A 131000-nucleotide genomic window follows, 5' to 3' on the forward strand; every position below is an offset into this window, starting at 1 on the left:
ATCAAGGGCAATGCTGAATAAAAGGTACCATTGACATCCATTTAGTTGTTGCGCTGCTATGGCTTCTAGTAACCATGCAAATGTCCAAAAGCTTCCTCCAATGCCATTCACGCTGTGGTTATTGACTCTCATATCAAATGTTTGTATGATGCCTTGAAATAATTATTGCCTAATCACCACATTCATCTATATCAAATACATTTTTAAAAATTACCTATTTTGGAAGAAAATAACCAGTAATCACCTTTCAATCATATTTTGTTTTCCAACCAATTTGCTTGTGTCACTTACACTAGGTCATGTTAACCCCCTTATCCTCCCATCTAACCATCAGAAGAATCAGGTCATCTAACCATCAGGCCATCTAACCATCAGAGAAATCAGGCCAGATTGTGTCACTTGTTCTGTCACAGGTGTGACTAATTGCTCCTGTGAAATCAGCAGGTGTTTCCATTGGACAATTGACCTAAGTGATATGTATTTAAACTCCTTTATTCTTGTGTTCCAGATGGCTGCCCACAGGAAGTGATGTTGTCACCCAGTTAGCTACCTCACGCTGCCGGCGCAATCCAGATCCAAAATAACCTGTACATTTTCCACCATTTGACATTCCCGAATACCATTCGAGAAAAGGTGGCTTAGCCAGACAAAGACTCTGGGAGTATTATCCCTGATGGACTAATGGATATCTTTAAAAACTCAACTAAACTAAATCAACCAGTAGATCTCTTCCTGTGATGTGGATGTGAGCCTGGGATTAAAGGGAAAGGGATCCTCCTCCATGCTGCTGCTACAGTGACAGTCACTATGCCTCAGCTCTCTTATTGTGTAACTGAGCCATCATCTGTGTGTTCCATGACCACTAGCTAACCACCTCTGCCTCTGCCTGCTTGCTGTGGAGGTGGGGGTGTTACATATGGTCAAAGCAGAGTATAGAGTCAACTGATTTCCACATCGATTTTAGTGTCAGTCAAACACTGTGATCTGAAGCCAGACACCTACGACCTATGCTTTATATTATATCCTGCCACACAGAGGACAAGGACAGTAGAACTGAAAGATGATGTCATTCACCTCTCTATATTCCCCTGATTGTTAAACACAAGCAGGCAGCAGTGTTATAACCTCCCTAACTCCCGTCCCCCAGATAGAGCAGTATTATAACCTACCTACCTCCTGTCCCCCAGACAGAGCAGTGTTATAACCTCCCTACATCCCGTCCCCCAGACAAAACAGTGTTATAATCTCCCTAACCTTTAGTTTCCCAGACAGAGCAGTGTTATAACTTCCCTACCTCTCGTTCCTGGCAGAATGGGCTGTAAACTACACCGGTCCTATTCATTAATTAATGACCCTACCTGAAGGGGCTGGCTAGTGGCTCGTGGAGCTGTCTACAGGAAGACAGTGTCATGTGCTATAGTGATGAACAGGGGAGAACAAGGGAGGAGAGGCAGAGGCAGTACACCAGATGAGAGAAGAGAGGACGCCCTCTTTCCTCTTCAGCACCCCTCTCTGACCATCAATCATCCAGGGCCATTGTGGTCCTGTCCAGGGTAGCCTGCAGCGCAACCACACAGCCCAGCCACCCAGCCAGGCAGGCAGAAGAGAGGAGAGGAGAGAGGGGGCAAGGAGCTGTAGCCTTCAGGGAGAAAGGAAAGTGGAAAATAATGGCTGCCGGGGAACGGCCTTCTTCCTGTCCTCCTCTCCAGCCAGTGATGCTGGGCTTGGAGGCAGCGCTGCTCTCCTTCTGCATCTCCACTGTATTCTCCCAGGTCCCAGACCCAGAGGTAAGAAAGTGTTTGTTCATACATGTCTTTGTCCACTGGTTGAGGCTCATCATCGGGTTACTGCTTACGGAGGTGTGGGTGTCTGTCACACTCTCTCCCTCCCCTGTTTATAGGCTGGTTGCTTGTTTTCATGTGATTAATGAATGTGGCCTGTTCGCTATAGAGCTATAGTGTTGGGCGGCCCCTTAGACAATAGTCAATCTACATGTGTCGGCAGGGTAGCCTAGTAGTTAGAGTGTTGGACTAGTAACCGAAAGGTTGCAAGTTCAAATCCCCGAGCTGACAAGGTACAAATCTGTCGTTCTGCCCCTGAACAGGCAGTTAACCCACTGTTCCCAGGCAGGCAGTTAACCCACTGTTCCTAGGCCGTCATTGAAAATAAGAATTTGTTCTTAACTGACTTGCCTAGTAAAATAAAGGTAAAATAATTTTAAAAATGGGATACTTTGTGGTGGCATTCTTCCTAGAGTAGCATGGCGAATACGGGCCGTTGCAGCATGCACAGACCTAGTGATAGCCATTTGCCGCCATTTGTATTTTCTAAAGCTGGGAGTGATGCCGTCAGTGGCGGAATCAAAAATGAAATACTGTGGCAGGCAGTTGAGAGCACCACGTCAGAATATAGAAGGGAGCTAATGCATTGTTTTGAAATGTGAGACTCCATGTGTCACGCCCTGACCTTAGTTATCTTTGTTTTCTTTATTATTTTGGTTAGGTCAGGGTGTGACGAGGGTGGTTTGTTTAGTTTTTGTATTGTCTAGAGGTTTTTGTATGTCTAGGGTTTTTGTATGTCATGGGGTTTATATGTCTATGGTTGCCTAGATTGGTTCTCAATCAGAGGCAGCTGTTAATCGTTTTCTCTGATTGGGGACCATATTTAGGTAGCCATATTCCTTGGGTATTTTGTGGATTGTTATTCTATGTTTAGTTGCCTGTTCTGCACTTCTCATATTAGCTTCACGGTTCGTTTGGTTGTTTTGTATAGTTTGTTCAGTATTCGTTCTTTCATTAAATAAGTATGTACGCCTACCACGCTGCGCCTTGGTCTCCTCCTTACGACGACCGCGGCAGAACAGCCCACCAAAAAAAGGACCAAGCAGCGTGCCAAAGAGGAGTGGACATCTTGGACCCAGGAGAAAGAGGGAGGAGGTAATGGCAGGGGACAAGACCCTGCCATGGAAGCAGGTGGAGATAGCACAGGAGGAATGGCGACGATATGAGGGTACACGGATAGCACGGAAGCCCGAGAGGCAGCCCCAAGATTTGTTTTGGGGGGAGCCACACGAGGAGATTGCATGAGTCAGGTCGGAGACCTGAGCCAACTCCTCATGCTTACTGTGGGGAGCGTGTTACATGTCAGGCACCGTGTTATGCGGTGGAACGCACGGTGTCTCCAGTACGCTATTCTAGCCTGGTGCGCTCTATTCCAGCTCCTCGCAATGGCCTGGCTAGAATGGGCATCCAGCCAGGAAGGAGGGTGCCGGCTCAGCGCTCCTGATCTCCAGTGTACCTCCTTGGACCAGGATATCTTGCGCCGGCTCTGCGTACTGTGTCTCCGGTGAGTCTGCACAGCCCAGTGCATCCTGTGCCAGCGCCCTGCATTTGCAGGGCGAGAATAAACATCCAGCCAGGACGGGTTGTGTCAGCTCTACACTCCAGACCTCCAGAGCTCCTCCACAGTCCAGTACGTCCTGTGCCTGCTCCCTGCACTCGCCCTGAGGTGTGTGTCACCAGCCCAGTACTACCAGTGCCGGCACTACGCACCAGGCCATCAGTGCGCCTCCAGGGTCCAGTACGCCCTGTTCCTGCTCCTCGCACTCGCCCTGAGGTGCGTGCCACCAGCCCGGTACTACCAGTGCCGGCACCACGCACCAGGCCTACAGTGCGCCTCGGCAGTCCAGAGCATCCGGCGACAGTACCCAGTCCAGAGCTTTCGGGGACAGTTCACAGAACGGAACCTCCAACGACAGACCACAGTCCGGATCCTCCAGCGACGGTCCCCAGCCCGGGGTCTCCAGCGACGGTCCCCAGTCCAGAACATCCGGCGACGATCCATGCAGTGAGGGTCCCCAGCCCGGGGCCTATGGCGAGGATCCGCAGTCCAGAGCCTCCGGCAATGATCCACGGGTCAGTGCTTCAAGAGCGAACTCAGTGTAAAGAAGGGGGGCGGAGTCCAGAACCAGAGCCACCACCGAGGTTAGATGCCCATCCAGACCCTCCCATATAGGTTTAAGTTTGTGGCCGGGAGTCCGCACCTTTGGGGGGGTGTACTGTCACGCCCTGACCTTAGTTATCTTTGTTTTCTTTATTATTTTGGTTAGGTCAGGGTGTGACGAGGGTGGTTTGTTTTGTTTTTGTATTGTCTAGGGGTTTTGTATGTCTATGGGTTGTTATTCTATGTTTAGTGGTCTATTCTGCACTTCTCATATTAGCTTCACGGTTCATTTTGTTGTTTTGAATAGTTTGTTCAGTATTCGTTCTTTCATTAAATAAGTATGTACGCTTACCACGCTGCACCTTGGTCTCCTCCTTATGATGACCATGACACCATGTTATACCACATACAGGGTGTTGTACAAAACAAGCAACACAATTCCATGCTAGATCAGAGAATAAACATGAAAGTTCTAGAAATGTCTGTCTTGATATAGTGACAACACATGCACTGTTATTGCTGATGGATACCCAGACTGTTGATCATGTGGACAATTTCTGTGTTGATATGCTGCACCAGCAGCGCCAGCAGCATTTGTAGTTTGTGGGCGTTAGTAATGAAATCCTCCGATGAGGAAGAGTAGCTTTAATATTCATGTAGTTCCCTGACTTTGCTTCAATAGATCCAGAGTTTTCCCAAGGTGGTTGCTCCATGTATTTGTACTTATCAGTTTCTGATATTCAAATGTTGATTTCAGAAGATTTTGGTAGAGAGTTTAATAGAGAATAGGTGACAGATCCAGTAGGAAAAGCTGATTCATTAATAAATATAATGAGCCATTTAAAAAATATATATATTAAATACATATATAAAAATATATATATTGTTGATTGTAATGAAATTGGAATTTGGTGAACAAGGTCAATCATATTACATTGTGCACAGATGTCATTTCAGCATCTAGTTTTGATTTACATTTGGTTAAGTTGTCAACTAACGTGAAACCAACAAAAAATGTCACCATGTCATTGGATTTAGGTAAAAATTTGGTTGAAAAAAAGACTAAATTCCCTTACGTTAACTGTTTTCAAATCCAATTAGTTTTGTTCTTAATGTTTTGTATACTCAATGTATTTTCATTCACTTAGGGGGTAGATTTCATTATGTTCCGAGAGGGATCTAAATAATGGGAAATCTTAGAGAAATTATAATCATTTAGATTGTTACGGTTTTCTAGGTGTGAAGGAGAGTCGGACCAAAATGCAGCGTGTAGATTGCGATCCATGTTTAATAAAACAAACGTAACACGAATACACACAAAACACTACAAAACAATAAACGTAACGAAAACCGAAACAGCCTATACTTGTGTCAACTAACACAGCGACAGGAACAAAGACACTAAGGACAATCACCCACGACAAACTCAAAGAATATGGCTGCCTAAATATGGTTCCCAATCAGAGACAACGATAAACACCTGCCTCTGATTGAGAACCACTCCAGACAGCCATAGACTTTGCTAGATAACCCCACTAGCTACAATCCCGATACGCACACACCAAAACCCCAAGACAAAACACACCACAATACAAAAACCCCATGCCACACCCTGGCCTGACCCAATACATGAAGAAAAACACAAAATACTTAGACCAGGGCGTGACATAGATAATAACAAAGAAAGAGAACCAGCATGCACATGACACCTCTCCCAAATCATTTGAATTACAATACTCATGTGATGTATACTCTCTTGAAGAATGACATCCGGTTCAGTTTGAATATTCTCTCATGTACACTCTTAGAAAAAAGGGTTCCAAAAGGGTTCTTTGCAGAGGGCTAGGGTTATTCTACCAAGAACCGTTTTGATCAGAAGAACCGTTTTTGGAAGACATGGGGTTTTGTAAGGCAAAGAGTTCTACCTAAAACCTTTAACATCATAATAACTATTTTTGGAAGAAAGAGTTATTTGATTCTTTAGAAGAGAAGAAGAATGATTTAGAAGGCATGAAGGGTTATACATAGAACCATATATAATATTTCCCAGCATGCTCTATTGCAGGGAGATTTTCAGAATTGTTTGTTTTACTGTAATATCTGTGTTTTTGCATGAACAGTACATTGATTGGTTGATTGATGAATTGTATCATTTCAACTGTTAGTAATTGGTTTTATTGCACCAGTTACTGAGATGGTTGTTCCAGTTTAGATGATTGAGGTAGTCTCAGTATTCAACCTTTTCAACCTTTCCTATTCTGAATGCAGTTTGCGGGTGATTAACATTTCCACTTGTTGGATATCCTAACTCTGGCTGGATTCCAATAGGAATTACACATCACTTTATAAGCCAGTATAATGTGACTTGTAGGCCTGATATGGCCTGTAAACCAGGAGATTCCTAACACCACCGTGTTAGGGTATAACTAGGCCCTCAAAGAAAGGCCTTATGATGTACAGTTTGTAATATATTGTTATAACTAATAACAATTTTAAGGCTAATAAGGCTGGTGGAACCGTTCACAGAGGGTTCTAGGAAGAACACTCCTAAGATAAAAGGGTTCTTGGTAGAACCCTTCATAGAGGATACTGGGTATTCTTTGAAGAACCCTACATAGAGGGTTCTAGATAGAACCCTCTGCAAAGGGTTCTACCCAGCACCAAAAAGGGTTCCCCAATGGGGACAAACCAAAGAACTCTGTATGGTTCTACTTAGAAAAAAATATGCTAAGAGTGTGTTCATTTTATGGCATAAAGTCAGAATTATCTCAACTAAGCCTTTCCTGAATCAGGTTTGACATCGAAAAATCGACAACCATAGCAACTGCAAGCTGCAGACAGTCAACTCTCCCACTGGATCTGAGTTGGCTCAATATGTTTACCAAAGCTATCTGGCTCATCTACTAATCCCACCACATCAAATAGGAGAGCGAGAAAGACATTTTAGCATTACATAATCATGTTGAAATACTATGAATTCACTACTTTGAATTAAGGGCAGCAGAGTTACAATCTGTCCCCCCTAAAGTGGCATTACACTCTGGAGTAAAGTCATGTCAGGCTACAAACAATTTTAATCAAAAATCCATTATTAGTTTTGGTTTTGGCAACAGGTTGATGGCCTTGGCAGATAGAACACATACTCATACGGTACACTGCTGATATTTGGAGATTGGCTGGGAAGTCAGACAATGTTAGGCCCATGACATCTTGTTAACATGCTGACTCACCAAAGCCAATCAGCTCTAACACGCAGCTCCCAACTGAGGCCAAACACTCAGCCCTGTAAGACCCTGGCTGAGTGTGAAATGGAACCCTATTCCCTGTACAAAGCCCTAGGGCCCTGGTCAAAAGTCATATACTACGTAGGGAATAGATGGGCTTTGGTCAAAGGTGCACTGTATTATGGGGAATAGGGTGCCATTTCAGACACACCCCTGTCTGTCACACTGAGATGAGATACAACATGGCAATAATACTGGGAAAAATTACAATATAACATTTCAAAGAATTCCCTTATGAAATATACAGTACCCCAAGGCAATGGTCTTTCAGCATGTATGCTGTCTAGAAGAGTTTGGCCCAAAGTCATTTCCAACATATGATGTTATTTGTTGGTCAATCCACCAATAACTAAACAACACATCTACATAAATAACAATGGCTTCAAGATGTACAGTAATCTATGTTTTGATAATGTCATAGTTGTAAATTGTTCCCATCCTGTTTATTGACTGTTATATTACATTTCACCCAAAGGAGGCTGGTGAGGGGAGGATGACTCATAGGAGGATGACTCATAATAATTAATGGAATGGAGTGAATGAATTGATTGGTATCAAGCCCATGGAAACCAGATGTTTGATGTGTTTGCGACCATTCCATTCATTCTGTTCCGTTCATTCTTTTTTTAAATTTCACCTTTATTTTTAACCAAGTAGGCCAGTTGAGAACAAGTTCTCATTTGCAACTGCAACCTGGCCAAGATAAAGCAAAGCAGTGTGACAAAAACAACAACACAGAGTTACACATGGAATAAACAAACGTACAGTCAATAACACAATAGAAAAAAGTCTATATACAGTGTGTGTCAAGACTTCCGCCGAAGTCGGTTCCTCTCCTCTTCTAGCCATCGCCGATCCACCATTCATTTTCCATTTGTTTGGTCTTGTTTTCCCACACACCTGGTTCACATTACTTGTCATGTATTTAACCCTCTGTTCCCTCCATGTCTGTGTGTGAAATTGTTTGTTGTAAGTACTTGTGCACTTTGTGACTGGTGCGCGAGGGGTAGCCTAGTGGTTAGAGCGTTGGACTAGTAACTGGAAGGTTGCAAGTTCAAAACCCCTGAGCTGACAAGGTACAAATCTGTTGTTCTGCCCCCTGAACAGGCAGTTAACCCACTGTTCCTAGGCCGTCATTGTAAATAAGAATTTGTTCTTAACTGACTTGCCTAGTTAAATAAAGGTTTAAAAAATATATATATATTGTGTTATTCTGGATGCCGTTGGTTTTGACAATTAAACTGCGCTGGTTATTACCCAGTCCTCCTCTCCTGCATCTGACTTCCTTGCCGCCAGTTACAATTGAGCAAATTAACACCGGAGTGATAAATGCGCAGATGATGATGTGCAAGTAGAAATACCGGTGTGCAAAAGAGCAAAAAAAAGTAAATAAAAACAATATTGGGATGGTAAGCTGCTCAGATAGCTGATGCTTAAAGTTAATGAGGGAGATATAAGTCTCCAACTTCAGCGATGTTCGCAATTCGTTACAGTCATTGGCAGCAGAGAACTGGAAGGAAATGCGGCCAAAGGAGGTGTTGGCTTTGGGGATGACCGGTGTGATATACCTGCTGGAGCGCGTGATACAGGTAGGTGATGTTATGGTGACCAGTGAGCTGAGATAAGGCGGATCTTTACCTAGCAAAGACTTATAGATGACATGGAGCCAGTGGGTCTGGCGGCTAATATGTACTGATGGCCAGACAACGAGAGCATACAGGTCGCAGTGGTGGGTAGTATATGGGGCTTTGATGACAAAACGGATGGCACTGTGATAGACTGCATCCAGCTTGTTGAGTAGAGGGTTGGAGGCTATTTTGTAAATGACATCGCCGAAGTCGAGGATCGGTAGGATAGTCCGTTTTACGAGAGTATGTTTGGCAGCGTGAGTGAAGGAAGCTTTGTTTCAAAATAGGAAGCGGATTCTAGATTAAATTTTAGACTGGAGATGTTTAATATGAGTCTGGAAGGAGTGTTTACAGTCTAGCCAGACACCTAGGTATTTGTAGTTGTCCACATATTCTAAGTCAGAACCGTCCAGAGTAGTGATGCTGGTCGGGCAGGCAGGTGTGGGCAGTGATCGGTTGAAAAGCATGCATTTAGTTTTACTAGCATTTAAGAGCAGTTGGAGGCCACGGAATGAGTGTTGTATGGCATTGAATCTGGTTTGGAGTTTTGTTAACACAGTGTCCAAAGAAGGGCCAGATGTACACAGAATGGTGTCGTTTGCGTCAAGGTGGATCAGGGAATCTCCCGCAGCAAGAGCAACATCATTGATATATACAGAGAAAAGAGTCGGCCTGAGAATTGAACCCTGTGGTACCTCCATAGAGACTGCCAGAGGTCCGGACAACAGGCCCTCCAATTTGACACACTGAACTCTATCTGAGAAGTGGTTGGTGAACCAGGCGAGACAGTCATTTGAGAAACCAAAGCTGTTGAGTCTGGTGATTGACAGAGTCGAAAGCCTTGGCCAGGTAGATAAAGACGGCTGCACCGTACTGTCTTTTATCGATGGCGGTTATGATATCGTTTAATACCTTGAGCGTGGCTGAGGTGCACCCGTGACCAGCTTGGAAACCAGATTGCGCAGCGGAGACGGTACGGTGGGATTAGAAATGATCAGTGAACTGTTTGTTAACTTGCCTTTCAAAGACTTTAGAAAGGCAGGGCAGGATGGATATTAGTCTATAACAGTTTGGGTCTACAGTGTCACCCCCTTTGAAGAGGGGGATGACCGTGGCAGCTTTCCTCTCTTTAGGGATCTCGGACGATACAAAAGAGAGGTTGAACAGACTGATAATAGGGGTTGCAACAATGGCGGCAGATAATTTTAGAAAGAGAGGGTCCAGATTGTCTAGACCAGCTGATTTGTACGGGTCCAGGTTTTGCAGCTCTTTCAGAACATCTGCTATCTGGATTTGGGTGAAGGAGAAGCTGGGAGGCTTGGGCAAGTAGCTGTGGGGTGTGCGGAGCTGTTGGCCGGGATTGGGGTAGCCAGGAAGAAAGCATGGCCAGCCGTAGAGAAACACTTCTTGAAATTCTCGATTATTGTAGATTTATCGGTGGTGACAGTGCTTCCTAGCCTCTGTGCAGTGGGCAGCTGGGAGGAGGTGCTATTATGAATGTTTCTAATATTGCACTCTGAATTTAAAAAAAAACAATGTCATTTTTCACATGAAAGTCCCATTTGCTTGACAGTCATCTGAAGTAAGTGTTTTGGCTTTTTCCCAGATGTATTGTTTCATAAACCGTCTTCCCATTACAGTGTGAGATTAGATTATTTGCAACGGCAGAAAACATAATAAGTGTTCATGTCCTGACCCATCATGTATTGATCAGTAGACATGAACTATGGGGCTAGATTAAACCAATGATTTGTATACACACTAGTTGACTGATAGGGGGATTTGTGTTGAAACCACCGTGCCTCGATCTTCGCACTCCCCCACCATTGTAAAAAAATATTTAGGAAATAATAGAAATGCATTTGTTAATGTCTGCATTTTTGCCACATTTATTCCATTACAGACACCTTAATGCATACTTTTAAATTGCATTATGTGAGACAAACATTTAAAAAATGCACAAATATTTTTTTTCCTTGAAGTACGTATATTCTTTTTGATTACTAACGTTACTGTCCCCACTACAACAAAAAACTTAAAAACATGTAAATACTGTAGAATTCCATTCATTCCTATGGAGGACTGCTTCTACTGGGGAGTGCCAATATGGCCGACTGGTGGCTTCAAAGCCTCTCAATAGCGAATACATAGCATCAGCAATCCAGGGTTTATATATAGTGCATTCGGAAAGTCTTCAGACCCCTTCCCCTTTTCCACATTTTGCTACATTACACTGTTATTTTAAAATTGATTAAATTAAAAATTTTCCTCATCAATCTAGAAACAAAACCCAATAATGACAAAGCGAAATCATTTTTGCAAATGTATAAAAAAAGTATCTTATTCACAAATGTATTCAGACCCTTTGTTATGAGACTTGAAACTGAGCTCGGGTGCATCCTGTTTCCATTGATCATCCTTGAGATGTTTCTACAACTTGATTGGAGTCACCTGTGGTAAATTCAATTGATTGAACATGATTTGGAAAGGCACACACCTGTCTATATAAGGTCCCACAGTTGACAGTACATGTCAGAGCAAAAACCAAGCTATTAGGTCGAAGGAATTGTCTGTAGAGCTCCGAGACAGGATTGTGTCGAGGCACAGATCTGGAGAAGGGTACCAAAACATTTCTGCAGCATTGAAGGTCCCCAAGAACACAGTGGCATCCATTATTCTTAAATGGAGAAGTTTGGAACCACAAGACTCTTCCTAGAGCTGGCCACCAGGCAAAAACTGAGCAATTGGGGGAGAAGGGCCTTGGTCAGGAAGGTGACCAAGAACCCGATGGTCACTCTGATAAAGCTTCAGAGTTCCTCTGTGGAGATGGGAGAACCTTCCATAAGGACAACCATCTCTGCAGCACTCCAGCAATCAGGCCTTTATGGTAGAGTGCCCTTACGGAAGCCATGAGAAATAAGATTCTCTAGTCTGATTTCACCAAGATTGAACTCTTTGGCCTGAATGCCATGTGTCACGTCTGGAGGAAACCTGGCACAATCCCTACAATTAAGTATGCTGGTGGCAGCATCATGATGTGGGGATGTTTTTCAGCAGAAGGTACTGGGAGATGAGTCAGGATCAAGGGAAAGATGAGCAGGCCAAAGTACAGAGAGATCCTTGATGAAAACCTGCTCCAGAGCTCTCAGGACCTCAAACTGGGGCGAAGGTTCACCTTCCAACAGGACAACAACCCTAAGCACACAGCCAAGACAACGCAGGAGTGTCTTCGGTACAAGTCTCTGAATATTCTTGAGTGGTCCAGCCAGAGCCCGGACTTGAATCCGATCGAGCATCTCTGGAGAGACCTGAAAATATCCGTGCAGCGAAGCTCCCCATCCAACCTGACAGAGCTTGAGAGGATCTGCAGAGAAGAATGGGAGAAACTCCCCAAATACAGGTGTGCCAAGCTGTAGCATCATACCCAAGAAGACTCGAAGCTGTAATCGCTGCCAAAGGTGCTTCAACAAAGTACTGAATATTTATGTATTATTATTTTTCTTTTTGCACAAATTTCTAAAAACCTGTTTTTGCTTTGTTATTATGGGGTATTGTGTGTAGATTGATGAGTAAAACAACTCTTTAATCAATTTCAGAATAAGGTTGTAATGTAACAAAATGTTGAAAAAGTCTTAATACTTTCCAAAAGCACTGTACATAATGGGATGTAACCCATCACTTGTTGTTCAATTAAACCAAGCATGTCAATACTGGAGCACCAGGAAGAAAACCTCACTGACTGTGGTGTGGAAGAGGAATGAGACCCATAGTGTGAGTGTGTGCGTGCTTGTATATGTTGTAGGGTAAGTGTGATGCCTGCATTGCCTGCAGAACACCATGCAGCACGGTATACTAGCACAGAACTAGAAGCACAAGCATTTCGCTACACACACATTAACATCTGCTAACCATGTGTATGTGACAAATACATTTGATTTTATTTTATTTATACATTTTCCAACACCTTCCTGATTAAACTGCAATCACAGCATACTGTTCTTTTCATAGCCTCTATTCACATAAAGGGATAGTTCACACAAATTCACACAAGTTCACACAATACACATTTGTTTGCTTGTAAGCAGTCTATGAACATGTTGTGACAGCAATTCATGCTTTGGTTTTATTTCTCTGGCACTGTTTGTTTGTTAGACTGGTTACAGGGTATAAACTAAACCAACATGTAATTTTGTAGTTTGGGTTAACTATCCTTTTAACAAACATTTCACACACTATAGATAATTTAAGGCTCCTCACCAGGGCTTTGAATTAATCATAATGATGACTGTATTAATAAAACAGCATAACCTCTGTAGTCTAATTGTGATGTCAAAGAAATGGACTAGTAACTTTGAGTCAGATCTAAGAGGAGTTGGCTTATCTTTCTTGATTCATGTCTGTCTGCTAGCGCTGAATTTCCCCATTTTCTCAAGACCTATCTGAAATAAAAACAAGTGTTGAAATGTGAATACTCAGACTAACACTTTAACCTTCAACACTTTAGAGACTCTTTTTAGTCAGCAAAAAACATGCTTCCAATCATATCAGATCAATATCTCAAAAACAATATCTTAAGATTGTTGTCACACTAAAGAAGGAGCATGTTCAGTTTAAAAGTGCCCTTTTCCTCTCCACCAAACAAACAGTGTTTGGATCCCTCTAATTAGGGGGAGAGTGTTTAATGTTTTCTTCCATTCACTCCTTGTGCCAAGATGTGTGATTCATTCTCCTCCATCAGTGCCATTCACTCAGTGAGGCAATTATTTTGTTTTCATTGTGTTCTTACAGTATTTCTCAGCATTCGGTAGCTTGAGTTTTCTGCAAAGTTGCGTTTAGTCAGCATAATATAACAAATTGGTGGGAAAAAATTACTTAATACAGTGTTCGAAGTGATTGGGCATGACACGACAAACATAATGTTGCTCTTTAACTATTGCTGCTTGTTGTTCAATGCTCTTGTTTTTTTTCTTAAATTTTTCTTATTCAGATAGTCATCTTTCTATTTCTGTGAAAGGTGGTTGGGATTCAACCCATTGTTCTCTATTTTCAAGGCAATTTGTGAGGCAGATTAGATTTATTTTAGGCCTGTGCTGGTAGCTCTCACAAGTGGCCTAAGGTTGATTGAGATATTCAGAATATGAATGGGTCATGAGGGGTCACACCAGACTGGCATGTTCCACATTCTGCATGATCTACTAAATCCTCTCTTTGAGGGTTTTATTCCAAGCCTATCTTCCCTGTTGTTTTCTCCCTAAACACATAGTGACATAAACTTCCCACTGGGCACAGACGTCAATTCAATGTCTATTCCATGTTGGTTCAACATCATTTCATAGAAAATTCAACCAGTGTGTGCCCAGTGTGTGCCCAGTGTGTGCCCAGTGTGTTGTCTTTTCCAATTCTGTATTTCCTCCAGTTGTCTTTCCACCATGTCTCTTCAGAAACTGAAAGGAAGCTAAAACTATTTTTCTCTCATTCAGATTGATATTTGCTTCCATTGCGGTATATTTCCAATTTGCATTAGACAAATTTATATGAAGATTCTCAAACTGCATAGTGATTTGAAGAGTACCTGTCTAGATTACACAATAAGTAACTAATGCACATTTTGACTCTTTTTCCTCAGCTTTTACCGACAGATCCCCCAAAGAAGCCAGACCCAGTCACTTCAGAAACAGTCGTGTTCTGGGGACTGCGGTTATGGCAGGTTATTGGCATCTTCTCTATGTTTACTCTAGCAGTCAGTAAGTATTTCTCCAAACCTGTCATAATCGTGTGCCAGACACATTCACGATGATTTATGAGATGAGAATATTCACACACATTCACTTACGTATCTATCAATCTCACATCAATTCTCTCTTCCAATTCTATTTTACATAAATCACATTAATTAACATTAATGTATAAATCAGTCAGTTAGTCAGTCAGTTAGTCAGTTAGTCAGTCAGTCAGTCAGTTAGTTAGTCAGTCAATCTGTTAGTTAGTTAGTCAGCCAGTTCGTTAGTCTATTAGTTAGTCAATCAGTTAGTTAGTAAGTAAGTTAGTTAGTCAGTCAGTAAGTCAGTCAGTCAGCCAGTCAATAATTTAGTCATTCAGTCAGTTAGTTAGTCAGCCAATTAGTTAGTCCATCAGTTAGTTAGTCAGTTAGTTAGTCAGCCAGTTAGTCCATCAGTTAGTCAATGCCAGTCAGTTAGTCCATCAGTTAGTCAATGCCAGTCAGTTAGTCCATCAGTTAGTCAATGTCAGTCAGTTAGTCAGTCAGTCAGTTAGTCAGTTAATCAGTCAGTCAGATAATCAGTTAGTCAGTCAATTAGTCAGTCAGTTAGTCCATCAATTAGTCAGTCAGTTGGTCAGTCAGTCAGTCAGTCTGCAGTTAGTTAGTCAGTCAGTTAGTTAGTCAGTCAGTTAGATAGTTAGTCAGCCAGTTAGTTAGTTAGTCAGTTAGATAGTTAGTCAGTTAGATAGTTAGTCAGTCAGCAAGTTAGTTAGTCAGCCAGTTATTCAGTTAGTCAGTCAGTAAGTCAGTCAGTCAGTCAGTCAGTCAGTCAGTCAGTCAGTCAGTCAGTTAGTTAGTTAGTCAGCCAGTTAGTTAGTTAGTCAGCCAGTTAGTTAGTTAGTCCATCAGTTATTCAATGTCAGTCAGTCAGTCAGTTAGTCAGTAAGTAAGTCAGTCAGTCAGTCGGTTAGTCAGACAGTTAGTCAGCCAGTCAGTCAATTAGTCAGTAAGTCAGTTAGTCAGTTAATAAGTCAGTCAATCAGTCAGTCAGTCAGTGAATTAGTCAGTCAGTCAGTCAATCATTCAGTCAGTTAGTCAATCAGTCAGCCAGTCAGTAAGTCAGTCAGTCAGTCAGCCAGTCAGTCAATTAGTCAGTAAGTCAGTCAGTCAGTCAGTTAGTTAGTCAGTTAGTCAATCAGTCAGTCAGTCAGTTAGTCAGTCATTTAGTCAGTCAGCCAGTCAGTTAGTCAGTCAGTTAGCCAGTCAGTCAATTAGTCAGTCCGTCCGTCAATCAGTCAGTCAGTCAGTCAGTCAGTCAATTAAGCCACAATGCCACAGCTCAGCTACAGTGGGTATCATAAGTATCCATACCCCTTTTCACATTTTGTTGCATTACAAAGGGGGATGGAAAAATTAAATGATAGGGGTTGAATGATTTTCTAAGGACATGCCAGACAGTGTCTGAGAAAGGCTCAAAGAATTGCCAAACACTCCAGCCACCCAAAACATGGACTATTCTCCATACTCCATAGCATCAATGCTCAGAGCAACAGACTCCTAAACATCTTCTATCCCCTGGCAATGAGACTGTTAAATGGCTAACAGCTACTGCTCTCCCTCTCCCACAGACTATCCACACCGGCTCTATGCACATCCACAGGTCTCTACCCACTCTGACACAAACACCTTCACTGTCACACTTGTTTTTTTGTTATTTTTTTATTTCATTTATATATATTTTTGACCCCAATTTCATTATATCCAACTGCGATCCAATTACAATCTTGTCTCATCGCTGCAACTTCCCAACGGGCTAGGAATAGGCGAAGGTCGAGTCATGTGTGCTCCGAAACATGACCCGCCAAACCACGCTTCTTAACACCCACCCGCTTAACCCGGAAGCCAACTGCACCAACGTGTTGAAGGGAAACACCGCTCAACTGATTACAGAAGTCCGCCTGCAGGCGCTCAGCCTGCCACAAGGAGTCGCTAGAGCGCGAAGAGCCAAGTAAAGCCTTCTCGGCCAAACCCTCCCCTAACCTGGACGAAGCTGGGCCAATTGTGCGCCGCTCTGTGGGACTACTGGTCACGGCCTGTTGTGACACAGCCTGGGATCAATCCCAGGTCTGTAGTGACACCTCAAGCACTGTGATGCAGTGCCTTAGACCGCTGCGGCACTTGGGAAGCCCCACTCTTGTGTATTATATATACACTACCGTTCAAAAGTTTGGGGTCACTTAGAAATGTCCTTGTTATTGAAAGAAAAGCACATTTTTTGGCCATTAATATAACATCAAATTGATCAGAAATACAGTGTCGACATTGTTAATGTTGTATATGACTATTGTAGCTGGAAATGTCAGATATTTTATGAAATTTCTACATGGGCGTACAGAGGCCAATTATCAGCAACCATCACTCCTGTGTTCCAATGGCACGTTGTGTTAGCTAATCCAAGTTTATCATTTCAAAAGGCTAATTGATCATTAGAAAACCCTTTTGCAATTATGTTAGCACAGCTGACAACTGTTGTCCTGTTTCTTAGGGCTGTAATCCCGTTAACGGGATCGATATGACAGCAGCCAGTGAAAGTGCAGGGCGCCAAATTCAAAACAACAGATATCTCATAATTAAAATTCCTCAAACATACATGTATTTTATACAGTTTTAAAGGTAATCTTGTTGTTAATCCCACCACAGTGTCCGATTTTAAATAGGCTTTACATAGAAAGCACCACAAACGATTATGTTAGGTCACCACCAACTCACAGAAAAATTCAGCCATTTTTCCAGCCAAAGAGAGTCACAAAAAGCACAAATAGAGATAAAATGAATCACTAACCTTTGATGATCTTCATCAGATGACACTCATAGGACTTCATGTTACACAATACATGCATGTTTTGTTTGATAAAGTTCATATTTAAATAAAGAAATCTCAGTATACATTGGCGCGTTACGTTCACTAGTTCCAAAAACCCGGTGATATTGCAGAGAGCCACATCATTTTACAGAAATACTCATTATAATGTTGATAAATACAATTGTTAGATATGGAAATATAGATATACCTCTCCTTAATGCAACAGCTGTGTCGGATTTCAAAAAAACTTTACGTTAAAACCAAACTATGCAATAATCTGAGAACGGCGCTAAGAAAAAAAAATGTATCCGCCACGTTTCGAGTCAACAGAAATCAGAAATAACATTATAAATAATCCCTTGCCTTTGATGATCTTCATCAGAATGCACTCCCAGGAATCATAGTTCCACAATAAATGCTTGATTTGTTCGATAATGTCCATTATTTTTGTCCAAGTAGCTACTTTTGTTAGCGTGTTTAGTACACAAATCCAAAAGCTTGTGCAGGTCCAGCCGAATGTCGGACGAAAACTTCAAAAAGTTATATTACAGGTCGAAGAAACTTGTCAAACTAAGTATAGAATCAATCTTTAGGATGTTATCATAAATCTTCAATAACGTTCCAACCGGAGAATTCCTATGTCTGTAGAGAAGCAATGGAACGCAGGTCGCTATCATGTGAAATGCGCGTGACCAGGACCTGGCTCTCTGCCAGACTACTGACTCAAACAGCTCCCATCCGGCTCCACAACACAGTAGAAGCCTCATTCAAGTTTTTAAAGACGGTTGATATCTAGTGGAAGCCTTAGGAGTGGAAGCCACAATATCCCACTGTGTATTCAATAGGGGCTGGGTTGAAAATCGACCGACCTCAGATTTCCCACTTCCTGTTTGGATTTCTACTCAGGTTTTTGCCTGCCATATGAGATATGTTATACTCACAGACATCATTCAAACAGTTTTAGAAACTTCAGAGTGTTTTCTATTCAATACTAATAATAATATGCATATTTTAGCAACTGGGACTGAGGAGCAGGCCGTTTACTCTGGCCACCTCTGAGCACCTTTCATCCAAGCTACTCAATACTGCCCCTGCAGCCATAAGAAGTTAAAGAAGCAGTAATACTGGCCTTCTTTAGACTAGTTGAGTATCTGGAGCATCAGCATTTGTGGGTTAGATTACAGGCTCAAAATAGCCAGAAACAAAGACCTTTCTGCTGAAACTCGTCAGTCTATTCTTGATCTGAGAAATGAAAGCTTTTCCATGCGAGAAATTGCCAAGAAACTGAAGATCTCGAACAACGCTGTGTACTACTCCCCTCACAGAACAGCGCAAACTGGCCCTAACCAGAATAGTCCTCAACTGGCAGCTTCATTAACTTCTTGGATATAGGGGGCGCTCTTTTAATTTATGGATAAAAAAACGTGCCCGTTTTAAGCGCAATAATTTTGTCACGAAAAGATGCTCGACTATGCATATAATTGGCAGCTTTGGAAAGAAAACACTCTAAGGTTTCCAAAACTGCAAAGATATCTGTGAGTGCCACAGAACTCATGCTACAGGCGAAACCAAGATGAAACTTCAACCAGGAAATGGGCAGAATTTTTGAAGCTCTGTTTTCCATTGTCTCCTTATATGGCTGTGAATGCGCCGGGAATGAGCCTGCCCTTTCTATCGTTTCTCCAAGGTGTCTGCAGCATTGTGACGTATTTGTAGGCATATCATTGGAAGATTGGCCATAAGAGACTACATTTACCAGGGGTCTGCCCGGTGTCCTTTGTCTAAATTGGTGCTTAATCTACAAGCTGCACGCAGTCATCCAGTGATTGAGAGGAGAGAGGAGGCTTTCAACGAACGATATATCATGAATAGATATGTGAAAAACACCTTGAGGATTGATTCTAAACAACGTTTACCATTTCAGTCGATATTATGGAGTTAATTTGGAAAAAAGTTCGGCGTTTTGAAGACTGAATTTTCGTTTTGTTTTTGGTAGCCAAACGTGACGCACCAAACAGAGCAATTTCTCCTAAACAAATAATCTTTCAGGAAAAACTGAGCATTTGCTATCTAACTGAGAGTCTCCTCATTGAAAACATCTGAAGTTCTTCAAAGGTAATGATTTTAATTGAATGATTTTCTGGTTTTTGTGAAAATGTTGCCTGCTGATGCTAACGCTAAATGCTACGCTAGCTGCGCTAGCTGTTACACAAATGCTTGTTTTGTGTTTTATTCACGATCCCGGATCCGGGATGGCTCGACGCAAGAAGTTAAATAGTACCCGAAAAACACCAGTCTCAACATCAACAGTGAAGAGGCGACTCCGGGATGCTGTCCTTCTAGGCAGATTGCCGCTGTCCAGTGTCTGTGTTTTTTTGCTCATCTTAATCTTTTCTTTTTATTGGCCAGTCTGAGATATGGCTTTTTCTTTGCAACTCTGCCTAGAAGGCCAGCATCCCGGAGTCGCCTCTTCACTGTTGACTTTGAGACTGGTGTTTTGTGGGTACTATTTAATGAGGACTTGTGAGGCCAGTTGAGGATTTGTGAGGCGTCTGAGTCAGGTTAAAGAATAATTTTTAAGCCTTGAGACAACTGAGACATTGCGCACGTGTATGGGCAAGACAGAAGCTTCAAGTGCCTTTGAATTAAATATTGTAGTAATATATTGTAGTAGGTGCCAGGCACACCGGTTTGTGTGAAGAATTGCAACATGGGCCAGCTTCCCTGTGGATCGCTTTCAACACCTTGTAGAGTCCATGCCCCGACGAATTGAAGCTGTTCTGAGGGCAAAAGGGGGTGTGCAACTCAATATTAGGAAGGTGTTCTTAATGTTTTGTACACTCAGTTGTCGTGTCTTTGGCTATCCCGGATTAAGTGATATGACATGCTATTCTATAAAATCCTTTCTCTATAATTAATATTACCTGATTGAGCTAATCATGTAAATGTAATTAACTAGAAAGTCGGGCACCACAAAATAATATTTATAGAGCTGTTATCTTCCGAATAAACTCTTAAAGACCTTCATCAATAGCAGTCAATATTAATCGTCACCTTATTTCAGTCTCATCTGAAAGTTGTAAATTCTTGGTTATCTTCACGAACCCTGGCTAACAAGTTGAATCAGCAATACAAAATTGGGTTGAATTATTTATTTACTAAATACTTAACTAATCACACAGAATTACATATCCACAGAATGAATCATACCGTGATACAAATTATGTCATAAAGGAAAACGTCCCTAGCGGACGGAGCAGATATGACAGCTGGTTACACAAAGGGAAGTGGGTTGGGTTTGAGTGAAAGAGCGGGAAGACTGAGGAACAAATATAATATCCTATGCATTCTAAATATTTATTTATATTTATATTTACTCTGAGCTCCGCTTCAATTGGTTGGTGGTAGATGGATGGCAGTGTTGCCCAACAGAGTCCTTTGTCCTTTGAAGAGTGTCTCTGGTGGTGAACGGGATACGTTGTCGTGGCGTCGTTGTGTGGTAGATGGGATATTCTGTCTGTCTTTTCCTAGCCCACGTTTACAGCGGCCGCTGCTAACTCAACGGCTAGGAGGTATCACTTCTGTAGCGAATAAGAGTTCAAAGTTCATACCATTCGCAACCAAACCTCACGCTGAGGTTGGCTTCGTCCTGTAGTTATTATCTGAATCCTTCTGACATCGGACCGTCATCCTAATGTATCCGGAACAGGAGGCTACATTTTCGTCAAGGGCTTATATAGTGGAAGGAGAGAAGGGTGTGTTTCCTAGTTTACAACCCATGTCTCTTCACAGGGGCAGGCCACTGATTGAGCAGAGCCCTAACCTTATGAAAACCCAAATCTCTCATTTGGAAGCTAAAATTACATTTTTTTATTTTACCTTTATTTAACTAGGCAAATCAGTTAAGAACAAATTCTTATTTTCAATGACAGCCTAGGAACAGTGGGTTAACTGCCTGTTCAGGGGCAGAACGACAGATTTGTACCTTGTCAGCTCAGGGGTTTGAACTTGCAACCTTCCGGTTGCTAGTCCACCACTCTAACCACTAGGCTACCCTGCCGCCCCATTTAAACTTTTCACAAATAATTTTATATTTAAACATTTGAATTGCACAACAATTCCATGTGAATCTGATAACTATAATGTGTAGACTTTCCCAGATACAGTTTATGTCATCCTGTCATCAGTCATAATGTCTCAGATGAGAACCGAACTGACATCATATTCATTAAGTACCAACGCATATTTTCAACTGGTTTTATTACCGAAAAATGGGTCCTTTCCCCAACTTGTTTGATGTTCCCAGACTCTCTATGTTTAACAAAGGCTAGTCAAGAGAGAGGGAAGGGAGAAAGGTATTTATGGGGGGGGGTCATAAACCTTACCCACAGGCCAACATCATGACACCGTATATATTATTATTACTATCAATACATTGTTCGGAAAGAGCTCTTAAGGTAAGAATTTCACTGTACTGTTTTACAGCTGTTGTATCCTGTGCACGTGACAAATAAACTTAGAACTTGAAACTTTGAAACCTGAAGTTAATAATTATGCTGTGGATGATGAATTAAACTACTCAGACACATCAAAGATACAGTCCTCCTTCTGAACTGAGCTGTAGGACAGGATGGAAACTGCTCAGGGATGTCATTGGTGATTTTAAAACAGATACAGAGTTCAATGGCTGTGATGGGAGAAAACTGAGGATGGATAAAAAAACATTGTCGTGACTCCACCATAATGACCTAAATGACGGAGTGAAAAAAATTATACAGAATACAAATATTCTATAACATGAAACAAGGGACCAAAGTAATGATGCAAAAACACCAGAAAGGAATGTACTAACCTCACACTCAACGTCAACAAAACTAAGGAGATGATTGTGGACTTCAGGAAACAGCAGAGGGAACACCCCCCTATCCACATCGATGGAACAGTAGTGGAGAGGGTAGCAAGTTTTAAGTTCCTCGGCATACACATCACAGACAAACTGAATTGGTCCACTCACACAGACAGCATCGTGAAGAAGGCGCAGCAGCCCCTCTTCAACCTCAGGAGGCTGAAGAAATTTGGCTTGTCACCAAAAGCACTCACAAACTTCTACAGATGCACAATCGAGAGCATCCTGGCGAGCTGTATCACCGCCTGGTACGGCAACTGCTCCGCCCTCAACCGTAAGGCTCTCCAGAGGGTAGTGAGGTCTGCACAACGCATCACCGGGGGCCAACTACCTGCCCTCCAGGACACCTACACCACCCGATGTTACAGGAAGGCCATAAAGATCATCAAGGACATCAACCACCCCAGCCACTGCCTGTTCACCGCTATCATCCAGAAGGCGAGGTCAGTACAGGTGCATCAAAGCTGGGACCGAGAGACTGAAAAACAGCTTCTATCTCAAGGCCATCAGACTGTTAAACAGCCACCACTAACATTGAGTGGCTGCTGACAACACACTGACAATGACACTGACTCAACTCCAGCCACTTTAATAATGGGAATTGATGGGAAATGATGTAAATATATAAACAATGCTACCTTATATAATGTTACTAACCCTACATTATTCATCTCATATGCATACGTATATACTGTACTCTATATCATCGACTGCATCCTTATGTAATACATGTATCACTAGCCACTTTAACTATGCCACTTTGTTTACATACTCATCTCATATGTATATACTGTACTCGATATCAGCTACTGTATCTTGCCTATGCTGCTCTGTACCATCACTCATTCATATATCCTTATGTACATATTCTTTATCCCCTTACACTGTGTATAAGACAGTAGTTTTGGAATTGTTAGTTAGATTACTTGTTGGTTATTACTGCATTGACGGAACTAGAAGCACAAGCATTTCGCTACACTCGCATTAACATCTGCTAACCATGTGTATGTGACAAATAAAATTTGATTTGATTTACTTTTTGGCCTAAATGCAAAGCCTTATGTTTGGTGCAAATCCAACAGAACACGTCACTGAGTAACTGCCACCTTATTTTCAAGCATGGTGGTAGCTGCATCATTGTATGTGTTCGCTTGACATCAGCAATGACTGGGGAGTATTTCAGGATAAAAATAAATGGGAGAGAGCTAAGCGCAGGCAAAACCCTAAAAGAAAATCTGCTTCAGTCTGCTTTACACCAGACACTGTGAGAGGAATTTCACCTTTAAGCAGGAAAATAACCTACTGTACAACACAAGGCCACATCTAGACTGGAGTTGCTTACCAAGAAGACAGTGAATGTTCCTGCTTGGCTAAGTCAGCAAAACAAAGGAGCTGATCGTGCACCAAGGCTGGAACCTACAGGGCCCTCCATAGCTTCTACTCCCAATTCATAACACTGCTAAATAAGATTGCTAAATAGCTAATGAAATGGCTAGCCGGATTAACTACATTTACCCTTTTTGCATTAACTCTCCTACACTGACTCTATGCACACACACTGGACTCTAGCAAAACAAACTCAAATCAAATCAAATTTAATACGTCACATACACATGGTTAGCAGATGTTAATGCGAGTGTAGCAAAATGCTTGTGCTTCTAGTTCCGACCATGCAGTAATATCTAACAAGTAATCTAACCTAACAATTTCACAACAACTAACTTATATACACAGGTGTAAAGGAATGAATAAGAATATGTACATAAAAATATATGAATGAGCGATGGCCGAAAAGCATAGGTAAGATGCAGTAGACGGTATAGAGTACAGTATATACATATGAGATGAGAAATGTAGGGTATGTAAACATGATATAAAGTGGCATTGTTTAAAGTAGCTAGTGATACATTTATTACATCAATTTTTCCATTATTAAAGTGGCTAGAGTTGAGTCCGTATGTTGGCAGCAGCCACTCAATGTGGCGCTGCTGCGCCTTCTTCACCACGCTGTCTGTGTGGGTCGACCATTTCAGTTTGTCCGTGATATGTACGCCGAGGAACCTTCCACTCTCTCCACTACTGTCCCATCGATGTGGATAGGGGGCTGTTCCCTCTGCTGTTTCCTGAAGTCCACGATCATCTCCTTTGTTTTGTTGACATTGAGTGTGAGGGCCCTCACCTCCTCCCTGTAGGCCGTCTCGTCGTTGTTGGTAATCAAGCCTACCACTGTAGTGTCATCTGCAAACTTGATGATGGAGTTGGAGGCGTGCATGGCCACGCAGTCGTGGGTGAACAGGGAGTACAGGAGAGGGCTGAGAATGCACCCTTTTGGGGCCCAGTGTTGAGGATCAGCGGGGTGAAGATGTTGTTACTCACCCTCACCACCTGGGGGCGGGTAGGTACACTCACAAATACTTACACTGACACCCCAACACACACATACACACCCAACACATACATTTTTCTCTCTCTCTCTCCTGCACTGACTATGCACACACACTAAACTCTACCCACACGCTCACACATACGTACATAGACAACCTAACACACACATACGCCCAAACACACACATAACACGCGCAGACAAGGATACTGACACCACACACACTCACACACACAGACATACTTTCACACTCACCACATACGTTGCTACTACTGTCTATTATCTATCATGTTGCCTAGTCACTTTACCACTACCTGTACATAGCTACCTCAATTACCTCGTACCACTACACATCGACTAGGTACTGATACTCCCTGCCATTTTTACTCATTATTTTTATTCATTATTCAGTGTATTTATTTCTCGTGTCACTCTGTGTATATATATATATATACAGTTGAAGTCAGAAGTTTACATACACTTTAGCCAAATACATTTAAACTCAGTTTCTCACAATTCCTGACATTTAATCCTAGTAAAAATGCCCTGTCTTAGGTCAGTTAGGATCACCACTTTATTTTAAATTGTAAAATGTCAGAATAACAGTAGAGAGAATGATTTATTTCAGCTTTTATTTCTTTCATCACATTCCCAGTGGGTCAGAAGTTTACATACACTCAATTAGTATTTGGTAGCATTGCCTTTAAATTGTTTAACTTGGGTCAATCATTTTGGGTAGCCTTCCACAAGCTTCCCATGGTTGGGATGGTGTTCTTTAGCTTGCAAGCATCCCCCTTTTTCCTCCAAACATAACGATGGTCATTATGGCCAAACAGTTCTATTTTTGTTTCATCAGACCAGAGGATATTTCTCCCAAAAGTATGATCTTTGTCCCCATGTGCAGTTGCAAACCGTAGTCTGGCATTTTTATGGCAGTTTTGGAGCAGTGGCTTCTTCCTTGCTGAGCGGCCTTTCAGGTTATGTACATATAGAACTTGTTTTACTGTAGATATAGATAATTTTCTACCTGTTTCCTCCAGCATCTTCACAAGGTCCTTTGCTTTTGTTCTGGGATTGATTTGCACTTTTCGCACCAAAGTACGTTCATCTCTAGGAGTCTCCTTCCTGAGCGGTATGAATGATGCGTGGTCCCATGGTGTTTATACTTGTGTACTATTGTTTGTACAGATGAAACAAAAAATGAACAAAAATGAAACAAAAAAAAACTTTTGACTGGTAGTTTATATATTTTATCTTTAACTTTGCATTGTTGGAAAAGGACCCGTAAGTCAGCATTTCACTTATCGTCTACACCTGTTGTTACAAAGCATTTCATTTGATTTGAAGTTACAGTTTTAAATCTTCTTGAACATCTATAGAAAGACTTGAAAATGGCTGTCTAGCCTTGATCCCCAACACCTTGACCAAGCTTGAAGAATTCTTTCAAGAATAATGGGCAAATATTGCACAACTCACAGAAGTAATTAGCTGCCAAAGGTGTTTTGAACATATATTGACTCAGGGGGGTGAATACTTATCAAATTAAGGTATATTAGTGTTTTATTTTTCATTAATCTAAGAGAAATGTTCGAACTTTTCCTACACTTTGACATTACAGAATATTTTGTGTTGATCATTGTCCAAAAATTACAATTAAATCCACTTTAATCCCACTTTGTAACACAAAATGTGATGAAATCCAAGGGGTTTGAATACTTATGATAGGCACTGTATTTGGCTTCATGGTGCAACTAGTTTGCATACTGAACAGATATTGCATGATGCATGGAGAGGCGAATGTGTAATTTGTAATTTGTTGTTTTAATTGTGAGATGCAGGCTTTAGACCTTAGCCAAGTAAAACTGAACTCTATTATGTACTTCACATCAACAGAGTTCAGCAGCAACTAGTGTGGGCGGACTGGAGCTCCTACATCACATAAAAGTTTGTATAAAAACCAATGGATTTCGGGCCTCCCGAGTAACGCAGTGGTGTGTGCCACTAGAGATTCTGGGTTCGAGTCCCGGCTCTGTCGCAGCTGGCCGCAATCGGGAGACCCATGGAGCGACGCAAAATTGGCCCAGTGTCGTCCAGGTTAGGGGAGAGTTTAGCCGGCAGGGATGTCCTTGTCCCGTCGTGTACTAGCTACTCCTGTGGCATGCTGGGCGCAGTGCACACTGACACGGTCGCAAGGTGTACGCTGTTCCCTCCGACACATTGGTGCGACTGGCTTCCGGGTTAAGTAGGCATTGCATCAAGAAGCAGTGCGGCTTGGTTGGGTTGTGTTTCGAAGGATGCACAGCTCTCGACCTTTTTTTTTAAATTCTTTTTTTTATACCTTTATTTTACTAGGCAAGTCAGTTAAGAACAAATTCTTATTTTCAATGACGGCCTAGGAACAGTGGGTTAACTGCCTGTTCAGGGGCAGAACGACAGATTTATACCTTGTCAGCTCGGGCATTTGAACTTGCAACCTTTCGATTACTAGTCCAATGCTCTATCCACTAGGCTGCCCTGCCGCCCCGACCTGCGCCTCTCCTGAGTCCATATGGGAGTTGCAGCGATGAGACAAGACTGTAACTACCAATTGGATACTGTGAAATTGGGGAGAAAAGGGGTACAAAAATATATTTATATATTTTTTTAAATACTATGGGTTTCAGCACCCAAAGAACAGTACTCAATTACACGGGACAATGTGTGGAGTTGAGTTTGTACTTGGCTAAAGAGACGTTGGTCTCAAGGGGACTCAAGGGGAATAAATATCATGGTCCTGTAATATTATGTGCGCTGAATTGTCATGATGGTTATTATGACGGAGGGTTCCAAATGGTAATGGCATTGTCTGTTTGTGATTGGTTTATCAAACCACATGATGCATGGTTCAATAAGGGGTGGAGGACAGCAATTGCACTTCACAAGACAATGATGGCATTCTAGTTTAGTGATATTCCATCAGACATCTATACAGTAATAATTTACCATGTCATGACAGAGCCCAAATCAACAAAAAGGAAAATAGTCTGATAACAGCGGATAATGAAGTGTCACGTATCCAGTTATATAATGGCTGTAATGTGACACAGTTGAGTAGTGTCTAATTCAAAACGTCTTCAGATGTACTTCAGAAACACATAACATTCCACATAGGAAATACTATTATATTTTCTTTCTCTCTTTGTCTCCCTCTTTCTCCATTTGTAAGTCATAACCCTATGCTGCATCTTCAAATGCCGTATCCCCAGGACGAAGAAGGAGATTGAGGCGCGACATGCTCAGAGAGTAGCAGCTAAGGACTACGCCAACACACTGGAGACAGTGCCTCCTCTCAACGAGCTCACAGAGATCCCAGGAGGTAAGTAGGCTAAAGCTCCTCTCAGAATCCCCTCAAGAATACTATGGTGCACATTATAGAAAATACCTTCTGCCCATGACAAAAGTCCCAAGGAGTTAGTTGTGGTGTACATTTTAGCACATCCCTTCTCCTTGTGACAAATGTCCCTACTCTCTTGAACTACATTATAACTTTACGAATGGTAAAAAAGTTACACACTCATCTCTCCTTGGTGAAATAAATCCACAGCAAGGAGAAAATGAAGTACGAGTTCTGGATGCTATTAATGAAATACCACCTGCTAGGCCTGTTTATACAGTAGGAGAATCATAGCTGTTTGACTTGGCACACTAACGAGACTGGGCCCCTGACAGCTTTTGTATTAATTAATTTGATGTTTCTCTTAGATTTCATCATATTATGCTAATGGTCATCACTTCCAATCATTCGAAGCTAAGATATGTTTTCTCTCATTTCCGACGGATAACAAGCAGCACGAAATCTCACACCTCTGTCTGAATCTCTCTGGATTCAAATGGTGTTTTGAATTAGTTTAATGTGCCATATTGTCCCTGTCCTATCTGACTGAAGATGTAGATGGAGTCAACATAGACATATAGTCTTGGAGATACAAACACACTCTGGATGAATGAATACAGGATATTCAAAGTTTCATTGACTTTACATTAAAGCTTTTTCCTCTTCTATGTCAGAGTCTGTCTCCTTTGCAACTGTTCTAACTTTCATGCCTTCCCTTTGGCTTCTTCCTCCCGCAATCCTTCATCTTCCAACCCTATCCCTTCCATTTGACCTGTACCCTTCCTCTCCAAACCCTGTCTTTCCTCCTCTCTTCCTTGTGTTCCTCTCTCTCTTCACTATCCTCTTTCTCTTCATCCTCCCTCTTTTCCTCCTCATCCTCCCTGTCCTCCACTTCCTACTCTCTATCCTCACACTTGTCTTCCACTCTATCCTCCCTCTCTTCCTCCCCCTCATCCTTCTCCATCTCTTCCTCTTCATCCTGTCCCTCCAGCGCTCCTGGACACTGCATCCCTCCCGACGGTCTCTGAGCAGGTCCAGACTCGCAGCGCCAGCAGCAGCCAGCTCCCAGTGGTGAGAGAGGAGCTGGTGCTCACTGGTCCCCTCACTCAGCCTGAGACTGGATGACTTTCCTCCCTCCTTCTCCTCCTTCTGGTCCCCATCACTCAGCCTGAGACTGGATTACGTCCATCCCTCCATTTCCTACTTCTTATTGTTTCTTCTCAACTTCCCTCTCTCCACATTCCTATTTATGTTCTAACAAAATGGGAAATCCACTAGAGGGAATATTGGAGCATGAAGCTCAGCATTCAGTAATTCACAAAAATGGAATGAATAGCTGAATAGAATAGTTCATTGAGTAACTCAGCGTTAGTCATTACTTCCTAGAAAGAATGACTTGGAGATTGTTGAGAATATTGCCTGCTGAAGAGTTACAATTGTAGGTGTTAAGTACTTGAAATGGGTTTTCACTATTTCCTCATCTGCTCTTTGTTGATATACTCATCCTTGTCGATCACACATTTTTTTTATTTTACCATTATTTAACTAGGCACGTCAGTTAAAAACAAATTCTTATTTTCAATGACGGCCTAGGAACAGTGGGTTAACTGCCTGTTCAGGGGCAGAACCTTGTCAGCTCGGGGGTTTGAACGCTCTAACCACTAGGCTACCCTGTACATTGAACACAGAACTGCAAGTTCAGTATCTGGTAGCCAACTCTGGATTATGAAAAAATGTAGATTAATCTTTAAGGCTTCTGTCAGTGATGTTGCATGTCTATTCCTTGTCATTTGTTGTTTTTCCTTCTCTTCCTCTGACTCAATCTGTAAGCTTGGCTTTGAATAAATATAGCTTCCAATTTATGCAAGCTTATACAGTAACACTCATGATAACCAACCCTGGTCCTGGAGAGCTACAAGGTACTTAGGCTTTTTCTCAACCTAGAACCAACAATGTCTTAATTGTTAGTCGAATCGCACGTTTAAGTGTCGAAAAACATGCACACTGTGTGTAGATCATCCAGGTCTAAGGTTGGTAGCCAACGACAAACTGTACTTGTTGTGTTATCTTTGTCTTGTTTCTGCATATGCCTTCTGTCCTCTCGAAGTATCACACAGGTTTACATGGGTCTAAAATATATATATATATATATATATATATATATATATATATATATATAAATGCACAATATCAGTACTGTACCACAATATTGGTATTATTATTTTTATAATAACATGAACAAAAGTATGCTTTTTGGGGACTGACTCTGTATTGCTACCATAATGAAGTGTCAGTCAGAGACAAGCTTAATCCATGAGAGAAATCATAATCTACAGCTGTATATTATAATGCAGCATAAGGGGATACTGGATCTAATATGCACTCATTTACGCAGCAAAACCTCTGCAGTTAACCATAAGCAGGCAGGCAGGCAGAGGCTGTGTGGCAATTATAAATGGAAAGGATTAACAGATATGGTTTATAATCATGGAGACTCATGAACCCCACACAACTCTGTTTACCCCGGGATTCATCCAAGCCTAACCTTTAAGAATCCATTCTGAAGAATGAAGAATCCATTCAAGAATCCATTTAAGAATCCATTCAATTTCCTAAATTGGAATCGGCCCCTACAGCAAAGAGGCTGTGGTAATACTGACATCCCTTCCTTTTCAAAAGTTTTACTGCACACTTTACCTGCATGACCTAAATCAGTTGGGAACATTGGCAATTGGACCTACACTCTTAGAAATTAAGGTGCTATCTAGAACCTAAAAGTGTTGTTTGGCTGTTCCAATAGGAGAACCCTTTGAAATACATTTGTTGGTTCCTGGTAGAACCCTTTTGGTTCCAAGAATAACCGTTTTGGGTCCCACTTAGAACCCTTTCCACAGAGGGTTCCACATGGAACCCCAAATGGTTCTACCTAGAATAAAAAAAGTGTGGAAAGAAAATCTTCCAACACATTGTACCAAACTCAAAATCAAGTAAAATAACAGGTACATAACATCACTTAATGCGCCCAACTGAATAAAAAAGGCCTGAGGCTGAGCCATGCTACTGGCTTCCACTCACAGACACAGCACCCGCACAGATAATGCTACCAGCAACAACAACCACACAGCTTACACAGCCTATAGTAGCCTAATGCCATCACTATCACCATGTAGGAGAGCAGACTTTTTGTAAAACACATAGGGTCGATAGAAAGACAGCAGTCACACACAGCATGAAGTTGAAAGATAAGCAGCCCATTCACTCAGACATAAGAAGCCAGTAGGTCCCAATCACAAAAGAAAACAAAAACACAACCATTAGACTAAGCATTTCCCAATTGAAATGTGAAATTATTACTTCCATTTGCAAACATATTTTTCACATTCAGCACATAAAGTAGCCTAACCGGTGATCTAAAGTTTAAGTGGAACAATGTTCAACACACAATCTATTTTCAAAGAGATAGCTACCAACAGCAATCAAGCTGCAATAAAAAAAACATGGTTCCGCTCACCAGATGATAATCAGTTGAAACTTAATTTGTTTAAAGTTCATTTGAAAAGGGCGAATCTAACAAACTAGCAACATCTTTATCGATAACAGCTGCTGCAGCCGCTACACACTTTTTACTAGCTTCCAATAAAAGCTGACTAGCTAGACTGTCGGAAAACTACTGCTCGCTATTTTGGCCTTCGAGAAGGCCCTTGTAAATTGAATGGCACATGCCTTTTATAAAGCTCAGGGGTGTCAAACAAATTCTCACGGGGGCTGCATTCGGTCTTCAACAATGTCCTGAGGGCCACATTGACAATTTGTTATTTCCTCACTGTCAAAATGTGATTAAAAAAATTCCATCTAGACTGTCTAGCTTTCATTTCGGGGATAATTAGCAAACTGGACACAGTAAAGAAACTGTATAAATGTATGTAAAAACATATTTATTTTCAGTGTTAACCCTTTCCAACACTATTCAAAAGACATTTAATCAGAATATCATTTAAAAATAAAATTAGAATACAATTGAAATCGTATTGAAAAGATGAAATATAAATTCAAACGACGTTTATAATTAAAAACAATTATTTTATAAGTCCGTAGGCCTTCTCTGAAGATGTAGAAGGCCCTCACGGTTCCCCCCTGGCCTAAATTTTAAAAAATGGTTTCAGACAGCTTGGTTAAAGTGATAGTGAAAAGATCATTCTAAATGTTAAATTCCGTAAGTGTTTGACATTCACAGGAGACGGTAAAGCAAACACCAGACAGGAGGAAACGATGAGGGGAGGATTAGGGACAAAGTGCAACTTCACTCCCCTAATTCTTTGCCTTACAGACAAGTGGAAAAGCTATTCAAATGGAAAGTAGACATTATTCCAGCACACTTTGATCAGTCATGCACTGCATTGTCAGTTTACTGGCTCTGATGCACACATACGCATGGTCACAAATGCACACGCAACCACATTTCATTCCCACAGAAGTGTCGGGTCATCTGAGGATTATTCAGATGACCCGACACATCCGCATGCAAAGACGAGTCAGGAGGGAGAGGGTGCATGTTGCACCTTGGCCTCCACCGGACAGACAGAAAACCAGAGAGAGTGACAAATAAAATAGTATTTGTTCACATGCTTCGTAAACAACAGGTGTAGACTAACAGTGTGCATGCGAGTGTGTGTGTGCGGGTGTGCAAGACTGTGTGAGTGCGCCTGTGTGTCTCAGACTGAGAAAATAACACCATCAGTGAGAAGAGTCATAGCCTAGGGACGTCACAGTGGGATGGAGGAAGATAGAGTCAATCCAAGTGTGACCACTATTTTCATAGTAATTACATCGGCTGGTACAGTGGAACTGAACATGTGAGTACACTGACATTGTATTTATGACTGTTTTGATCAATTTTGTAGTTCATTAAATCAGTAATCCAAAGCATTAATTCTGAGATGAGGAGAGGGGGTTTGAGTGTGTTCATGGATCTAATGCAAATGTGTGTATTTACACATACCTGTAATGAATATAAAATCAAATTAATTTATAAAGCCCTTCTTACATCAGCTGATGTCACAAAGTGCTGTGCAGAAACCCAGCCTAAAACCCCCAAACAGCAAGCAATGCAGGTGTAGAATCACAGTGGCTAGGAAAAACTCCCTAGGAAGGCCAAAATCTAGGAAGAAACCTAGAGAGGAGCCAGGCTATGAGGGGAGGCCAGTCCTCTTCTGGCTGTGCCAGGTGGAAATTACAACAGAACATGGCCAAGATGTTCAAATGTTCATAGATGACCAGCAGGGTCAAATAATAATAATCACAGTGGTTGTAGAAGGTGCAACAGGTCAGCTCCTCAGGAGTAAATGTCAGTTGGTTTTTCATAGCCGATCATTCACAGTATCTCTACCGCTCCTGCTGTCTCTAGAGAGTTGAAAACAGCAGGTCTGGGACAGGTAGCACGTCCGGTGAACAGGTCATGGTTTCATAGCCGCAAGAAGAACAGTTGAAACTTGAGCAGCAGCACGGCCAGGTGGACTGGGGACAGCAACTAGTCATCAGGCCAGGTAGTCCTGAGGCATGGTCCTAGGGCTCAGGTCCTCCGAGAGAGAGAAAGAAAGAAAAATAAAGCATACTTATGTTCACACAGAACACCGGATAAGACAGGATAAATACTCCAGATATAACAGACTGACCCTAGCCCCCCGACACAAACTACTGCAGCATAAATACTGGAGGCTGAGACAGGAGGGGTCAGGAGACACTGTGTCCCCGTCCGACGATACCCCCGGACAGGGCTAAACAGGCAGGTTATAACCCCAACCACTTTTCCAAAGCACAGCCCCCACATCACTAGAGGGATATCTTCAACCACCAACTTACCATCCTGAGACAAGGCCGAGTATAGCCCAAGAAGATCTCCCCCACAGCACAACCCAAGTGGGGAGGGGGGGGGCGTCAACCCGGACAGGAAGAACACATCAGTAACTCAACCCACTCAAGTGACGCACCCCTACTAGGGATGGCATGGAAGGCAACCAGTAAGCCAGTGACTCAGCCCCTGTAATATGGTTAGAGGCAGAGAATCCCAGGGGAGAGAGGGGAACCGGCCAGGCAGAGACAGCAAGGGTTGTTCGTTGCTCCAGTGCCTTTCCGTTCACCTTCGCACTCCTGAGCCAGACTACACTCAATCATAGGAACTACTGAAGAGATGAGTCTTCAGTAAAGACTTAATGGTTGAGACAGAGTCTGCGTCTCACATGGATAGGCAGACCATTCCATAAAAATGTAGCTCTATAGGAGAAAGCCCTGCCTCCAGCTGTTTGCTTAGAAATTCCAGGGACAGTAAGGAGGCCTGCGTCTTGTGACCATAGCTTATGCATGTACAGCAGGACCAAAACGGAAAGATGGGTAGGCGCAAGCCCATGCAATGCTTTGTAGGTTAGCAGTAAAATTTTGAAATCAGCCCTTGCCTTAACAGGAAGTCAGTGTAGAGAGGCTAGCAGTGGAGTAATATGATAAAAAAAATGTGGTTCTAGACAAGATTCTAGCAGCCGTGTTTAGCACCAACTGAAGTTTATTTAGTGCTTTATCCGGGTAGCCGGAAAGTAGAGCATTGCAGTAGTCTAACCTAGAAGTGACAAAAGCATGGATTAATTTTTCTGCATCTCCCTAAATACTCAGGTAGAAAAAAGGTGTAGATTCACGCACAGAGCGCAGATGTTAATTAAGCCTTCACAGAAGGCAATGGCCAAACACAGGTAGGCAGTCAAAAACAAACAATACCTCAACCATACAAACAGAAAGAACTGAACTAAATAGGGAGCAGGTGAGAAACGAACACAGGTGAAAATGAACAAAAATGAAAGACAGGGCTACGTTCCAGAACAAAGAAAACACAAGGCTGACTAAGAAAAGCAGAACCTTACAGTTCCCCCCCAGGGAGGTTCCTGACGACCCAACGGCACCGGAGGGTGGAGCGGGCAAAGGAGCAGAGGCGGACGCCTACCTCGGGGGCGAGGTCCGGCAGGCTGGTTCGACGAGGTCGTAGACTGACCCAACTGTCTGAGTCGAGGCTGATGTCCAGTGGGTCTAGTCGGTCGACCCAGAGGTCGGGGAGCAGGACGATTATGGTGAAATGTCTGAGTCATCTCTGGGTCGGGGATGTCTTGGTCAGGGACCCAGGACTGGTCTTCAGGCCCACTAGGTAGTGGATGCGACCCATCAGGTGTTTGGAATCAAGGATGGCCGGTATGTCATAGGCAGGTTCCCCTCCGACATCTAACGGTGGGGGCGCACTGCGGGTAAAGATTGGAGGATGAAGAGGACTGATGGTGATCAATTTTAAACAGGGACAAGTGGAAGGACGAGGATATTTTATTCTGACGGTGTAACTGGAGGCGGTACGTGACAGGGTTGATGCGATATCTTAAAGGGACCAATGAAGCGAGGACAGAACTTTTTGCAGGGGAGGCAGAGCCACACACGTTGTCCGGGGTGAAAGAGTGGCGTAGGTCGGCGGCGTCTGTCGGATAAGCGTTTCTAGGTATTAGAGGCTTCCTGCAGATTCCGGTGAGTGGTCTCGCATACCAGCTTACTATGCCGAAACCAGTCGTTGACAGCTGGGACAGTACCAGGCTCCTCCTCCCAGGGAAACATGGGGGGTTGGTAACCAAGGAAACACTGAAACAGAGTAAGGTGGAGGGATGAGTGCATGAGTGAGTTCTGAGCGTATTCAGCCCAGGCCAAATACCGACTCTAGCCGTGTGGAGAGGCAGAACATTGTTGGCAGAGGTACTTCCCCATTTTTTGTTCACGTGTTCCATCTGCCCGTTGGTCTGGGGTGGTACCCTGAGGAGAGGCTGAGGGTGACCCCCAGTCGGTCACAGAAGGCTCGCCACATCTGGGAGACAAACTGGGGCCCACGGTCAGAGACGATGTCCTCCGGAATCCCATACAAAACAACTGCTGGAACATACGCTCAGACAATTCCATGGCGTTAGAGGAACCAGACACATTTTTGAAAAACAGTCTACTATGACAAGGACGGTGGTGTTGCCAGAGGATTCAGGAAGGTCTGTGATGAGGTCAACAGCAATGTGGGACCAGGGTCTGTGAGGGGTTGGCAAAAGTTGCTTCCCGGAAGGGAGATGACGAGGACTTTTGGTTTGGGCACAGACTTGGCAGGAGAGTACATAATCCCGTACGTCAGATGCCAGTGAGGACCACCAGAACCTCCAGGCGAGAAATTCGGTGGTTCGTGTAATGCCCAGATGTCCTGACCCCAAGGACGTGTGACACCATTACATCAGTTGAGGTCTAACAGCTGCTGGTACATAACTCTTCCCAGCTGGTGTCTCAGGAGGAGCTGGGTCTGAGGTTAGGGCTTGTATGGCAGAGTGAACCTCCCACTGTACCAGTTCCATAACGCAAGAGGGAGGAAGAATGGGTGTAGGGTTGGAGTTACTGGTCGGAAGGTCAAAGTGGCAGGAGAGAGCATCAGCTTTTACGTTTTTCTTTTCAAGGATGTTAGTAACATGAAAATGGAAGTGTGAGAAGAGACCAGCGGGCTTCTCTGGATTTAATCTGTTGGCCCATCTGATATATTCCAGATTACAATGATCTGTTAGGATGAGAAAGAGATGTTGTGCGTCCTCCAACCAGTGGTGCCACTCCTCGAAGGCCAGCTTGATGGTGAGAAGTGCAGTTCCCGACATCGTAATTCCTCTCAGCTGGGAATAACTTCCTGGAGAAGAAGGCACAGGGATGTGATTTGGGAGGTGTTCCCACCCGCTGAGAGAGTATGGCTCCTACTCCAGAGGCTTCCACCTCAAGGGTGAAAGGAAGGGTCGGATCAGGTTGGCAAAGGACAGGAGCTGAGGTGAAGAGGTGTTTCAAGTTGTTGAACGCAGTCAGGGCGGTTTCAGTCCATTGAAGGGTCAGGGTCTTTTGGCTGGTAAGGGCAGTGGCAGCAGAAGTGAAGTTCTGAATGAACCGGCGATAGTAGTTGGAGAACCCAATGAAAAGTTGGAGTTCCTTAACGATGGTGGGTTTGGGCCCGTTATTGATGGGGGTGAATTTGTTCTTATCCATTCGGACCCCTCCAGGTGTCCATAAGACGCTTACTGAGGTTACACAGTCTTCACATAAAGGTTATGGTCAAGGTGCCCTTGAAGAACCTTTTGCACATGCTGTATGTGTTCCTCCTAAATCAAGATGTCAACAATGTAGACGATGAGAAAACCTCATTCATAAAGGATTGTAAGACGGCGGGGACGTTCGTAAGGCATGAACAGGTATTCATAGTGCCCCCGAGCGGTGATAAAGGCCATCTTCCATTCATCACCTTCAAGTATACAGACAAGATTATATGCACTTTGCAGGTCGAGTTTAGTTTAGATGTTGGTGCGGCCCACTTGTTCAAGGGTCGCTGAGATCAGAGGAAGAGGCAGATGGTTCTTGACTATGATGTCATTCAGGGAACGACAATTAATACATGGACAAAGACCACCGTACTTTTTTCCCCAAGAAGAAGCTGGACGCAACCGGTGAAGAAGGACGAATGAAACCGTTTGAGTGATTCAATGTAGTTCTCCATTGCCTCATTTTCCGGGATAGATAGGGGTAAACATGGCCCTTCGGTGGGGACACTCCAGGGAGTAAGTCAATAGCACAGTCCCCTCAGCGATGTGGTGGCATAGTGGAGGCCTCGATTTTGCTGAAGACATTGCTGTACTGGGCGTATTCAGATGGTATGGTGGGTCGCACTGCCGAGACAGAGTCCTCAATGGTGATGGCTCTGCAGGGTAGGCTGGGACAACTGGAGAAGCAAGTAGAAGACCAGGACAGTAGTTCACCTTGTTGTCACGAGATGGCAGGGTTGTGACGACAAAGCCAGGAGTGTCCGAGAACGAGTGTCTGTTTGGGGGATGAGAGTTCCATGAGTTGAATGGTTTCGGCGTGGAAAACTCCAATCTGGAAGGTGACGCTCTGTATCAGGTGCGTGATGAAGCCCGTGCCCAATGGCTGCCCATCTAGGGTGTTAATCCTTAGGGAGGGGTGACAGATCAATATCAAGCTCTTGTACTAGCTGGTGATCGATAAAATTACCTGCTGGTCCCGAATCTATCAAGCTTTCTACGTACTTGGTAACCCCCTTCATGGTTATCAATACTGGGATGGAGAATTGATTCTGGGAGACATTTAGAAATAAGGACACGCATACCTGCATGGCAGCGGGGGGACCCTTCTCATCTCTGTGGGGGCGTGAACAGGGCAATGGCTGAGTAGATTATTTTTCCCTCCACAGTATAGGCAGAGCCCTTTATGGATCCGCCTTTGACGTTCGATACATGGGGGAGGAGCATGGCCCAATTGCATAGGCTCAGGAAGACTCGGACGGGATCATGAAAAGAAAAGGTTTCGGGTTCCTGGGTGGCAGAGTTCTTCGACGGTCGGCAATAAGGTGGTCGATGGAAATGGACATACGAATGTATTGATTTAAATCCTGAAGTTCACCTTTACAGGCCAGCTCTGCCTGCAATTCCCTGATGAGCCCTCTTTGGTAGACGGTAAATAAAGCAACCTCATCCCATCTACTCCCTAAAGCCATAATAGGCAGCTGAATTGCATCCTTGTTGAAATTCTATGAGGAGGTCTCCTATAGGACGACCGGAGGGAGAGTGATCGAATACCTCCTTGAAGAGGGTGCGTAAATGGGTCTTGGAGCAGAGTTCTGTGCTGTTGGCAGTCCATATGGCGGTGGGAATCCAGGGCTTTGCCTGTGAGTAGAGCCACAAAATCCACCCTGCTTTTGTCGGTGACGAAGTTAGTGGGGTTGTGCTCAATGTATTTGCTGCATTGCAATGTCAGAAATCCCTCCCAATTTGGTATTGTGATGCAATCATTTCCATTGTAATTTTTAAAAATGTTGTAAAAAAAATGTATTCCACCTTTATTTAACCAGGTAGGCTAGTTGAGAACAAGTTCTCATGTACAACTGCGACCTGGCCTAGATAAAGCAAATCCGTGCCACAAACACAGAGTTACACATGGAATAAACAAACATACAGTCAATAATACAATAGAAAAAGTCTATATAAAGTGTGGTGCAAATGAGGTAGGATAAGGGAGGTAAGGCAATAAATAGGCCAGAAATAATTACTATATAGCAATTAAACACTAGAGTGATAGATGTGCAGAAGATGAGTGTGCAAGTAGAGATACTTAAGTGCAAAGAAGCAAAATAAATAACAGTATGGGGATGAGGTAGTTGGATGGGCTATTTACAGATGGGCTATGTATAGGTGCAGTGATCTGTGAGAGGCTCTGACAGCTGGTGCTTAAAGCTAGTGAGGGAGATATGAGTCTCCAGCTTCAGTGATTTTTGCAGTTCGTTCCAGTCATTGGCAGCAGAGAACTGGAAGGAAAGGCAGCCAAAGAGGAATTGGCTTTGGGGGTGACCAGTGCTATGGGTGGGTGCTGCTATGTTGACCAGTGAGCTGAGATGAGGCGGGGCTTTACCTAGCAAAGACTTATAGATGACCTGGAGCCAGTGGGTTTGGCGACAAATATGAAGCGATGGCCAGCCAACGAGAGCATACAGGTCGCAGTGGTGGGTAGTATATGGGGCTTTGGTTGCAAAATGGATGGCACTGTGATAGACTGCATCCAATTTGCTGAGTAGAGTGTCGGAGGCTATTTTGTAAATGACATCGCCGAAGTCAAGGTTCAGTAGGATAGTCAGTTTTACAGGGGTGTTAGGCAGCATGAGTGAAGGATGCTTTGTTGCGAAATAGGAAGCCGATTCTAGATTTAATTTTGGGTTGGAGATACTTAATGGGAGTCTGGAAGGAGAGTTTACAGTCTAACCAGACACCTAGGTATTTGTAGTTGTCACATATTCTAAGTCAGGTGTGGGCAGCGATTGGTTGAAGAGCATGCATTTAGTTTTACTTGCATTTTACTTTACTTACATTCAAACAAATTTCTGTTTGAAAAAGCTAGCCTTTGCTTTCCTTCCTGTGTATATTGGTTCCTAACTTTCCTGAAAGTTGCATATCGCGGGGACTATTCGATGCTAATGCAGTACATCACAGGATGTTTTTGTGCTGGTCATGTGCAGTCAGGTCTGGAGTGAACCAAGGGCTACACACCTGCATTGCTTGCTGTTTGGGGTTTTAGGCTGGGTTTCTGTATAGCACTTTGAGATATCAGCTGTTGTAAGAAGGGCTTTATCAATAAATTTGTTTGATTTGATTTATATCTGTTCCTGGTTCTACATTTTTTGAATGGGGCATGCTTATTTAAGATGGTGAGGAAAGCACTTTCAAAGAATAACCAGGCATCCTCTACTAACAGAATGAAGTCAATATTCTTCCAGGATATCGGGCCAGGTTGAAATAGAAAGGCCTGCTCGCTGAAGTGTTTTAGGGAGCATTTGACAGTGATGAGAGGCGGTCATTTGACCGCAGACCCATTACGGACGCAGGCAATGAGGCAGTGAACACTGAGATCCTGGTTGAAGACAGCAGAGGTGTATTTGGAGGGCTAGGATGGTGTATTTGGTTAGGATGGTATCAGCAGGGCAAAATAGGTATAGTGGCCAAAGAATTTGTCTGATGGGCCTCTAACAATCCGATATGCTCTAGACAGCTAGCCGGCCGCAGCTAGCAGGCTAGCAGATGGGCATTCAGGGGACGTCGCGACGGAGGAGCCAGTTGAAAAACTCCCTCGGGTGATTTACGTCGGTAGTCCAGTCATGATGGGTCGGCGGGGGTCCAGGCCAATTGGCAAAATAGGTATTGTAGCCAAAGGAGTGGCTGTTGGACCTCTTCGGCTAGCCTTGAGTTGGGCCTAGCAACGGCTAGCTCCAGGATAATTGGTTCTTGCTTCGGGACATTGATGTTAGCCAGGAGTGGCCACTCGAATAGCAGCTAGCTAGTTGCAATGATCCAGGTGAAAAGGTTCAGAGCTTGAGGTAGGAATCCAGAGATATAGAGAAAAATAAGTCCGATTTGCTCTGGTTTGAGTCACGCTGTGCAGACTGGCGAGAGTTGAGCTAAAGGATCGGCAGGGTAGCCTAGTGGTTAGAGTGTTGGACTAGTAACCGAAAGGTTGCAAGTTTGAATCCCTGAGCTGACAAGGTACAAATCTGTCGTTCTGCCCCTGAACAGGCAGTTAACCCACTGTTCCTAGGCCGCCATTGAAAATAAGAATTTGTTCTTAACTGACTTGCCTAGTAAAATAAAGGTAAAATAAAAAATTAAATAAATAAAGGTAGCTGATGACCGCTAGCAGTAGCTAGCTGACTATTAGCTAGTAGCTGGCTAGCTTATGTTGCGGGTTACGGTTCAAAGTGTAAAGAAAATAGCAGATCCATACCACATTGGGTGAGGCGAATTGCAGGAGAGTATGTGGAGGTTAAGAATAATATTTTTAAAATATATATATTTCGAAAGATATATACATGGAACACGACAAGGCAAGGACAAAAGACGTCTGACTGCTACACCATCTTGGATGTAATGTGGAATGTTCATTCAAATTATGTTAACTGATGTGGCTCATATAATGGCATGTCAGTTGAGTTTAATCAACAAATCACAGCACAGATTGATGGGTACACTTCCTACTTTTACTTCCTGTTTTTACTTCCTGCTTTGCTCCAATGAGTTCACTCAAAATGGCTGCCGGTCCACCCATTATGCCATCATTGACTTGAATGGGGACTTCCATTCTATTTCTCTGTGTTTGCTCCTCTGTTACTGTATTCAAGCTGCGATAATACAAGTTTTGTATAATTTTAGCCAGTAGCTTTGAAAGTACTGCTTTGAAAGTACTGCTCACAAACCAAAACGGGTCCCCGAAAATGTTGCACAATCTACTACATCATCCATTTCCTGTATGTTACGTCCTTTTTTCGTGTGATATGTTATGAATCCAATTCATACAGAATTTTACACATTTTTTGCACTTAAGGTCCCGCTCAATTGCTTTAAGAAGGTATAGGAAGAAGCAGCAGTATCCTCTCCCTCTCAGCAGTGGTTTCCCCTAGAGTAGGAACTAGCACACCCAGGGTGTTACCATGAATGTTATAGAGGGAGGGGGCATTCGGGAGGTAATCCTCGCAATCTTCAAAGCTCTAGATTGTGGGAGCTGTTGAATTTTTCATTTCAGAAATCCTCTCATGCATGGAGGGGACGTTGTAAGACATGCACACCGTGTCTGTCTTCATGCTGATTCACATGTTTAGTTGTAACAGATGGCATATAAACAGCTTTGTCTTTGTTAAAAATCCCTTTGGCCCGGCAGTCTAGGGGGGGGATGGTATCGAGACCCGTAACATAACTCATGCAAAGTGTAATAGTGACAAAGTAATGGTGAGAACGAAATAACCATGGGGGGGCAGGCAAAAGGGGCTGAGCTGGACCCAAGGAAAGAAACAAATATCCAAAAATACCCCTAAGCTAGACTAGCCTACTTCCATACAGCTAACTAACTAACCAAAAGTACAGTGGGTGGTCCGCCCAGTTCTAACTAGTGTTCTTAGACAAAGTAGTCCTATGGGTAGTGTATGCCCATGAGCAACTTGTCTTGGTTCCCCCTTTTCCCACCATCAAACACCATAACAAAACCAATACTCACAGGTGGGGACAACGTGATATGGAGGTGCTAAAACAAAACAAAAGAGCTCATGCCAGAGAAAGAGAGATTGCGACACAGAGAGATTGAAACACAAAGAAATCGAGCTCCTGAGAAAACAACTGATTGGGTTTTTAAACCAAGGGAAAGGAAATGTGATAGGGTAAGGGAAAATGAGGTGTGTCTTCTGATTGATGACTGCATGTTGACTGATTGGGGAATGATGATTGCCACCTGTGAGGAGGGAAGGAGAGAAAAGAAATACACACACACACACAGGATACACACACAGAATACCTGTATCCGCAACAGTCTTCATCTAAATAGTTTCAATACTTTCATCTATCTCAAAATGCCATTTGACTTTGGAAACAATGAATAAATACATGTAAAACAATGAATAAATACACGTCAATGGATATGCTGGATCAAGGAAGGGATATAACCATCCACATTGCCTTCAAAAAGTATTCATACCCCTTTACTTAGCACACATTTTGTTCCGTTACAGTTGTATTAAAAATTGATTCAATAGATTGTTTTTCTTACCCATCTACACACAAAAAAACATGACAAAGTGAAAACATGTTTCAATACATTTTTGCAAATTTATTGAGAATGAAATATAGAAATGTACATACGTATTTACACCCCTGAGTCAATACATGTTAGAATCACCTTTGGCAGTGTTTACAGTCATTCTGGATTAGTCTCTAAGAGCCTTGCACACCTGGATTGTACAATATTTTCCCATTATTATAAAATAAATTATCAAGCTCTGCCAAATTGGTTGTTGATCATTGCTAGACAACCATATACAGTTTAAGTTTACATACACCTTAGCCAAATACATTTAAACTCAGTTTTTAAAAATTCCTGACATTTAATCAGAGCAAAAATTCCCTGTTATAGGTCAGTTAGGATCACCACTATATTGTAAGAATGTGAAATGTCAGAATGACATTAGATAGACAGTAGATATAATTATTTATTTCAGCTTTTATTTCTTTCATCACATTCCCAGTGGGTCAGAAGTTTACATACACTCAATTAGTATTTGGTAGCATTGCCTTTAAATTGTTTAACTTGGGTCAAACGTTTTGGGTAGCCTTCCACAAGCATCCCACAATAAATTGGGTGAATTTTGGCCCATTCCTCCGGACAGAGCTGGTGTAACTGAGTCAGGTTTGTAGGCCTCCTTGCTCGCACACGCTTTTTCAGTTCTGTCCACACATGTTCTATAGGAATGAGGTTGGGGTTTTGTGATGGCCAATCCAATACCTTGACTTTGTTGTCCTTAAGCCATTTTGTCACAACTTTGGAAGTATACTTGGGGTCATTGTCCATTTGGAAGACCCATTTGCAACCAAGATTTAATTTCCTGACTGATGTCTTGAGGTGTTGATTCAATATATCCACATAATTTTCCTACCTCATGATGCCATCTATTTTGTGATGTGCACCAGTCCCTCCTGCAGCAAAGCACCCCCACAACATGATGCTGCCACTCCCGTGCTTCACGGTTGGGATGGTGTTCTTTGGCTTGCAAGTCTCCCCCTCTTTCCTCCAAACATAACGATGGTCATTATGGCCAAAAAGTTGTATTTTTGTTTCATCAGACCAGAGGACATTTCTCCAAAAAGTACAATCTTTGTCCCCATGTGCAGTTGCAAACCGTAGTCTAGCTTTTTTATGGCGGTTTTGGAGCAGTTGCTTCTTCCTTGCTGAACGGCCTTTCAGGTTATGTTGATATAAGACTCGTTTTACTGTGGATATAGATACTTTTGTACCCGTTTCCTCCAGCATCTTCACAAGGTCCTTTGCTGTTGTTCTGGGATTGATTTGCACTTTTCGCACCAAAGTATGTTAATCTGTAGGACACAGAACGCATCTCCTTTCTGAGCGGTATGACAGCTGCGTGGTCCCATGGTGTTCATACTTGCGTACTATTGTTTGTACAGATGAACATGGTACCTTCATGCATTTGGAAATTGCTCCCAATGATGAACCAGACTTGTGGAGGTCTACAGTTCTTTTTCTGAGGACTTGGGTGATTTCTTTTGATTTTCCCATGATGTCAAGCAAAGAGGCACTGTGTTTGAAGGTAGGCCTTGAAATACATCCACAGGTACACCTCCAATTGACTCAAATTGTGTCAATTAGCCTATCAGAAGCTTCTAAAGCCATGACATAATTTTCTGGAATTTTCCAAGCTGTTTAAAGAAACAATCAACTTGGTGTTTGTAAACTTCTGACCCACTGGCATTGTGATACAGTGAATTATAAGTGAAATAATCTCTCGGTAAACAATTGTTTTATTTCAAAGTTTTGATGTCTTCACTATTATTCTACAATGTAGTCAAAATAAAGAAAAACCCTTGAATGAGTAGATGTGTCCAAACTTTTGACTGGTACTGTATTTCAACTATATATATATAGATTTTGTAAATGCATTTTCCTTTATTATTTTCCTCTAACCCTATGATCCTTCCCCTCTAAGTCTACCATCCCTCCCCATTTTTTTAATGAATTATGTGTTATTGTAGGTAGGCGTGACACAACAAAACATGGAAAAATTCAAGGGGTGTGAATACTTTCTCAAGGCACTGTACGTCTTGAATTATTTCCATATATTTTAGATCTATTTGCTTTGCAGTAAAGTCTCATTCGATTGACATTTTAGTCATTTAGCAGACTCTCTTATCAAGAGCGACTCACAGTTAGTGCATTCAACTTAAGATAGCTAGGTGAGACAACCACAATTCAGTCATTGTAAGCACATATTTCCTCAATAAAGTAGCTATCAGCAAAGTCAGTGTGAGTAGTAAAAGATGAAGTGCGAGTGTTAGTTCATGAAAGGCAAGGGTGTTAAGTTTTTATTTGTATTGTTTTTTTTGGGGGGGGTATTTTGGGGGAGGGGGGGGGGATTTAAGATACTTTTTAAAGAGTTAGGGTTTCAAACATTTTCAGAAGATGGACAGGAACTCTGCTGTCCTAGCATCAGCGGGAAGCTCGTTCCTACCTTGACCTGGGTTCACCTTACATTTTGATTGGTTCTGGGAGGTGGAGCAAACGAAACTCATAGCATAGAACAAACATAGTTATTTTGATGTTGTGTAGTACAGAGGCCATTTAGATTGTTATGTTTGTCGTGATCAGTTACCAGGATTATGAAATGCTCTGGAGTGCAGATTGCCTACAGTACTTCATGGCCTTCTGGTAGATTCAAACGTAGTTAATCAAATATTTTTCTATTTCAAATACCCATAATTTGTTTCCCAGCCAGCCCAGTAAATGTATGAAACCTCATTAGTAGAATATATAGGCCGTGTTCATTAGAATGGAGAAAGACAGATGCACATTCATTAGAATACTGTGACCCACTGAAGGTAGGGTTCTCTTTGCGGGATTATATATTTTCCTTTCCACTTACCAGATATTATTGCTGTCAGAGGTCTTGATGATAACAAATGCTGTTGTTGCGGCCTCCAAGTGATTGTTCCCTCTTGTGCTTTTTATCCTTCCAGCTGTAGTTGTGGAGAAAAAAGAAGTGGTAACAACAGTCTCAGGAAAAGTGGACGGTGACAAGGGGGAAAAGAAGACCAAGGGAAAGAAAGAGGGCAAGGGTGCCAAGGAGGAAAAGGATGATGAAAAGGAGGGATCAACTAAGGAAAAAGGTGAAAAGGAAGGAGGGAAGAAAGGAGAAGCAAGTGAAGTAAAAGGGAAGAAGATAGAGAAAGGAGGAGGTGATAAAGGAGGAGGTGCAAAAGGAGGTGCAAAGGGGGGAGCCAAAAAACCTGCTGTGAAAAAGTGAACACTGGGCCGGAAACACACATTTATTTTTTTACTCAGCGATTTTTTAACACTTTTTGTAAATATGGAATGCGTATAATATTGTATATAATGAGAATAAAAGTACATTAATTTCTTCAACCTGTATGTAAGTTCTTGTTCAAACAAGATGTTTCAAATTCAATGAACACTTCAGTTACAGTTCAATTATATATTTTAATGTCTTATTCACAATACAATGATGAACATTAGATTGGAATTGTATTTTATTTTAAACCCACGTTTACATTTACAACATTGACTTCAATCAACCGACTTTGAGTGAAATCAACCAGGTATGATGTGTCCTATTTCAAACACAAACAGTCACACCCTCTCTACACATGGCATAAAGACTATTAATGAAAAATAACAACTCCTATCTCTTTGAGGACAGACACATTTTCAATATAAGATAAATAATAAAACAATGAAAATATCATGTAATTTTTACTTCCATGAGAGGTAACTTTCAAAAAACGAGTACAATATTAGCTATTAGCTATTAGCTATTAAGTATTGGCCTGTTTACATACTGAATTTAAAAAACAATACATTTACATGATACAATCAATAAATCAAATCAAAAGAAATGTTATTGGTCACATACACATATTTAGCAGACGTTATTGCGGATGTAATGAAATGCTTGTGTTCCTAGCTCCAACAATAGGAAATATAATAGGGTATTAAAGTGCTCAAATATATATATATAAATGTTTTTTCCTAATCAACACTGGCTCTAGCATTGTCACCTCCGAACCAAACATGGACAGTTAAAGTTCAGACGGACATACCTACAAAACATAAAACTAATAATAGTCCCAAACGTATCTACTTGCCAGTGGAATGTTTGTTGGATGTAGGTTGGTTTAAGATAACCACTGTATAAGAAAATGGGGATATTCTACTGTATTTTTCATTTTCTTGTTGGCTTAGATGGCATCTTTGGGTAACACTTTCTCCAATGGTATCCTTACATCAGGCTTATATCACGCGACAGCTCTTTGTGAGGCAGAAAATGATCTCCACCTTTATATTTAGCTCTACTCTTCAGTATAAAAGATCATGTGCCCTAACCATATAAGATCATGACAATAAATAGGAATAGCAAGCCACACCGAGATCAGAAATGAAATGTACATTGGGATGGACAGGGTTGAAAACGTATATGAACTATTGGGACGGATTGGAATGAAACGGACATTGGGATGGACAGGGTTGAAAATATATATACAACCTATTGGGACGGAATGGAATGAAACAGACATTGGGATGGACAGGGTTGAAAACGTATATGAACTATTGGGACGGATTGGAATGAAACAGACATTGGGATGGACAGGGTTGAAAACGTATATGAACTATTGGGACGGATTGGAATGAAACGGACATTGGGATGGACAGGGTTGAAAATATATATATGTATAACCTATTGGGACGGATTGGAATGAAACAGACTAAGGGATGGACAGGGTTGAAAATATATATATAACCTATTGGGACGGATTGGAATGAAACAGACATTGGGATGGACAGGGTTGAAAACGTATATGATCTATTGGGACGGATTGGAATGAAACGGACTTTGGGATGGACAGGGTTGAAAATATATATATAACCTATTGGGATGGATTGGAATGAAACAGACATTGGGATGGACAGGGTTGAAAACGTATATGAACTATTGGGAGGGATTGGAATGAAACAGACATTGGGATGGACAGGGTTGAAAACGTATATGAACTATTGGGACAGATTGGAATGAAACGGACATTGGGATGGACAGGGTTGAAAATATATATATAACCTATTGGGACGGATTGGAATGAAACAGACATTGGGATGGACAGGGTTGAAAATATATATATAACCTATTGGGACGGATTGGAATGAAACGGACATTGGGATGGACAGGGTTGAAAACGTATATGAACTATTGGGACGGATTGGAATGAAACAGACATTGGGATGGACAGGGTTGAAAACGTATATGAACTATTGGGAGGGATTGGAATGAAACAGACATTGGGATGGACAGGGTTGAAAACGTATATGAACTATTGGGACGGATTGGAATGAAATGGACATTGGGATGGACAGGGCTGAAAATATATATATAAACTATTGGGACGGATTGGAATGAAACAGACATTGGGATGGACAGGGTTGAAAACGTATATGAACTATTGGGAGGGATTGGAATGAAACAGACATTGGGATGGACAGGGTTGAAAACGTATATGAACTATTGGGACGGATTGGAATGAAACAGACATTGGGATGGACAGGGTTGAAAATATATATATATATAACCTATTGGGACGGATTGGAATGAAACGGACATTGGGATGGACAGGGTTGAAAACGTATATGAACTATTGGGACGGATTGGAATGAAACAGACATTGGGATGGACAGGGTTGAAAACGTATATGAACTATTGGGAGGGATTGGAATGAAACGGACATTGCGTGTTGGGACCTTGACATCTATACACATAGCCTGGTGAATGAGTCTGTTTGTGCTTTAGCCAACTCCTCTCTGTGTTCTATGTGTTCATTCATTTTCATGCCAAACATACAGTACATACAGTAAGGCATGCCAATGCTAGAAGAGTTGGCTACAGCACATACTGTACTGTATAGGACCAGGCTACTTGACACTCTAAAAGACACACATTCTGCTTCTGTGACAAACTAACAAACAAATCACTTTTTCACTTCACTCCATGAACATTGTCTGGGAAGCTAACTGCAGTGTGATGGAACTGAAATGTAAAGTGTAACTAGAAATATTTTCGCAAATATATACTTCAGGAATAAGGCCTGGGGATGTGTGGTATATGGCCAATGTAATATACCACGACTAAGGGCTGTTCTTATGCACGACGCAACGTGGAGTGCCTGGACACAGCCCTTAGCCGTGGTATTTTAGCCATATATCACAAACCCCAGAGGAGACGTAATGCCATTATAAACTGGTTACCAACGTAATTAGATCAGTAAAACTAAATGTTTTCTCATACCTCTTGGTATATTGCCTGATATACCATGGCCTTCAGCCAATCAGAATTCAGGGCTCAAACCTCCCACATTATAAATGTGGATATAGAGTAGTGGGGGAGGGAACTGTAGGGTCAAAGTGTATACATGTGGATATACAGTAGCGGAGTGCAATTGAGTTCTTGACTCCCATCAACCTAAACTGCCATATTCACAGAATTACATGTGAGTATAGTGTAAATAGCTGTCTCATGTTATTTCCTCTGATAGGCATTCTACTGAAATCTTAACTCTATGGTCCTGAATCCTCATACAGTATGTTGTCCCTCACCTATAGTATATATCCAGTTTCTATGTTTTTACCACTAAATACAATATAAATCATTCTACATTTTCAACATCCCTTAACATTTTCAACAGTCTGTACAAATATCAAATTATAGTTCTAATATATTTACATGACCTTTGATGCTATTTTAGCTCACAGCTAGAATGGATTTTATTATCATTGTAAACATTGTGACTTCTTTGCAAATGCATACATACTGTATATACAAAAAGAGCAGCAAAACACTGGACTATATAAAACATAACAGTTGTGTACTATTCAGTTCTGGTGTTCCTTCATACTGTCCGTCTCTTCATAAGTCTCCCTGGGAATTCTCCTGTGGAATTTGAGAATCCCTAGGAGTTCCTCATCTAATTAACATTCCGTATAATTTTTTTTACTGTTTTCTGCACCCTGAGTTTTGGAGAGGGTGCCTCCCTTTAAAACGTTAATAAAGTATTTTTCTACAATTCCATTATAATAATAGCCATTTTTTGTCCTCTTTGAGCTGTCTCTACCACTCCATTTCTCCCAAAACTTAAGGTCCAATGCAGCCGTTTGTATCTCAATAACAAATCATTTCCGGGTAACAATTAAGTACCTTACTGTGATTGTTTTCAATTAAAATGGTAAAAAAGAAACCAAAATTCCTTCTTAGCAAAGAGTAATTTCTCAAGCAAGAATTTTGCTAGGACTATCTGGGAGTAGTCTGAGTTGGGAGAGGAAAACTGAAAACGAGCTATTATTTGCAGAGTTTGGAACTCTCTTTCTTATTGGTCTATTAACTAATTTACCCCCTGGTGATATTGCCAGGCAGGCCAAAATTCCATCCAACCAAAACAGGCAGAAATTTCAGGCGGTCTTTTCAAACGGCTCTTACATTAAAAGGGCATAATCATAATTTTCACAATTTTACAGTATTATTCAAACCTCAGAGTGTGGAAATATATATAAAACACAGGAAAATCATGTTTTGACTCCAATGGGCTCCAAGTTTTGGTTACTTTTGTGGCATTATATATTGTGAAATATAATATTATTATTGAAGAATGTAATCATCAACACATCATGGAAAAAGCATAACCTTCATTAGCCATTGAATATTAGGATAGTCTCTTTTAAATAGCAAAAATACAAACTGTACAAAAAGTTGATACTCATGGGGAAAAGTAATCCATTGGGCCTTTCTCCATATAAATCAACTCTAGAAGCCAGCACACCTCTGAAACTACAGACTAGCTCCAACTGATGCACTAGAATGGAGGGTTTAGAGGACCTGAGTTGTATTCCCTTTTAGCTACATCAAAGTGGGTTGGGTCATCTCAATGTACATCCACATTTTCAAACAAATTGAAATGTAGTGAGATCTCCCCAACTACGCAGGCAGAATCAACTGCAGCCAGGCATATTCTCATATCACTAGGAGTGCCTAATGTAGCAGATGTGAGCTAGTGAGCTGTATGCTAACTTAGCCATCTGCTACACTAACATAAGCTAACATGCTCCTGCCAGAATGAGGACCTATAGTATACGGTTGATACCTTCAGCCACAGGACCTGTGGACAATCAATGCTGTCTGTTTCAGTCTGACACATTAGCCTACTGTTCATCCACAGACCATGGTTGGTATTCATCCATTATAAAGTACTTGCTGCAACACATTGAAGGCAGTGAAATAAAATCAACTGAGAAGCTTGACTGGTCTATGTGGTGCTATGTTTCATGGGACGCTCTCAATTGCACCCTCTCTCCTCTTCTCCTTTTCAAAACTCATTGGATGAGAAAGCCAGAGGTCCCTCTGGAGACGAGGAGAGAGGACACAAGAAGTATGTAATTGAGATCTTTCCCATGACTCATTCCGACAGAGATCGTCCTCACAGTGGAGGCGCTATTGGCTGCCTGAAGGTCTCTCGCAAGAGGTCACATGATTGTCACATGACGGTCTCCCGCTCCTCCTCCACTACAGGCGAGGGTTTCTCCTCGTCAACAGAATGCGGTGACACGTTACTGGATGGCTGCTCCTCCTCGGGAACATGTAACTCCTGTCCTGAGGAAGGGATGGAGTGCTCGGAGATGGAACCATTCTTCACGTACCCCGGGAGATTCCGGTGCCCGTTCACGGTGACGGGGCCCCCAAGGCGCGTGGTGAGGTGCAGTGCCAGGGGCCCCCGGGCAGTGACGTTGGTTACACTGGTGTGAGACACCATAGGTCCATAACTATATGTGTTACTGCCACTACGGGCTTTACGTTTAAAGTCCAGCGCTAGTGTCCTCCTGCTCCACGATTTCTTAATTTCCGCTTGGACCTAAAGATGGAAAGAAATGAGATTGTCACTAAATAGATCTACAATAATTGAGTCTCAGGTCTGTGCATGCTGTGACTGCAATTCATCTTGAACATTATATTATCTTTCAGGATTACATATTTTGTCTTAAATAAAATACTATAATGAGTCATTGCAGACATTAACAAAGAAATATATTAACAAAGTTGTTCAAAGTAATCCTTACCTCCCCATTGCAGAAACAATATATAATTGCAACAAAGAATCCCTGAAAAGGATAAAAAAAACATTATTCCATTTTTGCTTAAGCCTCAAAGTTCACAGGTTGACCTGTGCATCTATCCAGAGCACTCTGGAAGAATGCCATGCAATCTAAAGTGACTTCTTCACGTCATTGATACCAGCTGCTTACTCTGAAAACACTGAGCTGTGCTCTCTCAAAATCTTAACTCATCACAGTTTAATCATAACTCAAAAGCTAATTATGTGTAGCACACCACTAGAACAGATGCAGTGCCCCTTAGTGGATCTTTTTAAAGTACTGTAGTAGCCCATCGTTTCGGATCCATTGCTGGCTGCCTGTGACTAAACCCATACGCAGTAGTATATTAATTCATTATTTTGTTTGTTTGTTCATTCATTCATTAGTTAGTTTGTTCATTCATTCATCCATCCATCCATCCATGCTGTACAACATAAGTCAGTACCTGGAATGAATTGAATAGCATCTCATAGTGCATCTGTATCTGCCATGGGACTTCAGTCACTTCAGTATAAGGCATCGCCATGAACACTATGTAGTGGACACCAAACAGTGGCATCAGGACCAATGTAGACTTCAACAGTTTCCTGAATAAATACAAGCAAATGTTCATAAGATTCTTTTTTCTTACAATCTACACTGAGCGTACAAAACAGAACACCTTCCTAATATTGAGTTGTACCTCCTTTTGCCCTCATAACAGCCTCAATGTGTCAGGGCATGGACTCTACAAGGTGTCAAAAGCGTTCCACAGGGATGCTGGCCCATTTTGACTCCAATGCTTCCCAGAGTTGTGTCAAGTTGGCTGGATGTCCTTTGGGTGGTGGACCATTCTTGACACACACAGGAAACTGTTAAGCTTTGAAAACCCAGCAGCGTTGTAGTTTTTGACACACTCAAACTGGTGCGCCTTGCACCTACTACCATACCACTTTCAAAGGCACTTAAATATATTTTCTTGCCCATTCACCCTCTTAATGGTACACATACACAATTCATGTCTTGTCTAAAGGCTTAAACACCTTTCTGTAACCTGTCTCCCCCATTCATCTACACTGATTGAAGTGGATTTAATAGGTGACATCAATAAGGGATCATATATTTCACCTGGTCAGTCTATGTCATGGAAATACATAGATTGTCATGTTTTGTACACTCTGTGTATTTATTGGCATTTTGCCCCATTGTTCATTATTATTTTTTTGCCAGCTACAAAGATCATCTACTGTACCTTTACAGTTCTGTACAGATTTCTACAGTTCTGTACAGATTTCAATGTGATTATTATCATTATACTTTTAACATTTATTTTCAGATTTACTGTGTGTGACATTTATTGTAATGAGGAGATTAAGTTTGATATTATCGTGGTCATTCACTGCATTATGCATTTTCATACATACTATGTATCACCATACTATGTATCACTGACATTATTGGTGGTATGTTTTGGTGTGATAAAGAGTCTATATTTCTATCACCATGCTGGAGATAAAACAGAATACAAATGTCATGATAAAGCAGTCAGGGAAGGAGGAGCAGTCAGTCGGAGTAATGCGTCTTACCTGTACTGCTGTCTTGTGTCACATCTGCCAGCATTTGTCTCCCGAAGTTTAGTGGCCAGAACTCGTATTATATTCAGGAACAGCATAAAATTCACCTTTGAAAACAGACAATGACACAATGTAGAACACCAAGGCCAAATCTCTCAAAAAGCAAGCAAATGGTGGTCATAGTGGTAAGTAATTGTGGTAAGTAAACGTGTCAATCGAAAACGTTAAATGCCATTACGCCAATTAAGATTTTCAATTGACATGTTTACTTACCACTATTGCTGTTAGAATGGGCACTTGTACGATCCACTTCAGATTGCCGGCACTTAGATCCCAGCACCTGCAAGTGATAAACAGGGCATTTATGAAAAACTAATACAGGTAGGTATAATTGTTTAACTAATCGCTTTCAGGATCTGATCTGTTTCGGTTTATCCTAGTGTAGCAACAACACATGGGGAAGTTGGCAGTGCTTATAGTCTGTTCCTAGGCTCCGAGTCCAAGGCTGGAATTCAATCCAACCAGCCATGGCTATGTTTACACATGGTCCTTGTACACAAACTACTGCCTCCGTACACACATTTCCTATCCTGAAAACTGTCAGAATCTATCTGTGAGAGGTACTACTGTGTAAATACTGCATTGCGTGTTTCTATGAAATTGAGGATGTACACTCACACCCTTAAATGTTCTAAGAATCTAAGAGGATTCTGCAACATGTTCTAAGGTCCTGTTTCACATTCACATGAAAGATTCTGGCAAATGTACAGTACTATGTGTTTAGAGCTGACATCATCAATGACGAATTGGGATTTTAGTGCAGTACTTACTCTGTGTCTGCCAAGGTGGCTCTCACACTCGCCCACACTGTCACAAACATAGCTGGGACCCCTGTAAATCAACAACAACAAACATAAAAAAGATCTCAAAACAACTAAACAGCCTAGACCCCTGCAGAACAGAGCATAATTATTTGCAATCACACAAACAATGATTCAGAAACAAAATACAGTCATTTTCTTTCAATTATCGTTGTGGATTCAAGTCAAAATTACCCTTGTAATATACTGCTAATATAATGTAGTTTTTCGGATTCTTGCAGTGAGGCAATTGGGTGACACGGCATCCACATTGTATGCGCTGTGCTTACATAACAGATACGCACAGTGTGTACAATGCAGGAGCCGTGCAGCCGAGTTTTCTGAACTCTTCTTGAGTTTTGATTATAGTAGAACTCACACAGTATGTGTGAAACCAATGAATTGTAGACAATTGTGGAATCAACAATATTATCAGCTTTCTTCTAAACCTTCCTCGAAACATGACACCATTGGAATGGCTTTTGAAATTGATTGATTAATACATCTGTCTGGGATAGTTTGTTTCAGCTTATTTTTTGACTTCGTAGCAGTGAATCTGCAGTAAAACCTCCAAAGAATTCTGGGAACACTCACCCCATCCAATTAGAGTGAATCCCCAGAGGTACTTCCTGTCTGAGAAGAAGGTCATGAAGATGAGGCTGTGGAGGTACAGACCCTCTACTAGGATCCAATAGTAGTTGGTAGCCAGGAAATATAGGAACAGGGTCACTGCCACCTTACAGCCAATCTAAAGGAAACACAACAGACAAATATATCAAATATACTGAGCTTACTAAGCATCCTTAAATACAGCAGCCTATTTCATGGTCACAAGCACTTGTAGATGAATGACTAATGACTTCCAACACCTTGAGACCTAGGCAATATAAGGTTCTATCTGATCTTTAGATGGTTTTTCATATCTCTGTGAAGTAAACATTTTGAAAAAGTACATTTTAAAGTAAAAACAAAACAAAAAAACAATTCTATCTGCATGAACCAATTTGAACTTTGTGATATAAGGTTCTATCTGCAATCCAATCACAAGCCTGAACAAATACAAAACGAATCAGAACGCATGTCTCTGCCATCTCCCTCTAAGTATGATCTAGGCTAGTCTAGCCAGCAATAAAGGCACGCAAGCAAAAAAAAACAACACTGTCAGAAATCTTACAGTAAATGATATCACATCGTTGTTCAGTGATGACAGTAACTCATCTGAGGATCATAATACATGTCTTAATGTATTTGATGATGTGTTCTGACCCTATCCTGATACAATAGTGTTATTCTATAATTTATGCTATTCAAATAGATAGTCTTCTTAAAAACCGAACATGTCTAATTCAGAAGTGTCAGACAGAACCTTATGGCTGAACCCAGATTGACATTTCAGAGCCATAAGGTTATATCTGCGATTGCACCCCCCTAAAGAAACAGATTTACAAATGTCTCAGGATTTTGATACTCTGCACTTTAGGTACCTTTAAGCTGAGGACCTTAATGGTTAACAAAATAAGAATTCACTACAAAACAGTTCTGAGATCTGGCATGTGAAAACTTTTATGCTCTATATCTCAGAACGATGCTTTGGGCAGATAGAACCTTGCACCTTGATCACACCTACAGCATCATTGCGCAAAATGGTACGCAGCAGCATCTGGATATTTGTGAAACAGAAGTTTAATATTCACCTTCTGTTACCATTTCTGTCGAGCCGTCTAAGCATACATTTTGACGCATACGTTCGAATGAATCCAACGTATGCACCACACAGAACGCACTGCAACGGCCTCTGCAACGACATGCTGCAAGGCAAACACAGTGTTCCATTGGAAGTGAACGTAGTTCTGGTGAACCAAAATGCAATGACGCTGTCGTTGTGATCGAGGCACTATAGTCTCAAGGTCACGACCTGTCAATCGCAGAATCAATTCAGAATGCCTTGGATCTTCTTATAGTGACCTGAAGCCATTTTGAATCCTTATAATCCACTCTTGCTTCGCACTGTTATATAGTTCTACTGCTGGGTTGGTGCGACATACAGAAACTCTAAGGGTAGTGTGCACATTGATAAACGTGAAATCCCTTTGTAGTGAGTAAACCAACATTCAAGCCTGTCCAGGATGAAACCTTAACCTCTAGGTTCCAATCACGGTTTGTACAATTAAAGATGTATTCTAATCCTAATGAATACTGTTCCAATCTGTAGATGCTGATCAACTGTAAACAACAGGGAATCCCTGGAGGTTCAGCCTGTGTATGCCCCGAGAGAAGCCATCCTCTATGCCGGTCTATTCTACCAGAGTACTTTGAAGTCCATAGCTGATTCCTTCAGCCTTGCATGCTCACTCCAGCTAGGGATGATACACATGAGCCAAGAGAGACTTAGCCTCTCTCTCTCGCTCTCTCTCTTTCTCTCTCTCTCTCTCTCTCGCTCTCCCTGTTTTATAATCATTAGGCAAGTCTTCCCCAGTAGCATTGACTTTTTTTCTAATTTAGAAATGCTGCGACAGACAGTAATGAAAAAATAATCATTATAATGAAAAGACTGATGACTCATAATACTGAATGCTGGAACGACTTTAGTAAGTCATATCCAATAGTCCCTGGATTACACTGATCACTATATCCTTAGAGGAAGGCCTTTTATAACGATCCAACCACTTTACAATGGACCTTTCAAAATAACAAAGTTATAGAATTTGTAAACAGCAAGTATTCCAGAATTTGTTTTCTATGGAAATAATTCACAGTTGCGTTTGGTCAGTGACTTAACTACATTAGCCTGCTACCTACTATTCTCGCGCACCAAACTTCCTATAGTCTGGGGAGAAAAGATTAGGCACTTACAAACTGGGTTTTGTCAGCTGGAGGAGCCTCAGTGATGGACTTGAGATCTTCCACACTGACTCTCTCCATATCTTCTAGGGCAGAGCCAGAGTACAGCACCACGTCCTTTACGAAGATGCTGATGCCTCGGAGCATGAAGGACACAAACAGGTGCATGTGGATGTAGTTCCTGGTACAATGCAACCGCCTGGAAGAGAAGAGAGGAGAGGAGAAAAATATAATATAAATGATGATATAATCTGCACCGTGATATGCAATCATCATGTTGGGGTAATTGTAAGTTATACTGTTGGCTTCTTCAAACCAAAGACAATCATTGAAAAAAATACAGAAATCCTTGTGCAAAACATCAGAGAATGTGTTGCCACTAAGCCATTACTACACTAGGAACCCATGTTGAAATGTTATCAAGGTGGTAAGTGTGTGGAGGGGTGAAGGTTTTTCACAGTGAGTGTGTGTGTGAACAGTATGTGTGTGTGAATGTGGGTGTGTGTTTTCACACTCTTCAGAAGAGTACTCATCATAATTAGAGCCAGCTGAATTCCTCGCAGACTATAACACATTCTAGAGATTTAGGGGATTGAAAAGCACAAATATTGAATGAACCTCACCCACCTTAGCCATTTGGTCCCTGGTTCATTGAGTGAGGGAATTATTTTTATAAAGACATAAAAAGTATTTGGTGGTAATTGTAATGTTGCAGGGTGGCCAACATCCTCCTGGAGATTCCAGAAGAGTTACTGTGCGTGCAGGCGTTTGCTCCAGCCCTGCTCGAAAACCCCACATTATAAAAAATCAGCTGCTCAACAGAACCTTGATAAGATGACTAAGATGACTGGTGTGTTTGAGCAGGGTTGGGTGAAGATTCTTCACAGCCAGTTGCTCTCCAGTTGGACGGTTGACGGACCACATGTATTTTACACAGTAGCCTATCAGTGCAGTATTATACTTTGTGGGGGGTTATGTGCCTTGCTCAAGGCCACAATGGCAGGAGATACAATACATGGGTTCAGAGACCAGCAGCGTTCCATTGTCAACACCAGTGATCATAATGACTTCTTGCATCAAAAACACAATGTTCAGTCACCTTTTTGGCCCATGGTGTGACAGACCATCCAAGTGACTTAAGCTTTCAGACAAGTAAAAGATCACTTCTACTTGTCTGAAGGACAGGTGGCTAAAAACGTTCATGTCAAACCCTGATCTGTATTGAGCAGATCAAAGAGCATGTGCATTTCCTCCCAGACAAGCAAGTGCATCTGTCACATTACACTCAAAATATCCCTTGTCAACATCTTTAAATCAGAGGGAGCTATATAATAAGTGACAGCAGAAAACTTATGAATCATTATTCACTCACTATTTGCTTGTGAATAACCTCTGTAGTCAAACCAATAGGTAACCTGGTTATTAGACAAGCTCTGCTTTGGGGAATATTGATTTATGAAGTTGTGAGGGAAAATCATATTGTATGTGAACCTGTGGAGGCTGCTGAGGACGGCTCATAATAATGGCTGGAACGGAGTGAACGGAATGGAATCAAACACATGGAACCCATGTGTTTGATACCATTCCACTGATACCGCTCCAGCCATTACCACGAGCCCGTGCCCCCCGATTCAGGTGCCACCAGTCTCCTGTGAGGTGAACAGTCCCCCAGTGCATTGGGTGAAGAGGAGGAACACTACTGCTAATGTGCAGTATGTATCACTTAGTCTCTCCCCAGAAAACGTTTATGAACCTGCCTCTCTCGTGTCCAAGGGTTTTAAAAGCCTGACGTTAAATGGAAGAGGGAGCCGTGGCTGGAGTGCTCCTGGACATGCTGCTGGATCCTCAGCCCAGACATCCACGGACCCCTGAGACGCCTTGTTAAACTAAGTCAAGTTGAGCGGAATGTTTGTAAACACGACTTTACACCAATTCCTGGACCTGATTCACTGTAAGATATCAAATGAATTCAAGGATTAGCGTTTATGCTGTTGAATATGAGTCATACGTTGTTCTAAGGCAATGATAAGAACAAAGTAACTCTCTCTATAAAATCCAACCAGTCAAATCACTACATATAAAATTGACTGTCAGAATAAATTTGTCCTTTCAGCCCACCTTAAAGGTTTCAGCCTGTAGATGACAGTATTTTGATGAGGCTGAAACTGCACACCAATATATTAACGATATCTTCATATAAACATCCCACTAAGTAGACAGAATAACAGCAAAAACTAACCACAGCTCTCCTATAGATCTCTATGGCCTGAGATCAATAAGTATGAAAATAACTAAGAATATAAATGTCAGCAAGATGAGGCACGTACCACAATCACACACTGGCCCCAAGGCAACAACCTCAAAGGCAGCTATCTCTAATCCTTTTGAAAGTCAAACGCTCACGGAAAAGGCAAAGGTAAAACATTATAAACTCAGCAAAAAAAGAAACGTCCTCTCACTGTCAACTGAGTTTATTTTCAGCAAACTTAACATGTGTAAATATTTGTATGAACAAAACAAGATTCAACAACTGAGACATAACTGAACAAGTTCCATTGACATGTGACGAACGGAAATTGAAAAATGTATCCCTGAACAAAGGGGTGTCAAAATCAAAAGTAACAGTCAGTATCTGGTGTGGCCACCAGCTGCATTAAGTACTGCAGTGCATCTCCTCCTCATGGACTGCACCAGATTTGCCAGTTCTTGCTATGAGATTTTACCCCACTCTTCCACCAAGGCACTTCTTGCAGTTCCCGGACATTTCTGGGGGGAATGGCCCTAGCCCTCACCCTCCAATCCAACAGGTCCCAGATGTGCTCAATGGGATTGAGATCCGGGCTCTTCGCTGGCCATGGCAGAACACTGACATTCATGTCTTGCAGGAAATCACGCACAGAACGAGCAGTATGGCTGGTGGCATTGTTATGCTGGAGGGTCATGTCAGGATGAGCCTACAGGAAGGGTACCACATGAGGGAGGAGGATGTCTTCCCTGTAATGCACGGCATTGAGATTGCCTGCAATGACAACAAGCTCAGTCCGATGACACTGTGACACACCGCCCCAGACCATGACGGACAATCCACCTCCAAATCAATCCCGCTCCAGAGTACAGGCCTGGGTGTAATGCTCATTCCTTCGACGATAAATGCGAATCCGACCATCACCCCTGGTGAGATAAAACTGCAACTCGTCAGTGAAGAACACTTTTTGCCTGTACTGTCTGGTCCAGCAACGGTGGGTTTGTGCCCATAGGCAACGTTGTTGCCGGTGATGTCTGGTGAGGACCTGCCTTACAACAGACCCACAAGCCCTCAGTCCAGCCTCTCTCAGCCTATTGCAGACAGTCTGAGCACTGATGGAGGGATTGTGCATTCCTGGTGTAACTTGGGTGTTGTTACACGTGGTCTGCCACTGCGAGGACGATCAGCTGTCCATCCTGTCTCCCTGTAGCGCTGTCTTAGGCGTCTCACAGTACGGACATTGCAAATTATTGCCCTGGCCACATCTGCAGTCCTCATGCCTCCTTGCAGCATGCCTAAGGCACGTTCATACAGATGAGCAGGGACCCTGGGCATCTTTCTTTTGGTGTTTTTCAGAGCAGTGTCCTAAGTTTTCACAACTGTGACCTTAATTGCCTACCGTCTGTAAGCTGTTAGTGTCTTAACGACCGTTCCACAGGTGCATGTTCATTATTGTTTATGGTTCATTGGGAAACAGTGTTTAAACCTTTTACAATGAAGATATGTGAAGTTACTTGGATTTTTATGAATTATCTTTGAAAGACAGGGTCCTGAAAAAGGGCCGTTTCTTTTTTTGCTGAGTTTACATACACATTTTGCACATTTTGTTTCTTTGTTTCACCACACAAAACACTAGGCTACCTGGGGTGGCAAGCCTAGTGGTTAGAGCATTGGGTCAGTAACTGAAAAGTTGCAAGATCAAATCCCTGTGCCAACAAGGTAAAAATCTGTTGTTCTACCCTGAACAAGGCAGTTAACGCACTGTTCCTAGGCTGTCATTGTAAATAAGAATTTGTTTTTAACTGACTTGCCTAGCTAAATAAAGGTTTTTAAAAAACAGTCTAGGGCAGTAGCAAGACACCACCAGGGCTATTGACTGTTTTTCCCATTAAGAAAGTCACTCACTGCCATCAAAATCATCTTTGACAATATATTTCTTCATTGTTCCTTACTCTTTGTTGTGTCATATTCACAGTACTTTTACTATTTCCCAACGGCATTGTTTAAATATGGACGCTCAGCAGCACCCCATCAAATATTAAACCACAGTTGTCCTGATTTTAATGGAAGGTACCAATATCATTACTGTGACACTAACCCTAATCTCTGTCCCACTCGGACCGTTAATTCACCCAGCCCTCAAACCCAGGTGGGATTTGGTGGAAGATAAAATATTAACTGAGAAAGGAATTTTCCCAATGGCAACAAGTAGATCACTCACCGGAAATAACCTAGGATGACCACAGCCACCATAAGTGATCCCAGAGAGATGGAGTATCCTACTGTATAGATGAGGTACAGACGGTCAAACACTTCCTGTTGAAAGAGACAATGACATATGAAGGAGAAACATTAGAGAGATGGAGGACCCAACTGTCTAGATGAGGTACAATCAGTCAAACACCTCCTGTTGGGACAAGAGAGACAAGGACATATGAAGGATAAATGTTGTTTGTCATATCATGTACTGTGTACTCAGAGGTGTCAGCCTGCTTACAGTAGTTTGGTTGAGGAAGTGATAGAAGTGATAGATGTTTCATAAATCCATGACTAGTATGTGCCTGGTGTGTTAGATTGATCATTTTACAATACATAAAACATGGCTATACAGTCACTGACCGATGACATTCCAATTACACAATATTGTCCCCATACATTTGTTGATAATGTCAAGCTATCATGGGCCTCTGTGCCTTGTGTGCTACATTTATAATTTACAATATATACAACCTACCATTCCAATGACACAATATTGTCCCGATAAATCTGTGATAAATAAGTTACACATTTCATGCTTTCCAGAAGCACTGAGGATAATGTTACTCTTGACAAATGACTCACAGTCATTTTATATATCTTGTATTCTAATTTGCAATATACTATGTATTAGACTTATATATTGTGTGTATGTACTGACATGTAGGCTGTGTGTGACATTTGAACTATATGTAGTTCAGTCCTTGACTAATAATGTTCTGTACTATGTATTATGTCATGTTTCATGTGGATCCCAGGAATAGAAGCTACTTCTTTTGCAGCGGCTAATGGGGATCCTAATAAATACCAAATACCAATACAGTTGTAGGCTACACATTGCAACATAGAAAACTGCTGTGGACCAAAAACTAAACAGCCTGCACACCAAAGGTCACAGAAGCTTATGTCAATGTGTGCAACCATTCCAAGGTCAAAGGTCATGCCATGGTGTGCGACCGTTCCAGGCCTCTAATTAGTTTCTGAATGAAATGGGGTGCATTGATTCTGACAGCGAGCTGCCCACCAGACGACTAAAGCCCACCAAGCAATAAGGCTGCCCACCAAGAGACTGACTGAGATGACTCCAGGTTTCTAATAAACTGAACATTTGGCTTGAGAGATGTGCCGCGCTCACAAAAGCCTGGGTGAGGTGCGGAGAGTGCTGGGGCTTCCAGCAGGAGATTACAGCACAGAGCAGGCAGCCAGAGGACATACTGCTGGAGAGGTGAGAAGCTAGCACACCTGGGTTCAAATAGGACTTGTTTTCTTTCAAATACTTTAGCTGCACTTGATTGAGCTTGCCTGGCGTAATAGAACCAACAGCATAGTTCCAAAATAATACACTTTGCCCATCTGGCTCTCCAGGTAGGCTCAATCAACCCTGAAAGTATTTGCAAGAAAACGAATACTGTTTGAATCTAGGTCTGGCCTCCAGCTAGCTACCCGTGGTCCCTGTATCAACACAGCCTAGTGGAGGGGCTACTCTGGGGCCTGCTGTAACCAGAGCCTCCTCCACTGCTGTTATCATTTAGGGATGGAGAACCAGCGCCAAACCAAAGGGTTCCTAAGTTGTGGTGCGCGGCTGAAGGGTTTCATTGCTGCTGCTATGAATCCTGGAACCGGGAGACCATTGGCATAAACATTCAAAGTCGAAAAAGGAGGAAAATTAGGGCGCCTCGTCAAAATGTGGATGGATACCCACAATCTCCTCCACCCAAAACCTTAATGTTGAGAGCCACATTTAAAAGAAGGAGAGAAGAATGCAGGTGGGGAGAGACCAGAGAAATGTTGGGGTTAACAGGAGAAAAAGCTGCATTGAGCAGCACTGAAGAGAAAACAGATCCTATTGGGAAGAAAAAACATTGGACAGTAAAAATCACAAAGGCTGAATGTCTGCTCTTTGTTTTATCTGATGGCCTACTTCTCATGTGCTCTCTGGCCCTGTCCTTGTCAGCTGAGCAGATCTCATCACTATCCAACCTAGGATCTTCATTTTATCACCCTGTTGCAGTAGAACTTTCCTGCAAATGTGTAGTGTATTTGAGGTTTAAAAAGGCTTCTGCAGTTAGTATTCAACTCATGGATTCAAATCAGCAACTTTTCAGTTACTGGCCCACTAGGCTACCTGTCACCCTAGCTTTACCTTCATTACCTTCATTACCTTCATTGTAAGCCTCTTCCCCTGACTTAAATGGATTGGAGCTGGATTGGATTGTCAGAAGAAAATGGTACATGACAGGCACCTCTCTCCCAAAATAATACAAAGTGCTGTAGCCAGGATTTTGAGGGAAAATTCAACATGTGGAAATAGATTTTTTTCAATACTGATTTTTTTCAAAGCAACTTTAATCATAGAAATGACTGATACTGATATCTATCTCCTTTACTTTATTCTGCTGTTATCACAGAGGTCATTCCAATTTAATTCCATTCCATTCAGTAGTCCTTTCCATTCATTCACTCGGTATGAAAATGGCAGATTTGGTCACTGAAATTGGAACACAGTGGCTGTACAGTAACATGCTATACATCAGGTGTTCTCAACACTTTTTGGATCCGGGGATCCCTTTTGTGGTCGCAAATTCATTAGGGACCCCCTCCATAATCAGAACACAACACGAGTGAGATAAAAAAATAGCATACAAAGACGTCGGCAGTGCATGGCAGTATGAAGCAACTCTCGGGCCCTTGAAAATAACATTTTAAAATCCCGGCTCTTGGCAATGTCGAGAACATTTTGCAGTTTTCAAGCTAATTTCCTAAAAATTCTACACATTTTGTCATGTGACAGAGAAATGTTGTGTTGTTGTAGCTTTAAAGCTAATATCCTGCAATTCTACAAATGTTGCCATGAGGCAGAGAGAAGACTTTGCAGTTTTAAATTACAGTGCATTCATGTTCCCAAAAACATTTTGGGGGAATGCAATAAGTATTACATTGAAATTTGTATAATTGGTGGAGTATTGTGGTAGGCTCACAATATCCCTGTGAGCCTACCAGGCTCATGTTGCCCACCAGGCCCATTTTGCCCAGGGTTAAGAACAAAAATTGTAGATTAATAATATTACATTGTATTGTATAGTATTACACCCTCTAAACTTATTCCACGGATGTTAAATCTGTTCTTAATAGTAAAAATAATATTTTTTAAAAATACACTGAGTGTACAAAACATTAGGAACACCTTCCTAATATTGAGTTGCCCTTTTGCCCTTAGAACTGCCTCAATTCGTTGGAGCATTGACTCGACAAGGTGTCAAACTCATTCCACAGGGATGCTGCCCCATGTTGACTCCAATGCTTCCCACAGCTGTGTCAAGTTGGCTGGGGGACCATTCTTGGTACACACAGGAAACTGTTGAGCATTGCAGCAGCATTGCAGTTTTTGACACACTCAAACTGGTGCACCTGACACCTACTACCTTACCCTGTTCAAAGGCACTTACATATTTTGTCTTACCCATTTTTTTTACCTTTATTTAACTAGGCAAGTCAGTTAAGAACACATTCTTATTTACAATGACAGCCAACAGTGGAACTGTGGGTTAACTGTCTTGTTTAGGGGCAGGACGACAGATTTCTACCTTGTCGGCTCGTGGATTCGATCCAGCAACCTTTCGGTTACTGGCCCAATGCTCTAACCACTAGGCTACCTGATACCCTCATTCACCCTCTTAAATGGCACACACACACATTCCGTGCCTCAATTGTCTCAAGGCTTAAAAATCATTATTTAACCTGTCTCCTTCATCAACACTGATTGAAGTGGATTTAACAGGTGACACCAATAAGGGATCATAGCTTTGATCTGGACATTCTATGTCATGGAAAGAGCAGGTGTTCCTAATGTTTTGTAAACTAAGTGTATGATAAAGCTTAGGGTCTCTGCTATACAGAGTTGTATAAGATTCGAACCATGTTCTAATTGTTAGCATAATGCCGAAATAGAAGATGTTCCCATCCCTCCTGCTAATTGGTATTTTTTATTTTGTTGTCTGAGCGAGAGGAATGCTGTAAATTAAGAGCATTTGATGTGTTCTGAAATATCAGACGTTGAACATTATAAAAAATACCGCTTTGATGTCATACAAGCAAACCATACACCCGTGTGTCCAAATGTGCAATTCATATTTCAATATGATAAAACTCATGTAATTTCCAGTATCAATGTTTCTGATCACTTTGTTTGATGTGCAGTTCCCAGGATAACATGGCATTATACCCTGGGTTGTTCTGAACAGAATGAGCCTAAACGCTTTCAAATGATGCCCACCTGACCCAGATTGTGATTTATAATGGACCGTTTTTAGATTGCGTTAACAACAACAGTAATTGGTAGCAGTGCAGGCCTATGTTACAAACAAAAGTGTGCTTGCTTCAGTTCCTCAAGGACATATATAGCTAGGAGAACAAAAAAAATAAAGTAAATTAAGACTGTTCTTTGAGTCATAAAATTGCATTGAAATTACCTGTGCACACCCATTAGGCCTCACTCATTCCCTTGTAATTTCTTTGTCATGTTGCACCTACCCCACATTTGCCATGAATATTCTTATAATGTTATTGAATATGTCCAGAGTATTTTCAGATTTCATAATTGTCAAATGCTGCGAAAAGTGCAGCGTAATGTTTGTATTCAGTCTCGTGTCAGGTGAACTGTTGCGTCCTCAATTTTGGTCCAGTAATTTCCCAATAATCTCCAAAATGTCCCATTTAAATTGTAATCATGGTTATGCATATGCTTCTCATATTTCGTATGTTAGAAACATTTCTATTTGGCCTTATCCATATAGGCCAATTCCCACGATTGTAACGGGTTAAACCCCTTGGCCCTCAACAACCGTTATTAGAGGTGTTAATTTCAATGATCGAATGGATTTCCTTAACACTCAGTTCTACGCCAGTGGACAGTGGGCTGCCATGGGTTAGTTTGTCTGCTCCGTCACTGGGCCTTCATAAGGAGGCGGTAGGTAATCAGCCCCTGAATGCAAGTATGGGTCGCTGCAGCCCATGGAGACTGGAGTATGGGTCGCTGCAGCCCATGGAGACTGGAGTATGGGTCGCTGCAGCCCATGGAGACTGGAGTATGGGTCGCTGCAGCCCATGGAGACTGGAGTATGGGTCGCTGCAGCCCATGGAGACTGGAGTATGGGTCGCTGCAGCCCATGGAGACTGGAGTATGGGTGACTGGGTGTGTTGAAAGGAGTAGGTGTGTGGAAAGCGAATCAGCTAATTGGGATGATTTGTTGCCACTCAACACCATTTTGTGTGGCTGATTGGGATGCACGACGAGTCGATAAGCCAGCGACCAGTGAACCAGTGTTGTATTGACGTGCCTGCCGACCTGAGATGCTTCCTATTGTATCACGGTCGTGTCACCGGCGGTAGCTAACATGGCAATTGATTCACCTCCCATCAATTTATTTCAAGTAGGACAGCAGCCTACACAATAAATAACTAACATGGATAACCATATAGATATCACCTCGATACATACATACAGTCTACTACTCAATGGGGAGGGCATGAACGGCAACATCACCGGGACACAGTGCCTTTCACTCCGCTTGACAAGCACTTCTGTCCGGCAAAGGCTGGGGAAGTAGCTACCTAGTAGCCAATATCAGGGTGACAGTAAGCACACGCATACAATGCATGAAGCAACTGTACTCCCATCTTCAGTACTTTTAATCAAAAATAAATCATTGTCAGTTTTATTACTGAAAATGTACAATTATTTGTGTAAAACTAAATAAGACTCAGGCTCATCCTTTGCCTTCGAAACACAAGTCCAAACTCTCGCTGTACGGTAGCTCATGCCGCGTTCACGTGCTAGTTGAAACTAGGAAACTCTGAAATGTTATACATGCTAACTGATTGTAGTTATACACGTGCCTCATTCAACCAGTTAGTTGGATATTTCTAGTCCCGACTACCACGTGAGTGTATGGTAGTTGAGTAGTAAGACACAAAAAAACAACTTAATCAATTATTATGTGGATTATAATTAATGGACATTTTTGTAGGGGTTGATACATTTTTCATAAGGGAAAATCCAGTCTGGTATTTCAAAGTGGATATTACAAACTTCATAAGCCGTTTTAAAGCTCAAATACACTACAAGTTTAACTAGGTGAAACATTGCTCCTGTAAGTCACTTCCAAACACAAGTATTAGCAGATGCTCTTCTCCAGAGCAACTTACAGGAGTAATTAGGGCTAAGTGCCTTGCTCAAGGGCACATCCACAGATTTTTCCCCTAGTCAGCTCAGGGATTCAACGAGCAATCAGGCTACCTGCCTACTGTTGTGTTGTTCACATAATCTCCATGGGGGAAATAAGTCAATTGTCATGTCTGGTTTTCATTTCAAATAGTCCAACAATTCTGAGGGGACATGTCTTTTGTTCCATTACGTGACACTTCATCTAAATTATAAACAGGGTTTTTATGTTCATCTTCTAAATATATATTGTTATTGTTAGGTTTCTTACAAATGAGTGGAAACATCAGAAAAAGCAGAAGGTAAATTAGTCTAACAAAGGGGATGACAGACAGACAATGAACACTGTAGATGCTCATTGAGTTACAGACAAGGTTATAGAATGATTGAACACTCAGAGAATGTGAGCCAGGTAGCTGCTCCAGTATGCTTAGACACAAAGCCCCCTCCAGGACCATCTGATGTGTGACAGAAATGAAAAGGATCCCACTGCATACTGATGTAGTGAAAAGGACCTTTGTTCTGACCAATCAAATCACACGTCCAATATCATTAACATTCTAATACCTCCACATTGATTATGTATGCTAATGCCACAACAGCCCCCAAAGAATAGAATAGATTGAAATGTCACATTTTTTTTCTCATAAATGACACACAATGGCCACTGTCCCTGTCTACTACTATTGTGTCATGTCTCTGACAAAGTTGGCATTGTCTAATGGTGCGGAGAAATGCATGCTGGGATGGACATGACTCTCACCTTCTCATTGTTTTGGTTATAGTGCGAGAGGAATTTTGCACATTCGCTGTAGTTCGCCCATGTCTTGTTGTTGGTGGTGGTCAGCTCCCACGTCCCATTGCTGTCACAGCGACGATAGGCTAGTCCTGTAGAATACAACACAATTACAGAAAACAACAGAATGACACAATGCACATGTAATTACTTTTCACCTGCAAGTGCATATTGCAGTTGTCTAATCACATCAGAAATCATGGGCATTTCAACAACTTCACAACAGCCTTGTAAGATGAAGTACTTACATAAAAAATTACAATATCTTGTTGCATTGCCATAGCTATATAAATATATTGAAAAGAAATGCTCCATGCTGTGTTACAGATTAAAGTAGATAAAAGATGATCCACTATCTCAGCGGCCTATTGGCTATCTTACTAATGTGGGCATTGAGCACCATGACCTAAAATGGAAAATGAGCTCTGTGCAAGAGAACTGTTGAACTGCAGGCTATCAAGGGGCCAGTGTTACCTTTATGGTTGAAGTCATAGATGTAGTCTGGACAGGCAGTGGACACCAGCTTCCCAGGAGACCCCTCAGGCCAACATACAATGCCATCCCACTCTGGCGAGCAGTAACCATCTGCAGGAGTAGAGACAAAGCAATGGTGACATTTCAGTGTAGTGAGTTTGAGTGTTCACTGCCTTGGCTCCAACATTACACTGCTGGAGGCTTCTTTGTTAAATTCCAGAGCACCAGCGAGTAGCTGTTTTTTTTTTATTGTGTTGTCCTCTAAAGACGATACACAAATTAACTTTAGCCTAATGTTATGGTCATAAATAGCATGTAGAGAAAGATGGCCCTGGGGGCCTGTTAATTGGTGGGTATGCAGGAAACAGATGCAATGTCCTTTGTGATGCTGAATGTTCACAGCACCAGCCATCCAGAGCAGTGTTGTGTTCTGTCTGCTGGATATGTTTGGTCTTTACAATTAAGGCTCAACAAACCAGCATTGAATTCCCCAAACACCTCTGAAATGTCTACATTTGCAAGCAAATGTGTGTTAATTTCAATGTTTTTATTTTAATTTGCTGTGGCATGAATCCGCTTCAATCCCATCCAATATATCAAATCAGTCATGGTAGGCTGTTTATGTCCACCCCACAAGAAAGACATGTTTGCTAGTCTACGTTGCTTCCTCTGCCTGAAATGGACACTTGCAATGTTGTAATCATTAAATAACTGAGTAGGTCTAAGCAGACATGTTTCTAATGATCCATAGGAGCGGCATAGGCCTAAATGGGCTATTTATTGAAAGCTTATGATCTCACAGCAGCACTCACATGCTATAGTGCATCTGTTTTGTCAAAGTGGTTTTAATATGGATCTTATTTGTGGAGATTCCATGCAAAATTAAGAAAACAACAGTGACAAGACTGTAGCGTTCTGGCTCCCTGGGAAGAAACAAAGATACTATGACGCAACACTGAACACGAGTCTAGTCTACCACAGTGGAAGAGCAGAGTCAAGCAGAATTGTTGTTCTGCTAACCGCTCTCAAATCCACCCTCTTTTAAAATGTTTCTTCTCCGTCCCCTGAGTGTGTGTAATGTGCAGTGAAGTTGCTATTTGTACAGGATTGCGAAAATGCCTTTATCTCACAATGAATTGTTGTGAGTGGAAGGCAGAAGCCTTACTTTTCTGGGATCAGCAGCCTCACGTTCGTTAATAAGGGAAGCAGTAGCATTTTAGAACGTCATTATTAACCCTAGCCCTGCAATAGTGGGAGTGTAGTCCCCTCTCCCCACAGATCCCTGGCAGACGCCGGTTTCTGGCTACGCTTTTATTTTCTATTATTGAAAACATCTGCCCCACACTCACCACTAATAACTAGTTGAGGATAAAACTAAAACTGTTTTCTCCTTGCTTTACATCTATTATTGTCTCATTCCTGTAATCAAAGTTACAAAGAAACATCAGAGGCAATGACAAAATGCTTTTCATGTGCCTTCAAAATGGTCTGTCACCCAGCTCTCAATGAAAGCGTAGACTTTGTATGATTTAGACTGATTTTGGATTGTGAGAGATGACAGGGTTGAAAAAATAGCCTAAGAAGCTTCACGTTTTTCAAAATCACAATGACCACATGGTCCTGGGAGTGAAGTGAGAATGAAATCGGTCTTAGGTTTTAGTTTTTTTGGCTGTACTTTTAATACTCATTGGACCACCTACCAACAGACTCAAATTAAACACAGAACACACACATATATCATTTCCTATAAATTCCATGACCATGATTTAAATATAAACGTGACTGTGGGGGACGTTGGTATTGGTGATCTATTAGAGGTTTTAAATAACATTTTCTTTTCCCTGCAATCATTTGATTCAGGCCTTGCAGATGTCAAAACATATATCGCAGTAGAGTTTTGATATGTACAAACTGTTATGGTGAGTGCTGATGTTATTTTACACTGGGACTACAGGTTTGAATGCTGAGCTATTTTCAACACTGCAAGGTCTAGGGCCTTGAACCCACATCCGTCTACTGTCATAACCAGGCAAACCTCAGTGTCTCCCTCAATGAAAACGTTGTGTCAAGGAAGTAATGAGAACTCAAGTATTTAAGGCACAAATGAAAAATAATAACAAATAGATGGGCTTCACAGTGAAACACCGCAATACTAAGCAAGACCCTCTCCTTGGGCTGAGGTTGGCCGACCACCCTACCAGCCACCACTTTCAAAATAGCTAGAATAGCTAGATCAATTCATTACTATTTGCCAAACAGTCTCCCCTCCACAGTAATAATAGTTAGGCTAACCAAGAGTTTACAGTGGCACAGAACCCCAAGGGTGGTGACACACAATATAGGCAAGACAAATCTGGAAGAAAAGTCCTCAAAATTGCATTCAGTTGCTATTCTTTGAGTTTGAGTCAGAATGCAGGTTTCATGGTTTTTCCACAATAGAGGAGACCACAATTAGCAGTAGCCTATTAAAAAAAGGGGAACTCTTTTCTTGGCCAATGCAACATTACAAAAATAAAAACGATTCATAAAATATAATTGCCTGTTAACAGCAACAGTTTCCATCGTCATTTCTACAGGGTCATCATTAGATTCACTACACCATAGGCTATGCTGTAATATTCCAGAACATAATGCTGTGGAAGTCTTTGCCACCTCATATAATATATTGCCATTCTACCTTAATCAATTATATTTGTAATAGGCATCTAAATAAAAAATGTTGATTGAATATCGACATAAAATAAATTGCAATAAACAGATCAACAGATGTGCACATTAGGTGGAAATGAAGTTCAAATGAAAACGCAAAGAGCGAAATAATTAAGAAAAAACCTCAAGCGCACAAAATGAGGTATTGAATTCTTTTTCAGGCAGAAAGTATACCAGGGCCTTTTCCCTCTCTTTGAGAGGTAGGTCATATGTTTACGCTAATTTCAGCATCAACTGAGCTATGATTCAAAAGACGTGTGCAACCTTCCAAAAGGGGCCGGGATACAGCCACCAGATAAAGGCTATGTCGAGTCTACTACTCTCTGACAACGTCATCAGGTATACAGGTCAAGTAGTGGTCATCTCTGACGCATCTACCGTTTGCCCGAAAACTGTCCCTCCAGCAACAGCTTTGTATAGAAACCATATCCAAAGTAGATCTCTAAAGAAGTGTATCTAAAGAAGTAACATAAATGTACCTGAGAACATATTAGAAAAGGTAAACCATCAAGAGAAATCATTGAAACATGAGTTTTAATTGGTCTTTGAATAAATTATTAAATGACCCACATTTGTCAGTTTCTGAATTTCTATTCATTACACAAAATTACTAATTTAAATATACACGGACCCAAACTGAAGGTAACAGTTCTATTCTCCCAGGTGATAAAAAGTCAAATACGGCATATGTGAACATATCAGCAAAAGTAACCATCAAGAGCACAGGAGGTTGGTGGCACATTAATTGGGGAGGACAGGCTTGTGGTAATGGAGGAATGAATGGAATGTTATCAAATACAGTACATGAAACACATGGTTTGATGCCATTCCATTTGCTCTGTTCCAGACATATAATTAAAACATTTCAATTTGTCTCTGGTATATTTGAAAGTTTACCACCACTTTAAAGACAATTATTTCAATTTGTGATATGCATTTCTGTTCATTTCACAAATTGACTCGTTTAAAAAGAAACCGACAAAAACTGGAGGTAAGATGTGTATTCTCCATGTTTATAAAGTATTATGCTTACTCAAGACAATTTCATTTAAAATACTCTCCCAAATGAAGAAGGATAACTTTCTAGTCCAAGGAAACTGTTGAAGGCTGAAATGAACCCTGGAAATGTACCCCAGATACCTGGAAAAAGAGTAACACCTCATACAATAGTGACATGCAACAAATGTCAGGCTGCATTACAGGTGACGGTGGTCAGGGGAGACAAGGTGCCTGTCATCGTAGAACACTCTAATGTGGCTATAACAGCCCTGCTTAGTGTCAAGTGTCTAGGATCATTCTGATCAATACACTTCGAGGAAAGACACGCAGGCTTTACACTTTCCCTCTTAAACACTGAAACCATCACCTTCAAACAAGTATTTTGATGACTGTTGATAATGAATTACCATATAATGTGTTATTTTAAGTTCTATTTCCAGTTATACCTAAAACTGTGAACATTTGCAGAATATGTGCACATTTGGGGAATGTGGTGAGAGATAATATAACTACTGGGAATCCATCAACCATACCTTTTGCTTTCTTAATTTTAAAATAAAGGTTTGCAATGCTGTGTTTCATTTACAGAGAAGTTTTGTTTAGAAAGCCTGAGAACCCAACACAGAAAGAACCCAAGAAGACCACAATGAACCAGGGTTAAAGAGAAAATAATATGACTGGCTGGATATGGAATCCAAAACCTCTTTAGAATAATCAACCAGAAAAAATGACAGTGACCACAGAGACAGGGGTATTCTGGGGTCTGGCTGAATGTGACAGTCTTCACATAACCACAAGTAAACAAATATGGACTGGATTCTCTCAAAAAGCCCCCCTGACCATCGTAACCTCCTAACCATACAGGAAGAAATATAATACATTTCCCCCTCTTAATTTCAGACTACAGTACAGCCACGGTATCTGTATCTGTCCAGTATGAATGCCTCATATTAAAGCTACAATCTGATATTGGATCAATGCCAGCAGCAGTCACACTAATTGGAATAATGTGAGTCAATGGTGACAAAGAAAGGAAACCATTTTCTCCACCTGAGATAATTCATCTTGTGACAGGCTCTAAAAACACATCGACATTTTCTGGTTTTCTGTCAGAGCCGGGTTATTATTCCTACAGAAACCCTGTCCTGTTTCCATGTCTGATGCATATTAGTTCTGACCCACTCAATAATCTGTACATCTCAGCCTCTAAATCCACTGCTTCCTCTGCTCTGTGTCAACACTGTTATAGTGATGTTGTCAGTTCAAACAGAGTTATTTTTCTGCTTGGACAACCTAGTAGACAAAATAATGCTTATGTTCCTGGTGTGTCCTCAGGTGCCAATGTGACAGAACTAGACGTGTGCATGGTTAACAGAGCAGGCAGTGAACCAACAGATTAACTCTGCAGGAAGCCACAGATGTCATTTATCCATTACCAATGTGACAGGACTGTTTTCATGTCAATGAAAAAAAGAAAACACAACGTCAGGTAGGTTGACACGTCAGGTTTACATAACTTTTATCTGAGATTAGTTTTTTACTCACCACCAGGCTTGTGTTTGTTACTGATGGCCACCTCACACTTGCGTTTGGCTTTAAACAGCAGACCGATCTGTTCCTCTTTGGTGAGCACATCATCTGCCTCCACCTGCATAGAAAGGACAATGACACTGAGTTAGTGGAGCGAGGAGCAATCATTCTTCCATCAACACAATGGAAAAGTGAAGCATCTGAAACAACATGAAACTTGAATTGTAACAAACATCAGATAGCGGAGGAGCAATGCATCGTTGTGAAACCACATTTCATTTCCCATATCAATAAGCATTTTAAGTGAGGTTGACAGCTTCGTGAAATACATCAAATGGACAATATTAAACACAGCTGCCCCCCCAAACACACACACATCCACACACACACACACACACACACACACACACACACACACACACACACACACACACACACACACACACACACACACACACACACACACACACACACACACACACACACACACTGTATATAAACAACTAGCCTAGAGAACAGCAGCAGGTGGTAGTGTGTGTAATGTGTGCATGCATGCAATGCAACCCAATTATCAAAACCCTGTCACTCATTGTCTCAGTCTAACAATTTCCTCAAACATAAGACAGTGTTTTCTTCTATGATACATTTGAGATGAACCAAAATAAAGGCATTTGGCCAACTGTAAGTCACAATAAGTTGTGTAAACGTAAAGCCGATTACATATTTTTATTTCTGTCTTAGCTGCCCATGAAGGCAAAGGGTTATAAAAGACCTTGCGGTTTCTGTTTCTTGTCTAAACAGTATCAGTTTCGCTCTTTGTTTATAGACCCAGCTGGTATTCCTGTGATTTTAGCCACTCTGTGGCTTGTGTACCCTGAAGCACTAATCAGATATGACACAAAAAAGGGAAAAATACATTTTATACCAAACGGTTTCCTCTTACACCTCACAACATTTGCTCAGCTTTCAAACACAGCTCTGGAAAGAGAGCCATAATATCCAGGTGTGGTTTTCTATTCTAGGAAACTTTCCCCCTCCTAATAGGTACCTTTGGCTGGAGCTTTCCCTTGACTTTGTGTCATCTTTGGCATTCGTGACAAAAACATTTACCAGCAGACCCATTTTCAAACTGTTCATGCAAACTCACGTTTGCATATCTTGAAAACTTAAACGAGTGGCACCTAACTCAAAAAACTAAATTTCTAATCATTGTAAAGTATTTCATTCATAAAAGGTGTTACTGTACGTGCTGGAAGAACAGTCTAACTGAGCCAAAGTGACGTGATAATGTCAAAGGTTATAAAAAGGTTGACCCTAGACCAGTGGTCACCAACCGGTCGATCGCGATCGATCTTCAAGGCATTCCTATTCGATCACCAAACATTTCTGTAGAAAAGCCAAGGATAAAGCCTTGTTTTGTTGTTTTATTTGCCTTGCGCTGTTGTTGCTAGGGGCAATCAATTCAGAAGCCCTGCGCACCGGGTAGGCAAGGTGTTCCCATTTTGAACCATTTCATTTGACTGAAGGGAACATTTCTGCCTACCCAGCAGACCAGGAGAGCTGTGGCTAAATCAAGTGTGCCTACTGCGCTGGCCAATCGTTTACCTCAAATCACCGTGCCTACTGCTTCCGCGACCCCACAGCAAAGTTTGATACCAGCCTACATGAGATTTCATAACTTTTAAAACCATGACCAGAGATAGACTGTCAAAGAATACAGCAAAAGAGCAGCTGTTTTCATGAGGATTTTTTCTGAATTCATGTTTAAGTTTTTAAATCAGCACTGTCAACACTTTTACAAAACAAAACGCACTTCTCCCTACTTCCATTAGCATTTCAGCTGCAATCAATGAGTAGCCAAATGTATCGATAGGCCTGCGTTTTTATTATTATTAGCACTTCCTATCTTTTTAATATCAAGGAATATTTCAATTTCTCTGGCCACGGGAACAACATGAATTTGTGCATGAGGCAGATGTGGTGCGACTCGAGTTTCATCATCAGGTGGAAGACAGTGTCCCCTCTCTCTGGTCAATCTCACTGGAGGAAAGGAGAGAACAGGGACCGTGAAAGGCGGAGGTGTGGTCTCTCCCTCTTATGCTCTCTCTTTCCCTTCGTCCTCTGAGACTGACCATCAGATGCAGGTACCATCAGTCCAGTTAAATTTATGCTCAGCTGTGCCTCGCAAGGCTTACACCAACTGATCTATTTTGATATCAAAGCTCAGGCTTTGAAATATAATATGATCTGAGAAGAACATTGGCAGGCCAGGCATATAGCCAATATACTGTGATAATGTATTAGGCCTACTGCACAAACCTTTTTCCTACACAACTGGTTTTATTAGGTTAATATTGCATGTTTTTTTTTTAATCCGAGCGGTAGATATCGGCTTGCCTATTGACTGCTAAAGTGATCTTGACTCAGAAAAGGTTGGTGAACACTGCCTAGTATCTATCCTCCCACAGTGACTAAAGAAGTGATATAACTTTAATCCCTCAACCACTGTGAGAATCTAAGCATGTGGTACAGTACAAGCTCAGTTAAGTCACACCCTGCAGGTGTCAGCATATGTTTTACACAGATATGGATTCGAACACCATTAAAGGAGACGCTAGTATGATCCAATGTGCCACCATGTTGACCCGAAAGAGACGTTTGGTTTAAAAAATATATATATATATATTTGATTGTTTAAAAAAAAAAAGGTTTTGCACATCGGCATTAAACTAGACATCGGGCAGATACCGATGCTGGCATTTTTAGCTAATATCGTCCGATTCCGATAAGTTAACCGATATATTGTGCATCCCTAATTTATGGGTAACAATTCCGTAGCTTACTTGTATTTTTTTTAGTGTCCATTAAAAAAGCCCCATTTTCTTCCAGGCAGCCCTAAAAACACATTGCAATACATTTCAAGTAAATAATTGCGCTCTCTATACCTTGCGGTTATGTCTAAGATCTTCTTTCTCCTTCAACATCCTTGTGCATAGTTTGTTAAAACCTCGGATGGTTACTTAATGTCAACGTACATTTTTTGCAGAATACGCCGTCTTTAGATTTGGATGAAGACACCTGTCTAAGATGATGAAGACACCTGTCTATTCAAGGGCTGTTTTCATGTTTTTCTGCCCTGTCACTGCCATTACCCCTGCATAAAGTAACAGAAGTCAGCAGCGATTTAGATGTGAACATTATCTTTGCTTCTCTGGAATAGACCTGTGGAATATTCTATATTGGCATAGCCAGTACAGTAAACAGGTTGTATCTATCCTTGTTCGCTGTGTTGTGATATGTTGTTCCATCTGTGGTTGTTTACCATCCTAGGCCATACATTTCTCTTTTCCTCTGTAGCCCCATTCAGCTCTCAAAATGGACATTCTTATTTCAACCCTTAAACTTGTGAAAATATTGATGGATCGAGCATTATGGTGTCAAGTGTTGCAGTGCAGCCCTGTGTGTGGCTGTGGGCCTGGTTTTTGCCATTTTAATATTATATCCCCTCCCTGAAAGGTCTGGCTATCTTATTTCCCAATTTATTAAAAGTAGATTTATTTAAGTCATGCACAACATGGTGTTTAACTATACAGACAACAAGAGTAGACATAGACTGTCCTAAAAATAATATATAAATAAGAGTCAAGTTGATTTTACGAAGGTACCTCTGAGAGTAGGCCTGCATAAAATATACAGTATATTAGTCCATGTAATTTACTGTTAACTGAAAATAAATTAAACATGGCTTCACTGCTATGAGCTTCACGACTGACATTTGGACCAGCGATGTCAGCCCCATGAGCATGCTGAGTCTGACAGCACAGTGGGTCGTTGAGTATTTCGTACTGAGAAAAGTCGTATTGCATGCTCATGAATGTGCTGGTTGTCATACCATTGTTGCAATTTCAATGACATTTGACAACATGTTTGAAACATGAACACATTAGCTAGCTCCATTCAAACAACTGACTCGAGAAATAAGCTCATCAACTGCACCTGCAGCAGACGTGATACCCTCTGTCATGGCATTGAAACGCCTGTCAACAAAACTGCAGACACAGGCTGTGAACAAGCGACTCGGTGGCATTCTCTCTACTGTGTCGCCACCATGCTCGATGCTATGTACAAGGACCGCTACTTCGATGCAGACAAGAAACAGGGTTTACGTGAAATGTTACATACACAGCTGGACAAGATGGAAACAGACACAGTGACAGTGCACACAGAGGAAAAGAAGCCATGGACAGACGGAGCTGAAACTTCACTGCTTGACATGTATGATGAAATCCTGGTTGAGAATGAAACGACTGAACAAATGAACAATGAAACAGCACAGCAAGTAAGTGAAAGAATTAGGTTTTGATCATGTTTTACTGGTAATGGGGACATACGTAAATGCCCCCCCCAAAAAATGTTGGGGTCAGTGTGTGTGTTTGTGTGTGTGTAAACTTTACTTAACTAGGCAAGTCAGTTAAAATAACAAACCCGTACGACGGTGGGCCAATTGTGCGCCGCCCTATGGAACTCCCAATCATGGCTTGATGTGACACAGCCTGGATTCGAACCAGGGACTGTAATGACGCCTCTTGCACTGAGATGCAGTGCCTTAGACTGCTGTGTCCATGTGTGTGTGTTAACTATTTAACTGTACTAGAATGCTTAAAAGGCATCCCAGTGCCTTAGACTGCTGTGTCCATGTGTGTGTGTTAACTATTTAACTGTACTAGAATGCTTAAAAGGCTGCAAAAAAATTAAATATCGGTTATCGGTATCGGGGACCAAAAATATCATATCAGTGCATCACTACTAGAAATTATTTGATATTGAGATAAAAACAGCTGCATTGGACCTTTAAGTGTGTTAAGTCAGAAATAGGTAAAAGAGAATAAGAGGCCGTCAATATTTCACTAGCAGACAATGCAGCTTGCACACGTCTTTGTAAGGAAGATACATGCCGAGATATCATGATGTATAATTTCGGATTAGAGCCATCCCCTAGAGGAGGATCATGGTTAATAAGCCCGTGCCTCTTGATTATTTTTGAAAACTATATTCCTTCTCTACTGGCCGGGCTCCAAACCACCAAAGCAAACATAACTCTCACATTGAGAAGCGTTGCACATTCTTATTTACCAGCATTCCATTCAAAAATACAGTATTCTTTTTGTAAAGTACCTTAGACAGCATGCCCATTTTATTTTATTTTTTAAATACACACCACATACAGTAAACATGCGTTTTCATCATTAGTCCTCTAAATAAAAACATTACTTGAATAAACCACTCGTTTCTGTTTGTCTTCAGACTCCAGGTTAAATAATGAAAGAAAATCTCTCCTTTCAAGGAAATGTGTGGACCAATATTGAGTTTGCTGCATATAGGCTGAAGGGACATCACCATTGGAACAGCTAACTATGGCTAGTCTTGCTTTATTAAGTTTCTATAATGAATAAAGCTTTACACTGTGGCCATACTGCACCCTTTTACATCTCACTCAAGGTTGTCAGTCAATGCTGTTTGAGTAACAGGAGAGAATAGATTTGGTTTCTACAAAAATGCTGCAGAAAGTAGCTTTTGTTGCAAATGAAATACATGTGATAGGAAGTGGGTGAAGACGAGAGTGACAAGAGAAGAAGAACGAGTTGAGCTCTGAGTGGAGACAGTGGGTTCAGCTGCATTACCCACAGTCTTGATTATAGACCGCCTTATACAATGGCAGGACATTTCTTTAGAAACTTGTGGTAAACCAAAGCATTTCCTGAAATGGTCTACTCTGTGTATTTGTGACTCAAATGCTGAAAGTGGAATAAATCGACTCCCATCCAAAAACAGAACTGCAATGTCTGTATGTGTTCCAATCAGATTAAATTAACATTATGTTATATAAAATGCAACAGCAGATAAGTAAGTTGTTGCTGAAATCATATTATTGCACAAATAAAAAAGACATGCATACTACAATGGGGATTGGGGACCATACATAACAAAAAGGAACTAAACCTAACCTGGGATGGTTAAGAAGATGAAAGTGAGAGATAGAATAGCCTACTGCAGACCAATATGCCACTAGGTGTGTTGGACAGGCATTGGACAGGCATTTGATTTCCATAGGGGGGGCACATTTTTCCATGGTGCCTCCAATGTGTGCACGTGCTTGCATGTGCAAAACTTTTTTTAATGGGTTTTATAATAAAGACATGCAATTTAACTTTACAAATGTATTACCTTTCAATGTGGCATGAACACAAGCAGTCATGATGTTTTCATCTGATTGTCAAACAAATCACTTCCAAAAGAATGTTACCTTCGCATGTTCGTCCAAAATAATCCCAGTATCTGTGCATGGCGCCAACTTTCTTTCAATTCCATTGGTGTAGTCTATCTTCTTTTGGTGAGGTAGCGCAACATTTCTTTTAGAAACATTGTCATAATTTGTCAGTCAAAGTTTGCACCGACAGACTGTCTGATAGCCTGTTGAATATCATTGTAGAATAGCCCTAAGAATATCAGACTCATACACCAAGTTAGGCATACCTTACTTCATCATCACTGTCAAGTGTGAATGATAATTCTTCACGTTTTTACAGTGAAATGTCCAAACTGCGTCTGCATGCCAATTATTTGATCTCAATCAGTTTCATGAGAATGCACATTAAGATCTTCTTGAAGTTCTGTTTCGTGAGCCAGTTAAAGCAGATTGTGTTTACAAACTATGAGCCTTTCTTGTATGCATATTTTGTTTTAATTAAAGCATATATCCTGTATAGTGGCTCGCTCTGTTGAGTTTTGGCCACATGAGGACTTTTATCGACTTTTCAGCCTCAGATAAGAACTGACTGAGGATGTGTTTTTGGTGTAACATTTTATAGGCCTTCTATGGTAAAGTGTATGCTATTATATTCGGTTGTTATGTGAAATACTAATGAATCATTATTAGAAGTTGACCGATTATGATTTTTCAACGCCGATACCAATTATTGGAGGATCAAAAAAAGGCAGATGCCGATTAATCAGCCGTTTTTTATTTATTTATTTGTAATAATGACAATTACAACAATACTAAATGAACACTTATTTTAACTTAATATAATACATAAATATATATATATATATATATATATATATATATATATATATATATATATATATATATATATATCAATTTAGCCTCAAATAAATAATGAAACATGTTCAATTTGGTTTAAATAATGCAAAAACAAAGTGTTGGAGAAGTTCAAGTGCAATATGTGCCATGTAAAAAATCTAACGTTTGACTTCCTTGCTCAGAACATGAGAACATATGAAAGCTGGTGGTTCTTCAATATTCCAAGGTAAGAGGTTTTAGGTTGTAGTTAATATAGTACGTATAGGACTATTTCTCTCTATACCATTTGTATTTCAAATACTGTACCTTTGACTATTGGATGTTCTTATAGGCACTATAGTATTAGCAGTGTAACAGTATAGCTTCCGTCCCTCTCCTCGCCCCTACCTGGGCTCAAACCAGGAACACATCGACAACAGCCACACTCGAAGCAGCGTTACCCATAGCTCCACAAAAGCCGCGGCCCTTGCAGAGCAAGGGGAAAAACTACTCCAAGTCTCAGAACGAGTGACGTTTGAAATGCTATTAGCGCGCACCCCGCTAACTAGCTAGCTATTTCACATCAGTTACACCAGCCATTAGGCTGATAGGCTTGAAGTCATAAACAGCGCTGTGCTTGCAAAGAGCTGCTGGCAAAATGCGCGAAAGTGCTGTTTGAATGAATGCTGATGAGCCTGCTGCTGCCTACCATCGCTCAGTCAGACTGCTCTATCAAATCATAAACTTAATTATAACATAACACACAGAAATACGAGCCTTTGGTCATTAATATGGTCGAATCCGGAAACTATCATTTCGAAAACAAAACGTTTATTATTTCAGTGAAACACAGAACCGTTCCGTATTTTATCTAACGGGTGACAGTCTAAATATTCTTGTTACATTGCTCAACCTTCAATGTTACGTCATAATTACGTAAAATTATGGCAAATTAGTTCGCAATGAGCCAGGCTGCCCAAACTGTTGCATATTCCCTGACTCTGTGTGCAATGAACGTAAGAGAAGTGACACAATTTCACCTGGTTAATATTGCCTGCTAACCTGGATTTCTTTTAGCTAAATATGCAGGTTTAAAAATATATACTTCTGTGTATTGATTTTAAGAAAGGCATTGGTGTTTATGGTTAGGTACAGTCATCCAACGATTGTGCTTTTTTCGCAAATGCGCTTTTGTTAAATCATCCCCCAGCGTTGCATCAATTATATGCAACGCAGGACACCCTAGATAAACTAGTAATATCATCAACCATGTGTAGTTATAACTAGTGATTATGATTGATTGATTTTTATAAGATAAGTTTAATGCTAGCTAGCAACTTACCTTGGCTTCTACTGCATTCGCGTAACAGGCAGTCTCCTTGTGGAGTGCAACGAGAGGCAGGTGGTTATAGTATTGGACTAGTTAACTGTAAGGTTGCAAGAGTGGCTCCCCCGAGCTGACAAGGTGAAAATCTGTCGTTCTGCCCCTTAACAAGGCTGTTAACTCACCGTTCCTAGGAAGTCATTGAAAATAAGTATGTGTTCTTAACTGACTTGCCCAGTTAAAAAGTTAAATAAAGGTATACATTTTTTTTTTTTTAAATCGGTTTCCGATTGTTATGAAAACTTGAAATCGGCCCTAATTAACCGGCCATTCCAATTAATCGGTCGACCTCTAATCATTATGTGATCTTGCTTTGATCTAACTTTACTAAACACCATTGTGAGAAGTAAAAATCTTCTATTTCTAATAATAATAATAATAATAAGTGATGAGTAGGACTATTAGGCATAGACAACAGAACTTGATGTTATTTAAAGAGATTTGAGCTCCCTTCTATTCGTGGTGCTGAAAGGACAGCACCATAACCAAGTCGTCACATATCGTTCTGGGTTCCACTGCGTAAGAGGTGTTCATGGACTTTTATTAACATCCATGCAGACACACTGTGAATTTGGATCCTAGATCTCGTTGGTGTGATGATAAGGTTCATGCGGGGGATCAGTTTGTCTGCATACACAATAGAGGTGGTACGTTTCTGTAAGCTAAGCACTCTGACAGTTGGGCAAGTTTAAGTACGTCGTACATGAGCTCCAAGTCCATAACAAACTGTTTTGTGGACACCCGTTTTAGCAACCCCTGATACACAGGAGGTTGGTGGCATCTGAATTGGGGAAGACAGGCTCGTGGTAATGGCTGGAGTGGAATAAGTGGAATGGTATCAAACACCTTGGCGGCAGGTAAAGAATTTGGCCAGTAACCGAAAGGTTGCTCGATCAAATCCCCGAGCTGACAAGGTAAAAACCTGACATTCTTCCCCTGAAGAAGGCAGTTAACTCACTGTTCCTAGGCCGTCATTGTAAATAAGAATTTGTTCTTAACTGACTTGCCTAGATTTTCGCGATGCGGATCCTGTGTTCTGCCTTACAACCAGTGTAACCGAGTGGATCACATGCAGCGACCAAAAAAAAAAACGACTCAGAAAAAGAGGGAAACGAAGCGGTCTTCTGGTCAGACTCCGGAGACGGGCACATCGTGCACCACTCCCTAGCATTCTTCTTGCCAATGTCCAGTCTCTTGACAACAAGGTTGATGAAATCCGAGCAAGGGTAGCATTCCAGAGGGACATCAGAGACTGTAACGTTCTCTGCTTCACGGAAACATGGCTAACTGGAGAGACGCAATCCGAAGCGGTGCAGCCAGCGGGTTTCTCCACGCATCGCGCCGACAGGAACAAACATCTTTCTGGTAAGAAGACGGGCGGGGGCGTATGCCTTATGGCCAACGTGACATGGTGTGATGAAAGAAACATACAGGAACTCAAATCCTTCTGTTCACCTGATTTAGAATTCCTCACAATCAAATGTAGACCGCATTATCTACCAAGAGAATTCTCTTCGATTATAATCACAGCCGTATATATCCCCCCAAGCAGACACATCGATGGCTCTGAACGAACTTTATTTAACTCTCTGCAAACTGGAAACGATTTATCCGGAGGCTGCATTCATTGTAGCTGGGGATTTTAACAAGGCTAATCTGAAAACAAGACTCCCTAAATTTTATCAGCATATCGATTGCGCAACCAGGGGTGGAAAGACCCTGGATCATTGTTACTCTAACTTCCGCGACGCCCATGACTCCATTTTGTTGATCCCTGCCTACAGACAGAAACTAAAACAAGAAGCTCCCACGCTGAGGTCTGTCCAACGCTGGTCTGACCAAGCTGACTCCACACTCCAAGACTGCTTCCATCACGTGGACTGGGAGATGTTTCGTATTGCGTCAGACAACAACATTGACGAATACGCTGATACGGTGTGCGAGTTCATTAGAACGTGCGTTGAAGATGTCGTTCCCATAGCAACGATTAAAACATTCCCTAACCAGAAACCTTGGATTGATGGCAGCATTCGTGTGAAACTGAAGGCACGAACCACTGCTTTTAATCAGGGCAAGGTGTCTGGTAACATGACTGAATACAAACAGTGCAGCTATTCCCTCCGCAAGGCTATCAAACAAGCTAAGCGCCAGTACAGAGACAAAGTAGAATCTCAATTCAACGGCTCAGACACAAGAGGTATGTGGCAGGGTCTACAGTCAATCACGGACTACAGGAAGAAACCCAGCCCAGTCACGGACCAGGATGTCTTGCTCCCAGGCAGACTAAATAACTTTTTGCCCGCTTTGAGGACAATACAGTGCCACTGACACGGCCTGCAACGGAAACATGCGGTCTCTCCTTCACTGCAGCCGAAGTGAGTAAGACATTTAAACGTGTTAACCCTCGCAAGGCTGCAGGCCCAGACGGCATCCCCAGCCGCGCCCTCAGAGCATGCGCAGACCAGCTGGCCGGTGTGTTTACGGACATATTCAATCAATCCCTATACCAGTCTGCTGTTCCCACATGCTTCAAGAGGGCCACCATTGTTCCTGTTCCCAAGAAAGCTAAGGTAACTGAGCTAAACGACTACCGCCCCGTAGCACTCACATCCGTCATCATGAAGTGCTTTGAGAGACTAGTCAAGGACCATATCACCTCCACCCTACCTGACACCCTTGACCCACTCCAATTTGCTTACCGCCCAAATAGGTCCACAGACGATGCAATCTCAACCACACTGCACACTGCCCTAACCCATCTGGACAAGAGGAATACCTATGTGAGAATGCTGTTCATCGACTACAGCTCGGCATTCAACACCATAGTACCCTCCAAGCTCGTCATCAAGCTCGAGACCCTGGGTCTCGACCCCGCCCTGTGCAACTGGGTACTGGACTTCCTGACGGGCCGCCCCCAGGTGGTGAGGGTAGGCAACAACATCTCCTCCCCGCTGATCCTCAACACTGGGGCCCCACAAGGGTGCGTTCTGAGCCCTCTCCTGTACTCCCTGTTCACCCACGACTGCGTGGCCATGCACGCCTCCAACTCAATCATCAAGTTTGCGGACGATACAACAGTGGTAGGCTTGATTACCAACAACGACGAGACGGCCTACAGGGAGGAGGTGAGGGCCCTCGGAGTGTGGTGTCAGGAAAACAACCTCACACTCAACGTCAACAAAACTAAGGAGATGATTGTGGACTTCAGGAAACAGCAGAGGGAACACCCCCTATCCACATCGATGGAACAGTAGTGGAGAGGGTAGCAAGTTTTAAGTTCCTCGGCATACACATCACAGACAAACTGAATTGGTCCACTCACACAGACAGCATCGTGAGGAAGGCGCAGCAGCGCCTCTTCAACCTCAGGAGGCTGAAGAAATTCGGCTTGTCACCAAAAGCACTCACAAACTTCTACAGATGCACAATCGAGAGCATCCTGGCGGGCTGTATCACCGCCTGGTATGGCAACTGCACCGCCCTCAACCGTAAGGCTCTCCAGAGGGTAGTGAGGTCTGCACAACGCATCACCGGGGGCAAACTACCTGCCCTCCAGGACACCTACACCACCCGATGCTACAGGAAGGCCATAAAGATCATCAAGGACATCAACCACCCGAGCCACTGCCTGTTCACCCCGCTGTCATCCAGAAGGCGAGGTCAGTACAGGTGCATCAAAGCTGGGACCGAGAGACTGAAAAACAGCTTCTATCTCAAGGCCATCAGACTGTTAAACAGCCACCACTAACATTGAGTGGCTACTGCCAACACACTGTCAATGACACTGACTCTACTCCAGCCACTTTAATCATGGGAATTGATGGGAAATGATGTAAATATATCACTAGCCACTTTAAACAATGCTACCTTATATAATGTTACTTACCCTACATTGTTCATCTCATATGCATACGTTGATACTGTACTCTATATCATCGATTGCATCCTTATGTAATACATGTATCACTAGCCACTTTAACTATGCCACTTGGTTTACATACTTATCTCATATGTATATACTGTACTCGATATCATCTACTGTATCTTGCCTATGCTGCTCTGTACCATCACTCATTCATATATCCTTATGTACATATTCTTTATCCCCTTACACTGTGTATAAGACAGTAGTTTTTTTTTGGAATTGTTAGTTAGATTACTTGCTTTTTATTACTGCATTGTCGGAACTAGAAGCACAAGCATTTCGCTACACTCGCATTAACATCTGCTAACCATGTGTATGTGACAAATAAAATTTGATTTGATTTGATTTGATTTAGATAAATAAATCAAACACATGGTTTAATTCCATTCCAGACATTATTATGAGATAGCCTCCACTGCCCTGGTAGAGTTTTCTGTCTGTGGCTTTTCTTGTTATATCGGTTTTGGCACACTCGTAGTAGAGTAGTCAAGCATCTGACCGACGGGCCTCTGCACACACGGCTGGCCCTTGCTTCATATTCGCAGTCAAACCCACTGGCTCCAGGTCATCTATAAGTCTTTGCTAGGTAAAGCCCCGCCTTATCTCAGCTCACTGGTCACCATAGCAGCACCCACCCATAGCACGCACTCCAACAAGTATATTTCACTGGTCACCCCCAAAGCCAATTCCTTCTTTGGCCGCCTTTTCTTCCAGTTCTCTGCTGCCAATGACTGGAACGAATTTAAAAAATCACTGAAGCTGGAGACTCATATCTCCCTCTCTAACTTTAAGTACCAGCTGTCAGAGCAGCTCACAGATCACTGGACCTGTACATAGCCCATCTGTAAATAGCCCATCTGTAAATAGCCCATCCAACTACCTCATCCCCATACTGTTATTATTTTTTGCTCCTTTGCACCCCAGTATCTCTACTTGCACATTCATCTTCTGCACATCTATCACTCCAGTGTTTAATTGCTAAATTGTAATTATTTCACCACTATGGCATATTTATTGCTTTATCTGAGTTTGCGTGCGTCTCGGCTCAGATCACACTTCGTCACATAGATAAATAATATACAGATCATGGCTATCAATTATCGCTATCAATTTGTTTACACTGTATAACATGTCCTTCCTTATTGTTGGCCTATTTCCACGCCTTTTTTAAAATAAATAAATAATAGGGGGATCTTGTCAATTATAGCTCCACCGAATCTTGTTTTTAATGGCCTGTCCACTATCTGTAAAAAAAACATGAATATTTTACTTTTGACATATTGCACCACATGACTGTTTTAGCGGACGCAAGTTCCTGGATATTATAAACTCTATGAGTCAGTGCTACTCCTCCTTAAATGTGCAATTTGCATTTGATGATAAAAAACCACAGACCACTAGACTAGTTGTCCTTTGGAAATGCTCTGCAAACCACACTCTGACTTAAAGCAGCATTCAGCTTCTAATTATACCCTGGCCTGGCCAGATATGCCTGAAGAACAGCACTTGTGTCCCTGATGGAAACATTATGTGTGCTTTTGGGAAACCAGCAGAGCCCTACATATCATGGGGCCATGGGGCCAGAAGAGGTCTTTCTGTCTGTGTGGTTCCCTTTTATTGGAAATTGAGCACTTAAATATTTTTTTAAAGTTATATAAGCGCTTTGCCTTTAATACAGAGAGCATGCATGAGTTCTCTGTCTCTCTGTCACTAAAGCAATGCCAGCCAGAATGACCACATTTTAATTTTCATCAAAAGCTTAAACACTACTAATGGTTATATAACAATCAAAGACACCAGACATTTCATAATATCCTAATGGATGTTTCAGAAATGTTTCAATAAATCACATAGGGAAGGATGGATGGAGGGTGGGGGTGGCCAGCATGACAATAGGTTATATTTACATACATCTGGGGAATGCAGTATCTGTAAAGTATGTTGTTAAGGGGAGTGATCCTTTTGACATACACTTGACAGATTATCTAGATTATGGATTAAATATATTTACATTTATTTATATTCCTAAAAGCTTTCTATTTTAAGATCCTGGTCTTTTTACTCTTGATACTGTGACACTGTAACACAACATTACCACCTCAGTCCATTACCTTCTAACTGTATTTTCAGATCATACATCTCTGTGTGTCATTTCTGATAGAAACGAGACACAGTATCCCATTAAGTTTCATAAGTCAACCTTCAAATGACATTGTTCATACAGGTCAGTATGTTATCGATTCCATATCAATATTCATAATTTTTTGTATTTAATTATTTCACCTTTATTTAACCCGGTAGGCTAGTTGAGAACAAGTTCTCATTTACAACTGTGACCTTGCCAAGATAAAGCATAATACAAATAGCATTACACCTTGAGAAAGATACATAATTGTAATGACAGAAAAACTCCATTACTACACCATTGGTGAAATTCAATGTTGATACTGAAGTAATAATAGCATTACTGCACAAGTATATCTGCTACTTAGTGTAAAGTGTTACAGACGTATCCGTTGTATATTTTCTTTAACTCCCATGTTTATCTTTTTTGCTGTGATATACCTGTACATGATCAGAGCCCTATTCCCAACATGAATGATGCCATGGTTCAAATGTGCGTTTCAGTACACTATATGCATGGGAGACTGGTTGAAACAGAGATAACAGAGGAAAGAGACACTATTGTGGAGCAAACTCATTGAATCGCTTGCACATAGCCATGGCCTCATTGTGAAAAAGAACTACAATACGTGAGTCAGAAAGCCAGATGCTACAATATTTACCATGGATGAACAGCAGGTGAGTTCTAGTAGCTCCATCAATTTTTTAAAGATAGTTACGTAAAAATAAAAAAGAACCCATTAAGAAGAAAAAATAGGACGCCTGAACTATCTGAAAGCTTTCCACAGGTAGTTTTCTTTTTTTACCTTACAGAAAATACCATCAATGAATGATGACAGTGAATGAACGCCCAGTGCCAGGACAGTGGAACTCAAAGGTTAACGATAATTCAATTTAGAATATCCCCAAATGGTTCAAGTTTCATCATAACTCATTTTCACCATTCACATCGACAGCATTGTCATCGTTTGAGATCAATGTCTTTCACTTCCTTTTTCATTTCATCAGATTTTCCCACTACTGACAATCCAAGACCACAATATAACCAATCAACATTCTGCTGCTGGCTCAGTCTAATTCAATAAGTCTTGTGGTATCTTGTGTGTGTACTTAGGACAAAAACACATTACCAGTCCATTAGCGTTCCAGGTTAGTCTCTAAGGCTGCGTTCACACAACCCAATTCTGATATTTAGTTTCACAAATTGGTCTTTTATCCAATCAGATCTGCTCTGAAAAAGATCAGATGTGAAAATATGTGATGTAATTGGTCAAAAGACCAATTAGTGGAAAAAATATAAGAATTAGGCTGCCAGTGTAAGCGCAGCTTTAGTTGGTCTGTCTACAATCCAATGGATTGACAGGTTGCTGCTTGGACTGAAATTGTATTTTTATTTCTTTTTTTATTTCACCTTTATTTAACCAGGTAGACCAGTTGAGAACAAGTTCTCATTTACAACTGCGACCTAGCCAAAATTGCAACAGTTCACACTTTGTAACTCTGAAGGGTTGTCCACATTGTTAAAAAACAGGTAATTCCACAGGCCATTAACTGTATGAAAAGGCCTCCAACAGCCATTTCAATTTTTTTAACAATGGTTTAACTGCCTTGTTCAGGGGCAGAGCAACAAACCTTTACCTTGTCAGCTCAGGGATTCAATCTTGCAACCTTTCGGTTACTAGTCCAATGCTCTAACCACTAGGCTACCTGCCGCTCTATTGCAGCTGAGCGGTATCATACTGCTTTCTCAGACTTGTCATATTTAACAGGGATTTTACACATTTCTAGGATGCCTGATTCGAAAAACTTAGTAACACTTTCAAGTGTAAAAGCCAACAATTATAATGAATTTGCTACATAGAGACATAACATACAGTATAATTAGTCCCATAAGGAGAGTAATAAAGAGTCATAAATGCGTATAACTAGTAATAATGCATTATACCCTTAAAAGGCATCATATAACCCTTAAAATGCATTATATAACCCTTAAAAGGCATTAGAAAAAAGGCATTAGAAGACAAAAAGAATCCATCAAATGCATTTTGGTGTGTCCTCATAGTGGTCTCTGACTTAAGGTCAGACTCGCTCAGGTGGAACAGACTTCAACCTTTTTTCAATGCTGAATTGAATGTCATTGAAAAAATAGAAAGGTGTCATAATGTACTTTTACAAAAACATAATTACAAAAAAAACGACTCATCTAGTTTTTCAAAAGTATCTGTAATCTTATTACAATATTTTTGCTTGTAACGTAACTGTAATAAGTTTACATGTGTGACGACCATCCCACTCTGTCTGCCGAATCCTTTCTCTCTGCTCTTGTTTTCCTTAATAGGATGTCGGGGGACGGAGCTGGGAGGGTCGTCAGCAAAATGGGATACATGTGGGCTCGAGTGTGTCCCGGGGATAAATACACCTTTCCCCCATACATCGAGGAGACTCTCTCCACGCAGAGACACTGTTGTTTGGTGTTCATTTCTTTTGGCACCTTTCAACAACCCTCATTATCACCATCTATGCACGCATCCACTCACTCACACTACTGACTACATACACACCATTGTTACATGGATGTAGTTTACTTAATTTAATAAATATGTTTGTTATTTCTCTATCTCCACATTGTCTTCCTCTTTGTTACGAGCTATGAGCCAGTTCGTAACTCACTGTTAAAGTATAACTAAAAGGTTTTCTATGTCTGTTCTTTGGGGCACTCAGTGTAGTAAGTGTTTATAATATACTGAACAAAAATATAAACGCACATGCAACAATTTCAATGATTTTACTGTGTCACAGTTCATATGAGGAAATCTAATTAAATACATTCATTAGGCCCTAATCTATGGATTTCACATGACTGGGCAGGGGCGCAGCCATGGGTGGGCCTGGGAGGGCATAGGCCCACCCACTGGGGAGCCAGGCCCAGCCAATCAGAATGAGTTTTTCCCCAGAAAAGGGCTTTATTACAGACAGAAATACTCCTCAGTTTTATCAGCTGGTCTCAGACGATCTCTCAGGTGAATAAGCTGGATGTGGAGGTCCTCGGCTGGCATGGTTAGATGTGGTCTGCAGTTGTGAGGCCGGTTGGAAGTACTGCCAAATTCTCTAAAACGATATTGGAGGTGGCTTATAGTAGAGAAATGAACATTCAATTCCTTGGCAAAAGATCTGGACATTCCTGCAGTCAACTTGAGACATCTGTGGCATTGTGTTGTGTGACAAAACTGCATAATGATCATGCTGTTTAATCAGCTTCTTAATATTCCACACCTGTCAGGTGGATGGATAATCTTGGCAAAGGAGCAATGCTCACTAACAGGGATGTAAACAAATTTGTGAACAAAATTTGAGAGAAATAAGCGTTTTGTATGGAAACACTTTACATGTTGCGTTTATATTTTTGTTCAGTATAGATTGTTCAGATACCATGTGTGGTCAGGTAGTTTTAACCAGAGGAAGAACACTATAGGACACTATGAAATATTAAGCTATTTTCCACCAGAGAGCATTAGGTCATGCTCCAGAGAAGATTTCAGATGAATGAACACGCCCCTTACAGTACATTAAGGTTGATTTAATTCAAGCATGCTTTTTAAGTTCATATGTTTACAAAAATTCCTCAGAACGTGTGAGATGTTATCTTTGTTCATGCTTTTCAGAATTACATGGATTCCACATGTTCAAGTGTATAATTCAGGAAAGGAAAAATGTAAATATATTGGCATTACCACCATAACTGAGCTAGTCTAAAATGGCACCCAAAATTTTAATAGAATAGTCAGATGTTTTGTCGGCATCTTTACCATCACCATCTCTTTCTCTGAATGGGCCAAGCGTATGGAACAATCCCTTGGAACTGTTTATGCCCCAACTGTTGGATGAAAAATGGGGAATTGAGCAGTGAAAATTCTACTTAAATACACATTTTTCACTGTCATCCAAGGGCACAAACTCCTGCAGAGCAGAGGAGCCGAGCAGGGCCAGGCATTTGTGTAAAGCCCCTAATTATGACTGCTTGCCCCGCTAATAAGCGACAGCTTCCCAAATTGGAGTATAATCAGCGTCTGCTTAATTATCCGAGGTGTCTCTTGTTCCCCAAACATCCCGCCCCTTTGATTAGCTTGTTAAAGGGTATTTTGCAAGTGAACCTTGATGGGAAGGTCAAACGCAGCCTGGAGTGCTTACACAGGAGCTCTTTACCCACTAAAACTGAGGAGTCAAATCAAAGATGGTTTATTTATGTGAAAGTTCAAATTAAGAAAGAGCGCATGGGTAGAAAGGTAGAAAGCTCAGCAGGATTTGAAGAAAAAATAGATATCTGGGGGTTAGAACTCACAGTAATTGAACTATGAGCCAACTTTCTTAGCAGACTGCACAACCAAAAGCAGCTTGGAAAAAAATATACCAACTTGACATGATCTCCATTCTCATCTAGTTCTTGTTGTAATGGATGTAGCTATGAGTATAAATGTATACTCCTCATAGCCTACCTGTTGTTTTATTGGAAAAAGCTATGTGTATGAAACGGTAAGCAAAAAACTTTGAATTTGGTCATATGTGGAAATGTGCCTTACTTCCTTTTATATTTTGTGTAACGTCAGTAGTCTAGTCAAGGAAGTATCATGCAAAATATATTGGCACCCTCCACTCACCAAGACCATTGCCAATTAAGGCGCGCTGTCACCTGCTTTTATAGTAAGCCTTGAGGTGGTACCACCCAGCACCACCCAGCACATCCAGAAGGTAGTGTATTTCATACCGAACCCCTCCACTGAGAGGGGTACAGCTACATTACAATTTCAATGGTAGAGTTGAACCGCTAGGGGCAAAAAGAGCTAGATTTCTATTAAAATACCAAAATGTATCACCTTTGCAAAGGACTGTCAAAATGAAGACCAGAATTGACATGTATCATTATAAATAAGCCTAAAATATTTGGTTTATGATTCATTTTGTTATTTTCATAAATGTTACTCTTTAAAGCCCCCATGCAGTATTTTTTATTAAATGTTTTAAATCATCACTGTATGCCTAATAAATCACTGTGTGTGTTCATTTCATGAAAATGACTAAATATATTTTTGATCATTTGTTTCCTTGAGCCTCCTTATGCAATTTAAATTCTCAGTCTGGGTGTGTTAATACAAACGTAAATATATTTACATACACAGCCCATTGGAAGATAGGATTTTCTAAACTCTAGAGCCTACCCCACTTACCCCTTCAAAATAGGAGAATGCATATGCAAATAAAAAGATGATTGGTCAATGGTCAGAATAATCAGATCAGATTATGATGTCATGCTGTGGGCCAAAAACTCCATCCCACCTGAACAGGCTGAAAATCCACTCAAAATGTTTTAATAAAAGGGCATCAACATAATTTTCACAATTTCAGAGTGTTATTTTGACCTCATATTGTAGAAGTATCAGAAGAAAAAAAACTGGAAAATCAAGTTTTTGACTGCACTGCCCCTATAAAGTAGATTTTACTTTTCAAGCATGAGAGAAAAAGAAAAGTGTAAAAAAATACAATTTCAGACATACCAGCTTCAATCAAACAGTAATGCTCAAACAATTTGAAGACTTCCATAAATCTTCATTGGAGAATTTCTTCTCAAAGGCCAGAAAACTGAGTGCAATGCCTGTCATGTTTTGGCTTGATTGCAATACTTTATTTTCAAGTGACAATCACACAGCATTGCAGCCAGTCATTGAAACATATGAAGCCTCCCACTGCCCGGGATAAATGAGACCCAGTGTTTTCCTACAACATCACTGAAATTATGTTTTTCAGTGAGTTGCTCCCAACCATTACATTTACAGTGCATTCGGAAATTATTCAGACCCCATGACCTTTTCCACATTTTGTTAGGTTAAAGCCGTATTCTAAAATGGATTAAATGTTTGTTTTTTCCTCAACAATCTACCCACAACAGCCCATAATGACAAAGCAAAAATGTATTTATTAAAAATGAAAACAGAATTATCCCATTTAGATAAATATTCAGATCCTTTATTCAGACTTTGTTGAGGAACCTTTGGCAGTGATTACAGCCTCAAGTATTCTTGGGTATGACGCTACAAGTTTGGCACACCTGTATTTGGGGAGTTTCTCCTATTCTTCTCTGCAGATCCTCTCAAGCTCTGTCAGGTTGGATGGGGAGAGTTAAGAGCACAGCTGTTTTCAGTTCTCTCCAGAGATGTTTGATCGGGTTCAAGTCCAGGCTCTGGCTGGGCCACTCAAGAACATTCAGAGGCTCTGCATTGTCTTGGCTGTGTGCTTAGGGTCATTGTCCTGTTGGAAGGTGAACCTTCGCCCCAGTCTGAGGTCGTAAGCAATCTGAAGCAGAGGCTCTCAAGGATCTCTCTATACTATTCTCTGTTATTCAAATCACATCACATTTTATTGGTCACATACACATGGTTAGCAGATGTTAATACGAGTGCTTCTAGTTCTGACAGTTCAGTAATATCTAACAAGTAATCTAACAATTCCCCAACAACTACCTAATACACACAAACCTAAAGGGGTGAATGAGAATATGTACATATAAATATATGGATGAAAGATGGCCAAGCGGCATAGGCAAGGTAAAATAGATGGTATAAAATACAGTATATACATATGATATGAGTAATGTAAGATATGTAAACATTATTAAAGTGGCATTGTTTAAAGTGGCATTGTTTAAAATGACTAGTGATCCAGTCCCTGCAGCTGAAAAACATCCCCACAGCATGATGTTGCCACCATCATGCATCACCGTAGGGGTTAGAGGTCGACCGATTATGATTTTTCAACGCCGATACCGATTATTTGAAGACCAAAAAAATCCGATACCGATTAATCGGGCGATTTTTATTTATTTATTTGTAATAATGACAATTACAACAATACTGAATGAACACTTATTTTAACTTAATATAATACATCAATGAAATCAATTTAGCCTCAAATAAATAATGAAACATGTTCAATTTTGTTTAAATAATGCAAAAACAAAGTGTTGGAGAAGAAAGTAAAAGTGCAATATGTGCTATGTAAGAAAGCTAACGTTTAAGTTCCTTGCTCAGAACATGAGAACATATGAAAGCTGGTGGTTCATTTTAACATGAGTCTTCAATATTCCCAGGTAAGAAGTTTTAGGTTGTAGTTATTATAGGAATTATAGGACTATTTCTCTATACGATTTGTATTTCATATACCTTTGACTATTGGGATGTTCTTATAGGCACTTTAGTATTGCCAGTGTAACAGTATAGCTTCCAATACTCTCCTGGGCTACCTGGGCTCGAACCAGGAACACAGCCACCCTCGAACCAGACAACAGCCACCCTCGAAGCAGCGTTACCCATGCAGAGCAAGGGGAACAACTACTTCACGTTTCAGAGTGAGTGACGTTTGAAATGCTATTAGCGCACACCCCGCTAACTACCTAGCCATTTCACATCGGTTACACCAGCCTAATCTCGGGAGTTGATAGGCTTGAAGTCATAAACAGAGCAATGCTTGAAGCATTGCGAAGAGCTGCTGGCAAAACACACGAAAGTGCTGTTTCAATGAATGCTTATGAGCCTGCTGGTGCCAACCATCACTCAGTCAGACTGCTCTATCAAATCATAGACTTAATTATAACATAATAACACACAGAAATACGAGCCTTAGGTCATTAATATGGTCGAATCCGGAAACTATAATTTAGAAAACAACACGTTTATTATTTCAGTGAAATACGGAACCGTTCCGTGTTTTATCTAATGGATGGCATCCCTAAGTCTACATATTGCTGTTACATTGCACAACCTTCAATGTTATGTCATAATTATGTAAAATTTTGCAATGAGCCAGGCGGCCCAAACTGTTGCATATACCCTGACTCTGCGTGCAATGAAAGCAAGAGAAGTGACACAATTTCACCTGGTTAATATTGCCTGCTAACCTGGATTTCTTTTAGCTAAATATGCAGGTTTAAAAATATATACTTCTGTGTATTGATTTTAAGAAAGGCATTGATGTTTATGGTTAGGTACACGTTGGAGCAACGACAGTCCTTCTTCGCGAATGCGCACCGCATCGATTAAATGCAACGCAGGACAAGCTAGATAAACTAGTAATATCATCAACCATGTGTAGTTATAACTAGTGATTATGATTGATTGATTGGTATTTATAAGATAAGTTTAATGCTAGCTAGCAGCTTACCTTGGCTTCTTACTACATTCACGTAACAGGCAGGCTCCTCGTGAGGCAGGTGGTTAGAGCATTGGACTAGTTAACTGTAAGGTTGCAAGATTGAATCCCTGAGCTGACAAGGTAAAAATCTGTCGTTCAGCCCCTGAACAAGGCAGTTAACCCACCGTTCCTAGGCCGTCATTGAAAATAAGAATGTGTTCTTAACTGACTTGCCTCGTTTCATAAAGTTGTAAAAAATACATTTTAAAAATCGGCAAAATCGGCATCCAAAATGACCGATTTCCGATTGTTATGAAAACTTGAAATCGGGCCTAATTAATCTGCCATTACGATTAATCGTTCAACCTCTAGTAGGGATGGTGCCAGGTTTCCTCCAGACGTGACACTTGGCATTCAGGCCAAAGAGTTCAATCTTGGTTTCATAGGACCAGGGAGTCTTGTTTCTCATGGTCTGAGAGGTGCCTTTTGGCAAACTCCAAGCGGGCTGTCATGTGCCTTTTACTGAGGAGTGGCTTCCGTCTGCCCACTCTACCATAAAGGCCTGATTGGTGGAGTGCTGCAGAGATGGTTGTCCTTCTGGAAGGTTCTCCCATCACCACAGAGGAACTCGAGCTCTGTCAGAGTGACAATTGGGTTCTTGGTCACCTCCCTGTCCAAGTCCCTTCTCCCCTGATTGCTCAGTTTGACCGGACGACCAGCTCTGGGAAGAGTCTTGGTGGTTCTAAACTCCTTCAATTTAAGAATGATGGAGGCCACTGTGTTCTTGGGGACCTTCAATGCTGCAGAAATGTTTTGGTACACTTCCCCAGATCTGTGTCTCAACACAATCCTGTCTCGGAGCTCTATGGACAATTCCTTCCTGTTTCTTTTTCTGACATGCACTGTCATATCTAAATCATGTCCAATCAATTGAAGTTACCACAGGTGGACTTCCATCAAGTTGTAAAAATATCTCAAGGATGATCAATGGAAACAGGATGCACCTGAGCTCAATTTTGAGTCTCATAGTAAAGGGTCTGAATACTTATGTAAATAAGGTATTTATGTTTTCACTTTGTCATTATGGGGTATTGTGTGTAGATTTATGAGGAAAAAACAAAAATGTAATCCACTTTAGAATAAGGCTGTAACGTAACAAAATGTGGAAAAAGTCAAGGGGTCTGAATACTTTCCCAAATGCACTGAATATCTCCACATCTCTTTTCAAACCTATGTGCTTCACAAGTGGTTGCTCTCTTCGATTGCTCTCTTCATTGTCACAGGGTTAATGTGTCTTCCACAAAGAGAAGGAGCACTTCAAGTTCTGTTTTGACTTTTTTTCATGTATTGTTCATTTTGTCATGACGAAAAATACTCGTCAACAACATACTTTTCCTGACTTAAACTATGACGATAATGAGATGAGATTCCCTGGAAAAACTATTACAAATTACTTTTTTTAGACTGCGAAAATGTGACGAGACAAGAATTCCATGTGAGTCAAATGGACAGTTCATTTTACGTGAAGCTCCTTTTCATCTGTTTTGTCCAATCCTAAGCATGCATGCAGAATATTTCATACTTCTGGCATTTTTGCAAAGCTCAAATTCTCCCCTTTTCAAGGAAACCACTGTTATTTAACCCCCCTCCCCTGACGGCTATGATGGGGATTAAGGCTTTGTAGCCTATATGGTTAATTATGGCTGTCATTGGTTACAATCTGCCACAATATCAATGTTGCCAGTTAAGGTATATGATGGGATAGTAGGTTAGAGGTAGAGGTAGCGTGAATATTTATTATTTAATAGTATGTGACTAAAATGGCTGTGACTAAAACTAGACAAAACGAACAGAGGATGAAATCACTCAAATGTGACTAAGACTAAATTTTAAAGTTAAAACTAAGACGAAAACAAAAATAGCTTCCAAAATTAACACTGATGCAATGCACCATCCACATCATTCACATTGTGAACACAATGCTATGTAAGTACCATTTTACTCAAGAAATTACAATATATTCCCTAGACAAAAACATGGATCATCAGACTGTGAGCTTATACAGCTTGTATATTTTCTTTTCACTTTGGATCATGTGCTAAATGCAATTGCGCTACTGCAGCAATCCAGGCAAGGCCTCTCACTGTTATCTTAATTTGAATTGGCTTGGATCTGTAATGTGCTGTTCTTACTCTTTGCTGGAAAATCTGGGAGCTGTGAACTGCATACTTACTAACCCATAAACCCCAGAGGTTCGCAATGAAACTAATAAAGGTCCTTTTAAGAAATGCTCCCTCCTCTCCGCATATAAGACATGTGCCAGCCAAGGAAAGCGGGTTAGACCTGCCCAAAACTAGAGCTGCCTTCAAATCACATCAACAACAACTGGATCAGAACTGAGGAGAATTCCTAGTAACCACAGATCTCAGGTGCTGCATTGATCTGAGAAATGGATTCTGTGAAAGCCCATTTGATGTTGTGACGAGGGCTGGGGGTGGGAGGCTATGTCATAATATGTCATGGGTTCTCCTATGTGTTTGAAATGTTATCCCTTGCGCTGCCGGTGGGGGAGGGCGTTGCAGGACTTTATGTCAATGTGGAAGGCAGCAACATGGCTAAGAACACGCAATTGAGGTACCCTGAGTGTTATGGAATGCACACCACATGGAATTCTAGAAATCTATCGCAGCATTTTCATCCAGTAGCTAGGTAGAGGGAAGAAGAGCCCCACAGGACAAGACATTAGCTTAGTGATTATTAACAACTCATCAAAAACATTTTATTTCATGGTCTAATACAAAATGTAATATTCTTTTGTTTCATGTTGTAAAACAAAATAACACTGTTCATAGGTATCTTCGGAACAATTTAAGATCAATTAATCCTGGATCATGAACACAGGATATCTTATCTAATTTTGGGTGGCAGGTTGCCTAGCGGTTAAGCGAGTTGGATTCGGTTACTGGCCCTACTGGTTCGAATACCAAAGTCGATTAGGTGAAAATTTGGTTGATGTGCCCTTGAGCAAGGCGCTTAACCCTTGCTCCTGTAAGTCACTCCGGATAAGAATGTCTGCTAAATGACTCAAATATTCACACTGAAAGAGTGATAATTCCTACAAGTTAGTTAAATCATTAACACACACATTTACAGCTTCAGAGATAACCAGCCCCACATATACATTTTGTCTCTTGTTATTCTTTTGAAACACGGCAACTGCCCATGTGACAAAACCACTCTTTTCATTTCTTTACCTATTTATTTCTATACCTCCAATAGGTTGTCTGTACAAAAGACCAGTCCAGTCATATTCACTATATACCTGTTCACATACTCCTGACTCTTCATACAGGTATTAATAAAGATGGTGGCCCTTCCTGGGCTTTAAATTCATGATGTTCACACTATGATTTGGGTATTAACTTCTTAAAATGCACCTATGCAGCGTGCTATGATTTTGGGAATGTTGAATATTAGAACAGGGATGATTTAACATAATTATGTGCAATGCAGTCAGTGGTGGTGGAAATACAAGACAATGCGGGAGCACATTGAGTGAGTAGTTTTGTGACATTACTTTCTGGTAGGTAAACACCATCAGCACTATTATTGCTGTACTGGTTTCAGCAACAACATTTCTCCAAAATGTACTGTATACTGTAATAAAATATATGAATTTAGTCAGTTACCCAAAATATGGTATGGTGCCATGAGTAATCCTGTCAAGAAATGTCAATAAATATACTGTAAAAATGGTCCCTTCAAAACCCCAAATAACAGGTTTATCTTTGCTAGAAAGAGCATTAGAGAAACCCTCCAAAAGTACTATGGCAAAGAGAGAGACATCATTAAAATATCTGTGTTAGTGGTGTAACTTTTTCAGTGGGGTGTAAAAGTGGCATTGAGTTACTCACACTCCTGCATTCTTTAAATGGAAAAGTTGAGAAAAAAAGAGAAGGTCAAGGGAAGTCAAGAAAACAAGCTCTTTCCTGAGTCAAACACAGCCATGGTATAACCTTACCATGCCAAGGAAACTGAAGACTTGACTATTAACAGGTCTGTTATGAGACTGAGTCAGGGGCCTTCTCAAAAGCCCTGCTATGTGTGAGTCAACATAAAAAACAACAATTGTGTGAGAGCTGAGGATACATTTCTTAATAAAGAATTACAAATATTAAAGGAAAATACAACTCATTTGCAAAACGCATCATGCTGTGACACTTTCTGTACTTTGCTAATTATATTTCTTGAAAACTTGATAGCTGACTGAAATCAATTCGAGACTGAATCAACAGTGGAGTAATGAAACAAACACCAAGAATTACCCTTTAAGAAATGGAACGAACAGTAAAAAAATATATATATTTTTTTGTTATCTAAGTTCTTTTGTATAACCATGTCTAAGGAGTGTTTAACCCCATAAAAGTGTACTTGTGTGTGAGGAATCTAAAGTTCATCCCAAGAATCACATAAACTCGCGTTTCCAAGAGACCAGGCAATGACGACTGTGGGTGACTTTCTCACACCTATAAGAAATGTCCTCCTCTCCAACCCAAGAATGGGCCTTCAATCTTACAGTAAGATCTTCATAAACACTGTATGCTTCTACTCTGTCAACAACTAACTCTCAATACATACAATCACTTTTAGGCAAACACCCAATGATGATCACACAATTTCAGCTATAAATATTTATTAATTATTTATAAACTTTATGTTGACTAATAATTAACATTTACTCTTAAAGGGACAATCAGCAGTTACTACATCCATTTTTGGACTAATAAATAATAATATGTGCCCATTGATTCTTGAATAATATAACTTACAAATGCCTGATAAGCTTTGTTCAACTGTTGTACCCTATCAGAACCCCAAATATTAGCTGGTTTTACTACAACTTTTGTAACTTTTGTGACTAAAATATAAACAAAAACAATACAGCCTCAAAACATGGTTAAAACTATAATTTTTATATCATGGTGTAGTGTACAGTAATAATATTTGATATGTGTATATACAGTATATCTACTTCACATGTGACTCGTACTAAGACCAAGCAATTAGCCTATTAAAATGTTTATCTGACTCCATAAATATAATCAGCAATATGCAGAAACACTATAGTTGACAGTTTACAGTAATAGCCATCAAGAAATGTCTGAGAGTGGAATTGTAAATACAAGTCTATTTAATTACTTTGTAAGAATGAATGGATTCACATACAAGGCATGAAGATTAAGTTACAAGCATTAAAGGGATAATCCACCCACAGAAATAAAAATCATGAAACTCCTGTCAATTTGGTGAAAGCCTATGTTCTATCTGTGGGTAAAAAAAATCCCCATGATTTAACTTCTAAGTGGTCTGCCTGTGAAAATCAGGAAATTGTGTAGGAACTACATCATTCTTGAAACTGGAGAGAGGGGATTACACACTATCACATTTCATAACGCTTTAAAAACAATGACCTGCATTCCAGATTGTCAAATCAGCCAATATGGACGGCCATAAATGTTTAGAACACATCCATCAGTTTATATTGTCATTACAAAGCATAGACTTCCCTTAGATGTGCTCAATTTAAACAGTGTCCCAAATTATTAACCTCTGTTCCTCCTTCAAGTACCATGTCGCAATTTGCCCTGTCTATAGGAAACAGATCTATTACAGGAGGAGATAGGAGGAATCTCATTGCGCAATGAATGGAGAAACGCCCCACCCAACTGACTGTCGACCAATCGCATTCATGTTGTCATGCTTGCATCATGCAGTTGCTAAGCTAATCATCATACAATCCGATTCAAATGGAGTTCACATGTCCTCAAAACTGTCTCTGTGCGAAAGCAACATAACGCTGCTCTCGGCAGAGACGCCGTTTATAGCCCAGTGGCAGAGAAAACCTGCAAGACTTGAATTGATAGCTCAGTTTGTTTAGCGATTTTACAGCTAGCTTGTTCCTTCACATGCTGATATTAACTTTGGGATTATTGTATGTAGCTATGTTTTCTAGCTAGCCGAAATAGAGAACATTGCATTTACGTTTTAGTCATTTAACAGAGGCTCTTATCCAGAACAACTTGCAGTAGTGAGAGCATACATTTTCATACAAGTCCCCCGTGGGAATCAAATCCACAACCCTGGTGTTGCAATCGCCATGCTCTACCAACTGAGCAATATGGGACCATTGCATTTGGGGGTTTGTAGTAGACTTGAGCTGCAACAGATTTCACAAAAAAAATGCAAGTTTCTACCAATCTTGTTATCACAACAAAATAATACATTTGTTCACGAAAAAATATTGTTGTCACATATTATATTATAACAGTGTTTACACTGTTAATAATATGATGTAGTGGTTTGGGGTGGATTACCCCTTTAACAAGCATTACAAGGCATTATTTCAAGCAAATATAGTGGGGAGAACAAGTATTTGATACACTGCCGATTTTGCAGGTTTTCCTACTTACAAAGCATGTAGAGGTCTCCAATTTTTATCATAGGTACACTTCAACTGTGAGAGACGGAATCTAAAACAAAAATCCAGAAAATTACAAGGTATGATTTTTAAGTAATTCATTTGCATTTTATTACATGACATAAGTATTTGATCACCTACCAACCAGTAAGAATTCCGTCTCTCACAGACTTGTTAGTTTTTCTTTAAGAAGCCCTCCTGTTCTCCACTCATTGCCTGTATTAACTGCACCTGTTTGAACTCGTTACCTGTATAAAAGACACCTGTCCACACACTCAATCAAACAGACTCCAACCTCTCCACAATGGCCAAGACCAGGGAGCCGTGTAAGGACATCAGGGATACAATTGTAGACCTGCACAAGGCTGGGATGGGCTACAGGACAATAGGCAAGCAGCTTGGTGAGAAGGCAACAACTGTTGGCGCAATTACTAGAAAATGGAAGAAGTTCAAGATGACGGTCAATCACCCTCGGTCTGGGGCTCCATGCAAGATCTCACCTCGTGGGGCATCAATGATCATGAGGAAGGTGAGGGATCAGCCCAGAACTACACAGCAAGACCTGGTCAATGACCTGAAGAGAGCTGGAACCACAGTCTCAAAGAAAAACATTAGTAACACACTACGCCATCATGGATTAAAATCCTGCAGTGCACGCAAGGTCCCCCTGCTCAAGCCAGCGCATTTCCAGGCCCGTCTGAAGTTTGCCAATGACCATCTGCATGATCCAGAGGAGGAATGGGAGATGGTCATGTGGTCTGATGAGACAAAATAGAATTGCTTTTTGGTCTAAACTCCACTCGCTGTGTTTGGTGGAAGAAGAAGGATGAGTACAACCCCAAGAATACCATCCCAACCGTGAAGCATGGAGGTGGAAACATCATTCTTTAGGGATGCTTTTCTGCAAAGGGGACAGGACGACTGCACCGTATTGAGGGGAGGATGGATGGGGCATGTATTGCGAGATCTTGGCCAACAACCTCCTTCCCTCAGTAAGAGCATTGAAGATGGGTCGTGGCTGGGTCTTCCAGCATGACAACGACCCGAAACACACAGCCAGGGCAACTAAGGAGTGGCTCCGTAAGAAGCATCTCAAGATCCTGGAGTGGCCTAGCCAGTCTCCAGACCTGAACCCAATAGAAAATCTTTGGAGGGAGCTGAAAGTCTGTATTGCCCAGCGACAGCCCCGAAACCTGAAGGATCTGAAGAAGGTCTGTATGGAGGAGTGGGCCAAAATCCCTGCTGCAGTGTGTGCAAACCTTGTCAAGAACTACAGGAAATGTATGATGTCTGTAATTGCAAACAAAGGTTTCTGTACCAAATATTAAGTTCTGCTTCTCTGATGTATCAAATACTTATGTCATGCAATAAAATGCTAATTAATTACTTAAAAATCATACAATGTGATTTTCTGGATTTTTGTTTTAGATTCCGTCTCTCACAGTTGAAGTGTCCCTATGATAAAAATTACAGACCTCTACATGCTTTGTAAGTAGGAAACCCTGCAAAATCGGCAGTGTATCAAATACTTGTTCTTCCCACTGTAGATTAGGGATGCACGATACATCGGTGAACTTATCGGAATCAGGCGATATTCGCTAAAAATGCCAACAGCGGTATCTGCCAGATGTCTAGTTTAACGCCGATGTGCAAAACCGATGTCAAAGCTGACGTGCATACCTATATAACGTAGGTACATGATGTAATGACGCCCCGCGTAAAATGTTGCGCTACACGTGCAACACAGCATTACTAACCTAGCCTACAATGTCTGCTGTATGGATCAAGCGGTCAACAAGTCGAGCAGTCATTTCAAAGAGTAAGAACATTTCAGCGAGACAACTCAAAGGTGAAATCCATTAATGCCAAGATAATGGAATTCATTGCCCTTGACAATCAACCGTTCTCTGTCGTGGGTGATGTTGGCTTTCACGACTGGTCGAGCCCCAGTACATACTAACGTTACCAACTGCGCTATTTTTCAGATGTTGCCCTACCGGAGTTACACAGTAATAGAGTCACTGCTATTAGCTTCACGACATACTATGGAATGCCTTTGGGTCTTTGACAATACATTTTTTTTGACGCGTTAAATAAGCTTTTAATTTGACACGTCAAATAACACAGTTCTATTATAGAATGTTGTGTGTTCTGAATTTGCACGTACAAGCCAAGTGCCACCACTAATATCCGTAGCACTATCAAAGCTGTACAAAAAAGTCTGCAAACAGGCTAACACCGGCCACGAACGATGTGTTAACAATACCACGTTGGTAATAAAGCATTATTTGTTCAACGGCAACTTCTGGGGTAGCTAGCTAGCTTAAGCTTGGTACGTAGCTGGCACCAATACAACCAGCCTGAAAATAATAACCAGTAGAAACTGCAGTCATTTTCACTATTCTTCGCAATGATTTAGTAATCCTTGTAAGTATTGGCTAGGTAGCCACTTGTTGCTCGCCTATTGAAATTGAACTTCAGTTCATGAAAAGCTAGCCAGCTACTTAACTCTGTTCCCCAAAGCTAATGTTATAAGCAGTCAGCTAGCTTCATCTGGCTAGTGAGGCTCGACCTGACCGTTGTTATGTGTTGTGAAGCTAGGCACAATAAGGATTAGGCACAATAGTGGAATTTGCGGTTTGCATTCAAAATATAAGTACCTATTTGAAAGTAACACGACGTGCCATTGGAACACAGGAGTGATGGTAGCTGATAATGGGCCTCTGTACGCCTATGTAGATATTCCATAAAAAACATTTCTAAGTGACCCCAAACTTTTGAACAGTAGTGTAAATGCCATCAAAATATATTTTTGGTCAGTGTGGTGTGTGTGTGTAACCTTTATTTAACTAGGCAAGTCAGTTAAGAACAAATTCTTATTTACAACGATAGCCTACCCCGGACGACGCTAGGCCAATTGTGCGCTGCCCTATGGGACTCCCAATCACGGCCGGATGGGATACAGCCTGGATTCAAACTAGAGACTGTAGTGACGCCTCTTGCACTGAGATGCAGTGCCTTAGACCTCTGTGTCCATGTGTATGTTAACTATTTAACTGTACTACAATGCTTAAAAGGCCGTTAAAATTTTAAATATCGTTTATCGGTATCAGGTTTTTTTGGCAAGGAAAATATTGGATATCGGTATCGGCCAAAAATGCCATATCGGTGCATCACTAATATAGATTCTACGGTTAATTTACAGGACGAAGCATGAACAAAGAAATCCCTATTCGGCCAAAGGCCTAGAAGCCTAGTAAATGAGAATTGATCATACAACCTTCCTCCATGAACTGAATACAGGATAAGAGAGAGAACAAAGGCATTTCATTCCATTTATAACATCTGAAGGTGTAACCTTTTAACCAAAAACCAACCACAATTGACCAATCAAACGATACCAAGTTTACAGAGTCACCTGTAAACGTTTTACAGGATGTTACAGCATCTAGGTGCTTGTGTGGGGATGAGACCAGTGTACATAAGACAGAATTCCTGAGAAGACCATAAAACCTTTTTGCATAATAGAGTAATTGAGAGTTCACCCTGTATAGATACAAGTAACCACAGAGATCATACATCCTTAAAGATAGCATCAGAGTTATCCTCAGTGAACAAGTTTCAGATAGATATCAAACATGGATACTATAGCATTATTCTGTCACAATAGTCAGTCCTCTGGATACTGTAACAGAGTGATACTAGTCGTTGGGCATTGTCCTTTTGTTCCTGAATCATTTTCAATGCAGCTCCAGGTGACAAGAGAATACATAAATTAGGGCCGAACCTATAATGGATGCATCCACAGCTCTGTTTATGAATTTGAGAGTGGTTATATTTCTCCACCTTTATTGTTTCTATTGCACCATTAAAGACATAATATGTTAGGCTGTGTGGTTGTGAATTAAGTGTTTAGTGTCACATCCATTAAATCAATCAATCAATCTACCGATACAGATTATTGGAGGACCAAAAAAAGCTGATACCGATTAATCGGGCAATTTTTTAAATATATATTTGTAATAATGACAATTACAGCAATACTGAATGAACAATGTACACTTTTATTTTAACTTAATATAATACAAAAATACATTCAACCGTTCTGTATTTTATTGAACGGGTGGCAACCATAAGTCTAAATATTGCTGTTACATTGCACAACCTTCAATGTTGTGTCATAATTATGTAAAAATCTGGCAAGTTAATTACGGTCTTTGTTAGGAAGAAATGGTCTTCACACAGTTTGCAATGAGCCAGGCGGCCCAAATTGCGGCATATACCCTGACTCTGCTTGCACTGAAAGCAAGATAAGTGACACAATTTCTCTAGTAATATTGCCTGCTAACATGAATTTCTTTTAACGAAATATGCAAGTTTAAAAAAATATGCTTGTGTATTAATTTTATGAAAGGCATTGATGTTTATGGTTAGGTACATTGGTGCAACGATTGTGCTTTTTCACGAATGCGCTTTTGTTAAATCATCACCCGTTTTGCGAAGTTGAAGTAGGCTGTGATTCGATGATAAATTAACGGGCACTGCATTGACTATATGCAACACAGGACAAGCTAGTTAAAACTAGTAATATCATCAACCATGTGTAGTTAACTAGTGATTATGTTAAGATTGATTGTTTTTTACGAGATAAGTTTAATGCTAGCTAGCAACTTACCTTGGCTCTTTGCAGCCACCAGGTCCTTTTGATGCTGCACTCACGTAAACAGGTGGTCAGCCTGCCACGCAGTCTTCTTGTGGATTGCAATGTAATCGGCCATAATAGGCGTCCAAAAATGCAGATTACCGATTGTTATGAAAACTTGAAACCGGACCTAATTAATCGGCCATGCCGATTAAATCAATCAATCAGATGTATTTTGTAAAGCCATTTTTACATCAGTAAAATTGCCACAAAGTGCTATACAGATACAGATTGAAGACTACTTCGTTACCTCCTGTCCTCTTCACTTTGTCAGCACACACACACGCACACACACACACATGCACACACGCACATTTGTGTGCCAGCCAGGGCAGTCTCTAGTACACTTATTATATAATCTTACATTCAGGAAGATGTTTTTTCTATAATTCACAACATAATTATGGGGTGGCAGGTAGCCTAGTGGTTAGAGTGTTAGGCCAGTAACTGAAAGGTTGCTAGATCTGAATCCCCGAGCTGACAAGGTAAAAATCTGTCGTTCTACCCCTGTTCCTAGGTCGTCATTGTAAATAAGAATTTGTTCTTAACTGACTTGCCTAGTGAAATAAAGATAAAAAATAACCCTGTATGATGACAGAGAACTAAAGAAAAGCACAAAGCACTTGCTCTCTAGAGAACCCTTTAAAAAAAACTTTCCACGGAGGGATCTACCTGGAACCAAAAATGGTCTCCTCTGTCTCAGTGACATCCATTGTCAATTCAGGGTTATCCAACAGGCTCCCTCAGAAATGCTCAAGTGCCAGCAAGGTTACCAGCTATCAATTTAAAAATCTGATCGCAATCATCATTACCTTGAAATTATTGCACAAAATGGAAACGCCAATCAAGCAAGAATAATTCTCACCCAGGTTCTAAACTGTCCATGGTGACTGTCTGATGACAATATACAAATGTATACAGAAAAGCCTAGCTATTCTTGATGTGAATGCGCAGACAGTGATGCTATTATCAGTAGCATCCATAGAAACATGGTGCAACAGATGACTACCTAGTACTGTCCTAACATCGCCATCCTCTGTAGACCTCTAGAAGAATAGAGAGAGAACAACCAGGAAGTCTTACTATAGCAATTCCAGTAGAAATCAATCTGTGTACCTGTACTGATGCTGGTCAAAGGATGATCAGTGATGCATGATCATTACATGTATTAAGCTCTCTCCTCTCTGAGGAAGATATTTTCAAGGCACTTGAGATCTCCATTTGTGTTTTTTTGTCTGGGAGAAATCTTCTGACCCATTAAAATCATTTCCAAAACTACACTTTACATGCACCTTAAAAGCTGACCTACAATATACACATAATGATAAAGAGAGAAACAGCTATGAGACAATGATGTCTGTCTGGTGCACATCTGATGATACTGCATTACCTTCCTACTTCAGTTGAAAGGACAACAACCAGATAATACTGTGGAACACTGTTTGTCCATCATACATCCGCTGTACAGTGAATCCCATTTCAGCACTCAAGCACTCAAGTGTATTGTGTAACTTATTCCGAAAGGGTTAAATGTTGGCAACAACTTTAAACACAGCTTGTATTTTAATATTCACCCAAAGCATCTCGGGATATAACATGCCTAGGGCTCTAAAACAGTAATAACAACATGGTTAGCGATAACATTCCACTCTATCGATCTCAGATATTGCTGTCCCCCACGATGAAATCGGGGAAGGGACTGTCTATCTCCATCCGTCCGTTATTCACACGCGATATCTCAGACAGCAAACTTTTGTGAATTATGCATCTTGCCATAGAGATCCGTAACTTTTATAAAATGACACTGATTGGCCCAAGGTGGGAGCTATAGTAATTCATTGAAATGTGTTAGTCATATCTCAAATGGCCCAAAAGGGTGGGGTGGGGGGGGCTGCATCATTCACTGCTGCCTTGTTGATTATTAGACTAAACTGAACAAAAATATCAACGCATCATGCAACAATTTCAAAGATTTTACCGAGTTACAGTTCATATGAGGAAATCAGTCAATTTATCTGTGACATTGTGCTGTGTGACAAAACTGCACATTTTAAAGTGGCCTTTTATTGTCCCAAGCATAAGGGGCACCTGTGTAATAATCATGCTGTTTAATCAGCTTCTTGATATGCCACAACTCTCAGGTGGATGGATTATCTTGGCAAAGGAGAAATGCTCACTAACAGGGATATAAACACATTTGTGCATAACATTTGAGAAAAATAAGCTTTTTGTGTGTATGGAAAATGTCTGGGATCTTTTATTTCAGCTCATGAAACATGGGACCAACATTTTACATGTTGCGTTCCTGTTTTTGTTCAGTGTAGAATCGAAAGACACACAAGCTAACATATTGGAAGAATATTCCAAGCAGAGAAAATGGGTCTTTACTTAAGAGTTTAGGGGCTTAATAATACTTACAGTAATGTGGTCCAAACAGCATATTAGCATGTACAAGCCAGTTGCTCATTGTTTTGACTAAATGGACAGTGTGTTAGCAGGTACAAGCCAGGTGCTAATTGTTTTGACTAAACGCAGGTAGTAAGTAGATAATTGTACTTTCGTATCCTATCAGTGTTATCACCATTCAATTACTCTACAATTCAGGGGAGGCTGCTGAGGGGAGGACAACTCATAATAATGGCTGGAACAGAGGGAATGGAATGGCATCAAACACATGGAAACCCTGTGTGTGATGTATTTAATACCATTCCACTAATTCCGCTCCAGCCGTTAGCACGAAACGTTCCTCCCCAATTAAAGTGCCACCAACCTCCTGTGGTACACTTAACTAGGGGGAACAAACCCCTATTGTTAACTCACAGCTGTTCTTTTGCCTTCATGGGAAAGAATTGAGTGCCTTATGTGTTATTTTGTGAAATATACATGGTATATACACTGTGTTGTAAAAAATAATTACATATCTATTGAAACAGCAAAAACAGTTAACTTGAGACACATTCAAAGTGTTCTCCAACAGACACTAACTGATGTCTCCTCAATTGCAACTGGCAGTGTGATAGGATGAGCATTGACCAGTTCAAATGTCTATGTACAAGTCTACAGTGGGGCAAAAAAGTATTTAGTCAGCCACCAATTGTGCAAGTTCTCACACTTAAAAAGATGAGAGAGGCCTGTAATTTTCATCATAGGTACACTTCAACTATGACAGACAAAATGAGAAAAAAAATCCAGAAAATCACATTGTAGGATTTTTAATGAATTTATTTGCAAATTATGGTGGAAAATAAGTATTTGGTCACCTACAAACAAGCAAGATTTCTGGCTCTCACAGACTTGTAACTTCTTCTTTAAGAGGCTTCCCTGTCCTCCACTCGTTATCTGTATTAATGGCACCTGTTTGAACTTGTTATCAGTATAAAAGACACCTGTCCACAACCTCAAACAGTCACACTCCAAACTCCGCTATGGCCAAGCACAAAGAGCTGTCAAAGGACACCAGAAACAAAATTGTAGACCTGCACCAGGCTTGGACGACTGAATCTGCAATAGGTAAGCAGCTTGGTTTGAAGAAATCAACAGTGGGAACAATTATTAGGAAATGGAAGACATACAAGACCACTGATAATCTCCCTCGATCTGGGGCCCCATGCAAGATCTCACCCCGTGGGATCAAAATTATCACAAGCACGGTGAGCAAAAATCCCAGAACCACACGGGGGGACCTGGTGAATGACCTGCAGAGAGCTGGGACCAAAGTAACAAAGCCTACCATCAGTAACACACTATGCCGCCAGGGACTCAAATCCTGCAGTGCCAGACGTGTCCCCCCACTAAAGCCAGTACATGTCCAGGCCCGTCTGAAGTTTGCTAGAGAGCATTTGGATGATCCAGAAGAAGATTGGGAGAATGTCATATGGTCAGATGAAACCAAAATATAACTTTTTGGTAAAAACTCATCCAAAGAACACCATACATACTGTGAAGCATGGGGGTGGAAACATCATGCTTTGGGGCTGTTTTTCTGCAAAGGGACCAGGACGACTGACCCGTGTAAAGGAAAGAATGAATGGGGCCATGTATCGTGATATTTTGAGTGAAAACCTCCTTCCATCAGCAAGGGCATTGAAGATGAAACGTGGCTGGGTCTTTCAGCATGACAATGATCCCAAACACACCGCCTGGGCAACGAAGGAGTGGCTTCGTAAGAAGCATTTCAAGGTCCTGGAGTGGCCTAGCCAGTCTCCAGATCTCAACCCCATAGAAAATCTTTGGAGGGAGTTGAAAGTCTGTGTTGCCCAGCAACAGCCCCAAAACATCACTGCTCTAGAGGAGATCTGCATGGAGGAATGGGCCAAAATACCAGCAACAGTGTGTGAAAACCTTGTGAAGACTTACAGAAAACGTTTGACCTCTGTCATTGCCAACAAAGGGTATATAACAAAGTATTGACATAAACTTTTGTTATTGACCAAATACTTATTTTCCACCATAATTTGCAAATAAATTCATTAAAAAATCCTACAATGTGATTTTCTGGATTTTTTCTCTCATTTTGTCTGTCATAGTTGAAGTGTACCTATGATGAAAATTACAGGCCTCTCTCATCTTTTTAAGTGGGAGAACTTGCACAATCGGTGGCTGACTAAATACTTTTTTGCCACACTGTATATAAACGTGTTTACCAGGGCTAGGAATTGCCATCACGATGCAATATTATCACAAATACTTAGGTGCCAATATGATCTGTATTGCGATTCTCACGATTCTTTATGTATTACGATTCGATACTGTGATTTTATTGCAATTCAATGTTCCAAACATATTGCTCACGATATGTCTGCTGCAGAGCGACAAGAGAGACCTATGAGAAAACAAGTTTTGATCAGTCATGGAAATAAAAGTGCTGAAAACAAATTGGCTCCCTGTTTAAAAAGAGGTAGAGCCAACTAGCCCCAAATTAATATTGCGATATTGTCAAAATGATAATATACGATATATCGTCAAAGATAATATCCCGACATGTAACAGTGTTTTTTTCTTTTCACTTGTGCTTAATGAAGTTGCTTCTTGGATAAACATCTTGACTGAATCACATATCCTACATGGCTACCTTCTGTTTCACAGATACTTTATGTGTTTAACTCTCACTCTGGGAGGAAGACATGACACTTGCAAGTCATCAGACAGCAAAAACACAGTCATGAGGTAGGAATTAGATGGCGATGCAGACCGACCGCGGTTACTGAAAGAAGCATTTCCTCTTAATAAATTCAATAACCCAGTGAGTCTGAGTCACTCAGTCTGATAACAGACAATCCTACCAGGCAGGCAGCAGTGTGTTGGCCATGTCTGTGAGTTGGCACTAAACTATGAGTGTCAAGGTTAATAAAAAGCAGAGAATGACAATGTAGGATCTTAATTTGATAACATTTTTGTTGAGAATGTTAACACATGGTTTTATTAACAGTACTGCACTTTTCTTGAAGCCCATTTTCATCCAGCTAATACCCTAAACACCGATCAAGCAATATTATGGATTAAACGCTCAAATCCTCTTGCTGCAGGATACTTTTGCTACGACAATACTAATCAAATATGACCTACCACCTGGATTCGGTCCTATGTAATTTGAAATTGTGTTTTTAACATTGGAAAAAAGTAGAGACTCAGAGCTAGAAAACTAAATATATTTGCACAATAGTTGAGGAACAATGGGAAAAGAATTATGCTTTGAAAGTTGATAAACTTGTAACCCCACTTTTGAGAAAATTGCCCTTGAATGTTTTGGTACACCTACTAGAGAGTTATTCTTTGTCTACACCCATTCAGCATCGTTCACACCCTCTTAAGCCTTAGCCCCACCCATCTCTTTAAGCATTCACATGTGAGGCCATGTGCTAATCAGAGTGAATAGTGTAGTAAAAATCAAAGATTTCAAGACTAAAAGTGGTAAAAGTAGTAGCCTACAGTAAGGAAAAACTCCATGTAAAAATACAATGTATCTAGTCCTTGGCCTATATCCTAATCTGACTTTGGTGCAGGTCATGTTGTTCTTTACATTATCGTCTCTGGTAAACACACACTATATCAAATAAAATCTAAATGTATTTGTCACATGCACAGGATATTTTATAACTATTAGATCACGCTTACCTGACACATTTTTCTAAATTAATAGGTCATGTGAAAGAAATGCTATAACCACCCTCCCAGCCACATCTAGCTAAGTGGATGGGTCACTATTGTCTAGACATGTACTGTACACATGTTCATGAAATAGAATAGATGGTCGTAATCACCACCAGACACACCTGGCTAAATTGATGGGTCATGTAATCATCTGGCAAAGTATTTTCTTTAGACATGTAGCTAGCTGGCTAAACAATGAAGAGGCATAATCCCAACTCATACTACTACCAATATAAACATTGTCATAGCTGTAGTATGAATCTGCAGGTAGCTAAAGCTAACCAACTAGGTTCAATGTTAGCAGGCTTACATTAGGCTCTAACTAGCCATCCAAATGGAGTTCTGATTAGAATAATATTACGACACAGATCATACACATGCTAGCTAACAGTACACTTTAACTTGCAATTAATATGACTTTCTGACACAATTAGAAACGTATAAAATCTGAAAATGTAGCTAGACTCTTACCCGTATACATGGATGAATGCTTCACAGCAGACTGGAACCATTTAACTCCGTTTTGTTTGTAGCTACGTCTTGTTTGGCCAGCGTTATGTCAAGTCACTCTGGTTCACACTGACCGTGGCGTGTGCAGAAAGTAGCCCATCAGGGCATCAATGTTGATGAGAAAAGACGCAAAACTATTATGGTTCTCGATGGCTAACATTAAATTAAATCTTTCAAAAAACACCATGTTAGAAAGGACTATCAACATATATTGAGTAGCTCACGTTATAGACAGAAGCATGCTACATAGAAGACCAATCCAAACTCATCTCTCGGCATGTCCAGCCCATCCATTACCTCAGCTAATCATGGCTAGTGGTAAGGTTCCTGTCTTTTTCCATGGCTAAACCAACTAGGCTCCTAACTTAACAATTCTATTCCTATTTACAGATGGAATACAAGTTCATTATTAAGGCACATGAAAGTTCACAAGTTCCAGAAGGCATTTCTACCAAAAAACGCATTTTGATCAACAACAACAAAAAATATATTGAAATGCCTCTCCTGTGAAGTAGTGATGTGCGACATACACCTAGCTTCCTGAAACTGAAATTAAGATCCTTCCTCTGTACAGCAAGCACCATCAGTTTATGTCAACGTACATTTTCTTTTTTAAGTATTTCAAATGAAGTATAGCTTAATGGAAGGATACATACTAACTGACATAGGACTTAGACTTTCTTAATATAGTTATAGATGTTAGATGTTAGTGCTTCATTATTCAGCCTACGTAAACTGGGGGATATCTACAGGTAACTGCTAAAATAAAGGAAACACCAACATAAAGCGTCTTAATCGGGTGGTGGACCACCACAAGCCAGAACAGCTTCAATGATCTTGACATAGATTTTTACAAGTGTCTGGAACTCTATTGGAGGGATGTGACACCATTCTTCCAAGAGAAATTCCATAATTTGGTATTTTGTTCAGGTTGGTGGAAAATGCTGCCCTCAGGTGCCGCTCCAGAATCTCCCATAAGAGTTCAATTGGGTTGAGATCTGGTAACTGAGACGGCCATGGCATATGATTTACATCGTTTTCATGCTCATCAAACCATTCAGTGACCACTCATGCACTGCGGATGGGGGCATTGTCATCCTATGGTAGCCACAATAATGGCCTGCCCAGCATTTTTATATATGACCCTAAGCATGATTGCTTAATTAACTGAAGAACCACGCCTGTGTGGAAGCACCTGCTTTCAATATACTGTGTATCCCTCACTTACTCAAGTCTTTCCATAATTTTGGCAGTTACCTGGATATCATCATTGGACATATACTATAAAAAACACAACTCTTAAATATAACTTTTTTGAGAAAAATAACAAAACTGAAAGGGTAAACATCAAAACTGAAAGGGTAAACAAAATTGACAGACACAGCCTTTAACGACCAAATGTTGAATCAGCTATAAATGCCGTTAGCTATGTTAGAATTGTTTCCCCCTGCCATCTAAACCAATGATGCCAGCAGTGCTGCGGCACAGTGATGTACCACATCACCAGGGAAAGGCACTGTACCTCACAGCCCCAGCAAACCGCCTGTTGAACGCTCAACACACTCAGCCATAAAACACAGAACAACCACGACCAGCAGTGCTACTTGCAGTTGCCTGTACTGCTGTCGGTAAAGCCACTGTGTAGTCTACAGAGTAGAGCTACAGTTATACTGACTTTTGAAAATAGCATCATCAACCTTGTGGCTTTACTAATAAGTTAACATCACCTATCAACATGAGAAAACCTATATGAGCATGATATTACACAGACATAAAATGTTAATGAGGATTTGCCCCCATGCGGTGCATGTACACTAGCATTCTTCTTTGGAAAACACCACACTGAAATTACATGTGAATGCATGTTTTCATTAATATAATACCCATGCCGGATACAAAGAATGGTAAAAACCTACATTTGTATTTAGAATCTCTCTGTCTCCCCTGATGATGTACATGCAGTTACTGTATCCAACATAGTTGAACAGAGATGTCAACATTACTATTGATTAGGCTTGGCAAAGTGATTTAACACACGCACTCTATCTCTCAGTGCGATGGGGCTTCAGTAGGATTCATGCATAATTGAAAAGACACACATTATAGTCTACTGTAGTAAAACAATTTCCCATATAATTAAGTAAATGCCTACATTTTATGAGGTTCTTTAATAGCATTAATTCATGGAAATTTCACTGCATAGCATTATGTACCTGAGTGAATGCAATACACTGAGTGGGTGGGTACACTCTTAGAAAAAAAGGTGGTATCTAGAACCTAAAAGGATTCTTCGGCTGTCCCCATAGGAGAACCCTTTTTGGTTCTAGGTAGAACCCTTTTGGTTCCAGGTAGAACCATTCCCGAGAGGGTTCTACATGAAACCCCAAATAGTTCTACTTTGAATCAAAAATGGTTTTACCTGGAACCAAAAGGGGTTCTACAATGGGGACAGCCGAAGAACCCTTTTGGAACCCCTTTTTCTAAAAGTATATGTATCCACAGTATGCTCTGAGCAGGGCAGTGGAATAGGTCAGAATATAATTTTGTAGGTACAATGTCTATCAAAACATCCTTGCTCTACAAGTGCTATGGGAAGAGATTATGAAGAAACATTTTTCTAGACAGTTTATTCATATCGTGGATCATCTGTCAACATAATTCCAGCTTCAATAGGCTGGTATGTTCAATGAAGGTCACAATTATTAAAAAATATATAGCCTAGCTTCAACCTATTACAACTGAATAGGCTGTAAGGTGAACTGCCTACACATGTGGTAAAATACAAGAATGACATGCAGAACATGTTCTATAATGAAATGAATAACTTACCAGACAGACGTGACTGAGGACCAAGCTGAAGAAAAGAAAGCCCACACTGTGGAACACTAGAGGGGGGCCCATCCCTGAGACAACCATGCCGAACCTCCAATAGTCGTTTCAGAAAGCAAGGTTGAGTTGATGCTTCAGTTAAAATGACTTAATTTACTTTAAACTGTCTTCAAAAGAGCAAGTCATCTTTCACTATCTGTCCTCTCATTATGGTCATGATAGTGGCTTGTAAAATCATAACTATAATCTCTTCGCTTTCCCTCCCTCTTTTTAAATCTGTAATACGTTCAAACTGAGCCCACTCACTTTATTTATCTGCATGTCTGTTTTTTGTGGGGGTTTTTTACTTCTTCTGAAATTACATCCACATGTCAGAACTATTTATGTCGCTCTCGTTCTGCGGTGGGAAGTTCAAATGATTCTTTGTGGAGAAGAAACCAGCGCTGTATTTTTAGATCTTTTAAATTTCCCTTCAGACTAACTTAAACACTTCAGTATGGAGCTGTGCGCCTTTATGCCATATCCCAAATTTCCTTCCCAAGAACCCCGTCCAAATGTTACTTGTTAAGTGGACAAAATCATATGAAAATGTCACTTATTATATGACCTAAGATAATTTACATATAGTGCACAAACGCATGGTTCATCATGTCATCTGTCACAGTGAAGAACTATGGACAATTGAATTACATAATCTTTTCTCGGGAAGCCGTGTTAAAATGAAAAGTGCATCTCAAGGCAAAGCGTCATGTTAGTCATAGAATTATCAACTTTTTCTAATAAGATTCGTGCTATGACGAAACATTTTATCGTGTAGGCTGTCCCACCAGACATGAATTTCTAAACTGAATAGATGATGGACCATGCATACGAATGACCAACTATTCTAGACATTGTATCGAACTATAAAAAGTGTAACTTCATACTTATATTCATTCTATGTGGATGTATCAAATCTACAAACGTAACCATGCTCTGTTTACGCATGGTGGTGTAGACAGTCCAAGGAAATCGCAAACCAGGCTATAAAGATCACACTTACGCTATTTGTGACAAACCAAACTCTGATGCATTTCAGCTTTTTCAGAACCACCTAAATCTAAAAAGGCAGCGTCCTTTCGAAATAAATCACAAAGTTAAAGAGTTAACCCTAATATTCAACGCGGCGCCAGATGTGAACGGCAGTTGCTCGACACCAGTTGTGAGAGTATGAAGGCGGATGAAAGAGGCAGGTATTAGAGAAGCGCGTGAAAGGTTCTCATTGGTCCGCGCTCTCTTGCGTTAGATTAAACCACGTCTCTAAAATGACATAGGGTATTTTCTCACCCCTTTCCACACAATCTCCACATTCAACATATTTCTGAGTGTTGCCAGTTTATTACAGCAAACTACGCTAACATTTAGCATATTTTATTGTATTTGCTATCAACAGATCATGTATGGGAGGAGATGTAAAATGTTCCAGGCAAATTTAGTCTACACGGTTATTTGTCCACTAGTAGCCTAGCCATACTGTGCATATTCTCTAACATGATATGTCCACTTTGTCAATTGTTATCGACATACATATTGTTATTGTTACTGTATTAGTACATACATTTCCAAATGTAAGTGACCCTTCATAAATTTACAATTTACAATCTTTCAAATTGCCAACTATTGTATCTTCAGCAGTGTTGAGCTACCAATTACTTCATAATGGAAGAAGTTTTAAGCTACACTAAAGCTGAAGGGTAGGTAGCATAAATTTAACCACATGTAACATCTTGATTTGCAATAGTATACACATCAAAAATCCCAATGCGAAGTTACACCTCAGTTTTTTTTGTTATTACATAAAACCTTTCAGAATTCCGAAGAATGCCGAAGTCATTTAGTTATAAAAAAAAATCCGGGGGGTGATGTAATATGGATGTCACGATCATTGGAATGAATGGACCAAGGCACAGCGTACTTAGAGTTCAACATGTTAAAAAAAATATGCAACTCACCAAATCAAATCAAATCAAATTTTATTTGTCACATACACATGGTTAGCAGATGTTAATGCGAGTGTAGCGAAATGCTTGTGCTTCTAGTTCCGACAATGCAGTAATAACGAACAAGTAATCTAACTAACAATTCCAAAAAACTACTGTCTTATACACAGTGTAAGGGGATAAAGAATATGTACATAAGGATATATGAATGAGTGATGGTACAGAGCAGCATAGGCAAGATACAGTAGATGATATCGAGTACAGTATATACATATGAGATGAGTATGTAAACAGTGGCATAGTTAAAGTGGCTAGTGATACATGTATTACATAAGGATGCAGTCGATGATATAGAGTACAGTATCTACGTATGCATATGAGATGAATAATGTAGGGTAAGTAACATTATATAAGGTAGCATTGTTTAAAGTGGCTAGTGATATATTTACATCATTTCCCATCAATTCCCATTATTAAAGTGGCTGGAGTAGAGTCAGTGTCATTGACAGTGTGTTGGCAGTAGCCACTCAATGTTAGTGGTGGCTGTTTAACAGTCTGATGGCCTTGAGATAGAAGCTGTTTTTCAGTCTCTCGGTCCCAGCTTTGATGCACCTGTACTGACCTCGCCTTCTGGATGACAGCGGGGTGAACAGGCAGTGGCTCGGGTGGTTGATGTCCTTGATGATCTTTATGGCCTTCCTGTAGCATCGGGTGGTGTAGGTGTCCTGGAGGGCAGGTAGTTTGCCCCACCAAAAACAATACAAGATCCCACAAACAACAGGTGGCAAAAGGCGGCCTAAATATGATCCCCAATCAGAGACAACGATAGACAGCTGCCTCTGATTGGGAACCATACCAGGCCAACATAGAAATGCAAAAACTAGGTTACCCACCATAGGCACACCCTGACCTAACCAAAATAGAGAATAAAAAGGATCTCTAAGGTCAGGGCGTGACAATGGAGGAACTGACAAGCCAGCCTATTCCCTATAAAGTAAATTTCAACCAAAATAACTTCCTATGTATAACTTCAAATTAAGCCAAATTGTTTGCACTCATGACTACTAGTTTCAATTTCATTTTCAGCCAAATTACAAGCAAATACAGTACTTTCTACATTTACTGTTACAAATCAACATGCAAGATTGCTAACCAATTAGCATTCTAACGTTAGCCATACCAGCCTGCTAACGTTATGTTAGCACTACATGAGTCAGCCAGTTGCTATCAACACCTAGTTTACAGCTACATTAAAGTAAACCAAAGTTTTGGAAATTAATATTGGCATCTAACCAGTTATCAAAGAATGTTAGCTAAATGCAATTATCTTAGCCAGAAAGTTAGCCAGCCAGCGAACTTTAGTTATTTAACCAACTAGCTATTAGCCTAACTAGCCTAGCCAACCACCACGGTTATGGTCGGCAACCTAGAGCCCAACTACTGGAGACCAGCTAGAATACAACTAACACAACACAACTAAAATATAACCATAGATCAAAGCAAAGAGAGAGCAGAGACTTGATGGCTGGGCCTATCCAACGGTAAAACTTTTAAAAGAGTGAAGGTTGAGTTATAGCTACCATGGGGGGGGGTGTTTCACCGGTCATTGGAGAGTCAGGGAAATCCCAAATAGATAGATTCCATTTCCTGTGATCGGTGGATTGTAGCTCACCACCGTCAACACTTGGTCTGGAATGTAAATACATGCTAGCATGGTTAGTGGCTTACATTAGCCAGCTTGAGCTAGCTACCGAGCTAGCATACGAACACGTTAGCACAGATATATATATACATTTTATACATTTTTATACATTTTATACATTTTTCTACATTTCTTACAAATTAAAAACCGAAATAAGTATTCAGACCCTTTGCTATGAGACTCAAATTTGAGCTTAGGTGCATCCTGTTTCCATTGATCATCTTTGTGATGTTTCTACAACTTGATTGGAGTCCACCTGTGGTCAATTCAATTGATTGGACATGATTTGGAAAGGCACACATCTGTATATATAAGGTACCACAGTTGACAGTGTATGTCAGAGCAAAAACCAAGCCATGAGGTTGAAAAAATTGTCCGTAGAGCTCTGAGACAGGATTGTGTCGAGGCCCAGATCTGTGGCTGGGTAAAAAAAAATATGCAGCATTGAAGGTCCCCAAGAACACAGTGGCCTCCATCATTCTTAAATGGAAGAAGTCTGGAAACACCAATGAGCAATTGGGAAAGAAGGGCCTTGGTCAGGGAGGTGACCAAGAACCCAATGGTCACTCTGAGAGAGCTCTAGAGTTCCACCGTGGAGATGGAAGAACCTTCCAGAGGGACAACCATCTCTGCAGCACTCCACCAATCAGTCCTTTATGGTAGAGTGGCCAGACGGAATCACATGACAGCCCGCTTGGAATTGGCACCTAAATACTCTTAGACCATGAGAAACAAGATTATCTGTTCTGATGAAACCAAGATTGAACTCTTTGGCCTGAATGCCAAGTGTCACGTCTGGAGGAAACCTGGCACCATCCCTACTGTGAAGCATGGTGGTGGCAGCATCATGCTGTGGGGGTGTTTTTCAGCAGCAGGGACTGGGAGACTAGTCCGGATTGAGGCAAAAATTAACGGAGCAAAGTACAGAGAGCTCCTTGATGAAAACTTGCTCCAGAGTGCTCAGGACCTCAGACTGCAGCGAAGGTTCTCCTTCCAACAGGACAATGACCCTAAGCATACAGCCAAGAAAACACAGTAGTGGTCTCTGAATGTCCTCTCTGAATGTCCTTGAGTGTCCCAGTCAGAGTCCGGATTTGAACCCAACCAAACTGAAAATAGCTGTGCAGCAATGTTCCCTATCCAACCTGACAGAGCTTGAGAGGAACAGCAGAGAAGAATGGGAGAAACTCCCCAAATACATGTGTGCCAAGCTTGTAGCGTCATACCCAAGAAAACTCAAGGCTGAAATTGCTGCCAAAGGTGATTCAACAAAGCACTGAGTAAAGGGTCTGAATACTTACGTAAATGTAACATTTTTGAATTTATTTTTAATAAATTAGCAAGAAATTCTAAAATCCTGTTTTTGCTTTGTCATTATGGGGTATTGTGTGGAGATTGATGAGGGAAAAAAACTATTTAATACATTTTAGAATAAGGCTGTAACCTAATAAAATGTTGAAAAAGTCAAGGAGTCTGACTACATTCCGAAGGCACTGTATATGGATATTCTAGGTATTCTAAACTTAGTGTACCAAACATTAGGAAAACTTTCCTAATATTGAGCCTCAATTCATCGGGGCATGGAATCTATAAGGTGTGGAAAGTGTTCCACAGGGATGCTGGCCCATATTGACCAATGTTCAGACAGCAGCATACCACCCTGCATCCCATTGCCGGCTTTCCTCTGGAGCTAAACAGAGTTGGTCCTGGTCGGTCCCTGGATGGGAGACCAGATGTTGCTAGAAGTGGTGCTGGAGGGCCAGTTGGAGGAACTCTTTCCCCTGGTCTAAAAAAATATCCCAATGCCCCAGGGCAGTAATTGGGGACATTGCCCAGTGTACAGTGTTGTCTTTAGGATGGGACATTAAACAGTTGACTCTCTGTGGTAACTAAATATCCCATGGCACTTATTGTAAGAGTACGGTTGTTAACCCAGATGTCCTGGCAAAATTACCAATTTGGCCCTCATACCATTATGGCCACCTAATCAACCCCAGCATCCAATTGCATCATTAATCCTCATGTAACTATTCCCCAGGTCATTGCTGTAAATGAGAATATGTTTTCAGTCAACTTACCTGGTAAAATAAAGGTCAAATCAATAAAAAATGACTCTAACGCTTCCCACAGTTGTGTCAAGTTGGCTGGATGTCCTTTGGGTAGTGGATCATTCTTGATACACGAGGGAAACTGTTGAGCGTGAAAATCACAGCAGCGTTGCAGTTCTTGACACAAACCGGTGCGCCTGGCACCTACTACCATACCCCGTTCAAAGCCACTTAAATATTTTGTCTTGCCCATTCACCCTCTGAATGGCACACATACACAATCCATGTCTCAATTGTCTCAAGGCTTACAAATCCTTCTTTAACCTGTCTTCTCCCCTTCATCTACACTGATTGAAGTGGATTTAACAAGTGACATCAATACGGGAACATAGTTTTCACCTGGATTTACCTGGCCAGTCTGTCATGGAAAGAGCAGTTGTTCTTAATGTTTTGTATACTCAGTGTTTATGGCTGTTCTACATATACTACATGGTGTTAATTGCCTTTATTTAAGCATTTAAGTAATTGAAAACACATTATTTTCTACAAAAACGACATGGTGTTTGTAAAACCATACTTGTACTCATTTGTTGGCATATTTCTACATGAGGAACAACCATATCGTTTATATAGATTCTGTATAGATTTGTGAGTCAGCACGTAGACTTAATGATGCCAATAAGTGCAATGTCGAACAATATTGGTTCATTGATTGGTTTTGTTAGAGGAACATTTGTATCTATTGCATTACTCTTGCACTGTTAGAATGTCACCAAATTCAGGTGACAAATTCAAAAAATGTGCCTACTGTGTTTTTTTCTTCTTTCAAAACCATGAATAAACATGACTATCAACCACCAATGTGTACAGAAGCCTTAAAGGTAATGCACTCAAGAAGAAAAATTGGTCAAGTTCAGTAGATAAATCGCCCTACTGCATGTACTGACACAACCATTCATCTTACTGCTTACTCATTAGAACAGAAAGACAAATACATATCACTTTATAAGAAAATGATAAATATATTACTAAAAGTAAAGAGTCTGGAAATTAGTCATCAAATTGTCTTTTTATAGTAGCTTACATGTTGCCTACCACACACATAGCGACAAGGTGATGTGTGTGGTGAGTAGATTGATTTGGATTAAGGCGCCATCTAATCCATATCCATTATACATGGGAGAGAATTATGCTTCTGTGCCACAGAAATGCTCAACCGTATATCACACTGAGAGAGATTGTCACACAGCATAGATTTTGCATCTAAGAGTGTCTCGCCACTCCTATGTGCATACGCTATGCTTATGAGATTTTATACAGTCTCTACAATATGTAGTCTTATGTTTCACATTTTATCTAGCTTGCAGTCCTCCTACAGGAGTTAAACATGAATTTAAATTGTCATTTATATGCATGAATAAGCACATAATTAAACATTAAATTGCAACATACTCAATAATGAGATGCCTATGTTTTGTGTGCTATGCCGTACTCCCTCTAACCTTACCGTTGCTGGTGTCCCACTGGCTGGATGAAACAGGGTGGCATGCAGGCTAATTTGTATGATAAAGAGCCATACTTTGGTTACAGACTAGGACATTGGAACAGCCGGTTGTTTTTAGCTGGTGACATCTGAGAAATACTGGCCTTGTGTATGTATTGTGTATGCATAGGGCAAACTGCTCTAGAGAGCAATGGAGGCTGCTGAGGGGAGGACGGCTCATAATAATGGCTGGAATGGAGTCAAGGGAACGGTATCAAACACATAAAAGACGTTGTTCCATATGGTTGGTACCACACCATTGACTCTGTTTTAGCCATTATTATGAGCCGTCCTCCCTCAGCAGCCTCCATTGATAGTCTCACCCAGTTGAATCACAATACTGTTGTGAAATACTTGAACTGTATAATAGAATATGTACTCTACAAAGAAAATATAAAAGAACATGAAGTGAATTATTGTAGCTGATGTCATTCTAACTGACAATTTATATAGCTCAACATTGGACAGATAGAAGGAACAAATATGCATGATAAAGTATGCAATATTATCTTATACTGATACGAGCAGAAAGAACTCAAGATATTTGAAATAACATAAACAGTACATGTGTGCTACAGTAAGAACTTTGTGCATAACAGATAATGATAACAATTCATATGATAATAATATAAGCATATCAATTAAATAAGGCTACTATTATGCAAAATAGTGCAGAGTGAAATGGCAATGGACTTCATATTTATGGTTCAATCCTTTACAAGCAACCCCCCACCCCCACCCCCAACACACACACACACACACACACACACACACACACACACACACACACACACACACACACACACATACACACACACACACACACACACACACACACACACACACACACACACACTCACACACAGACTCACTCAGACATTCAAACACAGACACAAACAGAAAGGCAGACACACACACACTCCTGGTGACCATCAGGGGAATGGACTCATTTCATGGGGCAAAAACAAATCTACTTTGAAACAAAAGTATACACTTCACCACCATGAATGGCTATGGAAATGAAACAGATGACACCCGTACCATGTCAGATTTGAAGTTCGAAATGTATTTGCCTCCCAATATTACACTTTATTTACATCACAGAAGAATGAAAGACAACAAAATCATGAAAAATGAAAAATATTAATAACGTTCAACTCATGAGGCCACTAGGTCATTTGACTGCAGGAAAGTATTGAATAGTTCAAGAGGAGTTAAAAGCACAACAACTATCTAATGAACTCAACTTGTCACTAGAATTTGATGCTTCAATACCAGATGACCCCAAGAAAAGCGTTTTTACATCTACATTCAGTGATTAAAAGCAGCAGATCTAATCTAGCAAGCCAGACTGTAGTTTTTAATTTGCTGTGCAACACAAAGGGAAGACTGGAGAACAAGGTTCCAGCTAAACACTACATGTATTTCAGCACTCCCCTGAATTGGTCTCCAACAAGTTATTGTTTTCTTTGACAAAAATATGGTTTTTATTTTATGTATGCGTCTCTTTTTTTGGTTTGTAAGGCCTCTTTGGACAAATTAAAACCCAAAGTCATGAAATGCCAATGTGTGGTTGGGTTTTAGGGATGTGGTTGCGAGTGGAAAGAATTTAGACAAGGGCACACTCCATTGATTGAACTCAATTAGTTGATGGACCTAGCTAGTCTGGATACATTGGGTCAAAAGTTCAACTCTCTGTTGGACTGCAATGTCCAAACACAACCCATTACATTCACGTGTATCTTATACCAACTCTCAACCAAAATCATTGAGTTGGCTGTATATTTGACAAATTTATGGTGGCTGGGAAGGACCCTTAAACCTAATCTAGATTATACCAAATGTTTTGCCAGTTTCTTTTTTGCAATATTGTTAGTAAAAGTTACAATAACTTATTTGTTGGGACACCTTAGTGATGACAGTCATGAGTCAGCGGCCCCGAAAGTGTAAAATACAGACTCAATCTGGGAACACAGTTGGGTAGAATGGGCATTGTAGATAGAATAAGAAATAGCATGGTGCATCTCCTCCTGAGCATCTTGCTTTGCTTAATCAGTTGTATAGATGTCATCTGCTTGGTGAGAGCACAACATTCACTCCTATGTAGGCTATGCCTTGTGATATGCCTGAAGTGAAGGGGAAATTATCAATGATGTGGAAACTCAGAGAGAAAGAGAGAGAGAGTGGGACCCAGGTTAATGCCCCTAGCTGCACAATGTGACACAAGGCACAGTTTATTAGCTTGACAGACAGACTCGTAGCCTTTTCACTTTAACTTCTCATCATCATTGAAGAGTCTATCTATATATATATATATAATATATATATCAAGAATATAGATATGTTTGATACATTTATCACTTTTGTTGTCTTGTGGAGAAGGATGTAATCACAATCAAGTGATTTTAAAATGTTGCGTTCCAACATTTTCACTTGATTCTTTAGTTTCTTCAAAATACGACCTCCACTATTGTTTTTTTTTACCTTCTAAACATTACCTTCTGATCCAATCCTCAGGCTTGAATTTCACAAACTTAAGCATAATGCTTACTACAAAATCAACAACACGTAGATGACGTACATGTTTCCCAAACAATATATACTGAAAGAAAATTTAAACGCAACATGCAACAATTTCTACAATTTTATTGAGTTACAGTTCATATAAGGAAATCAGTCAATTGAAAAAAATATATATTAGGCTCAACCATGGGTGGGCCTGGCTCCCAAGTGAGTGGGCCTATGCAGAGTTTTTCCCCACAAAAGGGCTTTATTACATACAGAAATACTCCTCAGTTTCATCAGCTGTCCGGGTGGCTGGTCTCAGACGATCCCGCAGGTGAAGAAGCCAGATGTGGAGGTCCTGGGCTGGCGTGGTTACACGTGGTCTGCGGTTGTGAGGCCGGTTGGATGTACAGCCAAATTCTCTAAAACTATGTTTTGAGGCAGCTTATGGTAGAGAAAATAACACTACAGTCTCTGGCAACTGCTCTGGTGGACATTCCTGTAGTCAGCATGTCAATTGCATGCAACTTGAAACATCTGTGGCATTACTCTACACATAAAACTGCACATTTTAAAGTGCCTTTCATTGTCCCCAGCATAAGGTGCACCTGTGTAATGATCATGCTGTTAAATCAGCTTCTTGATATACCACGCCTGTCACCTGTCAGGCAAAGGAGCAATGCTCACTAACAGCAATGTAAACCAATTTGTGCACAACATTTGAGAGAAATAAGCTTTTGGGACATTTCTGGGATCAACACTTTTCATGAAACATGGGACCAACCCTTTACATTTTGCATTTATATCTTTGTTCAATATACATTATGTAGAAGTTATAGTGAAAGCTCATGGTCCTCCAGTTTGCTTGCATTCCTCATCCACTCTAACTCTGCGAAAGAAATATGAGGTAATCGATGGTAATAAACACTTCATTACAGTATAATACTTTGGCTTTGGCTTATCTCTCTAATTATGGTTGAATTATTGTTCCAGGACAACAAACAAGGTGAGGAAACACTCTCTCTGAACTCAACAGAACAATAGTTTACTGCCGCCCTCCCCCATCTCAATCTAATATGACAGCAATTCTTATTGCCTTGACAGCTCAACACTCAGATCTCCCAACGGGAAACTGAGAAACAGGAAATAAGATCCAAGCCGGATAAGGAATCTCACAATCTTCTCCCAAGCTGGAAAAAACAATATGTGTTTCAAACAAACTGATTACTTCACAGAGTGATTCTGGCAGCCTATTCTGTTGATCTTAACGTATCAATAATTGATTTTCACCCAACAACCATTTTCCTTACAGGCTTATAGAAGACAACTGTAGCCAATGATCCTTTCACTATAACTACACTTGACTAAATCCAAATACTGTATAAGCAGCAGTATTAATATGGCTAGGGAGAAGCATTAATATGTTAATTTGGGGTAACTAGACCCCCTAAGAACAATATCCAATTGCTGACACAAAAAAAAAAATGTTTGGTCAAAATTAGGCATGTGGATGATAGAAGCAAACAAACTATGAAGAGAAATAAGTGGCCTCAGATTACACTTTTTTTTGTTATTTAATGAAATGTTGGTTTTAGAAAAAGGTTGTTTTTCCAAAGTATCTTTGGGCTCCCCTAATGGTTAATGTAAAGTGTTTATTGATCTAACTTAGATTATATATATATACAACTTTTTGTAAATGACAAAATATTAGATCAACTTACCTCAGAATCGTTTTTTTTAGATTGACTTAAAAAATGTAGATGAGACAGATGACCTTTTTAGTTGAGCAAGAGTAGTGGTAGCTGTGTAGGTTCCTCAGAGGTGGAAGGGGAGGACCATCTTCCTCATTGACTTTCAGCAAAATAGTGAAACAAAAAAAAGTTTGCCTTTTTAGAAAAAACTATACTAAATATATTCACTTCACCAAATAATGTATTTAAACACTGTTTTGCAATGGTGATCTACAGTAGCCACAACAGCACTCTCTAGAGTAGCACCATGGCGTAGCCAGAGGACAGCTAGTTTCCGTCCTCCTCTGGGTACCTTGACTTCAATGCAAAACCTAGGAGCCTCATGGTTCTCAGCCCCTTCTATAGACTTACACAGTAATTATGACAACTTCCGGAGGACATCCTCTAACCTATCAGAGCTCTTGCAATATAAATTGACATGTTGTCGACAGAATCAGGTCTGTTCAACGCTGGTCCGAACAATCTGATTCCACGCTCCAAGACTGCTTCCATCACGTGGACTGGGGTATGTTCCGCACTGCATCCAACAACAACATTGATGAATACGCTAATTCGGTGAGCGAGTTCATTAGAAAGTGCATTGACGATGTCGTTCCCATAGCAACGATTAAAACATTCCCAAACTAGAAACTGTGGATTGATGGCAGCATTCGCATGAAACTGAAAGCACAAACCACTGCTTTTATCCAGGGCAAGGTGACCGGAAACATGACCGAATACAAACAATGTAGCTATTCCCTCCGCAAGGCAATCAAACAAGCTAAGCGTCAGTATAGAGACAAAGTAGAGTCACAATTCAACGGCTCAGACACAAGAGGTATGTGGCAGGGTCTACAGTCAATCACAGATTACAAACAGAAAACCAGCCCTGTCACGGACCAGGATGTTTTGCTCCCAGGCAGACTAAATAACTTTTTTGCCCGCTTTGAGGACAATACACTGCCACAGACACGGCTCGCAACCAAAACATGCAGACTCTCCTTCACTGCAGCCGATGTGAGTAAAACATTTAAACGTGTTAACCCTTTCAAGGCTGCAGGCCCAGACGGCATCCCCAGCCGCGTCCTCAGAGCATGCGCAGACCAGCTGGCTGGTGTGTTTACGGACATATTCAATCAATCCTTATCCCAGTCTGCTGTTCCCACATGCTTCATGAGGGCCACCATTGTCCCTGTTCCCAATAAAGCTAAGGTAACT

General features: G+C 40.9%; 2 protein-coding genes across 4 annotated transcripts; one reads left to right on the forward strand and one right to left on the reverse strand.

The window, feature by feature from the left end:
• Positions 1–522: 522 nt before the first annotated feature.
• On the forward strand, positions 523–46531 carry LOC112259619 (transmembrane inner ear expressed protein-like). Its single transcript, XM_024434247.1, has 4 exons — positions 523–1787; positions 14481–14598; positions 27931–28080; positions 46245–46531. Exons 1-4 carry the CDS (start codon positions 1668–1670, stop codon positions 46529–46531), a joined length of 675 nt encoding a protein of 224 aa, XP_024290015.1. The 5' UTR covers positions 523–1667.
• A 174-nt stretch (positions 46532–46705) lies between these two features.
• LOC112260648 (parathyroid hormone/parathyroid hormone-related peptide receptor-like) lies at positions 46706–119460 on the reverse strand. Of its 3 annotated transcripts, none has more exons than XR_006084349.1 (14): positions 118276–119460; positions 74927–75029; positions 69674–69784; positions 69167–69291; positions 62149–62243; positions 57695–57881; positions 55436–55589; positions 54812–54872; positions 54255–54321; positions 53994–54088; positions 52874–53015; positions 52393–52434; positions 48865–52187; positions 46706–48796 (listed from the first exon to the last, which is right to left on the reverse strand). XR_006084349.1 is itself a non-coding variant. In XM_024435920.2 (13 exons), the coding sequence occupies exons 1-13, from the start codon at positions 118360–118362 to the stop codon at positions 51813–51815; spliced, it is 1644 nt and encodes a 547-aa protein (XP_024291688.1). In that variant the 5' UTR covers positions 118363–119460; the 3' UTR covers positions 46706–51812. The 3 variants fall into 3 exon arrangements, 1 of the variants encoding a protein (XP_024291688.1); XR_006084350.1 differs by having other exon boundaries at positions 46706–48294; positions 48423–52187; XM_024435920.2 differs by having other exon boundaries at positions 46706–52187.
• Between the last annotated feature and the right edge of the window lie 11540 nt (positions 119461–131000).

This window comes from Oncorhynchus tshawytscha, linkage group LG10 (assembly GCF_018296145.1).
Source record: "Oncorhynchus tshawytscha isolate Ot180627B linkage group LG10, Otsh_v2.0, whole genome shotgun sequence".
Lineage (NCBI taxonomy): Eukaryota > Metazoa > Chordata > Actinopteri > Salmoniformes > Salmonidae > Oncorhynchus > Oncorhynchus tshawytscha.

Coding starts and splice junctions, on each gene's coding strand:
- LOC112259619 (XM_024434247.1), top strand. CDS start 1,668: ATGGCTGCCGGGGAACGGCCTTCTTCCTGTCCTCCTCTCCAGCCAGTG. Junction 1,788..14,480: donor CCCAGGTCCCAGACCCAGAG/GTAAGAAAGTGT, acceptor CTTTTTCCTCAG/CTTTTACCGACAGATCCCCC. Junction 28,081..46,244: donor GCTCACAGAGATCCCAGGAG/GTAAGTAGGCTA, acceptor TTATCCTTCCAG/CTGTAGTTGTGGAGAAAAAA.
- LOC112260648 (XM_024435920.2), bottom strand. CDS start 118,362: ATGGTTGTCTCAGGGATGGGCCCCCCTCTAGTGTTCCACAGTGTGGGC. Junction 57,882..62,148: donor GTCATCCTAGGTTATTTCCG/GTGAGTGATCTA, acceptor CTTCTCTTCCAG/GCGGTTGCATTGTACCAGGA. Junction 52,435..52,873: donor TGCTATTCAATTCATTCCAG/GTACTGACTTAT, acceptor TATCCTTTTCAG/GGATTCTTTGTTGCAATTAT.